The sequence below is a fragment of the Solanum verrucosum genome, unplaced genomic scaffold (assembly GCF_900185275.1).
Source record: "Solanum verrucosum unplaced genomic scaffold, falcon-dt-bn FXZP01000103.1, whole genome shotgun sequence".
In the NCBI taxonomy this organism is placed as follows: domain Eukaryota; kingdom Viridiplantae; phylum Streptophyta; class Magnoliopsida; order Solanales; family Solanaceae; genus Solanum; species Solanum verrucosum.
Window position 1 is genome coordinate 7,291,442 of NW_026020048.1, and position 117,040 is coordinate 7,408,481.

At 32.4% G+C, this 117,040-nt stretch overlaps 13 protein-coding genes, 1 long non-coding RNA gene and 1 other non-coding gene across 19 annotated transcripts; 10 read left to right on the forward strand and 5 right to left on the reverse strand.

The window, feature by feature from the left end:
• Positions 1 to 954: 954 nt before the first annotated feature.
• On the reverse strand, positions 955 to 2,562 carry LOC125822313 (anthocyanidin 3-O-glucosyltransferase 5-like). The gene has a single exon (XM_049501709.1). It carries the CDS (start codon positions 2,560 to 2,562, stop codon positions 1,102 to 1,104), a length of 1,461 nt encoding a protein of 486 aa, XP_049357666.1. The 3' UTR covers positions 955 to 1,101.
• Positions 2,563 to 15,829: 13,267 nt separating this feature from the next.
• On the forward strand, positions 15,830 to 19,540 carry LOC125822508 (uncharacterized). The gene is made up of 4 exons (XM_049501908.1): positions 15,830 to 16,204; positions 17,872 to 18,495; positions 18,595 to 18,776; positions 18,882 to 19,540. The coding sequence occupies exons 1-4, from the start codon at positions 16,119 to 16,121 to the stop codon at positions 19,478 to 19,480; spliced, it is 1,491 nt and encodes a 496-aa protein (XP_049357865.1). The 5' UTR covers positions 15,830 to 16,118; the 3' UTR covers positions 19,481 to 19,540.
• A 659-nt stretch (positions 19,541 to 20,199) lies between these two features.
• LOC125822516 (probable NEDD8-conjugating enzyme Ubc12-like) lies at positions 20,200 to 29,383 on the reverse strand. Of its 2 annotated transcripts, none has more exons than XM_049501918.1 (6): positions 29,319 to 29,383; positions 27,512 to 27,626; positions 25,702 to 25,810; positions 25,515 to 25,593; positions 25,306 to 25,422; positions 20,200 to 20,553 (listed from the first exon to the last, which is right to left on the reverse strand). In XM_049501918.1, the coding sequence occupies exons 2-6, from the start codon at positions 27,618 to 27,620 to the stop codon at positions 20,413 to 20,415; spliced, it is 555 nt and encodes a 184-aa protein (XP_049357875.1). In that variant the 5' UTR covers positions 27,621 to 27,626; positions 29,319 to 29,383; the 3' UTR covers positions 20,200 to 20,412. The 2 variants fall into 2 exon arrangements, with proteins under 2 accessions (XP_049357875.1, XP_049357876.1); XM_049501919.1 differs by lacking the exon at positions 20,200 to 20,553 and adding an exon at positions 24,772 to 25,212.
• Positions 20,852 to 22,283, reverse strand: LOC125822517 (uncharacterized). Of its 2 annotated transcripts, none has more exons than XR_007442653.1 (3): positions 22,148 to 22,283; positions 21,468 to 21,641; positions 20,852 to 20,905 (listed from the first exon to the last, which is right to left on the reverse strand). It is a non-coding gene; the product is annotated as an uncharacterized LOC125822517 (long non-coding RNA). The 2 variants fall into 2 exon arrangements; XR_007442654.1 differs by lacking the exon at positions 20,852 to 20,905 and adding an exon at positions 21,201 to 21,292.
• Positions 29,384 to 39,082: 9,699 nt separating the features above from the next.
• Positions 39,083 to 40,465, forward strand: LOC125822512 (geranylgeranyl pyrophosphate synthase, chloroplastic-like). The gene has a single exon (XM_049501914.1). It carries the CDS (start codon positions 39,194 to 39,196, stop codon positions 40,277 to 40,279), a length of 1,086 nt encoding a protein of 361 aa, XP_049357871.1. The 5' UTR covers positions 39,083 to 39,193; the 3' UTR covers positions 40,280 to 40,465.
• A 266-nt stretch (positions 40,466 to 40,731) lies between these two features.
• Positions 40,732 to 45,884, forward strand: LOC125822511 (geranylfarnesyl diphosphate synthase, chloroplastic-like). 2 transcript variants are annotated; one of them, XM_049501912.1, is made up of 2 exons: positions 40,732 to 40,962; positions 44,612 to 45,878. In XM_049501912.1, the coding sequence occupies exon 2, from the start codon at positions 44,748 to 44,750 to the stop codon at positions 45,864 to 45,866; it is 1,119 nt and encodes a 372-aa protein (XP_049357869.1). In that variant the 5' UTR covers positions 40,732 to 40,962; positions 44,612 to 44,747; the 3' UTR covers positions 45,867 to 45,878. The 2 variants fall into 2 exon arrangements, with proteins under 2 accessions (XP_049357869.1, XP_049357870.1); XM_049501913.1 differs by lacking the exon at positions 40,732 to 40,962 and adding an exon at positions 41,423 to 42,237 and having other exon boundaries at positions 45,780 to 45,884.
• TRNAD-GUC (transfer RNA aspartic acid (anticodon GUC)) lies at positions 42,561 to 42,632 on the reverse strand. The gene has a single exon. It is a non-coding gene; the product is annotated as a tRNA-Asp (tRNA).
• Positions 45,885 to 46,645: 761 nt separating the features above from the next.
• Positions 46,646 to 47,482, forward strand: LOC125822046 (dammarenediol 12-hydroxylase-like). The gene is made up of 2 exons (XM_049501422.1): positions 46,646 to 46,678; positions 46,793 to 47,482. The coding sequence occupies exons 1-2, from the start codon at positions 46,646 to 46,648 to the stop codon at positions 47,480 to 47,482; spliced, it is 723 nt and encodes a 240-aa protein (XP_049357379.1).
• Positions 47,483 to 52,247: 4,765 nt separating this feature from the next.
• LOC125822515 (allene oxide cyclase, chloroplastic-like) lies at positions 52,248 to 53,325 on the forward strand. Its single transcript, XM_049501917.1, has 3 exons — positions 52,248 to 52,558; positions 52,659 to 52,780; positions 52,872 to 53,325. The coding sequence occupies exons 1-3, from the start codon at positions 52,336 to 52,338 to the stop codon at positions 53,271 to 53,273; spliced, it is 747 nt and encodes a 248-aa protein (XP_049357874.1). The 5' UTR covers positions 52,248 to 52,335; the 3' UTR covers positions 53,274 to 53,325.
• Positions 53,326 to 61,337: 8,012 nt separating this feature from the next.
• LOC125822509 (uncharacterized) lies at positions 61,338 to 68,668 on the forward strand. Of its 2 annotated transcripts, XM_049501910.1 has the most exons (6): positions 61,338 to 62,249; positions 65,505 to 65,801; positions 65,969 to 66,094; positions 66,874 to 66,954; positions 67,313 to 67,363; positions 68,613 to 68,668. In XM_049501910.1, the coding sequence occupies exons 1-5, from the start codon at positions 61,373 to 61,375 to the stop codon at positions 67,339 to 67,341; spliced, it is 1,410 nt and encodes a 469-aa protein (XP_049357867.1). In that variant the 5' UTR covers positions 61,338 to 61,372; the 3' UTR covers positions 67,342 to 67,363; positions 68,613 to 68,668. The 2 variants fall into 2 exon arrangements, with proteins under 2 accessions (XP_049357867.1, XP_049357866.1); XM_049501909.1 differs by lacking the exon at positions 68,613 to 68,668 and having other exon boundaries at positions 67,313 to 67,584.
• Positions 68,669 to 71,978: 3,310 nt separating this feature from the next.
• Positions 71,979 to 74,626, forward strand: LOC125822514 (uncharacterized). Its single transcript, XM_049501916.1, has 5 exons — positions 71,979 to 72,235; positions 72,316 to 72,360; positions 72,490 to 72,783; positions 72,885 to 73,057; positions 74,181 to 74,626. Exons 1-5 carry the CDS (start codon positions 71,998 to 72,000, stop codon positions 74,436 to 74,438), a joined length of 1,008 nt encoding a protein of 335 aa, XP_049357873.1. The 5' UTR covers positions 71,979 to 71,997; the 3' UTR covers positions 74,439 to 74,626.
• A 4,588-nt stretch (positions 74,627 to 79,214) lies between these two features.
• LOC125822048 (RHOMBOID-like protein 9, chloroplastic) lies at positions 79,215 to 82,567 on the forward strand. The gene is made up of 8 exons (XM_049501423.1): positions 79,215 to 79,408; positions 79,500 to 79,665; positions 79,955 to 80,125; positions 80,218 to 80,372; positions 80,460 to 80,596; positions 81,888 to 82,065; positions 82,272 to 82,320; positions 82,427 to 82,567. The coding sequence occupies exons 1-8, from the start codon at positions 79,215 to 79,217 to the stop codon at positions 82,550 to 82,552; spliced, it is 1,176 nt and encodes a 391-aa protein (XP_049357380.1). The 3' UTR covers positions 82,553 to 82,567.
• Positions 82,568 to 82,908: 341 nt separating this feature from the next.
• On the reverse strand, positions 82,909 to 88,158 carry LOC125822510 (ultraviolet-B receptor UVR8-like). Its single transcript, XM_049501911.1, has 11 exons — positions 88,049 to 88,158; positions 87,814 to 87,958; positions 87,613 to 87,723; positions 87,469 to 87,529; positions 86,972 to 87,090; positions 86,630 to 86,715; positions 86,328 to 86,529; positions 85,931 to 85,984; positions 84,949 to 85,059; positions 83,859 to 83,915; positions 82,909 to 83,398 (listed from the first exon to the last, which is right to left on the reverse strand). Exons 1-11 carry the CDS (start codon positions 88,075 to 88,077, stop codon positions 83,201 to 83,203), a joined length of 1,173 nt encoding a protein of 390 aa, XP_049357868.1. The 5' UTR covers positions 88,078 to 88,158; the 3' UTR covers positions 82,909 to 83,200.
• A 4,796-nt stretch (positions 88,159 to 92,954) lies between these two features.
• Positions 92,955 to 101,323, forward strand: LOC125822507 (T-complex protein 1 subunit zeta 1-like). Its single transcript, XM_049501907.1, has 15 exons — positions 92,955 to 93,212; positions 93,301 to 93,364; positions 94,099 to 94,234; positions 95,159 to 95,310; positions 95,408 to 95,455; positions 95,858 to 95,950; positions 97,659 to 97,765; positions 97,851 to 97,965; positions 98,049 to 98,135; positions 99,274 to 99,478; positions 99,573 to 99,667; positions 100,154 to 100,222; positions 100,341 to 100,448; positions 100,533 to 100,651; positions 100,882 to 101,323. Exons 1-15 carry the CDS (start codon positions 93,079 to 93,081, stop codon positions 100,955 to 100,957), a joined length of 1,608 nt encoding a protein of 535 aa, XP_049357864.1. The 5' UTR covers positions 92,955 to 93,078; the 3' UTR covers positions 100,958 to 101,323.
• A 3,369-nt stretch (positions 101,324 to 104,692) lies between these two features.
• On the forward strand, positions 104,693 to 105,709 carry LOC125822513 (probable carboxylesterase 17). The gene has a single exon (XM_049501915.1). The coding sequence runs from the start codon at positions 104,693 to 104,695 to the stop codon at positions 105,707 to 105,709; it is 1,017 nt and encodes a 338-aa protein (XP_049357872.1).
• The last annotated feature ends 11,331 nt before the right edge of the window (positions 105,710 to 117,040 follow it).

Below are 117,040 nucleotides of genomic sequence, written 5' to 3' on the forward strand. Positions count from 1 at the left end.
CGGGAGTGGGTGGGTGGGGGGTCTGGGGCTGAAAAGAAGAGGAAAAAGGTGGGGCTGGGGCTGGGGCCGGGCTGAAGAAGAATAAGAAGAGAGAAGGGGTGGGGGTGGCGATGGGTTGGGTGGGCTGAAGGAGTTTTTGATTATTTTAAAAAAAAAGTTATTATTATTATTTTGTCTTATAATTTTGAGATTTTTAAGATAAAAAAATTGTATTCACTTGCTTCAAAACGTATGTGATAACGTCTTTGTCCAACTCAACCATTTTAAAATAAGCTTGGTCAATGGTCAGAGGGTTTAAAAAATAGAGTTTCATTATGTTTAAGAGTTCATTTGGCAAAGTAACGAGTATAAGGGTTCAACTGGCAAACATATACAAGTGCAAGAGCCTCTCAGGTCATTCCGCCTAAATATTACTAATTGATTTCCTAATGATCAATGTAAATCTTATCATTACCCTTTCTACTTTTATTCCAGTAGCATCGGACATCTGCTGTAACTCTTCATCATCATCATATATATATATATATATATATATATATTATTATATTATATGACAAACTTGGCCTTAAGAGATGGATTTTTTTAATGTACAAAAATCAGAAATGCAAACCAACCTATTGCAAAAAATATTGCAAGAACCGACCTTGGTTTTACCAACCTCGGCTATTCAGTTTTCACTGTTTCCTTAAGTAATGGTAACTCAAGGAAGTTTGGACAAAATGTCACCTTTTGTAACTTTTTTTTTGGGTTGATATCTGCAGGTTGGGGTCTATACCTAACCATCCAGCGGTAGGTGGGTTTATAAGGGGAAAAAACTTGTACTGACGTGGCTTAGCTTGTGCTAGTGAATATTCTTAATTCAGTAATTTCCTTCAACCACGCATCAACTTTATAACTGGTCTCAAGATTGCTTGCAAGCGATTAAAGGAGAATAAATTCACTGAATGATATTGCTTTATTATAGTGGTAAATTCTATTCGAAGCATGCATACTGTAAATTATAGTAGCACATAATAAACAACAAAACATAGACCATTTTAGGGTAATAAAAATATATATAGACCTAATCACTCATTATCTTACCCTTTTTAGATAGTTTACTCACACATTAATGTTCTTGTAACCATGGATTGATCTCTTCTCAATGTCTTTGAGGACTTGGCACATTGAATCATGAGAGGAGCCTCCTACACTTAGTGCTTTCTTTGCACTCATCTTCAGTTTCTTCACATTTTCCTTCAATTCCTTTCCTTCTTTATATTGCATTACCATTCTCACCAATTGCTCTATTTCTTCCCTTTCCGCCACTTTCTTTGTTGGCAATACCTTTGGCCTAACAGCCACTCTAAGTTCCTCCGTAAGCATAGTGGCATTTTGCCGCTGTTCAGCATATAACGGCCACGCAATCATTGGCAAACCATTTGTTATACTCTCAATGCTAGAATTCCATCCACAGTGGGTCAAAAATCCCCCAACTGATGGGTGGCTCAAGATTCTTGTTTGATCCGTCCACATCTGGATCACCAATCCAAAATCTTTTGTCCGTGTTAGAAAACCTTCTGGCAAGTACTCAGGAGTGTTGTCGCCCCGATTTCCAGTTGTGAAAAATGACTTGTCTGCACCGACCTCTGACGGTGGCCTCACCACCCAAATGAACTTCTGATGACTTAACTCTAACCCAAAAGCTAGCTCAGTTAACTGTTTTGACGAGAGGGTACCACCACTCCCGAAAGATATGTATAGCACTGAATTAGGAATTTGTTTGTCCAACCAATTTAGGACAGAATTGTTACCATCAATGATTTGTTGGTCGTGTCTAATCAACGGTCCAACCGGATAAACCGGTGACTTCACGATAGCTTTTAATATATCATTTTCTCTTAACGCTTTGAGTGAACCGGTCTCCGCGTCTTCCCAAGTGTTTATCAAGATCCCATCCGACAAACAGAACCCGGTCCCAAGTACTTTCAAGTACTCGCGATAATCCTGTTCGTTGCGGTCCAGCATTGGATCGTTGACGTCTTCCGGTCGAACAGGTTTGCAACCTGGGATTTTCAACGGCTCCTTCTGATCTACATATTGACCCTCAATTTCTTTGTCAAGGACCGGACAGTAGACAGTCATAGCAGTAAACCATGCATTCGTTGGAATATAAACATAATTAGGTAATCCAAGTTCTTTTGCAATTGACAAGGCTTCAGTAGTGAAAATATCAACAATGAGAGCGTCCAGAAGATGCTTCATTGCAAATATCGCGGACTTAACAACATGCAACGTTTCACGTACAAGTATGCAAAGTTGAGTGACTATTTTTGTGTTGGAATCAATAAGGTTGGATATATCTGCACCTGGTATTTCAACTACATCAATCATCTTCGATTTATTGGCGGATTTGAGAATCTCAGTTTCAGCCAGAGAGCTGCCGGAGGTGATAACAAAAACAGTGACAGAGACGTTATGGAAGGTGGCGAGGCGGTTGGCGAGGGTTACTACAGGGATGATGTGGCCTAAGCCTGGACTTGAGAGTATACCAATATGAAGTGGTTGTTTTGAGCTACCCATAGTGATCAAAAGAATTTGTGAATTTTGGTATAGTAGAGAATAAGATGAGATGAAGGTAATAAAAATGAAATTAGTAGATTGATATATTTATAGAGCATGCAAATGCAATGTTTGTTAATGACTTTTTCACGTATTTATTTGCGAAGGTTGCGAGTGAGGGGTGCTTACCATCCGAGCAACTCCCTCTCGTCATTTCACAGTTATTAACTTACTATATATAATTAAAAAATAACAACAATTCATTCTTTCCATAGATGAAACAAAAATGAACCCGTCTAGCCATAATATTTTCTTTCTAGGAAATTTAAATGTATTTCAAATTTGAAAAATAACAAATAACATGTTTTTTAATACACTTTTCATTTTGAAGATGTATTTCAAATTTGAAAAATAACAAATAACATGTTTTTTAATTCACTTTTCATTTTGAAGATGTATTTCAAATTTGAAAAATATTTATTGTGTATATATATATATATATATATATATATATATATATCAAATATTTTTTGCAAAAGTTATAACCATATGCAACTTCATAAATTTTGAAACATACTTGGAAATATATTAATTAAGCAAATGCCTTCCCTTTCCCCCATGGAAGCAAATTCCAACTAAACAACAATTTATATTAATTAAGACGGGGAGAGTTTTGACTCAACTAATTAATGACACCTTTTCTAAGTTGCAATCAAGCATCTGCAGTTGTAAAATGTCCAATAAAGAGTTGTTATTATCCTTCTTTTCTCCGTCTATTTGGATAGTGGATGGTAAGTAATTGAAAAGTCTTTTAAGTGTCGAAAAATAATTTTAAATATCTAAACTGATTTTATAATTGAATAAGCAATTATGTATTTAAATAAAGTATTAAAAATACTAATAAGAAGTTGATGTATTTGACAAAAAAATTGATAAGTTGTTCTTATCTTTTCTTTCATTCTTTTTTAAAAAATATCCTTGTAAAAAAAAAGAAGAGAGGAACAAGTTAAGGGATATAAAGTAAAAAAAAAATAGTTAAGAAATTTATTTTGAAAAAGATATTTTGAGCATCAGAAAAACAATGAAGGATAAAATAGTAAAATATTTAGTCAAAACCAAAAGCATTTTTATATATAAGCTGAAAAGTTATAAATTGAAGATGATTAACTTATGATTTTTTTTTTTGATTTTGGCTTATATTTTTTTTGGGTGTTTAGTTACCAAACGTATAAATACTTAAGCTAGTGCAAAGCTAAGAGGGAACTCTGGGGAAGAAGGGAGTTCATGGTCGAAAAAATTACACGACATACGTAACGATCCTAGTGAATCTTTCTGACGTAGCTTAAAAAGCTTAGCTTAGTGGCAAGTGGAGTTCAAATTTTTTAAGGTTGTTGATTTGATTCTCGCTATATTAATAATTCAATCTTTACTTATAATGAAAGGAAAAAAAATCATTAGAAAGTTTTTTAAAAACATAGATGCAAGACATAACAACGTGAGTTAAAATTTAATGGGTTTAGATTAATCTTACATTTGACATATTTCAAATAATGTAAATTACAGTCCCACTAGCTTTATTTCAAGCATGGCGATTTACTCTAGGTGGACCCCAGCACGTTAATAATTGGAGTGACACTTTTTCTTTTTTGTGAAAATTATTTAATTTTGACATGGCCGGCTAAAGGGTAAAGCAAGTAGAACGTGTGTTTTTAAATTTGTACTGAATATTTTAAGAAAAAAAATATTTCCGTACATTTTAATTTACTAGACAATTTTATTTTATTAGTTAATATTTTAAAAATAAATAAATTTAATATTTAAAAATAAATCATTTAAAACTTTCTAAAATTTATATTTCACACAAATGTTATATACCAACAGAAACTTTTATCCTCTAAACATTTAAGATTACAAGTTTTATAGATTTTTTTTTAAAAAAATAAAGTTTGTATCATGTCAAACTATCATATAAATAAATTAGAACGTACTAAATACACTTTCTACAAATGAAAAAAAGAAGAAGATAACATTTTAGATTTTTAGTAGATTTTAGTTCTCTCTCACTTTTTGAAAATCCACTAAATTTTCAAAGTGTTTTTCGCTTAGTAGTCAATGGAAGTTCAATTTTCCTTTAAGGTTGTTAGTTCGATTAAAGTAAGAAAAAAGACATAATAAAACGAGTTAAAATTTAACGTGTTAACATTAATCTTATCCTTCGCCGCATTGCTCCGATTTTCTTCACTTTTTATAAATCAATTTAACAAATTTATAGACTTAGTCAAACACAATATAATTTATACTCTTGATAATCAACGATCAGATCTTAGTGATCATACCAATATTTGCAAGAACACTTTAATTTGTTACGTATCATCTTCACACCCAAATATTTAAGATTATATATATTAATTGCGGTCCCACCAGCTTTAATAATCGATCTACTCAATTGGGTATCTTTAATGAAAAAACCGTTAAGAAAGTATTCATATGGTGGGTGATATGCATGCATGTTTACTAGTAAAATCTATATATGTTTATAAAGCTAAATAAAATCACGCTGATGTGACATGCTTCATTGATTAGTATTACTATTTCTTAAAATTTTGAATTTTTTTTCTCATTTTCTGTTCAATAACCTTTTAAAATAATTATTCACTTTCCTTATTATTAGCCTTTACTACATTTAACTGTTCCTTCCAAAAGGAAATATGTAACAGCTAAATACATAATGGAGTAATTAATGTGCATTATTACACATTTCTTCCTATTAAATCATTGCTTCAACCCACGTACTATCAGTTTTTTTTGTAATCCTTAATCATCTATAATTAATTAGACAATTCATTCCCCTATTTATTCATACCTTCTTAGACTTTTTCCTTTGGGGTTTCATGTATAAGTATTTTTTTCATATCTTCTTATACCTTTTTGGGGGGTTTCATGTGATTTTTTTATTCTTCTCTTTCATCTTCTTCCTTTTATTTTATCCATCCTTGATAGCATCATTTTAAACAGGATAATTACTATGAGGCTTTTTGATATGAAGAACAGAAGAGGAAAGCCAGGAGTTGATTGTATCCGTTCTTGATTTTATTTTTAACGTATGTATATATGTTACCATCCTTTGAAAAGGATATTACTATGAAGTTTTTGATATAAGCCAAGAGTTTTTTATTATTATTATTTTATCAATATCAATGTTATTTTATTTTTTAAAAGATTTTATTTTAGTTTTAGGAAGTTAAAGTTCTAATTCTATTCAATACGTCTCTCTCCCTAAATCTAAATTTGTATAGTATAATATTAAAGTTAAGTATACACAATGTAATATTAAAGTGATGTGACATCTCTCTATGTTTATCAAATTTAATTATGTTTTTTATTTGAATTTTTTAAATATTTACTATTGTAATAAATTATCAATGAAAAAGTGTAGAGAAAACTGAACATTTACATCAATATACATATACTCTGGTGATGTGGCGCTCTCTAAGGCCACGTTTACAATAGTAAATATTTTTAAAAATTCAAATAAAGATAACGTGATGTTTAAATTTGTAACTGATAATGTCTCAAAAACAAAAGATGGCTTGTGGTTGGTATGATTTTGATGTTAGATGAGGTTAAGGCTTAATTTGGACATGGTATGAAAATATGGATGATGATTTTATAGCTATGAAAGTAGTTGTGTCGTGTTTTTAAAAAAAAACTCAAACACATATATACACACATGTGTTTATTCTTTTATTTTATTTATTTGTGTTTTTCTCCTTTATTTGTTTTTAATGTTTCACCTTCATGACTCATAAGTCATACCTACTAAACTTCCACTTTCAATAATATAATTTATCATTTTGTCTTATATAAATTCACCATTTTTTGTTTCATAAGATATATTCCTACTCAAAGATATTACTTTTATTTTATTGTTCCTTATATTATTATTATTATTATTATTATTATTATTATATTATAGTATCAAAATTTTGTGCATTGAATTTTTATTTTTATGTTCATCTTTTTTTTATATGATTAAGATCCTTAGAAAGATATGTATTCTCTTCATGTAACTGTTTTAGTTTGGCTTCTTATGATTTTTTAATTATTGTAAGTCTGTATTTTTATTTAGATGCAATACAATAATATCGGAAATATATTAACTACTAATGAAGGCTCAAACAATACTATTAATGATTTACAAGAAATATGTATATTAAATATTGAAATACATTCTTTTAATTGTATAAAGAATTATTTATATTTTCTTTAAAGATTCCTCCATTTTATCTACATAAATTCATAATTTATTGTTTCATGAGACCCCTACTCAAGATTATCCTTTTTATTCATATTTGAAGTTATAATTTTCTTATATTACTATTATATATAAATAATTTTGGTTAATAAACACATTATTAAAGGAAAAATCTTCTAAAGAGCAAAGACTCGTAAATAATTCAAAATTGTAAAATTCATAATTTATTGTTTCATAAGACCCCTACTCAAGAATATACTTTTTATTTCACATTTGAAATTATATATTTCTTATATTAGTATTATATAAAAATAATTTTGGTTATTAAACACATTATTTAAGGAAAAGTCTTCCGAAGAACAAAGACCCATAAATAATTTAAAATTGTAAAAATCATAAAATTTGTGTAGGAATAATAAATTGAACTAAGACTCTTAGTATAATTTTTTAGCACTCAATATTTCAAAATATATATATTTTATATTAATGAGGTATTTCATAATCGCGCGAAGCGCGATTAAATTCACTAGTTTTTTTTATACAATTAAAATATTAATAATATTTTCAATGATTTTTTCGAACTTCAAAAATAAATTATATTAAAAAATTTAATACTTAGATTTGTAATTCTGACTTTGATTCATGGGATATTAGTTTTATCGACAAAAAATATATGGCAAAAGAATCAAAATTAGCACCATCTAATACTTTTTTTTTTATGTTAGAATTGTAATAATTGAAAATTTATGAATTTATTATCCATTTGAATGCATTTTTTTATAGAGTTATTATATGGTAATAATAATAAAAATAATAGATTTAACGGAACAAAAAAAGGAAGAAATATATACACTTTATAGTAGATAAATAAAACAAAGGTTTGCTTCCACTATAATTATGTTATTTTCTAATGTAAATGCATAAGATGAGATCTAACATGCAAATTAGCATAAAAATGGTAGATCTAATTGAGAGTTTGCTTTATCTGTTCATGAATATATCATACTCGATAGTTTGAGAAGTTAACATAATATGAGTCAAATTCCTACCTAAAAAGTGTTAGTACTTTTAAGTAGATTTTATTATCCGGCCCATCTCTCTTTGCCTAATCACAAATATCCGAGGCAATTCTCTAAATGGTCATCCAAGTTTAGGGAATTGCCTTGAAATATCATTTATATTTCATTTAGGACCAAAATATCACTCGACTATCACTATTTTCCTCCAAATATACTTGACACTCCAAAAGCTTCACTCTCTCCTGGTTGGCATGACATGTCAGTAAAGTCTTTTTTTTAATAATAGACTAATTTAATTCATTCAACCCATTTAACTAAAATAATGATCATATTATTTTTTTTAAAAGATATATTAGTTTATTAAGAATAAATTTTTATACTTAAGAATCTTTTATCATAATTAATTTTTTTATGCGATGAAGAATAGTTTTTTAAAACTTACCATAATGTCATCAATTTTGAATAATTATAAATACGTATATTCAAAAAAAAAAAATTGATATATAAATCACTGATGAATGTCAACTTACATCTATTAATCATATTTTATATAATGGATCAATAATATTAAAGGTCAATTAACTATTAAAAAATAATTAACCGGTGCTTTGAAATCCATATATACTTACAATATCTTTTTTTTTTTTAAAAGAAAACAGAAAGTGAATAATATTTATATTAGAAAATAAAATTTTGATCTTTATTTATCAATATATTAATCTCATATAATATGTATATTATTGAATTAAAATATGCAATTCAATTAATTATTACTTATATTTCATAAATTTGGGATGAGATAAGAATATATATTGGTGTTTAATTGTATGAAAAGTTAAAATATAATATAATATAATATAGAATAAAAGAATAAAAATATAAATTAAACTAAAAAAAAAGTTAAATAATGATTTTCTCTTTCATACCAACTTTTTTGTCAACCTTACAAATTTATTTGAAAACTTTTATTAAAAAAATTGCTTAATATTTCAAACAATTTACTTAGAAATTTTAAGAATTACCAGGTAATAATTGCACACAAAGGTTTTTTCATTGAATTTTTTTTGGTAAAAATATATAAAGGAATTAATTTTTTAATTTTTTTTTTTATAATCTTCATAAACTCTCATGTAATTTATATATTTGTTTTGTAGAGACATAAGTTTGATGAATTAAATAGGTCCATTATTTTTTAAAACGATGATTTAATGACATGGCGTATCAACTAGAATAGAAGGAGACTTTTGAGGTATTTAGTCTTGTTTTTTGGATAAAAAATATAATATTATTCACTTTCTATTTTTTCAAAAGAATATATATTGTAAGCATGAATTTCAAAATACATAATAATATTATTGTAATAGTTATTTGACCTTTAATATTATTGATTCATTATACAATTTATGATTAATTGATGTAAATTAGCATTCATGAGTGAGTTGTATATCAATATATTTTTGAATGTATGTGTTTATAAGTATTCAAAATTGATGATATTATACTAGGTTTTAAAAATCTATTCTTCATAAGATAAAACAATGAAAAGTTTAATTATGATAAAAGATTCTTAAGTATGAAAATTTAGGTCACGACCCGAGCCTACACCCTGGACGTGGGCGGCTCTCGAGAGCCATTTGTGGTCCCCAAGCGAACCCTCATCCTGGCTGACTACAAGCGGAAGACTAAGTCAAACATGCAAAGCTTAAAACAGAATGAAATTCATGAAACTCAATTACAAATCTTTAACTCAACTAAATAACTCTGAATAAAAATATAATATTCAACTAGCCAACAATAGGCAACTCAAGTCTTTAATACATTTAATAAGATAAATGAAATAGACTTTTCAAACTCTACCATCTATCTATGAAGCCTCTAACTGACAAAAATGGAAGTCGGGACAAGACCCACGACATCCTAACAATTGATATAACGGAAAAGTAAATGAAATCCTCCGGAAGCAAGGAGACTCACCATAGCTAACTCGAACTCCATATGGTATCAACGAATCTCCTGTTGATGATCCCAACTACCTGAATCTGCATCATGAAAGGATGCAGGCCAAATGGCTCAGTACATGAAATGTACGAGCATGTGAGGAAAATTCTAAAGCATAACACAAACTTGAAACTCAATAAAAAGGGAAACATACCTACCTCTTCTCAAACTTACCCAACTCAAGGAATACTCAAGGATACTCAAACTTACTCAACTCAGAAGTACTCAAGGATAGGATACTCAACTCAGTAATAAGGTTCTCAACTCAGTGAAACTCAACAATAAGGTACTCGACACGATAAAGCACAGATCAACTCAAGATACTCAACTCGAAAGTACTCAACTCAAGATATTCAACTCGAAAGACTCAACTCATGATACTCAAGGATAAAGCAATAATAAAAGATGGAATATATATAGAAAGTTGTAAATACTGTAGATAGCAACTCAATGTATTAAAGAAATACCATAACAACTCAATTTACATATAAAGTAATATAATACTGTGTGAGTTTCTCTAACCGACAACCATCACTATGAGCCTAAGTGATGATACAACATATTTCCCACTCTGCCAGAACTGTCCTATACTTTGTCATCATATAGACCTCATTAACTAAGTGGATCCACTAGTCTATGCTAAAAAACACTAAGGAATCATCTAGAAAGTATGATCTTATCTATCCATGATGACTGCATGGTTTATGGAGACTTGAGTTATTATGAACTCGCATCCCTATATCGGTGCTCAATACTACTCCCAAAAATATACTTAGCTCATATGTTTTTAAAACAAAAATTTTTCTTTGGTTTGAGATAATTACTCAAAACTTAGCTTGAAAACTCTCTTGAAAATCAGTGTTTCCTTTCTTGCTCAAATGTGAAAACATTTTTAATTCTTGGGAATACTTAGTTCCCGTATAATCTTTGAAGAAATGAACTTTACTCGTACTCTTTACTCAACTCAAAGCTTAAATCTTAAAACAAAGTTAAAACATTTGTAAAGAGCTTCTTAAAATATGGTTCATGTCGAATTATGGTCGTGAACGACTCAATGCAAGGTGTTCAAAAACCATAGATAAATCTCAAAAACTTTAATGATACTACTCATTTTAAGAATGTTCAACTCAGAGGGTTCGTGCGGGATTATGAGCATGAACTACTCAACTCAAGGACTCAAAGATACTTTACATCTCAAGACTATTCGACTTATTGGGTTCATGCGAAATTATGGGCATGAATAATTCAACTCAAGGACTTTATGGGTAACATGTAATAGTCCCATGATTAGAAATACAATCTCAAAGGGGATTAGGAACTCAATACTTAAGACTTAGAACTTGAAGATACTATTTCTCTCAATGATACTCAATTTATGGAGTCCATACGAAATTTATGGTCATGAACGACTCGACTCAAAAGTCTACATAACTACATGGAACTCATGTATACTACTCTTCTCATTCTCTTACTTACTTACTCAAAACTTAGTTCAAATTAATCATGGATCTCAAAGGATTCACAATTGAACTCAAAGGCTTTCTTGAACTCTACTCTTAACTCTCTCTTGAATGTGAATTATTAATTCAAGAGTTTTGGTTCATGATATAGAGGATTTCATGATGACAAGGTAGACTCATGAATACATTCTCTTCATCCTCATACTCACTTGCTCGAGTCTTGAAAGAAGTTACTAGAAGTTATAGAAGGCTCCTCAAATTGACTTTCTTAGAATGTTCGAAAGAATTCTCAAACTTAACTCTTAACTCTACCTTGAATTTGAATTATGAATTCAAGGTTATGATCATGTTATGAATGATTTCTAGGTGTTTAGAAGTAGCTTAGAGTAGTTAGAATCGAAAAGGAGTGAAGGTACCTTTCGAAATGACTCAAACGAAGCAACCGATTGTAAACTGGATGGGGCAGACGACCCTGGCACTCTGAGTGTCGCGGGGCGCCAGCACCTAAAATTCAGAACCTTATTTGGGGCGCACTGGCTGGCGTGACACGCCAAGCCCCAATCCAAAAAATTCGACGAATTTCTTTGCTCATTTTCTCACCCTATCTCGCCTAAAATCGAACGGTTTCTTCACAATCACTTGGATTCAATTACTTAACATAAGTACACTCTAATCTACTCAATACAGCCCTTAAAAAACTCACTTTAATCTCAAGAAATCATCAAAACCCCAACAAAACAAGATTTAAAATGAACTTCAAAAACACCTATCAAGAACTCTAATCTTTCAACTTTAAGAGTGAAATTACGCTGAAAATAACATGATTGGCATGTGGCTGAATAAACCCAACACTATGAAAGCTTACATACCTCTTAGGGATTAAACCCATGGCAAAAATCCGCAATAAAATGCAAGAATCTCGACGAACGCTTTGATCCTCTCCTCTTTTCTCTTCTTGAACTCTCAACTAAAACCCTAGGCCTATATTAGGATTATAAAACTGAACCTAATAGGATTAGACCCCTAAAACATTACTAAAAATGAATTAAATCTGATTGGGTAAGGAAAAGACCAAAATACCCCTTACTATTTTCGGGTAACTTTCCTTAACTGGACAACCTGACTTCAAAAGAGCATATCTCACTCATCCGAACTCGAAACTTAGCAAACCTGGTGGCATTAGAAAGATAATTCAAAGACCTTTCATTGGGTACCTTGTACCCCACCTAACTCATTTTGTACTTAATGTTATGGTCGTTTGAAGTTGACCCAAAACTTAAAGAAACTTAGGAATGAGTTCAATGAATTCTCTCTAGTTCTTCTTGGAACTCAAGGTGCTACATATAGTGATCTTAACACTTAAGAAATTTTAATCTCCTCGGTAAAATCCTACTCACAACGAAGGATGGTTCAAGTCTCAGTTCGAAAAAATTTCTGAGGTGTTACAATTTATTCTTAATAAACTAATATATCTTTAAAAAAATAATATGATCATTATTTTAGTTAAATGAGTTTAATGAATTAAATAGGTTTATTATTAAAAAAAGACTTTAATGACATGTCATGCCAACTAAGAGAGAGTGGGTTTTTTGGAGTGTCAAGTATATTTGGAGGAAAATAGTGATAGTTGAGTGATATTTTAGTCCTAAATGAAACATAAATGATATTTCAAGGCAATTCCCTAAACTTGGATGACTATTTAGGGAATTGACTTAGATATTTGTGATTAGGCAAAGAGGGATGGGCCGGATAATAAAATCTACTTAAAACATAATTGAGAGTTTGCTTTATCAATTCATGAATATACCACACTCAACAGTTTGAGAAGTTAGCCTTATACAATTCGAATTCCTACCTAGAAAATATTAGTACTTTTAAGTAGATTTCATTATTCGTCCCATCTCTCTTTGCCTAATTACAAATATCTCTATCATAATATATTAAATAATTTGTTTTAATGATATAAACTAATAAAAGTGAACAGAAAAATACTATTTGTATATGGTTATAATAACTAGTAACTTAATTGCTTGTTAGATTACAAATACAATACTTACCTTACTTAAATAGTAATACATCTAACTGCCTAAATACATTTTTATATGTTAATTAATTAAATAAACTTTAAAGTTCCATATTTAAGTTACTTTAAATAAAATTAAAAAGGTAAAACAAAAGTAACGTAACTTAATATTCTATATTTATTTTCTTTCCTTTTTATGTTTATTTTATTTACTTAAATTTTTAGATTTCTTTTTCTCTTACCTTTTTCTTTTTATTTTCTTCCACTTAATTCAATATCTTCTTTCTTTTATTTTGCAATTTGTCATATCTACCTCTTTATTTTTCCCCGATTACCACGCTAAATTTACTCTCTACTTTGAAAAATAATAATTATAAATTTGCATTTTTTTCAATAACTCTTTATATCATTTTAATATTCAATAGTCCTCATATTTTGTAAATCAAAAGAGCAAAAAGAAAGAACTCACACTTTGAAGTGACTGACATTCTCATGAATTTTCAGTATGTTGAGCTCCTTCAAGAAATAAGTTTTAATACATATTTTGTTAGATTTTGTAATAATTTCTATTGTATATATTCTAATTTCTAATAAATTCATTTATACAGACAAATTATATTTTTGATTTCTTAATTTATGTGAGGCGGTAAATTTCTGTTGCAATAATTTTTCAATTCTATATTGTTCTTCATATATGTGCTCTCCCCTCATGCCTAATTTTAATATTTGATTGCAATAAGTTCTTTACAACTATATATTATAATTTTTCATTTTCTATTACAACAATAAAAATATTTTTTGTTTAAACTTTTTATTGTCCTCTTTAATGGTGTGTTAATAGATGAAAAAGAGGAATTTAATATTTTATATGTGAAGAAATGAAGGGAAAATTCAAAAAATTAAGAAAAAACATTAAAAGCAGGAGTTATAATAATAGAAATGTATATCATAGAGAGGTGTCATGTCATCTTATCTGCGTTTAGCTTTATCAAATTTTATTAAATTAAGAAAATTTTAGAATTATTTATTGAAACAGATTTGTCTTTGTCACAATCTTAAGAATACTCTAGAAAAGTAATACTACTTAATTTTGAAAATATACATATGCAAAACACGAAAAATTATATAAATGCAGAAGGAATGTAAATTGAATCATAACCTCTAAAAAGTCCTACTCAATGCAGGTATTGTTGGAGCCTATGTAGAGCTTTGTTTGTGGCCTCTCATTTTTTTTAGAATTTAGAAATGCCACTTTTGCACTATTTGCGATGTAATATTGCTACCAAATTAAAATCAATTAGAGATAATATCCATTTTTCTCATTCAGAACTGGTCATCAATTATATTTTGATGGATTTATCGAACTTGTATCAGGTAGTTCAACTTTGAATAAACTATTCTTTATTACTGATTGATTTTATTATCAAAATTTCAATCCAAAAACTCTAACTAGGAATTGAAGGATATAAGATGAAACTTTCTAATTACGGTAATTCAAAAGATTAATTGGTATAGAAGAAGAACAATTATGTGTAGTACTCACTTGAATAAAAGAATGATCCATCAATTTCTTAACATCACATTATACATGCATACTTTCTTTATCTTCAAAATATAGAAAACAAAAAATCTCTACTTTGTAGATTTTATTTGTTATCCCCCTATGTATTATAATTTTACATATTCAAATATCAAATAGACTTTGATTAAGAAATTAGAAAGTGATCTGCACGATGCATCAAATATGAAGGACACATTATTTTGAAGGCTATGTTTGAAATCAATAGCAACTTCAGTAATATTTATAAGTAGATTTGTTTCTTTTGTTTTTAATGATGCAATTATGTTAACGTTACAATTATTGAATTAATAATATTAAAATGTGGAATTTAATATGAAAGATTTGTTCAATGATAATTGTGTATAGTTAAATTTTTATTCCAAACAAATATCAATTGTCTTAGTGGGCCGATTAAGACCAAAACAACAGTTACATGGCTTTATTGCAAATGCATTTGATTGTTGCTGTGGTGCTATATTTATGACGAGACTTTAAGTAATTAATAGGTTAATAACAGATATAAAAAATGTAATTAAAATTGAGAAAAAAGATAAATATTAAAGCTGACCAAATAGATGTGCCACATCATCTAGGCTACATTTATATATATATATACTAGAAAAACATGATCCGTGGCCCAATAAAATATTTATAAACGAAATATGGCCTAAAATATTCTTAAATTATTGAAATTGGTATAAAAATATCCTTCGTTAACCTATAGGCCATAAAATGCTCTTGGTGTTAACTTTTGTGGCCCTTTTATACTCTTTTTTGGCTTGTAACTCGACTAAATCCAAATAATTTTCAAATTTTATAATCTTTTAAGTAAAAATGTGTATAGTCTATTAAAATGTCGAAGTCCCCAAATGTCAAATAAGTAGTAGACGTCTATTACACGTCTGGCCTTGACTCCAATATTTTTGTCTTAATTTACTTGCATTATGTGTGGATCCGTTACCACGTCTAATCCATTATTACCAAACTCACCCACCAAAACATCCCTCCATCTTTCTTATTTTCCAGATTTTTACTCATAATAATAACAAAAATTGTACTGAATCTTACCACATATTCTTTACGTTTGATGAATGTACGTATATTTTGAGTATTGTATGGTAAGTAGATCTCAAATCTTCATCTGGGATTGTTTAAAACTGGAATCTTGCAGCAAATAAACAGAGCCACGTTGAATGGCGCGGGCTAGTGCCCCAGAAGGAGAAGGACCAGCAAAAGGTTGACCTTTTTTCCTTTGGGATTGATGGGGTTAAGCGCTAGAGCTTCCAGATTACCTTCTTCTGTTTTTCGACCTAAATCTCTGCTCCCCAGCCACCTTTCCACCATGAGGTCAGATTTCACTCTTATTGCAACTTCAATTATTACTACTATTTTCTTTATGGGTTTTAGGATTCATTGCTACTTCTTCTGTTTCAATTTATATACAGCTTTTGGTGTTGACTTTACAAGGCTATAGAAAGATATACCATCATTCTTTTTGGAATATATTGAAAGGGGAAGAGTGTTATATAAAATAGAATACATGGAGTATTTATTCCAATTAGTATTAGAGTAGTTGTTCCTTAAGGTTGTTGTTTCCTGTTAGGTGTTAAAGGGTAATCCTTGGATGTTATCCACGAGGTCTATCAAGAATTGGAAGTTTTAGATGAGAGGATTTGCCTCAGTTAGTGAGGCACTCTATTCCAGTTGATAGTTTTTGTAAGTAAGATGCCAATATTGATTCCTAGGTTATCGGGAGCGAATGAAGAATAGTTAGAAGTTTTAATTGATCATTTAAGTGTGGAGTTGATGAAGTTAGTTTCTATAAGTGGAAACATTTAACACATTAGTGTTTAACAACTGAGGCAGTATGTAAGTAGAGCAAGTGATATGGGGATTAGCAGACAAAGTGGCTTTGCAAGAGAGGAAGAAAATCTCTACTTCAGTTTACCTGCAAAAAGTAAAGTTTCAACTCTATTTGAGTTGAAGTTGATGCAAATGAATGACCTAAGTACAAAAAGGGATCTAATTTATGAAATTCTGACAAACTTGTAAAATTGTAAGACCTTCTGAGTTTTAAACTGAAGATAATTTACCTTGAGCGAGGAACCCATATTTCAGCGTTTAGTTAGTCACCGTGTATCTTTCCTGTTTCTTCAATGTTATAAGCTTTCACACCTCCAGGTAGAACATGTTGTACTGCACAGTAAGATTTGATGTTTTGTCAATTAGTAGTCAATGCAACTGCTCCTTTGATGGAATTTATGGGATTAATCGACATTCACTTTGAGTGCTGTTATAGAAAGCATCATTAGTCTCATTTTGAAGTAAGATCCTCTTGATACTAGCTGAAACTTTGAATTTGGACCTCTTATTAATCATTCATTTGTATTTCAGTTTGACACGCTACTTAGTTATCATACATTTTCCTGCTTGTTGCTTGGAAAAATGGTTTTAGCTTGAATGTTCTCTAACTTCGTGTCTAAGTTGTCGTACTTGTTTGAATGTCAGCACATGGTAAAGCAACACCCTTCCTGAAAACTCCAACTTTTCAGAGAACATGTTGATAGCCACCATATTTGATCAATTAGACAGTGTTGTCCTGTGTCATGTGATAGCAGCTTGCAACTCACAATTAGAAGGCTGCAGTTTCTACCGCATGCTTTATTTAACTTCAGATAGGGCTTGTACAATGTTACATCAATCAACTGCAAGAAGCACTTTGTTCAAGCCTTTTTTTCTGAGAAAATAATATTTTTTTGGTCACTATGTTCAAGTCTTATCCTTCTGCTGATCAAATTTTTGATCTTACAACAAGCTGATATTTCCTGCCACAGAAAATGCAATCCCCTTTGTTTCAGTTCCTAATATATGCTGATTACAATCAAACTTGAAAAACTGTTTAGCCCCAACAAAGTACAATTCCGTCTATTTCAATTCATTTGATTTTTGGGAGAAGATAGTACGTGTTAGTGTAGCATTTCTACTTTAGATTTTAATATATTGGCCCGATACAGAACAAGGACAATTTTTGGGATCTCTATTTCCCTAATCATCATCAACATGGCCGCTATAATGGAGCGCGCTGATGAGAATCTCCTTCCAGCTGTTTATAAAGAAGTCAGTGAAGCTTTTACAGCAGGACCATCCGATCTTGGGTTTCTCACATTCATAAGGAACTTTGTGCAGGGAATTGCTTCACCAGTGGCAGGTATTTTAGTTTTAAACTATGACCGTCCCACGGTTCTTGCAATTGGTATCCTCTTCTGGGCCCTATCAACCGGTGCAGTTGGTGCGAGCAAGTATTTTCTGCAGGTTGGCTTCTGGAGAGCTATAAATGGCTTCGGTCTGGCAATTGTGATACCTGCTTTGCAGTCCTTCATAGCTGATAGCTATAAGGATGAAGTCAGAGGGACGGGATTTGGGTTTCTTAATCTAATTGGTACTGTGGGTGGGATAGGAGGCGGAGCTATAGCTACAGTTATGGCTGGTCATGAATACTGGGGCATACCAGGATGGCGCTTTTCCTTCATCGTGATGGCAACTTTGAGTTGTTTCATAGGATTTCTCGTCTTCTCTTTTGTCGTTGACCCAAGGAAGCAAAGCAGTGGCCAGCGTGATATATCAGAACACTCTGACAGGTAGTTGCTTGTATATATGTTCATCAGTTGTTCCATTTCCTGTGCTGTTGAGAGTTTCCTACTGTTTGGTGTTATTATTTTAATCCTTTCTCATGCTAGGGATGAATTGATAGAGAAAGGACACTCAAATATCAATTCAATGTCAATTTGGATGGAGTCCTGGACAGCCATGAAAACTGTCATCAAACTCCAAACGTTTCAGTTCATTGTTTTGCAGGGTCTAGTTGGATCCCTACCTTGGACAGCCATTGTTTTCTTTACATTATGGTTTGAATTAATTGGTAAGTGGCCGGTTTTCAGGAATTAGCATGTCGGGTTTTCTTGTGCTGATATAAAAAAATTTTAGTGTTAACTGCATGAACGGTGATCATAAACTTCTGATGCAGGTTTTGATCATAATAGTGCAGCCACACTTGTCGGTCTATTTGCTGCTGGATGCGCATTAGGATCCTTTTTCGGTGGAGTAGTTGCAGACAAAATGTCTCAAATATACCCTCATTCAGGACGTGTCATGTGTGCTCAATTTAGTTCTTTTATGGGCATCCCATTCTCATGGTTCCTTCTTCGAATTATCCCCCCGTCTGTAAGCAGCTATTCCACATTTGCTGTGACTTTATTCATAATGGGCCTCACAATCAGCTGGTGTGCTACTGCTACAAATGGTCCCATGTTTGCAGAAGTGGTGCCTTCAAAGCACCGCACCATGATTTATGCTTTTGATCGTGCGTTTGAGGGTTCATTTTCTTCTTTTGCTGCTCCAATTGTAGGGATTCTGGCTGAGAAAATGTATGGCTATGATGCCAAATCTGTTGATCCGATATTAGGATCTGCAAGAGAGGCTTTAGCGCTGTCAAAAGGTCTCTTTTCAATGATGGCCGTGCCTTTTGGTTTATGTTGCTTGTTTTACACCCCTTTGTATTGGACATTCAAGCAGGACCGTGACAATGCAAGACTTGCTGCTGCAAAAGAAACAGAGATGATATGACAATTCCACGCTTTTCATTTCTTTGTTTATTCATTCTTCTTGGATCTTTGGGCTCATTTGGATGTGGAGTTTCTTCTGTGAACCACTTAGATGAAATGCTGCTGTAGCCTGTAGGCCAAAACAACAGTGTTCCCTTCTAATTTTGCAGATATTTCATTTGGTGGTTGCATTAGGACAGCAGATTAAGTCTCCATTACACTTACCTCATCTAACAGATCATACTCAAAATTCAAAGATGTAAACAAGCAGACGCTGTTGTCAGGCATCAGGCACTCCAACATTGCAGTAGTTGTGTCAGCATTGGCAAACTGGAATAGAGAGAGGACAGGGTTTGCCTGTTTGTCTATGACTTTACTTGTAAATCCTGCCATTTTTGAAGTAAGAAGAAAGCCACGGAACTTTAACATAGCATCCTCTTATGTTGGTACAATATCTGACATTGAAGTTGAGGATTATGATATAAACGAAAAGCTCAAACACGACATCTTGTCAATATCACTCTCTTAAACGGAATTTAGTTAGTTAAGTTTTCTTCTTAGGCAATGCATCTTTCATCTATATATAACCTTTACATTTGTGTTCAGCCAACATAACAGTTCATTTCTTTTTCTAGAAGGAGATGAGAAGTAGTTCCAAGTTCCAACTTGAATGTAAAGCAACCAACCTGCCCACTTAATTGGTATCTGCTTCGACCAAAATCTGTATAAAGGAAATCAATATTTTCCAAATACCTAAATAGTGATATTTATTTTTAAAATATCCATTAATGGATACACGTCAAAGAACTTAAAGCTAAAAAAATTTTACTCCATGAAAATCAGACACTCAGATAACATGGCACTGCAAGTTTGCGGACACCATATACAACCCAGCAAACCTCAAAATGATACAGCATCTGATCAGGAACGCTACTGCCAGCATCAGAGGACAGGCTACACGACGCATTGCGTGAAGCTTATATTGACAACAGTTACACCATGCATAGCCCTTTTCACATTTGATTTAAACAACTCAGGATTATCTCCCAACACAACAGCAGCCTCGAGAATAAGGGGATCCTCATGGTTTGGTTCCTGCACAGGTGTAAAACGGGATGAAGTGACTGTATATTTATTGTACATATGTATGTGGCAAACTAAGATGTTGCACAGAACCATAATGTACCGTGAAATGAAGATACAATCCATAGCTAATTGTGTTAATGTTGAGAACAGGTTTCAATCTTCTCTAAGTATATTGAGGCATACATTTTACCCTCCAAATCAATATTAGGATGATATATACCTGCATCTCACACAGAAAGCTAATGAGAGTTATTTTCTCTGGTTCATGTCAGAATATATACGAGTGGAAGAGAAGGAAAAACAGCTGTACCTTGGTCTTGCACTTGACTTTTGGTGGTTCACGTGGATAGGTTGATGGAACCTGGAAAGAGAACAGAAACTTTCATATAAAGCATATGCCCTCCGTCATCAGAAATAGCAAACAAAGGAACACAAGAATTCATTGAAAAATCTCACCAGTCAATGCCTTTTGTGCAAGCATGAAGCAACACACAAATTTGCAGGTGCATTAGTCTAAACGATTAAAACTGTATGAAAGCACGACTTGCCATCGTTAGTCACTTAACTATAATGTTCTCAGCTGCCCATCTTTACTGATCCTCGGAACATTAACAAAATCAGAATAGATGAACCATATAATTCCCCGTTCTCTTACATGGCACAATTTTCCATTTTTAAGAAACAACCAAAGTCAAAAAAGTCTAGCCCATGTCAAGGGAAAATGGCCAGTGAAAGCGTTCACGAAAATCTGTCCAATGAGTGTCTTCATTCAAAATACTACAAATCACAACTTCTTATAAGTAAACTACTTAATTTTTTTAGAGTTGTGCGAGTAAGGCCTTCAAGAACAACTCCACATCTTTCCATTCAATACCTAGTAAAATCATAAGGAATATTGAAACTTTGAAAGGGTAAATTAGTACCTTGGTGGCACCAGCATCGAGGCTGCTGAAAACCAACTCCTTAACAACCCTTGTGAAATAATACAAGATAACCCCTGTGACTGAATTGAGCTCCAAATAGCCTCAGGCATTCGCTTAATGCTCCCCATCTCACTCAGAAGGTAAAAACAAATTCTTAAACATCCTCAACACACGCTGCAAGAATAACAACGTAGTTTTTTAAAAAAGATTTCTTGAATGGCTGGGAAAGCATGCAAATCATCAAAATGGTTGTATTTTGATGTCGCTGGTGTAAAGCAAGCATACGAAACCATAGTTAAAATGGACAGACAAAAAGGAAGCATTTACTGTCTCCATAAGCTGGGCTAAAAGTACCTAAGCACCAATATGTATGTTCCAAACTCAACTTCAGCTAGAATAAATAATCAAAACAACTCTACATACAGTAGTCATCAACATACTAGTTTTTCCAATTACAAGTAAAACCACAAAAATAGTAAATATAAGAACATCTGTTAAAAGACACTAATGAACACTTACAGTCAAACAGCCAATCAGTTTTGTAATGCATGCAATCCTAGAGACTACAACAACCATTCCAAGTTATGAACATCATAGTTGTCAGGCAAAAGAACTTATGTACAGCAGCATGAATACAAGAGAAAAGATGATGTCAGTCCAACATTTTGCAAAAACATTACCATATCTTTCTCCCATCAACACCAGTCCATTTCGTGAGACACCAGATCCTTTAAAAGAAAGTACAGCCTCATATGATGAAGTAAAATAATAAATTGAGCAGAACTTTCTGCACATCAAAATGCATTAGATCAATGTCAAAGTGGTATCAGGAACCACCAATTAATCAAAGTGTGAGACGCCAGAAGTGACATCGAGTATAGTATCCTGATTCATAATGTTCTCGGTTGCAGCACCACTCTACATCTCATATTGGAAAAGGTAAAATTCCATCATCTTAACAAAATAGAGAAGTCGCGCTAAAACATCCGAGATATAGCTAAGGTACTCAACTGTAATCTCTGGAGGGAGGTCCCTCCATTTTGTCTCAGAATATAAGAAACTCTTGAGTTTTTGTTGGTGCAGATTCTGAAAATGTGAATAAAAAATGTCAAGCATGGAGTTCTATTACAAGATCAGAACAAAACCAAGATGGCATCTGAAAGAGACTCGCCTAGGAGACTTAGAAAGAGACATTGTAATCTCTAATACTATCATGATTAATACGAATGCAGTCTAAGATTATCTTGAAAAGTGGGTGAAAGAAATGAAAATAAATAATTGAAAAAATTCAGCTCTTATTCAGGTCAGGAACAGATTGCAGGAAGGGTTAACCTTCCTTTGACTCCCTATCGCGTGTACTTGTGCACTCCCCTTGACCTTGTAATTTGATATTTCAACTGTTAACAAGATTCATTTTCACACTTGGCCTGCCTGAAGATAGAAACATCAGGTAGTGGGAGTAACTAATATATTTGATTGAGATAATATCAGAAAGAGACCTAACCCACCCAAGAAATTTGATAACATTACTTTACATCAGAGAATACACCTTCACCACAACCTGGGGTGGAAGATTGATCGCATTGATGGGATGATTGACGTGTAAGCTCCGACCAGATAGCTTCTGCAAAATGATGCAGTCTCCTTAATGCTCCCCCACATCCCTAAAAAGCTGTAAAAACAATTCATTTTTCTATTCTTAAAAAAAAAAAAAAAAAAAAGGATTTCTTGAATTTTCTTGATATTTGCAATGCCAATATATTCTTGAAAACTTCAATTTCTTTGATTCCTTAAAATATGCATTTTAGAATACCAATGTAGTAACTTGAAAAAGACAACAAGTTCTTGGTTTTTTCTTAAATCAAGAATTCCAAGTTCTGGAATTTACCTTCGAAGAATAGCAAGATAAGAGTAGCGAATCTTGGCAGTAGCGTATGAAGCTCATAAGAGTTTTAATCGGACATCGTCGTCACTGGAGAGTTAAGCGCCGGTAGCGTATGAAGTTCATAATAGTTTTGATCGGACATCGTCACCGGAGAGTTAAGCGCCGGTAGCGTAGAACTTCAGCAGAGTAGCGTATGAAGTTCCGGTTTTCTGTAATTAGAAATAAGGAGGAGATAATACCTCTATTTATAGGGCATGTTTGGAAAAGCCTCTCTACACGGGGAAACGGAATAAAAGTAAAAACTAATATTGACTCAACTCTTTTTAAAATATAAATCAATTTTTTTAATAATATTATTTAAGAATATATGTTTATTAATTAATATATTTTATTTTTAAAAACAATATGTATCTTAAAATTTTAATTTGATATCATTTATAAAGGTCCTTATTTGTCTATTTCAAAATTTCAATTCTAGATAGTAAATTTTTATTTTTGAAATTTAATATACCCTTATAATTGCACTTGTGATTACATTGTGACAAATAAACATATCATCGTGATTACTATTAGATGGTTTTTCCAACAGATCCCTAATATTAGATGGTTTTTCAAACACCCCTAATATTAACGTAATATATTAAATTATACTATTGATAATGTGAAATTTATTATCACACTATAACTTAAATTATTTAACTTGTGCAATTTTATAGATCGATTTAGAATATAAAATTTATAATTCAAAATTTTAATCATAAGTTGTGACATTATAAATTAATATAAAAGATTTCTTAAAATAAAATATAGAATTTAGGTAACAGTAACTATATTTCGAATTCATAGCTGCCTTATGACTCCAATGACAAGTAAAACCACAAAGTACTAATAATTTCTTTATGGGTTTTAGGATTCATTGCTACTTTTTCTGTTTCAATTTATATAGGGGTCCTATGAACCTTAAAGTTAGTTGTATCATTACTAGGCTGCTAAAATGAGAATTTTAAAGTTATCGTACAGTTTTTTCTTTGTTGCTTGAAAATATGATTTTAACTTGAATGTTCTCTAACTTCGTGTCTAAGTTGCCATTCTTGTTTGAATGTCAGCACATGGTAAAGCAACACCCTCCTTAAAACTCCAACTTTTCAGAGTTCATGTTGATAGTCACCATATTTGATCAATTAGACAGTGTTTACCTGTGTCCTGGTTTAGATGGACTACAGCATCAAGCTATTTTTTTTTTTCTCGTTTGTTCTTTGGCCTTTTAATGTAGGTTTTTAAATGATTTTCTGTTTCAAATGTTGAATACTATAGTGCAAAGTAAACAGACCTAAGCGATGAGACACAAGATGGGTGCTGAAACAAGCAGACGCTTTTGCAAGGACTGCATCTGTTTCTGAATGACAGTAGTGTCCAAACCAACCTGCACACTTAATTGATATCTGTTTTGACCAAGATCTGTATAAAGGTTCTAATTTCTTTATCGTTCAACCAAAGAAGCAGAGCACAAGAAAGAAAAAATAAAGGAGATCAATATTTCCCAAATACCTAAATAATATTCGCACGTCAAAGAACGTGAAGCTAAAATTTATATACTCCATAAAAATGAGACACTCAGATAAGATGGCACTGCAAGTTTGCAGACACCATATACAATCCAGCAAGCCTCAAAATGATACAGCATCTGATCGGAAACACTTATTGCCAGCATCAGAGGACAGGCTACACGCAGCGCGTGAAGCTTACATTGGCCACAGTTCCACCAAGCATTGCCTTCTTCACATTTGATTTAAACAACTCGGGATTATCTCTCAACACAGCAGCAGCCTCGAGATTAAGAGGATCCTCATGGTTTGGTTCCTGCACAGGTGTAGAACAGGATAAAGTGACTGTATACTCGTTAAATATATATATGTGTGACAGATTAAGATGTTGCAGAGAACCATACTGTACCTCGAAAAGAAGATATAATCCATAGATAATTGTGTTAATGTTGAGAACAGGTTTCCAATCTTCTCTAAGTACGTTGAGGCATACATTACCCTCCAAATCGATATTAGGATGATATACCTGCATCTCACGCAGAAAGCTAATGAGAATCATTTTCTCTGGTGCATGTCAGAATATATATACGAGTGGAAGACAAGGAAAAAAAGCTCTACCTTGGTCTTGCACTTGACTTTTGGTGGTTCATGTGGATAGATTGATGGAACCTGGAAAGAGAACAAAAAATTTCCTCCACTGCAACAACAAAACCAGGTTTGTTTGGATGAGAATCGACACGATTGTGCAGTCATTACATTAACTGAAAACTATCAGCTGTGCAGTAGGAAACTAGGAATTACTTACGCATAGTATCCACCATCTGGCTGAATTTTAATCTCAAAGTTCATCAACTTATCCTTTCCATCTGGAAATGATATTGTACAAGAACGAGGCAGGTTCAGCTCAGTAATGTCTGCAAAAAGTGAGTTGAAGGGGGTAAGTCTCAGGTGAGAGTGTTTCACTATAACAAAGATTGAAAGGAAGTCTCATATGAAACAACCTCATGATAGACCACGAAAAGAATAATACAGTGAAATACTGCAATCACAGTCTAGCATTCTCAAACAAATTCAGACACCCCCAACAAAAAAATACAAAATGAGAAAAACAACATTCTTGATCAATCACGCATTGTATTCGTACTTGAAAGAGAACAGGACTTGTATATGTTGAGCATAGTTGTTCATGTAGTAATAAAAAATAACACTGCTCATAAATCTCAATAATATCCTTCTTGGAATGCATAAAGTAATGAGATCATCAGCATCTTCCTTCTCTTTTTTTAAGGCAAAATCTTCTACTCAGAAGTCGAGTAGTTATTAATGCTGGAAATCACGAACACTACATGTTCACAGACAGATAATTTCCATAATTGACATCAGTTTGCTGATGCAATTCACATCCAGCTGCACTCAGTCTACAATATATTTTCATCCTCCTGGGACTGGAGGCCTAGATTTGACATTATAGACAAAATTAAACTACATAAAAGTTGCCTGGATGATTTCAAGCACTATGTACCAGCTAATAGAGAATCTAGCAAATCTTCCAATAGGGTGTTTCTATTCTCTGCATTAGTATCTCTAGACTAGGTTTAGAGATTAAACTATCTATTGTCATGAGTTTTCCAATTAAGTGATCTATGGAGTTCCTTTCTCCAAATCAGTGGCGGATCCAGGATTTTAAGATCATGGGTGCTCACTTCTTAATATAAATGTATAATTATTTTAATTAAAGTGAAAATAAAAGTCTTATTATTAAAAATAAGACTTCTAGTCATAAGTTACCGAGTGAACTACAATTAATATTAATATATATATTTATTTATTTTATTTTATTTTTTAGAAAAAGAACCTTCTAGTAGTACGATTCTCGACGACCTTTCATATTTTGAAGATATTGAATAATTGTATCATATCGCAAATTAACAATTACAAATAGTTACGCTCTGAAGTTTTAAAAGCTTAAGTTTTTTTGTTGTAATAAATGAGATATAGGAAATTAAAAAAGTGAAAAAATAAACTAAACAAAAAATTTAAGATTGAAATGTTAAGCGGAAAAAAGGGCGAAGATTGAAAAAAGGAAAAAAGAAGAGAAAATGTCTAGTAATATATGAAAGACGTTAGTAACAAAACTGAAAAAAGTCAATGCTTCAACCGAGATTCGAACCCCCAAACTCCCGCGTGCTGAGCGCTGGATATTCAGCTTCCAAACCAAAGCAGCTAAGACACCTTATTATTCCTGGGTGCTCAACTATTTAATATACTAGTTTTAAAAAAAAAATTGTCTAACTTTACGCATTACGCGTTGAGATCAGTGGGTGCTCGAGCACCCGAAACCTACAACGTAGGTCCGCCCCTGTCTCCAATGAGAAAATTTCAAATTCATTTATATGTTGTTTCATCCTTACGTTCATGTTAATATCATCCATTTACTAGATATTTCCATGTTGATTACTGCATCAAAGGACATGTTGCTCTGATTGCTGATTTTAATTTTCAAACGAACAAATGCATGATGCTCAAATAAAATACCCCAAACAACATTGCAAAAGATATTGCACAAACAACATACATGAGTTAAAGACCAAGCAAAAAGATAATGTGATCAAAACCTTTGCGTAGACGCAGTTCCCCAGCAGTCTGCTTGTTACAAGGGCCCCTAGCATTGCCATTCTCAGTATCCTCTCTTTGCTTCTCTTTTACTTTGAACAACTTGATCATTTTTTCCTAAAACAAATTACAAATCAGTTCCATGAGCAATTTTGTCCAGAAATAACTTGAAAAGTAGAAACAGAGGTCACAAGATGCAGACAGTGTATTTCGACAAAGGATCATTAACCAACAACAATGATGAAAGTTAAAGATGGTTCAATTTTGTGTAGATCACCAGCTCCACTTGGGCAAAGTAGGGTATTTGTACTGGTCATGAAGATCAATGTAAATAACCTGCCGAAACCCTCTTCAAAAGAAAAAAGAATGGAAGGGACTCCTCACTCCTACATAAAGAGCAATGTATTTCTAAGCAAGTTCATGGTTCCGTATATGATTGGGAAGACTCCTACAACATATTTCAGTATGTACACCCTTATTATAGCAAAAAACTTTCTTTAGAAATCAACATCAATTTTTTCTCAAAATTTCAATAACTCACAGCGTAAAGATCAATGTAGGTATCATCAACAAAACCATTACCAGAGTCCTAAATTATGTGTAAAAGCCATTAAAAATAAACAGATAAATAAAAATCCAATCTAATGTCAACAAAGAACCAATATGGAAACCAAAACTTTTTCCTATAAACATCACCAATATTCAGTATCAATCAATTATCCAAGTAACCAGTTGTTGTAGTCAATTATCCAAGAAAGAAACTAACCCAAAACACCAAAAAAAGAAAAAAAAGGTATCTATAATGCAAAGGGTGGCGAAAAAAAAAGAATTCCAGAAACATAACTGAACTTCAGTCTTTTAGAACAAGAACATAAATTACAAAACGCAACAGCAAATCTCTTAACTTTCTTTAAAAATCAAGGTTAGACTTTTCTCAAAATTTCAACAACTCACAGCATAAAGATCAATGTAGGTATCAACAAAACCATTACTAGAATCCTAAATAATGTCTCTGTATACTCTAGGTATGTTGTAGTTGTTGTAGTCAACTAGCCAAGAAAGAAACTAACCGCAAGGGTGGCCCCAAAAAAAAAGAGAAAGAATTCAAGAAACCTACCTAAACTTCAATCTTTTAGAACAAGAACATAAGAAATAAAGAAAAATTCAATCCAATGTCAACAACATAAAACGAAGAACCAGTACAGAAACCCAATCTTTTTCCTATAAATATCCTCAATATTCAGTATCAATCCATTATCCAATAAACCAGTTGTTGTAGTCAATTATCCAAGAATGAAACTAACCCAAAACACCAAAGAAGGAAGAAAAAAAGGCATGTATAGGCCAAAAAAAAAGAATTCAAGAAACCTAACTGAACTTCAATCTTTTAGAACATGAACATAAATAACAAACGCAACAGCAAATCTCTTAACTTTGTTTAGAAATCAAGGTTAAATTATTCTCAAAATTTCAATAACTCACAGCGTAAAGATCAATGTAGGTATCAACAATATCATTACTAGAGTCCTAAATAATGTCTCCGCACACTCTGGGTATGTTGTAGTCAACTATCCAAGAAAGAAAACTTAACCCCAAAGGGTGGCGGAAAAAAAGAAGAAAGAATTCAAGAAACCTAACAAAAACTTGAATCTTTTAGACCAAGAAGATAAATAACAAAACCCAACAGCAAAATTAGTACATGCAAAGAAAATTCGAGTTGTTCAAGAAACGGCAATGGTGAAAACAAGAATACAGAAACCATAAACCCTTAAATCAAAGAAAGTAAATAGTGACAAATTCAAATGGTACCTTTTTGATTCTTGAAGAGAGAATTCAATGAAGAAGACCTTGAACGGAGACAAAGGCTGGAAAAGTTGTTGTTTTAGGGGAAGTAAAAATTGTCTATATATATATACACAGCGGTTTGCATACATACAATGAATGGGCTTTGTTTATAACGTGTTTTCACACCTGAAGGAAATTATATTTTGAGTTCTATTCTAATTACTATAAAATAATAATAATAACTAACTAAGTTATTAAGATTTTGAAAATAAATTAATAATATATATATATATTATTATTATTTTTATTTGACATTATTGAGAAACTTTAAAAGTTGAAAGATTATTACTATTTAAAAATTCTCTAAAATCTTGCATTTAAAATTTTAAATTGTGATTTCAACTCGTGAACTTGCAAGGCTCGTAGGATGGGAAAAGTCAATTGTGAAACTGAAACAACATTTCCTTCGACGTTATTACATCGGGTGTTATTCTAAGAAGGCGGAATGACCTGAGAGATCCATGTACTTGACTCCGTTTGTAAGTTGAACTCTTTTACTTATCAATTTGTCAACTGAATTCCTAAACTCATCAGAACGTAATATTTTAAACCTTTTTTTCATCTCACTAGTGTGTGAAGTACAATTGCTTACACATGGAATTTCATGTCATTTTTAATGACATGTAAGAAATTACATGTTAAAAATTTTAAAAATCAATTAAGTCACTTTTGTAATTTCTGAAAATTTTAGATAAGCATTTTTTTAAAAAAATAAAAAAATTCAAATAAGCATGTTCTTTATACTTATTTCAAATTGAACACTAAATTCATGTCAAATAGATGAGATTTTTCCTCATTTGACTTGAAAATTCAAATACAAGTTCACCACCACAACTCCAACTAATCCCAATCACAATTTTGAATCAATTTCACAAATTCACAAGACCCATTTTTTATTTTTCAATCTTTCTCTAACTTATCAATGGAGTTTTAATTTTTCAATATCCACCATTGTCCTTCGTGTTAATCCATACGTAGACCTCTTTCTTGAAGCCTAAAAAAACAAATACTAATAATTTCAATACTTTTAGACTAAAAAGCTAAAATTTAAAAGACTTTTAGACAAGTGGTTAGGGTGGGCGGCTGATTTATGTAGTGAAAAAGAAGTGTGGGTTGAGAAGAAAGGGGATGGAGGAGAGAATGAAGAGGAAGAGAGTGGATGTGGGGGATGAAATTCCAAGAAGAAGAAGAGAGAAGGGCGGCTGGGAACGGAGGAGATAGGGGTGGGGGTGGGGGTGGGAGAGGGATGGTTGAGGAAGATGGGTTTTTTCTTTTTAAAAATAAATTGATAATTATTATTATTATTTAAATATTTTTAATGTAAAATACCTTATTTACTCGTTGTTAAACGTGTATATTCACGTAAATTTCTAACTCAGCATTTCAATGCCACATAAGTTTGGACAATGGTCAAAGAGGTTTAAAATATTGTGTTCTGATGAGTTTAGGGGTTCAGTTGGCAAATTGATAAGTAAGAGGGTCCAACTTACAAACGGAGCCAAGTACAGAGATCTCCCAGGTCATTCCACCTTTTAAGAATGAACACTATATTTGTTACAATTTCATTGATTCAATGTGGAATTTTCAAAATTATCTCTATAGCATTACGAAAACATGTCAGGACAACATGGTGATCATAATGGTCAGGATCTTTTAAAAAAATATTCCCTCTGTTCCAATTTATGTGACACATTTCGCTTTTCGAGAGTCAAACAGTTTAAGTTTGACCGAAAATTTGCTCATGAAATTTTCAAATTTTTTAAAATGAAATTTATGTATTTGTAAACTACATAAAAAGTACTATAAGTCTCAATAATTGATAATTCAAAATATTTAAAAGATATAGGAAAAATTTACGGTCAAAGATACACTTGTTTGAATCTCGTAATTCGAAATGTGTCACATAAATTGGGACAAAGGGAATATAAAACTTTGTAAAAATTTACAAAAATCTATATATAATAATTCTACCATTCGAAAGCTATTAATAATGTATTTCTCAAATATATGATAATTTTGATCTCCTTGCAATGGCCTTGATCGCTGGGAAGTCGAGCGACAAGTTTAACAAAGGTAAAATTTGATGTCTTGATCTCTTTATGGATATTATTCAATTTTGAGATGACTCTTTATAAGGAATATATATGCCTTTTTACAGGTATACTAAAATTAAAGATAGAGTAGCCTCCAAAAATTCTAACAAATACTAAGTTCGTCAAAAAGTCCCATAAAATTTAATAATCCAAATGATAGTATATCTTTGTATATCAATTAGAAAAAATAAAGAGTAAATTTGTTCGACTGTTTCTATATATGAATTTCAAGTTTCTTTTTTTAACAAAAAGAGTAAGTGATGTTGAATTGTATTAACATGCTCACATCATATTTTAAGTTTTTCTATGATCGTAACTTTTTATTGAGCAAAAATTCACGGGACTAAGAAGCATATGATTAGATATAAATACATAAAATAATAGCATTCAAGTTTAGAGTTTTAAAATGTTAATAAAAAGGAGTTGTTCGAATAATAAACGTTCCTTATTTTTTAATTTTATGATTATAAGTTTGAGTTACTAACAAATCGATAAACTTCAAATAATATGAAATAGAATGTGTACTTTGTAAGACGACTTCTTCACTAAGGATGTGATCATTATTATTATAATAATACATAGATTTGATTCAACCAACACCACTATTATAATTCTATAGAAGTGGTGGTGCCCTTGGACGACCAAGGGTACTCCCGTAATTTTCCTTTAAATATTATGTGCTTGATATAGAAGTGGTGGTGCCCTTGGACGACCAAGGGTACTCCCGTAATTTTCCTTTAAATATTATGCTTGAAATATGTTGTACTTGCCTGTTTTATAATTGCACTTGCTTAATATAGGACATAAAAGTCCTATCATTTTTCTTTCTCAGCCGCAAAATTGGCCCAATTTTCCAAGCAGGTGGCCATTCTTTTCTGCCTTTTCCTTCTATGTGTTAATAGTTAATAATGTGGGTCCCATTTTACAATACCAATTATTTGTTACTACATTTTTCCTACATAATATATCAGAGACAAAAAAATATGCGTTTATAGGAAAAAATATGCGTTTATAGGAAAAAATATCGCATATTGAAAAATTATGTCTTTTTTAGAGAAAATTACATAAATAATGCTATAAATTATAATAATTAACAACTTAAATATCAAAAAGTTATATAACCGTTTTTTATTGACTCTCAAAATCTTATTGATACCACATAAAATGAGTTAGATGATAAATATATATATATATATATACTGTTTGAAAATGACGAAAAAAAGATTATAAATCACAATAGTTAACAATTGTAAAAAAATTAAAATAGATATAAAATAAAATCAACCAACTCTAAAAAAATCTATCAATGCCGCATAAATAAGAACATGAAAAGTAACAGATATATTATTTGAAAATTACATTAAAAAGGTACAATTATAATAATTTACAACTTAATAAATGTAAAAGACATATAGAAAAGTGATTAGTTTTAAAATTCTATATATGCCAATAAATTGGAACAACGAAAGTACAATATATTATTTTTAAAATTATGTAAAAAAGTACTACTAACTTGAAATATTTTTTAATTATACAAAAAATTGGATAACTTCTTCAGGTTCATAATATCACGTAAATTGAAACAAAAAATTAATATAACAACTTAAATATTTACAAGTTATATAAAAAAATTCAATAGACTCTCGAAATTTTATTCGTACTACATAAAATTGATTAGATGATAAAACATATATTGTATGAAAATGACGTAAAAAGTATTATAAATCACAATAGTTAACAATTTAAAAAAAAACACATATAGAAAAATAACTGACTGTTAAAAAAAACTATGAATGTCACATAAATTCGGACATGAAAAGTAACATATATATTATTTTAAAATTACGTTAAAAGTTACTATAAATTACAATAATATACAACTTAATATACGTAAAAGACATATAAAAAAGTGGTTAATTTTAAAATTCTATATATGCCATTTCTACCCAACTAAGCACGGTGAAAGCTAGGATATCATTCTTGTTTGCATTCTTTCAGTTGGAGCAATTCAGCACCAAGATTATACTTTGTAAGCTCTTTCTTTAGTTTCTGCACTGTACGCTTTGTATAATCCTCACCATTTGGTTCTCCCCTTAATATAGAAACTTCATCTTTTGGGAAAGTAAACTTTAAGGGACGAGTTGTACTCTTGGATCTCTTATTTCCTCTGGTTGGTCTATCATTTGTATCCATATGCCTGCTTCAAGAATATTTTGTATTTACATTCATGTAAGGGTACTTCTTATAATATAGTAAATCATTGTTAGAACACATGTAATGAATAATATACCTTACGCTGTTGGCTGAAGCATAACTTTTGTGGTTCAATTTATTCAGATATTTGTTTTCAACTCATTTGTGGATGTTTTCTGTATTTCATGTTATTTCAGCTTGGAGTTGATCGTATCTTTTCCTGTTATCAATTTATCGTAGACCTTTTCCTAACCAAACTCTACAACTACTGTCTAATTTTGCAGCCTGGTTGGGTGAATTGGATTTTCCTGAATTTAAATAGCCCCTCTCCAAAGTGGGCTGTTATTCTCTGCGCAATTTAAGGTTTTAGATGTATTCCCAGTTCTCTTTGCTATCTGCTGAATTGTATTAATTTACTCCTTTAGTTTCGTCTTAGATCATAAAAAAGTTTCAAGCTGGAAGAACTACTTATATTAACACTTGAGAGTTTGCAGAATTCAAAATTCAACTACCAGGCCAATGCAACAAATATTAAACTACATATAGTGTATGTATTTTGGCCTTCATAGAAAGTTCAATGTATAACATTCTACAAAATATATGTAACATACTATGAAATGTGTTAACAGTGAAATTTATTTTAATCATGTTACATATTTACACGTCTTTCTTTACAATTATTTTTATCCCCACAATATGCATGTGCCTTGCACGGGCACCCTTATCTAGTATAATTAGGTGAAACAGAAAAATCACGACGTGTAATTACTTACTTAGTTCCTTTTGTTTTTATCCAATATTTAATGTTATCTCTGCCATAACAATCTCTCCCAACTTCAGAAAGAAAATAGAAAGATACCATACTTCATTTGCATTTTTCTGGTAAGAAATTGAAAATGTCGTAATACCATTGGCTTAGAAAAAATATACACATCCATCATAATTATTTAAAAAACGAAATGTTTAAAAAGAAAAAGGAAAAGGGTATTATATTGGAAAGACGTACGAGTGGAGAACATGGAAGAAGCAATAAAGCTTAGTAGCCAATGGTAGGACCAGATAGAGCCATAAGTAGGGGTGGCCGGTGGGCATGGTATGATAATATCGAATTATCATTTTATATTGAATTTTTTAATATCGTGCTTTTGTTATTATAGTATTTGATATGATATAAGGTATACATTTTTTTTTTGTATTTAATACGGTATTTAGTATATAGAAATAAAATAACATACCGAAATATTGAATATCATATCAAAGTATATGGTACCTTACATAAGTAACGTACTAACATACTAGTATATATATATTATTAAAATACTAACAAATATGCAACATTGTATTGGTATAAACTACTAAAAGGAGTTGTTTGTACTTTATTTTGAATAATTATATTATATCAAAAATTTTAATATCGTGCTTTTCATATTATAGTATTTGATGTGGTATATGGTATACATTTTTTTGTATTTGATACGGTATTTAGTATATAGAAATAACATACCGAAATATCGAATATTTACAAAAGTATATAGTACGTTTATTAAAATACTAACAAATATGCAACCTAGTATTGGTATAAACTTATAAAAGGAGTTGAAATTTTGATTACTCTATTTTTATTGAAATGAATTTGAAATTTAATTGATTAATAAAAGGAGTTGTTTGTACTTTATTTTGAATATATATTTCTACATGTGTAATGTATTAGTATGATATAATTGAAACCTTTTTTTAATTGTCAGAGTCATACTACTCTATTATATGAGTATACATTAGTCGAAGTTGAACAAACTATGATTATCAATTTACCATAACGTAAATTTTCGAAACCAAACTTCAAAATATCTCACCATACCAAATTAAATTGGTATGATAATAATATACTGTTTTAAAAATCAAATATCAAAATTATAATATTCAAATACCATAATGTATCATACCATGCCCCACCCCAAGCCATAAGCCCATAACTAATGCTAGCTTCACCACTAATTCGCACGTTAAAACTAGCTCTAGAAAATTTTGTCACCTACAAACATTATCTTAATTATGAGTGTCTTTGATAATTGATTAGAATTGTATTACTCAAAAGTATTAATTTGGAAGACATTAGTTATTTTATTGTTTTATTCTGAATTAAATAATATACATAATTTTCTTACTCTCTGTCAAATAATAGTTATCCACTATTGACTTGACAATCCTTAAGAAATAATAAATAATAAGGGCATCTCCAATCCTAAACTCTACTTTATTCTCCAAATATAAAGTTCTCTATTTTTTGAGACAACCAACTCCAATCCAATTCTCTATTTTACTCTCTAAAAAAATATATTTTTCTCTCTCTTCAATATTATAATATTATTTCTATTTCATTCTTATTTTCTTATTTCATAATATAAGTCCTTTCTTTCTTTTTCCCAAATAATTACTTTATATAATTTTCATGTGATATTTTTTTTAAAAAATTATTTAATATAAAATTATATTTTATTTTAAATTTCTAAATAACATAAATTGCAAGAAAATATTATATAATATACAAATTAATGAACAAATTTAAATAAAAGTTAAATACAATTACATAAACACTCAACTTTCAAAATTATTACGTTGCTCCCATAAATATTCTATTAATGCATTACGGAGTTCAAAATGAGTATTTTTGTCCTTAATTTTTTTATGTCTAGCTAAAAATTGTTGAAACCGGAGATTTTCATCTACCATCATACCCTAAATTTTTTTCCGTATAGTGCTAAATTTGAAAACGACCTACCGGATTACTAAATTATTGTTGTGATAAATTTATTATTATGTTATGCATTGTATTGTGTTTTATCTTGTATTTAAACTATTATGTTATGTATTGTATTTTTAAATTAAATTTTTCATCTTATCATTTTAATTTTGTGCATTCTTTATAGTGAAAATTAATAATAGAATAAAATTATAGATGAAAATTAGAAAAAAAATTAAAATTATTTTAATTCGGGATGAAAGTAGTATATATTAAATAATATATTTTTAAAAATATTATATTACATTTAAAAAGAATTATGAATATTAGATATTTAATTAATGACATTATATGTAAAATAATATGTTAATTAGAAAATAATAGAAATAATAATCAAAAATTGAAAAAGTGAAATAGAGAGAGTGAATCGTAGTTGGAGAACTACTATTCAACTCTCTAAAAATGAAGAATATAGTCTAAAATACAGAGGGGTTGGAGTGCCCATTCTCTATTTTACTCTCCAAATATATAAAATGGAGAGTAAAATAGAGGTGGGTTGGAGATGGTCTAAGGGTTATATTATTACATTTATCCTTTGACTTTATTAAATTTAATGTTCTGAAAATTGTGTCAGATGATAAATAATACTCATTTAATAGCAAGGGTAAAATAGACACAAAAGATAAATTATCTCTCAATTTTTTAAATTGGATAATTATTTTTAAGGGCAGTGCTAAATGGCCAGAAAATTTAAAAAACTATAATATTTTTTAAATTTTAAAATAAACTGATCTTTTTTTCATTTTTTAGTTAAAAACTATTAAAGTTAAAAGGATAAAAATGTTTAAAAGAGTAAAATAACATAGATAAAATATCATTCTGGCCAAATTTTGGCTAAATTTTCTGGCCAAAAAGATTTTTGCTATTTTTAATATACAGGACAAATATTATTGGACAAAAGGAGTAGTACTCCCTCCGTCCCATTTATATGTCATCCTTTTACTTTGCACTTGCATTAAGAAATGATGTAATTTTACCCTTCTACCCTTAATTAATTTTTTTGGAACTCAAGTTTTCAATCAATGAATATGAATTCATTTAATTTGATTAATTAATTTAACCAATGAACATGAATCATTTACTTAACTTTTCTAAGTTGGTCAAATGTATGTTTTCAATGCTAATAACTTACAACGGTAAAAAGAGAATAATATGTCAATTTATGCATTGATTTTATGAAAGGACAAATATTATGAATCAACTATTTATAGAAATAAATGGCATATAAAGTGAGATGGAGGGAGTATCAAATAACCTTGAAAATTGATCTAAAATAAATGTTCCATAAAATTAGAAAGCTACTATAGTAATTCCTTTCCTCAAATTTACCCTCGACACATTCCTAATTTATTGTACAAATTTAATGACGTGCTATATTAACAACCTAAAAACAAAACAAAATCACAATTAACTGTATTTAGTCAAAATTCCATCGTCAACTTTTAAAAATAAGTTAATTTCTTAATTCATGCGACCAAGACTAAAATTTAATTATGTTGAATTAAGAGTATTTATTATGTCTATTATGTTTGCTATTTCTAAATTTTTCTCTATTTAAAAAGTATTTTATATATATAATTGAGACAGATTAAGGAAATATAAATGGAATGAGACGTGTAAGAGGATGAAGAGAAATAAAATACTATTTGTGAAACTTGTATCTCTATTTTAAAATATTTGTAACAGACTTGTTTTTCTTGAAAACATATTTTTAAAATTATACTACTACTAATATAGTTTTCTCAGTACCAAACATAGTATATTTTTTTTGTTAACAATAGGATTGAAGTGGAGGGACAAATATTTTTTCATTCTTAATTAGATGTTTCAATTGAAGTTCGAGTACGTAGTATCAAGTCCTTCTAGGTACAAAGTCATCTACGGTTTACCCTCAATGTGAAGTGTCCTATGTTAGACAACGATTTATCCTGCTTTCCAGTGTTAATCCAGATTTAATCTGACTAAAAAAAATTAGAAGTGTTTCTTTTCTTACTTCGTTAGAGGAGTATGAGATCACAAATTATTTAGGCACTCACCGGCAAACCTTGAAGAATATTTTTTTTTATATATGCAGTTGCGTCTCTTCACTATCTTGTAGTGGACCTAGGGCTGTTCAAAATCGAATCGAAATCGATAATTAGAATCAATTTTTTTTTATTGATTTATCAGTATTGGGTTATTGGTTTAGAAGTTTTGATAACAATTTTGATTTTTTTCTTATCGGCTTATCGGTTCTTAACGGTTTAAAGTTTTTTCTTAACGGGTTAACCGATAACCTGATAGTAAATTAAATAATTATATTTATACTATTTTGTATATAAAGTATTTGACTTAGAATTTGGTTTCCTACTTTTATTTATGGTTGTCTCAAACACTTGGTTATTCTATAATGTAAAAATGTTTGTTTTTGAGCAAGATGTAACTTGTGAACTCATGTGCATTGTTCATTTGGTTTTTCACCTTGTTTCTAAATGATTTTCAATTTTTTTTTTGTGTCAAATCTTAACGGTTAAATCGATAATCGAACCGATAAATCAATATCTTAATGGTTCAATAATGATTTAGCATTTCTACAAATTGATAATTAATAAGCCAAATTGATAAACTTTAAAATCGAATCGAACCGACCGATATGGAGCGGACCCTTGATGTTTGGAGACTTCTATACTGCTTTGGATATCCTAAACTTGTAGTATTGCAATCTCCTTTCTATCTTTGAGAAACCTAAATAATTGAGAAATTAGATCGAAAGAATGAGTTTTTCAACAACAATTACAACTTGGGGTTACACCCATTATCCCCTTTCTGACGTTGGAAATAGATCCAGATTTTGCTCTCCCGGATTCATGCCTCATCTGAAGATGAAATTCTCCACTAACCCTTCTTCTCTTTCTGTCTCAGCTGTTCTCACAAAGGAGCAGACAGATGCGGAGAGCAAGAGCAAGAAACAAGCAATGGAGTTTAAAGAATACGTTCTTGAAAAGGCTATTTCTGTCAACAAGGCTTTGGAATCTGCAGTCTCTATCAAGGAACCGGTCAAGATTCATGAGTCCATGAGGTACTCTCTTCTTGCTGGTGGGAAAAGAATCAGACCCATGTTGTGTATAGCTGCTTGTGAGCTTGTTGGTGGGGTTGAGTCCACAGCCATGCCAGCAGCTTGTGCCGTGGAGATGATTCATACCATGTCTTTGATTCATGATGACCTTCCTTGTATGGATAATGATGATCTTAGAAGAGGGAAACCAACAAATCACAAGATTTATGGTGAGGATGTGGCTGTTTTAGCAGGGGATGCACTTCTTGCATTAGCCTTTGAGCACATTGCTACTCAAACAAAAGGGGTTTCTTCTGATAGAATTGTGAGGGTGATTGGTGAGTTGGCTAAGTGTATTGGGTCAGAGGGACTTGTAGCTGGTCAGGTTGTAGATATAATTTCAGAAGGTATTTCTGATGTTGATTTGAAGCATTTAGAATTCATTCATCTGCACAAGACTGCAGCTTTGTTAGAAGGGTCAGTGGTGCTAGGGGCTATATTAGGAGGGGCACCAGATGAAGATGTGGAGAAGCTAAGGAAGTTTGCTAGATGTATTGGGTTGTTATTTCAAGTTGTGGATGATATTCTTGATGTCACAAAGTCTTCTCAGCAATTGGGGAAAACAGCTGGGAAGGACTTGGTTGCTGATAAGGTAACTTACCCCAAACTGATAGGTATTGAGAAGTCTAGGGAGTTTGCTGAGGAGTTAAACAAAGAAGCAAAAGCTCAGCTTGTTGGATTTGATCAAGAGAAAGCAGCTCCATTGTTTGCTCTTGCAAATTATATTGCTTACAGAGAGAATTAAATTGTAACAACAGGATTCTCAGTGATTCCTGATAGTATTAAACAATGAATATATGAATTTTTGGTCAACCAATTTGTATATTTAAAGTTTAAGAAGTTAGTACAAGGCAAGGACATGAATGTGTACATTTAAAGATTCAAACTTCTAACATCTTGAATGAAATAATGGCCAATACACATTTCTTTTCTTCTCCACCTTAAGACTGTCATGGTTTTTCAATTGATATCTGAGATATAAATCCTTATTCACATCATTCTGTGGATGTATTTGCCCATTTGTTGTTAAGTCTATTTCTTGCTTTGATATAAGGTCTTATATGCAGCTTATTCTACTGTCTTTCTTTTCTCTTCTTTGGCTGTTGCAGCACTTCTATGACCTGAGACATGCTCATTTTTTTTAGTCCAAACAGGAATCGTAATTGGTCCTCCCACTTCTCTTTTCTCTACTCTTCATTCAAACATTTCTGCATTTTTGTCATATATAATTAGTATAGTTTTCATTCAAACTTGGACTTCTATAAATTATTGGATGTCCCAAATAATTTTGAGTTACTTCCCAACTGGATCTGCCAGTTAAATGTTGATAATTTTCTTTAGTGGCTTACACTTTGGAAATCAATTTCTCTTAAAAGTCCTGCCAGTTGGACCATTATGTGGATTACATCTTCCACTCATCCTCTAAAGGTATGAAGAAAATACCAAGAGCCAATTCAGTTATAGCAAGTTGGCATATATTTTTGGGCTTGAGGGTCCCAGTCTGTATATTTGGAACTCATCCCAACCCTATTTTTAGTAATACAAAATGGAGTGAGTCCAGAGATGTTTGACTTTATTATGAGATAGCTTCTACCCTGCTGCTTTGGCTTGAAAGTCAGTAAGTTAAATAGTAAATCACCAAATTAGGGAGTAATCCACACTTTAAGAGTCATGTATATGGTAAAAAGAGTAATCTACAATCTTGCAAAATTGAGTACAAGAGGTACTCCAAATAGATCCAGATCTACAGGAACAAAGTTGCTTTTTTCATCAGAGGAAACAGCAGAGGTTATAATCCGGTCAAAAGAAAGAGCCTTTTGTAATAGCACAGATTTTTCCAAGAATGAAGCTGAAGTTATCAAACATGAAGACATATACAGAGAAGCTGGAAAAACAAGAAGTGTCTTTGATTTTAAAAGTTACATGCTTCAAAAGATCAAATCTGTCAATCAGGCCTTAGATGCTGCTGTTCCAATCAGAGAGCCTACCAAGTTCCATGAAGCAATGAGATACTCACTCCTTTCCGAAGGCAAGCGGGTTTGTCCTGTACTCTGTATAGCCGCCTGTGAGCTTGTTGGTGGCCAAGAATCAACAGCAATGCCTGCTGCTTGTGGAATGGAGATGATACATGCTATGTGTATGATGCACGACGACCTTCCCTGCATGGACAACGATGATCTCCGTCGAGGAAAGTTGTCACATCACAAGGTTTATGGCGAAAATGTCACTGTTTTAGCTGGTTATTCCCTTGTTGCCTTAGCATTTCAGCATATGACAACAGCCACTAAAGGAGTACACCCGAAAACAATGGTTCGTGCTGTTGGAGAACTAGCAAGATTGATAGGTCCAGAGGGGGCAGCGGCTGGCCAGGTGCTTGACTTGCTGTGTGGAGGTAACTCTGATACTGGATTAGAAGAGCTTGAGTATATTCATCGTCACAAGACTGCAGACTTTGCAGAGGCCGCGGCCATTGTAGGAGCAATGCTTGGTGGTGCATCAGAGGAGGAGATTAATAGACTTGGGAAATTCTCCAAGTGTCTTGGACTGCTGTTTCAGGTTGTGGATGACATCCTTGATGTGACTAAATCCTCTGAGCAATTAGGAAAGACAGCGGGAAAGGATTTGTTGGCTAACAAATTGACGTACCCAAAGATGATTGGCATTGACAAGTCCAAAGAATATGCTCAAAAACTTAACAAGGAGGTCAAGGAACAACTTGCTGGTTTTGATACAGAAAAGTCAGCTCCATTACTTGCTATGGCAGATTTCGTTCTTCATAGGCAAAAATGATCTTGTTAGGATAATTATGCCTGTATTATTTAACATTAATTGTGCACATTTTATTTTTCATGTAAGGACATAGTATGGAGTAGAGCTCTTTCAGTTCCTTGAGATTTATCTGGAAACATGAATGCTGCTTAATTTGTCCATCTGAAACTGACTTTTCTAATGTCCAAAAGGACAATGCACTCACTCATAAATTCATATGTTTAAAGCTTTTAAATTACAAAAAGAATGAATTAATACGCCGTTGCCGGGGATCGAACCCGGGTCACCCGCGTGACAGGCGGGAATACTTACCACTATACTACAACGACTGCTTGTCAGAGCTACAGCCTTTTTATATTTTAACAACCATTCAAGAAATACAGAGATGTTGTGCTCTTTGCGATTGTTGATTGATTCCTCCATTCAGGTTTGTCTATGCTTCGTTCCCGATGTTGTGCTTTTTGCGATGCTCGGTAAGTGAGCTTCTATCTTCTTTTTTGTTTTCCGGTCTGAAACTGTGTTAACCACATTGAGCCTTTTCTTTTAAATTTGCAGTGAAAAAGATTTGATCTTTGAACAATAGAATAATGGTGGAAAACCAACCCTAATAGTAAAATCGAGATTAGGTCTGTGATTTGTACTGCATGTTGCCTAGCCCATTTGGTTCTTGTAGATGCTTCATTCCTTTTCTCTTTGCTTGTTATTGTGTACTGTCTGTTGTATTGGTGTCTGCATTTTGGTTCTTGAGTTCCTATAGCTGAGCATGTTTCCTCTCTGCTGAGCCAGTCCAATTTAGAGGTTTGTTGTACTGAACCAATCCAGGAAACATTACACCAGTTTTGTTTCTGTACTGTTTTGTATGTGTCCATGTTTGTGCTGTTGTTCTTTGTCTTCCTTGAAGGTCTGCATGCAACCAAAGAAACCAGATTAGTTAAAAGTTTGTTTATCATGTTCTCCTCCCAATAAGGAATTTGTTCATGATAAACAGTGGCCTCCTTCCATCTTTGGTTCCAGCTTTTTATCTCTTGCATGATCTGATCCTCAAGTTAGGGAAAACAGCAAGTGTATAGGCATCTGTAGCACAAGTTTAATGAGCGTTACCCTCCCACCAATAGAAAGTAGCTTCCCTGTTCATTAGTTGAGTTTATTATAAACCTTGTCTGTGATCTCTTTATAGTATGCTATTAATATCTTCTGGTAATCTCAGACACTTTAGCTTCTATTTCGTGATTCGCATTGTGATGAAGAAAGATTGCAATCTTGCCTTTGTTCATTTTCTGAACACTTACTATTTCATATGTTGAGAGAGTATTCATGATCAATATTAGTGATTCTTCATTAGCAGAGGCAAATACAATAGTGTCATCAGCATAAGTCAGATGGTTTATGTCTGGACTCCATTTTGGCATGCCAAATCCAGCAAATCCGTGATCTGAGTGTGATGCACTTAATGCCCTAGACATGCATTTTGAGGCCAAAATGAATAGAGTTGGTGATAGAGAAAAGGATCACCTTGTTTTACTCCTCTGGTTTATTTGAAAGAAACCACATGGTTGCCCATTGATCAAAATGGAATACCAATTATTAGAGATAATTCTATACACCATGTAAATGAGTCTCTTCCCAAATACCTCTTTCTTCGGAACTTTGGTTCGAAATAACCACGAAAATATGTCTTTGCCATGTCCAATTTTATTACAACATTGCTTGGTCTACTCCTCAATTTCATATCATGGACAATCTCCTATACAAGTAATATATTTTCTACAATACTTCTTCCTTTAAGAAAACCAGCTTGTTGAGGAGAAATTAGATCAGGTAGCAAATGAACTAGCCTTTTAGCTGTAAAATTGTCAAGACTGATAGGCCTCAAATCTGAAAAAGTACTAATCCCTTTCTTATTAATTAGAATCAAGTTAGTGCAAGTGATATATCTGGATGGTTCATGGCCACAAAAGAAAGATCTTACCATTTTCATCATATCTTTGGCAATGAAGAATCTTTACTGACGAGAAGAGAAAGGGGAAATGCCTTCAGTTTCATAAAATATTTCTGCATTTTTGTCATATATAATTAATGAGTATAGCTTTGGTTGGTGCTTTGTCAACTTCCCCTACTTCATTCAAACTTAAAGCTTTTATAAATTATGAATGTGCCAAAAAATTTGGCTTACTTTCCAACTGGATCTGCCTTTTAAATGTAGGAGTTATAACTTTCTTCGTGGCATTCACTTTGGAAATCAATTTTTTCTTAAAGTCATGTGAGTGAGACCATTATGTGGATAAAATCTTCCACTCATCCTCTATAGGTATGAGCAAAATACCAAAGAGCCAACTCATGAGTTATAGCAAGGTCCCATAAAAATTTTGGCTTGAGGATTCCAGTCTGGATAGTAATTCACCAGATCAGAGAAAAAGATTGGCAGACTTCTCAAGTTAAGAGCCATGTCTATGCGAAAAGGAGTAATCCACAATCTTGCAAAACTTAGTACAAGAGGTACTCCAAAAAGATCCAGATCTGCAGGAACAAAGTTGCTTCTTTCTTCAGAGGAAACAACAGAAGTTATATTCCTCCCAAAAGCAAGATCCTTTTGTAATAGCACAGATCTTTCCAAGAATGAATCTGAAGTTATCAAACATGAAAACATATGTAGAGAATCTGGAAAGACAATAAGTGTCTTTGATTTCAAAAGTTACATGCTTCAAAAGATCAAATCTGTCAATCAAGCCTTAGATGCTGCTGTTCCAATCAGAGAGCCTATCAAGTTCCATGAAGCAATGAGATACTCACTCCTTTCTGAAGGCAAGCGGGTTTGCCCTGTACTCTGCATAGCCGCCTGTGAGCTTGTTGGTGGCCAAGAATCAACGGTGATGCCTGCTGCTTGCGGAATGGAGATGATAATCTCTATGTGTCTGATGCACGACGACCTTCCCTGCATGGACAATGGTGATCTCCGTCGAGGAAAGCTGTCAAATCACAAGGTTTTTGGTGAAAATGTCACTGTTCTAGCTGGTTATTCACTTGTTGCCTTAGCATTTGAGCATATGGCAACAACCACTAAAGGGGTGCACCCAAAAACAATGGTTCGTGCTGTTGGAGAACTAGCAAGATTGATAGGACCCGAGGGGGCAGTGGCTGGCCAGGTGCTTGACTTGCTGTGTGGAGATAAATCTGATACTGGATTAGAAGAGCTCAAGTATATTCATAGTCACAAGACAGCGGATTTTACAGAGGCCGCGGTCATTGTAGGAGCATTGGTTGGTGGTGCATCTGAGGAGGAGATTAATAGACTTAGGAAATTCTCGCAGTGTTTTGGACTGATGTATCAGGTTGTGGATGATATTCTTGATGTTACTAAATCCTCTGAGCAATTAGGAAAGACAGGGGGGAAGGATTTGTTGGCTAACAAATTGACGTACCCAAAGATGATTGGCATTGACAAGTCCAAAGAATATGCTCAAAATGTTAGCAAGGAGGCCAAGGAGCAGCTTGTTGGTTTTGATCCAGAGAAGGCAGCTCCACTACTTGCTATGACAGATTTCGTTCTTCATCGGCAAAAATGATCTTGTTAAGATGATTATTTATCTTTAATTGTACACATTTTATTTTTCATGCAAGGACATGGTAGGGATTAGAGCTCTTTCAATTCTTTGAGCTTTATCTCTAAATATGAATGTTGCTTAATTGTTCATGTGAATATTTTTGTCCAAAAGGACAAATGTACGCCGTTGCCGGGGATCGAACCCGGGTGACAGGCGGGAATACTTACCACTATACTACAACGACTGCTTGTTGATTCACTAGGGAATGGAAGCTTCAAGGAGATTCAACAGATGAAATTTGTGATTCTGAATCAAAGATAAAAGATGTTTATTTTGTCATTTCCTTGGTCAAATTTCACATTTCTCCCAACATCTTATTCTCTGTTTATATAAATCTTTTGAAGTTGCTAGAAATAGTTCAAGTTTTTCTCTTTTTGTTGTTTATTGGCTTGTTTTAGTTTAGCATGTTTTTTCTACATACAAATCAAAGTAATGAATATTGTGCGTTTGCAGTGGTTTTGTGATTTGTCATATATGATAAGCTTGGTGTTCTTATGCTTATATTGCTTGGTAATTTGCACGATTTCTTTAGTACAAAGAGAGGCTGAATTATATAGGTACAAGCAAGGTTTTCTTAATGTTTGGATCAATAAAGAATTCAGAACGCACACATTCTTATGTAGTAACATGGCCTAATTATCAGGGATCATAAAGAGTCTCCTTTCATGTTTCACATTCTAAACTGATTGATTAATACAAACTAATCAAGATATATTGAGAATAATCTAAAAGTTTTAACAATGCTTTACTCCAGCGTGGAATCTGGTTGTCATGTTACAATGTGTCTCTCTTTTGACATTTTAAAATTATGCTTTTGCAAAACTCTTGCTACCTCCATTGTGTTCTTCAATGGAATTCCTCTTTATAGTTTTCCTTCTTGGTAACAGTCTCCTCTTTTCTTTTCTTTTATACTATATTTCAAGAACAATGGTATCATCCCCTCTCAGATCAGAATCTTTCCTAAGACTCATCAGAAAGCTAATCATGAAGACTTTGCAAGCACGCGCAAATTGCTATCAGCCCCTCTCAGATCAGTGTCTCTTCAAAGATTTGCAAGTGTAGCAGATGCAATTTTGAGGTGCCATCTTCAGACTGACTGGAACTGTCCACAAATTAAGGTTTTACCTGCTGTTAGGAAGTACATATTCTCATTGGCCTGCAAATTATTCGATGGCACAAAGAAAGTTGAAAGATTGTCCAAGTATATTGAAGACATTTCCACTGGTCTGCTCTCTATGCCTATACATCTACCAGGAACAACTTTCAACCGAGCATCCCAAAAGATGCGCAAAGAGGTTCAAGATGTTATCAATCAAAGGAAAAGTGATCTATCAGAGAATAAAATTGCTGCACCAGAAGACATTTTGTCTCAGATACTCCAGGCGACAAATGAGCAAGAACAATTTTTGAACGAGTCCGATATTGCTAGCTACATTGTAGGCTTACTACAAGGCGGCTATAGCACGGTTAACGCTGCAATAACCATTATTATGAAATATATGGCTGAGTATCCCAATGTGTACTCTGAGGTCCTTGAAGGTATGAACTTCACTAATTCAAGAAACTCTCTTGCTTAGTTTTATAAGGCCTTAATTTGGCCTGTTTAGACTCGATTGTAATGAAAAGAAAGTGATCAGTATAATTTAGACACAAACACATATTGCTAACTGATTTCACTCATTTGTCTTCCATTTGGGCATATATCTTGGAGCAGAGCAAATGGAGATTGGACAGTAATTAATTGTTTTTGCCTTTCTTGTGTTCTTGTTGCTTAATGCATTTCAAGAACCAAAATAACATACAACAAAAAAAATATCTTTCTTATTGTAGACCCTATATACCTTTGAGAGGTTCTAAGGTTATCTTACTTCTGCTTGTAGACTCCACTACATCATGTTTTAGTGGTAATTTACTTCTTGCTTATCTTAATTATTTAGGCTGTTCATTGGATTCTTGAGAACAATTTGGGATTTAACTCAAATTTGTGGTTAGATCTAATTTAGCTTTAATTGTGTATCTTTACATATTTTTTACCTTTGAAGTTTGAATCTATATAAGCATATCTAATATGTATTCTATTCAAATGAGCATTTGCTCCATTTCCTGACAAATTTAAAGATTAACCTCCTTGTCTTTGTGGCAAACTTAGCATATACCAAAATGGACAAATTATTTAACTACACTCCTTTACTTATCTTAATATCCACTTATCCCTACTTATTTTTAAAATCCCTTATTTACCTATGTATCCCGCATGTATCCCGTGCACAACGCTATGTATCCCGCTATATGAAATGTATCAAACGTTATATATCTCGTGCACAACGTTATGTATCCCGCAATGTGGAATGTATCAAACGTTATGTATCCCGTGCACAACGCTATGTATCCTGCTATGTATCCCGCATGTATTCTGTGCACAACGCTATGTATCCTGCTATGTGGAATGTATCAAACCTAATGTATCCCGTGCACAACGCTATGTATCCCGCTATGTGGAATGTATCAAACCTAATGTATCCCGTGTACAACGCTATGTATCCCGCTATGTGAAATGTATCAAACCTAATGTATCCCGTGCATAACGCTATGTATCCCGCAAACATCATTTTTAAGGGATTTTTGGTAAATAGAAAACTAGAAGGGATAGGATGTTATTTAGTACTTATAATATGTGGTTCCTATAATTTATTCTATAAAAATATGATCCGTCAAACAAAAGTTTAGGGCCCGTTTGGCCATAGATTTCCCAAGTAAAACTTGGGAAAATTTTTGGCAAATATTGTTTGTCCATACACTTTCTCATTATTTAGCAAATTTTTTTGGCAAATAATTCAAATTTCCAAATACTAGTTTTTTCTAGTATTTGGGCCAAATCTCATTATTTGGAAAGTTTTAAAAATTTAAATTTAACACCAAACTTTTATCTTTTACAAAAACACTCTATTTATTAACATCAACCAACTCAATTAACTCTCCATCTGCCAACTAACTCAATTAATAAACTTTTCTATTATAAAGAGCATATATGTATGAATTTTCTTTAGATTGATCTTGCTTGAATTGATTTGTATGAATTTGTTCCCTTGTCTAGGTTTTAAGAGTTATGAATGATAAGAATCTTTTCTCCTTGTGTTTATTTTATCATTCGACTGGTGCAACGTACGTCTTTCATTTTTAGTTAAAGACTAGAAAAAACTAAGTTATGCATATGATGTGTTGTCATGTTGATGTTGTATTGCAGAAACACAAAAAAAATAAAAAAAATCACGTGGTTCAGCTACTAATAAATGGACCGATGAAGAAACATCAATCCTTATAAGTGTCCTACATGATGATGCGAGGAAGTCTGGATTTAAAGGTTATGCCATCATTGGTCCACGATTGATAGAAGTTAGGAATGAGTTTTTTGAGAAAATTGAAAATCGAGATAAGTTTGATGATGAAAGTTTGAACTCAATGAGTTTTTACGTGAACACCAAAACAGTGATGGAATATTCAGTGAATATGAAAGTGATGATATGATTGTTGATGAAAATGACGAATAAGGGTAACATCGCTTCATCTTCTCGATCATCTTATTTGCAAATGCAAGCTCATCGAGAAGAGATTGTTCATAGAATGTGAGAAGATTATATTAAAGAATAGTTTGAACTCTTCTGGAAGAGAAGGCAGGGAGAGGTGCTTCAGTGATTACGATATTTATTTCCTTCTTTTTCAAATTCATATTAGTTGTATTTTCGTTATCATGATTTGTACTAGGCTCTTATAACAATGCGAATATTTACTGTAATGATGCTTGTTGATTTGTTGCGGAAGTCATGAATCTTGCTACGTGACATTTCTATTTTGCTATGTAATACAAATTTATGGTTAGTTTTGATAGTTTTAAAAACTTATGGGTATAAATCATATTTCTTAAAAAATGAAATATGTTTCCCAAATACTATGACTAAACACATGGTGAAATTTCACCCAAATCTTCACTCAAATAATATTTGCCAAAAATATTTGAAAATTTATGGTCAAATGCTAGCTTAGTTAGCAACTAAACAAATTACTCCAATTAAAAAAACAAATCAACTAAAACTTGGTTAGAATTGGACAAATTCAGTTATTATTATTGGGAAAAAGGTCAAATATATCCGAACTTTAAAAAATGGTATGTATATATCCTCTATTATATTTTAAGATCGTATGTATACCTACCGTCGTATTTTTGGACCATATATACCCTTTAATCAAACGGACAAACACGTGGCACCATCTCAATAAGTTACCCGATTTTTAAATTTTTTTCTTAAATCCAAATTTCGAAACCCAAAACAATTTTATCCTAACCCACTTTAAGACCCAAATTAAGGAAACCCTAACCAAAGTGCGAGTAACAAAAGCTTCCAGAAATCTCCGATTTCCGATTCAAGTTTCTCAGCGTGCGTCTCTACCGCTTTCATACTCCATTCAAAAACTCTGGATTCCTCACCTTCACTGCACCCACCAGCTTTTTGTCATTCCAAAATTGTGGGTTTCAAAAAAATTAATGCTTCATCAAATTACAAAATTGAAATTGAATTACCTATGTAAGAGTTGGATTTGGAGGTAAAGCTAGTGAAACCAGATGGAACAAAGTTTGAAGATGATAAAAGTAATCTTTTATTGGAAGATTACAATTCTAGATGAACTCTGAACTAATTTTATAATAATTAATTCCCAACCAAACGACCCCTAAAGGTAAAATATAACAAACCTATTGAAAGTGATGAAACATGCAGCTGAACAGAACTCGGAGAGAGAAGAAGAACCCGGACGGAAGAGAGAAGTTTTTAAAAAAAATTCAAGAACATAGAAGTGCATAGGAAATAACAATTGCTTGGAAACTAAAGATAAAAAAATTTTTACTTTTCACATCGATTGAATCAAAAAGGCAGAAAAAGTAAAAAATTATGTGCAAAGCACAATAAAAACTGTAATTGGTGAGATAATATAAGAAAAATTAATACATGATTATCATTCCCCAAAAATACAAAATTCCAAAAAAAAGAGATACTAAAATCGAAAATAAATAATTAAAATAAAAAATTATTTTATCCGTTATGTTTGTATATTGTTAATTAAAGTACGTAGATACTTTTGTAATTTTTACTAAAAAGAATTGGACGGAGAGGTGTGAATTATTAGAAGGCAAGAAGTCACAACATATAAGGTAGGCAGAGCCGCAGAGACCACCAATGAATAGTTGCGTTGGCCACTTCAAAAAACAGCACAGACAGGAGAAACACGTGTAGCCACTTTTTCTCACATTGGCCATAACATTCTTGTATATTCTTTGACTATTCCCTAATACATTTTTCCTTAATTATTTATCCATTTTCAAATTAACACACCTAATAAGAAAATAATAATTAGCATAATAAATTTATTATTTTACTCATATTAATTACAAAGTAGATGAATTGAATTTTTCAAGAATATATACATTTTTCAAAATAATTAATTAAGAATATAATAAGTAAAAAAATATTATTTCTTAATTTATCAAAATTGACAAATAATTAAATACAACTAAAAAGGAATAAATGAACACATAATTAGGGACTGGGGAGTGTTCAACTTGTGAAAACACACAAACTCCCATCATCACATCTAACACCGTCCATCAATATAATCAATCACACATCTTATAATTAGTATTAATGCGGAATAGTGGATGAGGTTGCTCTTGTCTTAATTAGAGATTTCATATTTGAGTTTTGAATGTGAAATTTTTTTTGGTAGATAGTGTTTTCCTCCCAAATGGGACCCTATGCGATCAGAGGCATTTTCAGGATTTTAAGATGATGGGTGCACTGTTATAAAAAGGTTGATCTATGATATAAATTTGATCTTGACATTTAGGTTTTTACTACTGAAAATCGTTAAAATTTTAAAATTATAGCTCTAATATATATATATGTATTACCAACTACCACTTAGAGAAGTGTTATCTAATTTTAGAAAGAAAAATAAAACAAGATAAATATAAAATTTAAATTTCTAACCTCGCGGAGAGAGGTACACCCGATCATAATCGTATTATGTGATACTTTAAGTGTGAGCTCACACATCTATATTTCAATATTTTTTTAAAAATATAACACTACTATATATGATCTCGGAAGGGGACCATAGATTCACGTGAACTTGATGACCCCCTTAAATACGCCTCTGTATGCGATGTGAATTCAAAAATAGTTAAATTCTAATGCGGATAACGAACACGGAATCAATTCCCATTTTCCACACATGGAAATTGGACCCCCTCACCACTCTATATAATAGATCACCCCACCGACGATCATTTCATCAGTCTCAACAACAACCTTATTCAACTTTCTTGTAAGTCTTTTGTTTTACCACTAGAACCAACAAATAGTTCATTTCTTCTTCCGCAATGGCCACTGTTTCCTCAGCCTCTGCTGCTCTTAGAGCCATTTCTTCTTCCTCATACAAGCTACCCTCTGCCTTCCAAACTACTTCTCTTTCTCAAAAGGTCCAATCTTTTAAACTCCCTAACCCTCTCATTTCTCAAACTCATAAACTTACTACCACCTCCACTACTGCTTCCAGATCATTTTCCTGCAAGAGCCAGAACAGCTCAACAGATTCAACTAACAGTAAGAATATTTAACTTCTTTATCACATTTTATCAAAAACCTTATGTTCAATCTGTGATACTTATTTTTTTCTTTTTTGGGGGTATTTTCTTGATTTCAGCTGAAGTTCAAGAACTTAGTGTCTATGAGCTCAATGAACGTGACCGTGGAAGCCCTGCTTATCTTCGATTGAGCCAAAAGAATGTCAATTCACTCGGAGATCTTGTCCCCTTTAGCAACAAGGTACGTTTCTTTTTGCAATCAAAATACCAGAACCTAGAACGAATCTTTTTTTCACTTTTTTATTCTTATGCTGATTATTGGTGTGTTGCAGCTATATACTGCAGACCTAAAGAAGAGAATTGGAATAACAGCAGGACTCTGCATTCTGATCAAGCACGAAGAAGAGAAGAAAGGAGATCGCTATGAAGCTGTTTACAGCTTCTACTTCGGCGATTACGGTCAAATCGCCGTTCAGGGATCGTACTTAACCTATGAAGACAGTTACCTCGCCGTCACCGGCGGATCCGGCATATTTGCTGGGGTTTCCGGTCAAGTAAAATTGCAGCAACTCATCTTCCCTTTCAAGCTATTCTACACTTTTTACTTGAAGGGGATCCCCGATCTGCCATCTGAGTTGTTGTGTACGGCGGTTCCTCCGTCGCCGACGGTGGAGCCAACACCTGAAGCTAAAGCTTGTGAGGAAGGGGCCGCACTGAAAAATTACACTAATTAAGTGGGGGTGTTGATGTGCAAATCACAACTTTTGTTGGGGTCGTTCTGAATAATCAATAATTATGAGCTGTAGAATTAACAAAAAAGTAATATCATTGTCCTTTTATTTTGCAATTTTTGGTATGTTATTTGTTGTTTGTTGGTTAAACTATTTTGTAGTACTTTGTATGTATGCCTATTTTCTGAATTGCATCCCTATGTGATAAGTTCCATCTTCTTTATTATAAAGTCCAGAAAAAGATAAAATTAAAAAATATAATTGATAATGTTAGGACGTATTTGTTCAATGACTCCCCCTTTTTTTTTTTTTCGTTCGGCGTCAAGTATCCACATCGAACTAAATCTAGATTCGCACCAAAAAATCCTACATTGATGCTTGGGACTCAAATTCGAGACCTCTTGATTAATGATGAAAGAGTACTTACCATTTTACCAAGTGTTCAGTGACTCTAGTAAACTTGAAAATGACACTTTTTTATATGTTGGTAGTGCTCATTAGTTCAAGTTGTTTTCAGTTTAAAGTGGTTTATGTTGTGTGATAGATAGTAGGTGTATTCAATTGTTCCTTTCATCATTATGGCCATTGGACCAATATATATTTATTAGAGTTGATAGTTAATTCTCCATGTGTGTTTTAATTCTTTAGTTTTTTTTTATTTGAACTATTATCGTTTATTCAATGAGGTTTATTTTAAATAGACAGATGATGATACATAGTTCATATAGAAAAATGAATGAAATGGTGATAGTTCAAACAAAAAGAGTATAGTGTGAAACTTTTTTTTATAAGAATCATTCAAAAGTGTATTTGATTATTATCTCTCTTTATTATAAACTCCTACTTCCAAATTTTCAATCTATCATGCCATAAGTCGAGTGCAAATTCTAATTAAATCTCGAATATTCTTACAACAATTATTAACATTAGTAAAAAAACAATTATTTTATAATTTTATCTATCTATATCTATATACATCCGCGTCAAGCGTGATATGTTTCCCTTATTATATTTTACATATTAATAATGTTTCATTTATCACACAAAGTTTTATATACTAATTAATATGTCGTGATATATTTTCTCTATTTTATTTAACATGATAATATTTTACAGATCACACAAAGTTTAAATGTACTTATAAAAAAGAATAAAGTCCACGAATAAAAATTCTTTGAACTTTCTCTAGCATAAATGTGTTTCCTCCCACTTTCCTTCCCAAACAAAATGTGTTGAATATTAGCAACTAACGTTTTTTTAATTAATTAGAACACACAAAAACAGCCATGTACAGAACACCTAACACGATCCTAAAGTCCATAGCATGTGATTTACTGATGATTTGTTTTCTTTTAAAATTGATAATAATATAAAATTATAAGGTGGAGTATTTTATAATCTGTGTTCATTAACACGTGCTTTAGAATATAATATTAGTTGGATTTTGGGATATTGGATGCCCCTAACTAAGTTATATTAATTTTATTTATGGAGCTCATGCACTTGATGGGCTTATTTACTAGTAATTCAAGATTTCAAGGTCTTATTTTTTGAGAAGAAATCCAACCAGTACGTAGATTTACAATAACATAAGGGGAATTTTGCAAATAACAATTATAATAAATGTATTTATGTTCCATAGCTATAGTTTGTATATTTATGAGTTATAGCTATAGTTTAGCTGTCTCGTTAAGTATCCAAAATACAATAAATCACGATTAAGTATATTTGAATTAATCTACATAATCTTTTAACAAATGAACATCATTAATATATAGCAGATTTGTAATACGAAAAATGATTTAAAATTTGAAATTTCTTCTGTAAGCAAAATATTTATTTCAAAAGATTTATTTTGGTGTGTATTTGAGAAGCCAATTAATAGTGAGTTTAAGAAGTTCCATTTCTTGGAGAAATGGCAACTTCAACCACTTGGCCGTGTATGCCATTCTTTTTCACCCATCTTGACACTTGTCTTTTAATGATTTTTTGCATGAAAACTAATGGACAAGTGTGATTAGGTTTCTTATTGGCCTATAAATAGGCATGAATTCTTTGAGCAAAGTAGAGAAGACATGCTTGCTAATATGCTTTATTGTTTCTCTAGGCCTCTGTCTCTTATAATCTTCTAATTTTAAGTTAATTAATTCTTTCGCTTTGTTATTTTATATCCCCTAATAACTTACTGATGTTAATTAATTTATTGATTCATGTATCCTCTATTTAAGATATAGAAAATGCTTGTTTAATTCTAGGAAAACATTTCGCACCGTTAAAATAGTTTTTTAAGATAGTGTCCAGCATGATTCAAATATTAATTTTATGCACTATTATTTATATATCATAGTAGTAATATTTATCTAATTTTCAGAATTACTATTTTACTAAATAATAAATTATATTATTTTTGTGAAATTTTCAATTATTTCCCCAACATCTTCTACAATAGATTTAAGTACCCATTTGAATAAGCTTATAAAATGAGAGCAACTGCCTAGCCCCTTTGGATTGTTTTAAAAAAAAAAGGAGTAACATCTGTGTTATTTAATTTATTTTAAAAAAAATATACACTATGTTAGTACTATTGTCTATTGCTTTAGAAGTAATTAAAACAAGTCTGAAGCTAGCGTTTGATCATAGATTTCCAAATATTTTTTGGATGAAAATTTGGGTAAAATTTCACCATGTATTTGGCCATAGTATTTGGAAAATATATTTCACTTTTTTAGAAAATATGTTTTATATCCATAAGTTTTAAAAACTATCAAAACAAACCATTAATTTTAAAATTACATATATAATGTCGGGTTGGTTTGGTCTCGGGTTGATTTTTTTTAGTTAAAACCAAATCAACTCAAATATAGTCGGGTTTTTTTTCCAATGCCAAACCAAGTCAAACCAAACCACTAGTCGGATTTTTTTTTAGTTTGACTCGATTTGTGGTTTGGTTCGATTTTGTACACCCCTAATTCCATACATCGTGAAGTTAGACAAAACACATGACTTTGTTACCCTAAGCCGATTATTCATCATTTTCATCAAGTACCATATCATCACTTTCATATCCACGAAAAATTTCATCACTATTTTGGTGTTCACATAAAAAAATTATGTAAACAACGCAAACAACTACTATAGAGGGTGTTTTTGTAAAGGATAAAAGTTTGGTGTAAAATTTTAATTTTCAAAAGATCCCAAATAATGAGATTTGGCCCAAATACTAGAAAAAACTAGTATTTGGGAATTTGGGATATTTGCCAAAAATATTTGTCAAATAATGACAAATTGTATAGACAAACACTATTTGCCAAATTTTTCCCCAAATATTATTTGGGAAATCTATTGCCAAATGGGTCCGAAAATTGTTGTTTGCTGTTTTCCTCTTAGATATACTTCCTTCCTTCCATTTTTATTTTTGGAAAAGTCTTTTTGACAAGAAAATTTTGGCCATAATTTGGCCAGAAGGGTAAAAAGATCTATTCACACTATAAACTAATTTCTTTTTAAACATTTTTACCTCTTTAACTTAAAAATTGAATATATTCTTGGGAACTCTTTCTTCCATCATGTTTCCAATATATTGAAAATAAGTAATGACATTAATTATTGATAATTTCATAGTCAATTATGTAAAAAGACTACAAATTCGACCAAAGAGAATATTAAGTGAAAAGAATTGTTTTCAAATTATGTTTTACAAAAAAATAATTGTGACATTAGTAGTAACAAAATATTTTTAAACTTTAATTATATACATCTTGGTGTTGTTTAGCCATGCATATTCCCAAATATATTTGGCAAAAAAATAGAAAATAGTGTTTGACCGGGTCTAATATGTTTTGAGTTATTATTTTTTAAATGTTTTACAAATTATGTTTGAAAATTATATATAGTTTAATTTTATTCAAAAATAATGATAAAAAAAATACTTAGAATTTGGATGTCATTTTAGTAACAAATATAAGTAAATTCTTAATTCATCAAATCAACGTAATATAGAGGATAAAACTTGTACGATTAATACTGTTAATGTTTGACTCTCTTTGGTTTGACATAGCAGGTCTAATGTTTTTTGAGTTGTCGTTATCCAATATTTTATAAATTAAATTTAAAAAATATTTAATTATATACTTTAATTTTATTTAAATAATAATTTAAAAAAATACTTATGTCATTTTAGTACAAATATAATTAATGATTCACAACTTATCAAATCGACGTAATATAGAGAAAAGACTTGTATAACTAATACTATTAATGTTTGACTCATTGGTTCGACATATATGGACTTTATGCATGGTTTCTATAATTATCGAGATTTACCAGGTCTAATATATTTTGAGTTGTTGTTATCTCAATATTTTACAAATTACATTTAAAAATTATTTAAATATATAGTTTAATTTTATTTAAACATAATGCTTAAGAAAATTACTTAATTGCAGGACATTTTAGTAACTAGTATAAGTCATGATTCACAATTTATCAAATCGACGTAATATAGGGAGAATACTTGTACAATCAATACTATTTATGTCTGATTCTCTTTGATTCGACATGTATGAGCTATAAGCATGATTTCTATAACTATCGGTATTACCAGGTCTAATATATTTTTAAGTTGTCGTTATCCCAATATTTTACAAATTATATTTAAAATTATTTGTTTATATAGCTTAATTTTATTAGAACATAATAATTAAAAAATACATAGTTGGAGGTCATTTTAGTAACAAGCATAAGTAATGATTCACAATTTATCAAATCGACGTAATATAGGATATACGACTCATTACTTATATTTTTTTTTATTAATATGACCTCTAATAAGTATTTAAATTATTATGTCTAAATAAATCAAAATTATGTATCTATATAATTTTATTATTATAAAAGATAATTTCCTATATTGTACTCCCCGAGTTTCGAACTTATCGTCACATTTCGCCTATTGAGAGTTAAAATTTGTGAATTTTGACTAATAATTTAGATATTTATTTTCATCAAATTAGTATGAGAAAGGTTGTAACTTGTAGTACTTTTACTATGTAAACTTTTTTATTTTTCTATCACATAAAAATTATTACACAAAAAAAATAATCAAAAAGTATTTGCGAAATTTATTATACAATGTATATTAGTAAGGAAAATTTTCAAATTATATATATATTAATATTGATAATAGAGTGTTTAAATTATTATAAAGAATCAAACTAATGAAAGCAAATGCAATATTGTATACTTATGAAGCAAATAATTAAGGGAAGTTTCTATAATTATCTTGAATGTAATTAACATATTTTAGAGCATTATGTCATATTTTTTAATATAAAAAATAATTATAACACGAAAAATTACTTTCTTGTTTTTTTTATTACATAATAGTAATTTAACTTTAAAAATTATTGCACGAAATTTATCTTTCTATATTTATCACATAAAATCATAAATTTTATTAAAAAAGATTTGTTATTGTCTGAAAAGAATAATCTTCAAAGTATATCATACAAAAATTATTTTATTTCTTTTAAAAAATATGATTATGAAATATAATATTCAAATGAGTATATTAGTGAAGAAAAAAAATAATCAAATTAATATTGATAATAGTGTATTAAATATACTATCAAGAAATTAAAATAAAGAAAACTAATGTAATATTGTATATTTCCAACAACTTTTGTGTTGCGAAGTTAGATATTAACAAATATTTTTTTATGTTTTTAATTTTAGAATTAGATGATTTATATATAATAGAAATAAATAAATGTTATTTTACAAGTTCAAAATTAGAAAATCATTGATAAAGTGTATTGAAAAATATCTTATGAAATTAGAATTTGTATAATAGAATTAGTTTTACACGTAATGGAAAAGAAAAGAGAAAAGATGAAGAAGAGGAATAAAAAAAGAGTGAAGTAGGAAGGATTAAAAAAGAACGAAGTTAGATTGTAATGGGTCCCACATTATAAAGTCCATTAAATAATTTCCTTCACACAATTAATCCATTAAACATAATAATGAATGTTCACACGTATGCTTAGAAGTTTAGGAAATTGTAGTAATAAATATTTGATTGCATTTTGAAAGGAAAAAAGGTTAAATTAGTCTTTTTACAATTCTAGCCAAATCATGACCACATAATTCTGGTTATTTAGCACTTCCCTTTATTTTTTTACCATGCTAAAAATAGTTGTTTTATAAAATATCCAGTTTGCAAAATCAAAAGATAATTAACATTTCTATGTTAATTTTACCCTTGTTATTAATAAACAGGGAAAATTATGCATTATAGCAAACTATTAATTCAAAATAAATGTTATATCTCTGGTTTCATTTAATTACAATTCGCAGCAAACACATTGTCATTCGCCCCTCCCCGAAATCTTGCTCGCCACTTTCAATTCTTTCCCTCGCCTCTCTCACTTTTATATAAACACAAATGTGTAAATTGTGTTTGTATAAAGCGAGAGAGACTATATATACAAACACAAATACATCTCTCAGTCCTATACACTTATTATTATACAAATACAATTCTTCTTTTGCCCAGTTCTATTTTGCCTTTCTCTCTCTCGCTTTATACAAATACAATGTATAATTTGTGTTTGTATAAAGCGAGAGAGATTTGATATACATATACAAATGTTTTAACTCAATTCAATTGTATACAAATTCAAATTTTACGCAGATATACAAAGGAAAAATTACTTGGATGAGTGCCTTTTAATAAATAATTACTAATTTTAGCGATACTTTTTATTTATTACCATTTATAGCAATACATATCAATACTATGTTAAATCTACAATATGTATTAAAAGTGAATTAAGTATGTAATTTATATGTATTATAACTGTTTTAAAAAATATATTATGCTTGTTTGGTAAGAAGTTGACACACCGTATTATAAGTGTATTAAAATGTGTGATAAATGTATTATCCATCAATAAAACTTGTATTATATGTGAATAATAAATTGTTCTTTGTAATATGTATTAAAACTGTATTATAAATGTATTAAAAGGGATCGAGTGACAAAAAAATGTTATTGCTATAAATGGTAAATATTTTTTATTTATAGCATATTTATGTAAGTTTCACTTATACAAACACGATCATTAATACACATCGTAGTTATATATATACAATTATCTAACCGATATACATATACAATTCACCTCTCTCGCTCGCCTCTCTCTCCTAATCTCGCTCACCACTCTAGCCTAACACAAAGAACATATACATATACAAACACAATTTTCATAAACACAAACTCCCGATTTAGACAAATCGTTGCGATTTATACAAATTAGATGCTCCATAGCAAACATAATTTGCTATGGAGCGCAAATAGCAAAACTATTGTTATAACACGTTTATATGATTTTTATGTTTACTATTCTTAAAATTTACTTTAAATAAATACTCCGTTCGTCCAACAAATAGTTGTACACTAGATTATTTTGGGATGTCCAACAATACTTGTCTACTTTATGAAATCAATAGATTATTTGCATTTAGTTTCTAATTTACCCTTATCATTAATTATAATTATTTTTCGATTATATTTTTAAGACATTGTATTATTTTATTCAAATGGTGATATAATAAAATGAGAAGTGTTAAATGACCAAAAAATTTGGTCAGAAAATTAAAAAAATTATAATATTTTTTTATTTTAAAACAAACTAATCATTTTTTTATTTTTTAGTTAAAAGGTATTAAACAAACTATAATATTACCCTTCTATTTATAATTTCTCAAAAACAGTATAAAGTTAATAATGAACAAATATTATTGGACACAAAAAGTAATAGTTAATATCTATCCATATTAATGAAACATTTGACCGAGAAAGATCATTACTCATCTCATTATGATAATATCTGGTTTTAACCTTTCATGTGCGTTACGACATTATTGATTATTCACCCCCAAACCAAAACAAATTCATTAATTCTTACTCTATTTACTACAAATAAAAAATTATTAGTTCGTCTCCTTCTTCTCCAAACATCAACGTTGCCACAAAAGCCTGTGTGAATCCAATTTGTCTGAAACCGAAATCCATTCTTCTTCATCACAGTTTCACATTAACAATGGTAGTCGAAGCTCATCAGCTTTTTCTTCCAAAACCCCCTTTCTCTTCTCCTTCTTTCCCTTCTCCACCACCCCATTTTTCTTCTTTCCTTTTTCACCCTTCTTCTCTCTCTTTAGCTCTCTTCCATTCCGATTCTTCTATCTCCCTCTACTCTTCTTTCTCTCCTTTCTCTATCTCTTCCTTTCCTCCTCCGCAAACCACCCTCCCTCCGCCCATATCCGCTGCCGCTTTCCTCCTCCTACGGAACCCTAATCCGATCACCCTCTTTCTCATCTCATCTCCTATTTCAGGAGGCTCCGCAGTTCTGCTCCGTTTCTATATCCTTAATTCTGCGAGGAAGTCTTTTACTCCGGCGAAAGTTGTATGCAATCACAGTGATTTCAAGTTTGATGAGAGTAAATTCGGGGTGGTTTTTGGGGTTTCTCATGGGGTCTCGGTGAAATTGGTTGCGGATGTTAATGTATTTGCGTTGTACTCTATTTCGAATGGTAAAGTTTGGGTTTTTGCTGTGAAACACCTGGGGGGTGAGGAGCTGAAATTAATGAAGTATGCGGTGATTGATTGTTCTCTGCCGGTGTTTTCCATTAGTGTATCTTTTGGGGTCCTGATTTTGGGGGAAGATAATGGGGTCAGGGTTTTCCCCCTGCGGCCATTGGTCAAAGGAAGAGTTAAGAAAGAGAGGGGTGCGAATAAGAAAAGTTTGAATGGTGGGTTAGAAAAAGATAAGATGGAGATTAAAAAGCTACCTTTACGAAATGGGATGATTCATGGTATTAATGCTGAGATTAGTGCTGCTGATGGTAGCAAATTGATGGAACTGAAGTTTCCTTCCAATGGTGTATTGGATGAAAGGGTCGAGAACCGCACTGAATCAGGTGCTGGAATACTTTCTGACTTTTCTGTCCATCCATAGCTTATTTAGAAGCTTGGCATTGAGACTCCCATGTTTTTTTTAAAAAAACTGTTCCATTGCTTTTATATTGCAATTATGTTTCTGGTGGTAAATGTAGTACTGTTAATTGCAAAATGACATGGATCACTCTATCCTGAATATGGGATCTGTACATGTATCTATTATATTACTCACATTTATACTGTGTTTGCTCCAGGATGTCTGTGTATGCTGTGTAATAACAAGACTTTGGTTGGTTTTTCGTGTACACATTGCTTGGATTAGTTTCTAAGTAGAAATAACTGCTTAGAAAGATCAAATAAAATGGATAGGCACTTATTATTCCCTTCCCTCCCTGTTGGAAAGACACATAACTCCACAAGTCGTGGGGTTTGAGATGCTAGATTGTCTTCAAAATAGTATGTTCTAGTATGTTAATTAAATGACACCCTATTAGAAAAGTCTGATACCAACAATGTCATGAGTGATCATCTTTAAGATTTAAGATTCTTGTCCTAGTCTTGTAGAAATTTGGATGTTAAGATGGCTGTGCAGATATACAAAATTTGTCAAAATTAGAGATTACCACATCTGTTAGAGAGAAATAATATCAACCGTACATGATAAAATAAGAGGTTATCTAAAATAGTTTAGTTATGTAGTACGAGATCTCTATATGCACTGATTCATAGTTGCAACAATATTGTGATTAGAAATGATAAAAGAGGACAAAGTAGATCTAAGAGCAAATGGAGAAAGGTTGGCTTGATATCCAATGGATCGGATTGAAGCAGATTTAGCTAAATATATATCTTTATGAAAGTATACCAACTAATTTTCATTTAGTTGTTGTACTTACATCATGCCAGGTGTTTGTGAAAGAGTCACCTTAATCTGGTTAGGTACTTGTTTATCCTTTTAGATAAGAGTTAGGTTGACACAGTGTCTAGTTTTAGAAAACTCATAATTTATATTAAAATGAAATGAACCTGAACAGAGAAGAATGGATTAAGTGGATTCTTATCGCTAAATGTCTTCTCAATCTATTTTTCAGGAGTAACTTCTCTTCTGCAAATAACAAGTATTGATCATTTTTCTGGTTTTCTTAGATTCCTGATTTATGTTAGAAATCAATAATGTATGGAGCTAATGTTCTCTTTTGTATCTACCACGTCTTCTTGATGCCATCAACTACTTACTTTATAGGTAAAAGAAAAAAAATTCTTATAGCAGACCCCAAATATTTTGGGATTGAGATGCAATTGATTGGCAGTCGTAAATGTGGCAGTATTTTGTTTGGCTTATCAAAAATGTGGCTTTAATGTATGTCGTGATTTTTCTAATACATGATATACTTCCTCCCTCCTCTTCCATTGTGGATATCTCTATTTTTTCCACTCTCCAAGATATACGGTTATTGTCTTGAACACTAAGTTCATCCTTGGTCAGAATTAAGAAAGGTATCATCGAAAGTGAAGATTCTAAATGAAGTAGAGCTTTCGTGGAAACAATTTGGTTTGGTTACAGTCTTGGGTTAGCATATTTATGTTGGGAATGATGGTGATGGTTTAATCTGATTTTACTGTTTACCTGCAGGCTGCATGGGCACTAAGTTGCATAGACGTTTAAAGTTATATATTTTTGAAAGTGATGAAAGGTTGAAGTAGTTATTTTGAAAGATGTTAAATCGACCTTGAGATAATGTGAAGTAGTGTTGGTTATATCTGCTTCAATTGTAGGAATTACTATGCAGAAAACTTCCATTGAATAATATTACTCATATTTTCTTAGAAGGATGAAAAAAGAAGGTAGGTCAAGCATTTTGGGTGGTGGGAGTTGATATGTTTAAAAAATCAACCAACAAGCCTAGCCAGTTTTCAATATTTGCTCTTATCCCCCATCTTATGTCAGACCCTGCTCAAAGAAAAATACTACAACACAAATATGACACCCGTGTTTAAAGACGTAGAATGCGGTGTGAACTCGTTAAGCTAATGACTGAATTGCAAACTTAGCACTAATTCCGTTCTTTGAATTTTGGTGCAGAACACTTGGCACTCCAATTCTTGTCCTTTGTTCCTCCTACTCTGTTTCTTTTGCCTTCTCAAAGATATGAATGCACGACAAGGCTCCTAGGAGATTGCCATATTTATTTCCAGTAAAACCTTTGTCCCTTAGTTGCTACTCGTTTCCCTGTCTGGCTCCATTAACATTTATTTGGGGTGGTTTTTGTCTTTAATCTTAGGAATAAGGCACAAGTACCACTCCGAACTATACCCGAAATCCCATGACACTCCTTAACTTTACGATGGTCCTAGTACCCCCCTAAACTCATTTTTAATGTATTTTTGTGTTCATTTTGTTCTGATGTATCACCGTTGTCCAGGTAAATGACGTGAGGTGTATACACATGCCTTTATTACACAAAAAGGGCCCCACTCCATTAACTTTACCAAAAATCTTTTAATTTTCCAAAAAAATAAATTCAAACCTCTCACCTTCTTGAGCCTCGACCTAAATCATAATTTTCGTTCTGGTACTTAATATGTAGGCTCCATTTTGGTACTTAGTGTAGTGTTCGATTTCAGGAGGAGAAAAAATGAGGTATTGATTTCATCAGGAGGAGAAAAAATGAAATTTCTAAAATCAGGACTAATAATTCGACATGGAAGGGGGTAAAGAAAAGGAATTTACACAAAATAAGCTTACCTTTTTGAATCAAGGAGAAATTTCAAGAAGTGTATTGATTTGGAGCCACCATTACTGGAGAATGAAGAAAGGGAAAATTGAAGATGAAAAGAATCAGCTTTTGAAGACAGGGTTTTCTTTTTCAACTTTCTCAATGATACTTGGCCAATTCTTATTGATTAGAGCTATCATACTAATGTTCCCATGCGCCTCAGATTAGTGTATTCACGCATGGTGCCACGTCAGCACAAAAATACCTAAAAAAATGATTTTTTTATTTTGAGGTGGGGGGGGGGGGGTGGGGGGAATAGGATCCTTGTAAGGTTTAGGTGTATCACTGGAATTTACGGTATAGTTTGGGGTGGTACTTGTGCCTTATTCCTTAATCTTATTACAATGATACCTTGGTTGTGTTTGCTATTGTAAAAATGTAATTTGACATCATTTAGGACTTCCTTTAAGTTTTCTGTGATTTCTTCGTCATGGTAAGATCTAGAAGCTCCAATTCTGTTGTTTCCTACAGCTGCTGATTGTGCATTCTAACTTGCAGCAAAGTTAAGGTCTGTGAGACTCAGACAAGATTCCAGAGAGGGTATTGCAAACTTTGTGGCATTCAAGAACAAGGATGATAATTTTGAATCGATCAAGATACCGGTTAAGTCAGCAAAATCTATTTGCATTCAGGCCTTATCTTCAACCAGGTTTCTGATCTTGGACTCTGAAGGAAATCTTCACCTCTTGTTCCTTGCAACTTCTGTTCATGGATCGGAGACTCCTTATAGCATGAAACAGTTGACTCACAACATGAAAGTTCGAAAGCTCACTGTTCTTCCGGATTCTTCTACAAGTATATTTCCATCCTTTTAAATTTAATAATATTGTGTTCATTTACTTTTTAAGGACATAATGCCGTGTTAATTTACTGATATCTTGCTTCAGAAATGTGTATAAAAAGTTGATGTCATAGAATATCAGCTTTCTCTGTTTTGTAATGCCATTGGCTGTCCTTTTCAGGAGCACAAACTGTTTGGATATCAGATGCACTTCATACTGTACACATGATTGCGGTGACTGACATGGATGCATCTGTTAATCAAACTGACTGCAAAGACGCTGCAGAGAAGCTTGTACAGACTTCAGGTACTGTTTTCCATGTATTAATTAGTATGTTCCTAATTTAGGAGAAACATTTAATATCATGAATAATGCATTTAATATTTCTGATTCAGTCACCCCTTAAAGTGACGACATGTAAATCCAAATATGCACTCAGTTCAAACTTCAGACGAGTTTTTTGCTTGTATGATAATACGTATCAGTGAAGAACATTCATTTATTTATTTTACGATTGTCATCCTTGTATTATCAGCTCCTTTGTTTTCCCATTGATAACTTGTACAATCCAAGTGGCATTTGGGAGGGTACATGGGTTAATTCCATTAGCCTCCCAAGGTGCTCATGACTATTGCCATATCAAAAGTGCCTTCAGAGTTCATTAATACTGTATTTGTCTTCCATCAGGTGATTGATAGTTTGGTTTCAGTGTGATGGTTTGGTTTTAATCTCCAATGGATCATATGGCCAGATAAATCCTGGTCTTCATTTTCTCCCCGAGTTTTTTGGATCCTATTTCAGCCTTTCAATTATTCCCTATGCTTATTCAAAATTGCAAATGTTCTTTTCGTTGAGGTTATTGCAAGTGAGATGATTAATTTCATTAAACATGATTGGCCTTCTATGATCACTGTTGATTTAACCCTTTATTATATGATTATATCACTTCTGATCTTCATCTGTAACATTAGAGTTATTAGGAACCCATTATTATATGATTATATTACTTCTGATCTTCATCTGTAACATTGGAGTTATTAGGCAATTTAAGTAAATTTTTTTTTTCTTCTTTTACATTTATGTAGTTGTGCAAGCAATATTTTCCAGTGAAAAGGTCCAAGAAATTGCAGCTTTGTCTGCGAATACAATATTGCTTCTTGGACAAGGTATGCACAACTAAAATTCTATATGGATCATGCATCCCTATGTCTTATCCTGCTAAACGGAAAGAGTCAAAGTTTAATCAACTTAGTTAGTGTGCTTATAAAAGGAGTATAGTGTCAATTTCGAAGTTAAAGTAACATGTTTGAGATCATCCAAGACAAGGTAATTCTTTCATGTATGCAAACTGCTTGCATTTATTTTGACCTTTTCAAATATTAGTTAATGACAACCCACTGTCTAAATTGTCGAGTCACAAAGCTGGAATGAAGCATTGGCCCCAGACATTGCAGTCATTGTTGGGAAAGAACTCTTTTTTTTAATAAAGAAGCCTCTTTTGATCGCACCCTCTGTTATTTGCAGGAAGCATGTTTGCATATGCAATTTCCTAGAGATGCTGAGTGGTTTTTTGTGGTTAGTGTGTCCTCCCCTTCATCAACATTTTTGTTCTACATACATTGGATTCTCTGACAAGTAAATTTCTTATGGGTGTCAGCCAGAAATTTTCTATAATGATTCTTTCCGCAAGATATTTTAGATGAGCATCTTTTCACATCAATATCAAATTATTTTGTTTCCTCGTGGGAAGAAATATTTCATGCTTTTTTCTTCATCTGAAAACACTTAAGAGTATATTATTGAAAGAACTTCCAGCACAAAGGCTGTGTTGGGGCCATATTTACAGATCAATAGTAAAACAAAAGAAATCCTTGATTTTCTTACAAGGATTCAATGATCAGATTTACTTTCTGTGTAAGGCTGTGTTTTCCGTCAAAACACAATGCTGGGATTGAACTCCAATGTCTCTTCTGCTTCGCTGTTCCTCCTATGTTGTTCTAGCACTCTAGGAGATCTATCCAGTGTACTTTGGCGTAGCTCATTTAATTCCTTTCGTACTGAAACAATTGCCACACCAGTGACTTCACAGTAAATGAAGACTTCATAGTGAATGAAAAGATGATTGATGGCCTCAGATTCCTTCCCACATAAAAAAACATCTAGAGCATTACTATTAACCCCTCCTTTTCAAATTTCCCTGTGTCAGGCATGCCTCTCTAACAACCAAACATACAAACAGGTTACCTTATATGATCTTTTAAGCTTTAACCCTCCAGATATGTTTTCAGGACCATATGCACTTTTCATTTGCTGTCGTACCCTGAAACTGCTCCCATACCTTAAAAATCTCAGCAACCCCATTCATTTTCTAGTCATGGAGTAGTCTTCTGAAGTTTAAGTTCCATCCCTGCTGTCCCAGACCTCATGGATTGTTGCATCAGGCGTCAGGACTAAGCTAAATAGGTCAGGATGTTGCTTCTTAATGTTTGTCTACCAACCCATTTGTCACTCCAGAAAGACATTTTCCTTCCACTCCCAAACTTGTAGTTTTCAGTAGCAGCAAAACTTGGTCAGTGTCGTCCTGATTATTTTCCAAACATAGCACCACAAGCTGTTGTGACTCTTTCTGATGCACCAATGACCCTCCTGTCCATACTTGACACTGATGACCCTTCTTCACAAGGCTTGATCTTCATGATTTTCAGTGGTTTATTGTGCTTTAAACATTAAATTTATGCACCCTTTATCTTTCGAAGATCTGGAAAGTAAACCTTTTCTCTTCCCCCCGCCCACCCTCCCCTCTTTTTTCTTTGCTGCATTGCAGGTCATTCATGTTTCACATTTGGATAGACAAGTAATGCCAATTGGGTGGTTTTGATGTTCTCCTGTGGGAGGAGTAAGTATATAAGCGATTTGTATATTTTAAACGTTCCTTCTTCAATTTTTAGAGCCTGGTCATGTTCATGTGTCTCACCTGGTTATTGTACTTCTTTTGTGGGTATTGAACAGTCTTTGTGCTGCAGTTGTCAATATCTATCAAGTGGTTCATAACAAGTGAAGGAGGCTGAGCTCTTGGAGTAAGGATCTTGATCTTTTTCTCATTATTTCTACTAGACGATAAACTTATTAGTATCAGAGAGAGATATAGTAAAAAGTTTGCTTAAGTTTTTAGCGTTCAGAAGTATTTTGTGAAAGACCAATTGAGAAATTGGATCTTTCAGAGGGTGCACTGTGTAACATACTCTATGTTCCCCTCGAATTGTTAACTATAACTATATAATGCTTCTACAAAATATTGATTGCATTGGAATGTTATAGTGCGATTATGCACTTTGAAATTGATAAATGCATTGTTTGTGAAGTATGTGTGTGTGGTGGTACGAGTGATGGATTGAACAGTTTTAAAGAATTACTAATTTTTTATAGTGGATCTAATCTGGTTTAGATTTCATTATTTCTTGGATAACTTGTGAAAAGGGTGAATAAATTGTGACATTTCAATAAGATCTTCAATTGTTGCGGTTGGACTAGAATTTGAGTCATTTGGTTTCTTATTTTAATTTCTTGAATATTATTTGACACACCAAATAATTAATGCAACAGTAGTAGGTTGTGTAAGAAACATAATGTCTCATATCGTGTTTTTATTGGCAGTGAAGCTATTTGGAGGATCTGACTAGTGGTTGTTGGGCGAGGTCAACTCTTTCAGCAATTGATGCCCGCTCTGCTGCATGGCTTCCATTACTGCAGAGATCTAAGTGCACTGTAATCATTGATGCCGCATATTCGATGATACAATTGTTGCATGTGTTCTTGGTCGTTGCTGCTGGAATTCTCAACATTGATGAGGGGGTACGAGACCAAGCATCCATGTTAAGATGTGTGGTAAGAGGGCTTCTGCCATTATATTGGTCTAATATTGGCTTGTTTTTGGGAATTTAGCTTCTGTCTGTAATAAGCTTGGTAGAATTATGCTTATGTTGGAGATGAGGTTATGGTTTTCTGATACCTAGACCTGCGAACTTAAGCTGTTATACTCGGTTATTAACCCCTCGTTACCAGACCATATTAGCCTTTTCACTATTGATTGTAATCGACAATCATCTCAAGGATGTCAAGTCAGTGCAGAACTATTTACTGCTATTATCTGGCTCTCTAGAGTGCTATAGATGCTGTTGAATATTAGATTTTTATTTTCACCATCTTCACTGCTGTCCTAAGTTCTGTACTCGTTTGCAGCTTAATTCAGATTTTACTTTTTTTCTGGCTGTCGATCATTGTTGACCAGACATTTACTGGTGTCGTATAGTATTTCAATACAAACTTTTTAAACTTGATTGGTCGTCTTTCAAACAGTTTTTGAAAGTTGAAGTTTGCCTTTTGGGGTTGGAGGCATTGGTTGAAACATGTTATGTATGTGAATAACCAAAACTAACTTTGTAGATTTCACTGCTGGGAAAATGAAGCTTAAACTGTAACTATCCATCATGTGGGGTTTACCCCCTTACAATGAAGAAAAAGTAATTTGAGGCTTTTGTTCTTTTTTTATCGGTTTGCAACTGTTTGAATTGTGGTCCGGGTGAAGATTCTTTAAACATCAATTCCTTGTCTGTCTTTTGGCCATAAACAACTGAACAAGTTTGGGTAAAATTAGGGACAGAAAATATAAAAGTTGGATCCCATTTCCACTCAAGATTTTGGAGCGTTAAATAAATGATTTCCTCTGGCTGGCACTAATAATTTTATATTATTTATCTATACATTAGAATCCATTGATTAAACATATTTGTTAAGGATGAAAGAAAACTGAATTTCTATCTTAAACTGCGAATGAAACCTACGTTGCATATATAGTTGAGACAAAAACTGACAGTGACTATGTATGTGCCCACGAGATGATGGACCTACATACTACTAGCCAGCCCCCATCATTATTACGAGGATGATCTTGACATCTTTTCACACCAAACTATTTCAATTTTAACTATTTCGACTCCAAAGAAATGATTTCTTATTACCACTTGCGTAAAAAAACAAAAATAAAAAATAATCAAATTTCATCCTATAATGAAATTATTCGCCTCTCTTTCCAACCCACATTGAAAATAACCCAACAGTGAGGAACAAATTTTTTATCCCCTCTCAAAAATCAGTAAGGACATGGTCACATGTCCTTATTTGAATGCAAATTTCATTGTAGTAAAAATATATGATTTTTTTTTTTGCATAATAAAGATCAAATTCTCTCTTTTTTGAACTTTTGAATGTAGCAAGGCGGGTATCTCCGTCTGTCTCTTTCAATGTTGGCTGCTTCTATTAACAAAGCTTAGCCAAGTTATTATTACCATGGATTTAAAATTAATTTTTTTTTGAATCGGGTGGCTGATAACATACCCAGTGTAATATCACAAGTGGGATCTGGAAAAGATAGTGCCCGTCCAGCCTTAACCCATCTTGTGAAGGTAGAGAGGTAGTTTATGATGGACTAACGGTGTGAGTTACATTTGATAACATTAGTTGAAATATCACATTCTTAAGATTTATTTCTCGATAAAATTTTCAACACCTTGGACGCTGAAAAAACTTGGTTGTAATACTTGAATGAGTATAATTGTTATTATGTCAGATACATTTGATAGCATTATTATGAAACAAGATTTCCAAATTGAATAGATGACATAGCTTTTTCAACTAGAATTGAACAAGAAGGTTAATAAAACCAATGTGCATGTCTTCATAGTTCAATTTCACAACCCCTTAATTGGAAATTGAACAATTGATCACTATATATATACTTAATATACCAAAATTTACCTACTCTGCTGCACTTAGTCACCAAACATCTCCTCCATTTTTTTGATGTAAAAATTAGACATTTCACTTGACTTCTGTTTGCAAATAAAACCCAAAAATATTTATCTGGCCCACTTTTTAGCTCATAATTTTTTCTTGTTTTTATTTATCAAAAATTTGTTTTCAAAAGAAGGGGTGTGGGTTGCTGTCAAATACAGGAAATTTAAATTTGAAATCTCTGAGGTTTAGTTTTTTGGAAGTTACTTGTTGAGCAGCTGTTCTTTTTAGCATCTTTTTTTTTTTTCCCTGATTCTGCAGGCAAAAGGCTTTTTGAAATTTATATATCTATCTTTATTACTTCCTTCTATTTAAAAAGTGAACAACTTTTTTTAGTCCAGACCAAAACTTCTTCAATCATGAAATTAGAAACTAGTATGACACAATCACCTATTGGAAATTCAAGAAGGCGCGGCGACGATGGAGATTTTAACCTTAGAGAATGGACTCTTAAGGCCAAAATTAGAAGAGAAAATACAAATTCAAGAAGATTTTCAGCTTCTTATATTAGAAGTTTTAGAGAAGATGCAAAATCTTTTAGATCAAATATTTCCATTTCTAGTACTGCTTCTTCCCCTGGCCACATCACCTTAAGAGGTAATAAAACTACTTCTCCCATTTTTCCTTCTCATGATTTGTTTTATTACTATTTTAATTTCTCATAATCTTTTTTACAGATGAAATTGACCCATCAACTTATTCTTTTACCACTGCCCTTAAAGGTAAGGCCTTTTATAATATCAAACGAATTCAGAATCTAGAGTCAGTAGGTTCGAATAAATTCATTTCTAACATTGTTCCATTTTTCAATATGACTGATTTTTGTTCTGTTTTTTTTTTTTTGAGTGTAGCATTGCAGGCAAAAACAACATATAGTTGGGAATACATGTCACCAGATGGATTGGCTTTAAACTCGAAGTGGAATGAAGCTGAGAAATATATATGCAATCCTTTATCAGGGGAAGTTCCATTAGAATGTTTATCTGCAAAAACACTAAGTGGGAGATCGTTTCGACAATTAACCATGTCTGCACCTTTGATTTATCCTTCACAATATCAGACTAAACAATTCCGTCCAAAACCTCCTACAAAAGTAGTACCTCATTTGCCTCCACATGAACTACAAATCCAAATTCCAACCAAAGGTATACTGATAGCGTAAATCTCTTTTTATTAATACTGACAACATATATAACTATTATTTTCATCTCATATTGTCATGACTTGTACATTTTTATCAATTTAGAGAAGGTTAGCATTACAAGAGATGTGGGAACACAGAGTAGTACTCCAGGCAATTACTTAAGTTCAAAGAGTCCAAGTCCTGCTCGTACTCCATCCATTGAGGAAAGATCAACAAAACGTTGTGTAGCTGATGATTCACCTATGACTACTCCTGAAATCAAATCTCAGGAAAAGGTAAAACATGAATGCTAAATCCTGTTCCCACTAGTTATTATTATGATGTTAAAATTACGAGTGCACTGATGAGTGGCAGAGTCAGAATTTTCATTAAAAACGCGCTCAAAGTGTAAATTGGAATTGAGGCAAGCGTATTAATTACTTATAAACTGCTACAAATTAAAATAGACTGATATTAGAAAAAAAGTTTTACATTAGCTTATTGTGGCGTGGAGACTAGATTGTCACTAGGTCGCATGAAGTGCTATACTTGAAGTACTAATTCTACTAGGTAGGTGAAATGGCTTTAAATACTAATTTATTTTTTTTAGTCCGTCTCAAAAAAAAAATATTTTTTATTATGGTAAAAAATTAATTTTAAAATATTTATTTTAATTTATAGCCGCATAAACACTATGACTCATTTTAAATCACAAATTTCAAAAATATTCCTTTCTTAAATTTCATGTCAAATCAAACTACGAAATACGAAATGCAGTACTAATACAATTGGTCCCAAAAGCATATCGTTCAGCATTAAGTACCCCATGCACATGCAGAAATCATATCACTTGCATATATTTTGTGGTCACTTCTTGCAACGACTGACACGTCCTACCTTTCACTATCCACCCCTCCTCCCCCCCCTCCCTTTTTTTTTTTTGTAGTTCCATTGTTACTAGAAATGGTTATACAAATTGTGGTAGTAGGGAAAGAAAGTCACTTTAGGAAGCCAAAAATGCTATATATGCTCTTTCCACATAAAAGATTCTTTAGGAATTGTCATCTTCTCAACTGCTACTTCTCAATAATTCATGCAACAAAAGTTCCTTTCGACTTCCATATCAACACCTCCCCTTCAAATTGGATTTTACTATATATGTATTCTATTTTCAAGTACCTTGTGAGTTCTAGCCAAGGACAAATTTAATGGATAAAATATAGTCACGTGAATTCGTGGTTTTTCTATAAAACTAGCTAGATATTTTATGTATACAATTTTTAAGATTGATATAATATTATCTGATGACACTCATACTACAAGATTAGCAAATGGTGCACTATATAAGTGACCGGTGCACTAATATTCTAGAAATTCTAGATTCGTCTGACATTTGAATATTGTGTATATATTTAATAGGTGGAAGTGAAAGAAACAAGAGGGAAAGAAGACGCAAAAAGAAATGAGGAACAGCTGGAGCTGGAAGGTGAGAGAAATAATAATAATAATAATAATAATAAGCAGGAGCAGAAGAGTACTAAATGCAGCAGGCAAGGATGCTTGTCATGGAGGCCAAGATTGTGCATGAGACAAAAGCAGAAAGAGAAAAAACATAGTAAATCAATAAAGAAGAAGAAGAAGAACATCTTTCTTTGCCATGATATAAATGGATGCTAAATCAATATTACTTGTCTCTTCTCTATATATTTCTCTCTTCTTTCTTAGAAGATAGTACAACAAAATCTAGCTATGAGAGAAATTAAAGTGCAATCATGAAGAATGCCATCAGAACTGAATATATATACTCCATATGTTCTCTAAAGATTCTTTTGCCTTCTAGTTATAGCTATATATGTACTTTTCCTTGTAACACTTTACATTCATCCGTTTGAATCTGTTTATCCTAAAAAAAAATTAGTTCGTTTAAAAAAAATGTCTCTTTTCTTATTCTATTTTTTAAGAGCAACTATTTATAATCAATTTAAGCCAAGAAGATCCAGTGTGTTGTAAACTAGAAAATAAATATGAACAGAAGTACGCTTATATGTAACCCAAAATATTTTGAGCTGATGAACAGTAACACTTGAGTATCACGTGGTTCCGTTTGAAACAAAAAAATCTATGTGCTATATGGCGGATTCAGGATTTTCATTAGGGGGTTGGAAAAAAAAATAGTGCTTAAGATTTGAATTTGGAACCTCAAGGTGAGTTTTGAACCTCTCAACCATAGCTCTAATCTTATATTTAAGAGGTTCAAAATCAATATAGACATAAAAAAAAATTAAAATATTTTATACATACAATATAATTTTTTGCCAGGAGGTTCGTCTAACCCTCAACTACCTCTAGGTCCACCCCTGACTATATGGCAGGGAGTGCCTACGGATCGAAGAATCTATTCAAACATATATACTGTTGAAAACTTTACCATGCATGTCCAAAATTGTAAGCTTCCTCAGTAATATTGTGAAACTTGATAAGTATTATTGCTTGCAACCGTCCTATATTTTGAAAGAGAAAAAAGGCCTTGATTTTAGAATGTTTATGTTGACAAGGCTTTTTGTTTTCGCCGAGAGTCTATAGCAAATATGATTTTATATCCCATAAAGATAAAGATATTAACATCAACATAACTAAATGAGCAACTTACAAAAATAACTATATTTATAGGGTTAATAAATACCAATAGCTATAAGTATGTTATTTACAATAAATGACTACAATTTATATCACTTTTTTGCTATATTTTTGTATCGTTTTTTATTTTTTTTATTTATACATTAATACATTTTTAAGTACAACAAACTAAATAAGGAATTGACTCTAAATATAACTCATTATCCTTACATTACGTCCATACAATGAGCAACTTCCCATAATTAACTTTATAACTAAAAATTACTTATTTAAATACATATCAGGTCATATTCTTTATCAGTTTAACAAAAATTGTGATACGTCATACTCAATTTTCTTGTTGTCTCCATATTTCTTATTCTGGCATTGTAAAGGTATTAATAATTTTTTTTTGTTAATTCAAGTTATTGTATGTAAGCAAATTGTTGAATTTGTGAATGAAGGTTAAGTATTTCGATTTTGAATAGGTGAACTACATAACAATAGATACACCAGTTGTTAAACAAAAAATGAATACACCAATATGGAATACAATGAATACATTGTTGTTAAACGCAAAAATGAATACGTTGGATACAACTATACTTGTATTCCCTAATCAATTTTTTATCTTGGATATAGTACTTATCTATCTAGATATAACTGTATTCACAAATCAACATTTCAACTTGTGCTTATATAACAATACAAGTATCTATGTATATAAATATGGATACATTTCAACACTATTGTTAAGCAAAAATATGGATACATTAGACAAACGAGCAAAAAAGATACAATTTGTGGATATCAAACTATATAAGTATGGATACATTAGACAAACGAGCAAAAAAGATACAATTTGTGGGTATCAAACTATATAAGTATTCTTGTAAATAAAATTTTGAAAAGGCCAACAATATAGTATTGATGTATCCAACTATACTTGAATTCCTTAATCAACTTTTTAAATTTGACAGAGTACTTATGTATTCAAATATAATTGTATTCACAGATCAACAGTTCAACAGTTCAACTTGTGGTTATATAATAATACAAATGTCTATGTATACAAGTATTCTACTATATACAAAATTGACAATCAAAGAACCCTCAATCTCATTTTTGTTCATGTTCTTCTTGTACTCATTTTTTAACAACTATATACATACGAAATCAAATTTTCTGACAATTTCAATAGAAGCGGACAATGGCACACAATACATGTGTTGAGATAGATAAGTAAATGGCATTAAACTAAAAAAAATAAAGCATACAAATCTCAATTTCATTTTCCTCTTGTTCCTGCTCGACTGCTCTTTTTCAACACCCACTTGAATCAATATTGTTGACTTTTCTCCTTTTTTCAAGATTAGTTTTCACTTTTGAACCTTTTTTCCTCTTTACTAATTTTGCATGCTCGATTTCTTCAAGCAGATTTAAGGGTATATGGTCATTAACCTTTTTTGTTCTTCTTCCGTTCTCCATTGCAACAATAGAGCCTGGATTTTTGGCTTATTGTTGAGTAATACACAAATCAAAAGAAGGTAGTTCATCCAACAATTTGTCAAATAAATGTATACCTCTAGTAATCCTCCTCGGAGTATCAATTTCAGCCATTGAAATTGATAAACAAATTCTTGAATCAAAACCCTATGAAAATAGTAGAAAGTGTAGATGTGTAGATATATAATGCTCATAAAAACGAGATAAATATGCAATTAGAAGATACTTGATGGATACAAAATCACAAAAATCGCTCCTGCAGTGATGTAAAGGATCTTGAATTTGAATGAATTTGGAGGAAAAAATCAGAAAATATGTGATGTATGAATATTGATGAAAGAAAAATTTGATGATGGTAAACATGTGAAAAGATCATAAATGTGTCTGCCATAATTAATTAGGCAATTAATAATTACTTTCCTATTTAATATTTATTTATTATATTAAAATTATAAATTTTATTTATTTATTTGTATATAATTCACTTTGCTATTTATAGTCTAATTATATCCATATAACATGAAAAAAAAATAAAGCATAGCTATTTTTCTTGAATATATATGGATATTTGTCATATTTTGAAGTTTTTCCTAATTAAAGAGCCACCCCTCTTATATAATGCAAATTGATGGAAACATATATTCAGGTCTATGTGATATTTGTTGGATTTCGAAAGTCCAAGAAAAAAAAAAATTAATTTGTTTTTAAAAAAATTAACTTTTAACCTAATTTACAAATCTATAAATTTTATTCAAAAACAATTTAAAATTTTCATATCCGAAATTCAGAACCACCAAAAGAAAAGGAAGAAAATGTTTTTTTTTTTTTTTGCTGAACAAGAAAATGTTATATATGCACCTAAGAAACTTTTTTTTTCAAGATATTTGATTTTGTGGCCCTTTATAAATTTCTTTACTAGATTTAGTGGGACCCACCCAAGATCCAATTAGTGGATATGGGAGTTTTTAACTACACTTGGCAAAGTTTTAGTGGGACAATTGAGATAAGGTACAATTTCATTTGGATCTTTCTAAGTCTTTAATTTGTAAGTACATCTTATCTTTAATTTAGAGCCAATTTTATCTTCTAAATAATCCCAGCATTAAATGGAACTGAGACCGCTGGTACGTATTTAGCTCTTCCAGTTCTTCTATTAAGGTCATATACGTTATATAACTGTCTTGTATTATTAATTATATACACCCCAACAAAAACATTCATGATCCTTTTTTTTTTTTTTTATCGTAAACTAAAGTCTCTACAGAAAACAGTCTTTTTAACTTACAAAGGTACGGCTAAGGACAGACCACGTATGGGACTATATTGTATATGTTGTTGTATGAGGTGTGGCTTTGTTGGGTTTAATGATCTATTTTTGTTGTTCTATATTATCCATGTTTCGTTGCAATATATAGTTATGTAAGTTGTATCAACAGGTCAAAATAAGGTGCTTACCCTGCTCTAATACGCTGATAGTGTAAAAATTATTTAAATTGTCAGTATATAATTGGAGAATATGTATGCAATAAACTCAGTTACATTAATATATAGTAACTTGCATGCCAATGATTATAGAATGTTTCCACTAGCTTTTTCAAGTGCTTCAAATTAAACGGCTGGTGAATTCCCAAATGTTGTCTGTGTTTCCAAAGTCCAAACAACATAAATTGATATTTTCATAAGCTAAATATATAGCCTCTGAAAGGATAAATTACTATGTCAGAACAAACCATATATATATAAAACAAAAGTGCATTTGATCCTGACAGAACTCTTATTCTTTTTGCAGAAGTATATCAGCTTGTCTAAAATGTGTTAAGAGTTGTACAATGCAAGAGAGGTGACGTTTCCTCAATTAACAAAGCCAAGTTCACTAGCATGAAGTATGTAAAGGAGTCAGTATAGTGCTTTATAAAGCATAATGGTCTGTACTACAGTATCATTAGGAAAAGTTCATAGCATGGGATGCATTCCACAAAAGGTTGTGCCTAAATTAAGCCATGTATATAAGGAGGAAGATAACAGAATGTTTCCTCGTGTATCCCAGCTTTCGCGTAGTTCTCAGAGAAGAATGTTTTGGACAGTGAAATCTTCATTGAGTAATAAGGAGAAGCAACTGAGAGCCTTAGATTCCTACTTCCAAAAGCTTCATGATAGCACGGGAGCTTCATCTTCGATTGAGATAGAAAAACTAACAGGCAAAAATTATCGACCTAAAGCAGAGAAGGCACTGCGATCTTTGGATTACTTTCGTGGTAAGAACTGCTAGTTGATGGACTAACTTTATATCAGTTTATTTGTTGTGACCTTCAAGGTGATATATAGTTTTTTATGCTTAATTCTGGTGCAGAGCCAAAATTCCATACATTTTCAGCTTCTGACGAGAATACAATTGAAGAAGCATCATATTTTTCCATGAAAATGATCAACAGAGGTGGCAGGGCTAAGAAACTAGAACAGTACATGAAGTTAAAAGCTAAAGATATTGAGAGTTCGAACGAAGAATCATCTAGTTTTTACATGATGTAAGACATTAAAATTTTGCAACTGCTTCTTCAGTAATGCACATTTCTAACCTTGTACCATTTCTTATGTCTTTTGCCTATGTTGATGCAGAGGAATACTGGCTTCTATTAACATTGCAGTATTCCTGTTCGAGACAGCTAGTCCAGTCAGGAACTCGGAAGTAGGGATGTTGTCACTACCAATGGTATATGGCGCGAAGATAAATCATTTGATCCTACTTGGTGAATGGTGGAGGCTTCTAACACCGATGTTTCTGGTACAAGATTGAAAATTGGTTCGTCCTTACATGATTAATTGTATGGAAATACAATAAGTTTATTGTAGCATTGTATATATGGTTATTGTTGAGAACAGAACAGATAGATTAGTTAGTAAGAGTTTTAAGTTTATATACTGACAATATAAATGTTTTTTATAATATCAGGTCATTTAAAAGATAATTACAGATAACTACAAGTAATACTCGATAGCTTGTTAAATTAATGTAAATGTAAGCGGATATAAGCAAATCCAATTAATTTGATTGTTGATCTGCTATGTTGCAGCACTCAGGAGTCCTTCACATAGCCCTTGGTTGTTGGATGCTTCTAAGTTTTGGGCCTCAAGTATGTAAAGCATATGGTTCATTTCCATTTTTCCTGATATATGTTCTTGGCGGAATTTCTGGTAACCTCATCAGTTTTCTTCACACCGCGGAGCCAACTGTTGGAGGAACTGTAAGTTGTCTTGTCATGTTCAGAAACTTGGAGTTGAAGCATGTAGATATATATCATAGAGTGTTATTTGATCAACTCTGTCACATTCTTAGGGACCTGCTTTTGCTCTAATAGGAGCTTGGTTCATTTATCAAGTCCAGAACAAAGATATGCCAGGAAAAGAAGCTTCTAAAAGCATGATTGAAAAGGCGATAATAGCAACTGCTATCAGCTTTGTTCTAAGCAACTTTGGGCCTATAGATGACTGGTTAGTACTTATTATAATTAAAGGGAGAAGAAAAAGTTTTCCACAATAACTTAACCAAGAAATTGACAATGTTTGTGATGTATGCAGGGCACATTTTGGAGCAACATTGATGGGAATAGCATATGGTTATCTTATATGTCCATGTCCTCAAGTGGAAAATATTGCATCTTCAGAAAGTGGTCAAAAAGAAGGAATCACACTTGTTAAACAATATTCAGATCCTTGTAAATCCCTTATTTACTTCTCAGTCTTTATTCTGCTGTTTGCTTCTTTGCTTATGGTAATAGAACCTCCTCTCAACACAATAGCTGGAGCTGGAGACAAGTCCTATATAGGCTGAAACAGGGTGCTTAAAACCCTATACCTTTATACATATATAGGTGTGTTATATACAGATTTTGAATAAATAAGCTTTACAACAACAAAAAAAGAAACTACTGTTGATCTCTGCAAATTTCTATATATTTGCCCGACTAATTTGGATTCACAGCAAAACCCTTTCTATCAAGAAGGTTCGAATCCGAGCCCCTATGTTAAGAGTGAGCGATCAAACACATATTATGTTTTACGCCTTTTATAAAAGTTAATTAGTCTGAGAGGAAGAAAAGGGTCATTTGCAGTTTTTCACCTATTTTGTGTGTTTCTTTAATTTATTTCCGTGGAAACAAATAATTTTTTTGGGGACATAAGTATAGTTAACATAGCTTAATACTCCCCGTCTGTCCCTAATTACTTGTTAAGTCTTTCTTTTTTGTCCCTAATTACTTGTTCATTTTGACAAATCAAGAAAGGATAATTTTTTTTACTTATTATATTCTCAATTAATTACTTTGAAAAAGGTAAAACTTCTTTAAAATCTGAAGTTTTAATTCATCCACTTCATAATTAATAGGGATAAAATAAAAAACTTGCTTTGTTAATCATTATTTTTTTAATAGATGTGTCAATTCAGTTATGTTTAAATATAATTTCAGTTTCTAGAGGACTACTCCACTAAACATAAATCGTTTATTTTTAAAATACAAAAATTAAAGTCGAGGAAAAAAAAAAAAATCATAAATAGCAAAAAGATTAAAATTAATAAGTACAATTTACCTAAAATGCAAGCCCACCAGCGTTATTGTTATCAAATTTTTGTGACACCTGTAAAGGGTGACAATGGAGTCCTCGTGAAGCAACCACGTATCCAACAATACTCAACGGAAAAGGACATCTAATACTGCAAATAAAATTGGTGGAACTTTGATTCTGAGCAGCAGAAGTTAAGTTAAATCAATTAATGGCGGTGGGAAGAGGTGGCAGAACCTTTATGGGACCATTGTTGGTCATAAACTTAGTAGTTTATTTAATAGTACTAGGACTTGCTGGCTGGTCACTTGACAAATACATTGATGGCGAACAGAATCATCCTCGTATGTCACCTCATCTCTTTAAATTTATTTCTTCATAAAATAAGAATGTGTTTTGAGTTTTGTTTAATTGTATTGCTGGTGTTTGTGAAATGTGTTAAAACAGATTTAGGTGGGAATCCATCAACAAGTTTTATGTTGATTTTTGCATTGATTGGGGGAGTAATGGGTGCTTCCTCTATGCTAGCTGGGTTTTTTCATCTCCGAAAATGGACTAGTCACAGTTTGGCTAGTGCTGCTTCTTCAGCTATAATCTCTTGGGCCATTACTGCTCTTGCTTTTGGGTACTCCTCTTACTACTTCCAATCCGTATTTAAGTTAAAACCAAACAAACAAATTAAAACGGAGAGTTTATTTAGATAAATAATCTTCCTAATAAATGTTTTTGTTGAGGATTGGGAGATTTTTTTGCAAACAGATTATATGACCATAATTAATTAGAGGACTCCGTCCGTCGCTGATTAATGTGTTTGATCAACTGATGATGCAGTCTTGTTTGCAAGCAGATAATAATGGGAGGTCACCGAGGAAAACGCCTGGTAATCGTCTCTGTCAACCTTCATTGATTTCTACTTCAACCATTTCATATTTAGCTACAAAAATTATATTCGACTTCATTTCCTACTACTTTTGTAAAATGGACAGCAAACTTTGGAAGCGTTGATCACCATAGCTATGGTGAGTCAATTACTCTATATACTACTGTTGCACGCTGGGATTTTTCGCAGCAGGTATGGCCCTGTTTATGGTTCCTATGGACCTCAGCACTAGCTCGCTCAACTCAAGTCTCCCTTGGTCCAGCTCTGAAATTGCTCCTCCATGATTAAAATGCCAAAATTGTTTACACCAGTTAAATACATCCAGCACCGTTGTGGATTGCTTAGAATGTTACTATTATGCAGATTAAACTCAATCTTGTACAGTAAAGATACTTTAGCATCTCAAGTGTTTTTGCTTCAATGTAGTGGTTTAAAAGACCTACATCTCACTCTAATTTTCATCGACTGTCACAGTAAGAAATAGCTGTACATGAAATCTGGGTTCATGGGGAATTCGGAACATTTGGTGAAAGGGTTATAATTATTGTATTGAAATGTTAGGTTTACTAGAGTTCATAAACCAGTGTGTTGTGTGCGGGAGAAGGGTGCTACTGGCACTGGAATTCCAATATAAGCAACAATGAAGAAGGCAGAATTAGGCTATTCACAATATGGTACCAGTAGATAGATAAACAGAAGCAGATAGTACTAACTAAGTTCCCAGAAGGGTACCCGTAATCGCCAACCCAACCAGAAAAAGAAAATTCAGGATTTTCCACCTCAATAATAATACAAAAGTACAACCACCTCATACAACAGTGACGACGCTGAATCAGATACCTACCTGAATTCAGACTTAAAAATGACACTTTTAAAGTGACTACTCAGACTCAAATGTCTGCCACTCTACAGTCGCCAAAGTATGGCGGCCACCACAAGCGACAAGTTTAGCGCACCAACGCTCTCCTTCTGTGCTGCTGACATCACTTGGAGGCGGAATATTTATTGGAACTTCCGATGGATGACCAGTTGTCGACTTTCTACCATATCCTAGTCGTCCATGGTCTCCCCGCCCAAACTGCCACATTACAAATAGCCAATCAGCTGTTATTTTTATCTCCAAGTACAGTAATACAGAATAATTATCGATGATCGTAGTTAGTCTACCATTACACCAAACGCCTGTATATCCAATCAGTTTATCTAACTTTTAAAATGTCACTGTAATAATTTTCCAATATACTTCTCCCTTGGAGATGGATCATGGATGTTACAAAATTGAAATATGAGGTGTTGTCTACAAATGTTTAACCGTGGTTCAACACACTCACATTTCAATTTTATCCAAAAGCTTAAAAAGGGATCGCGGATTGCCCACAAGAATATTATTCTTGCTATAACAAATAGGCTTAGAGAGTTTCGGACAAGACAATTACATGTTTTCGTTGAAGATTATAAACAAGTAAAAATGGGCTTTAACATGAGGCTAACTTATGCAAACTTGAAGGATTAGAAGGAAAACAGTGTCTGGTACTCACAGAAAACATTCGACCATCATGCGTTAATGCAACAGAGTGTGTTCCCCCACATGAAACCTGCATCATTAGAAAGAGAACTCACCTCCAGAAACTATAGAGAGAAGGGTGGATAAGATCATATATATTAAAACAAAATTCTTATCACAAGCATGAGCATTCACAATCAGATTACTCTAGTTCCACTCTCTATTATGAACCAACAAGCACAGATAAATGTTGCATCTCGGAATCAGACACCAATTGGTCCCACAAGCAACCAACTTTTAGAACATTCCATTTTGGTTTCCTGCAGTCTTTTATTTTTAAGGCACGCATTTCTTTGGTCAGTTGGCCGTGCCCATCGGTTTGGTCACAAGTGTCCTATTAAATGGATACTAAGTATGCCCAAAAATTGACGAGACAGTTAGCTAAAAAAGTCTTTCCTTTATTTCATCCTTTAAAGTTTGGCCGTGTTTCTCATTTGCATTTCTTCGACAGTTATTAATATTTTTTTTGATAACCGAGAAATCCGTCTGTGACCCGCCCTTTGGACCAATCACAGCCTTCTAAACTCGGTGGATAATGGGCCCGCCCCTCTACCCTTCTCCACTTAAATACCGGGCTTCGCTTTGCATGATGTGGGGCTTGAACCTGCGACCTAAGCCACAAATCCTCCACCTTTTGCCACTTGAGCTAGGCCTTGGGGGCACGACAGTTATTAATATTCCTTGCAATAATTTCAAAGCAGTTTAAACTACACGTAATTCTGTATAAACTAGCTTCGTTTTAATTCAGAAACTTCTGAGACTTCCTGCCATATTTGTGCCAATTAGATGATGAGTAATATTTCAGTCTCAAATAAGATTCTGGCAAAGGCAGCCCTCTTATTCAGTCTAAAATAAAGTTAATATGAAAAGAAAGAAAAAACAAATCAGTCCAAAAATAATGGACACATGTGTAGTTCTCATTTTTCCTGGACATACAAGTTATATTCCATGGCTTTGCACTTCCATCAGCTATACAAAGAGTGTGGACGAAGCACAGGACCGTGACTTCCATAGTGATGAGGAGAAAACAGACCCACTGATAATGAAGGATACAAACAACTCACCTGAACAATGTTCTCCCCAGCTAAAAGTTGAACCTTTTGCGGCACCATTTTACTACTCTTGTCATCCCCAAATCCAAGTCTACCATGTTCCCCTCTTCCCCAGCCATAAACCTGCAGTAAGCAGAGTTAACACACAGTTGACAGAGGTTGTTGACTATAGAGGATCATGAGAATATGATTTTGTATTGAGGTTCTTCCAAGGCACAAGATAGCAAACTGGGAGAATGTGTAGCCAGGTCTGCACAGTGATCTAGGTGAACTCCTCCCATAAGCAATCTTTCCGACATGATGGCCATGAGAAAGTACAAAGCAAAAGTACAGAACTAAAGTTTGACAACTTATCTGCCAAATAGACCTCATATTGGACCTTCTTGCTAACCAAGTACTATTATTATATATTCCATCATTTGGCAGATAATAAATAACAAAACAGAACAATTTTAAAGAAAGCAGGCTTTAATATTTCACATCTCAAGAGCTTTGGAGTGAAGCCAGCCTTTCACATCGGAACCCGCCATACAACCCAATGCTCAATATCAAATTTTCAAGTGCAAAAAGAGTGTCATGTATTGTGGAGGAGATTGTTATTTGTTAGAATACTGACAACCTCCTTTGCAATCCAAGAAAGTATCACTTGTGAGCATGAGAGAAAAAGCTGATGTATTCTACTCAACAAAGCATATTGCCTACTATATGCAACTTCACAGAACTATATTATTAGTATGTAAAAAGATTTATAAAGGGGGGAGAAAAGCACCATCATCAAAGTATTTTCACTTTGGATTGACGCAAACCAGAAAAAAAGGGATCAGGAGATCTTTTGATCAGATACCATAACAATGAGTCAGATGCAAAACGTTCAGAGGAGGTGTATTTTATCTTGAAGGAACATATATACTGATTGCTGTTAAAAAAGTACATGAGACACAAAGCAAAAAATATTATGCAGAACTAACATAAAACATTAAAACACAAGATATACCTCTCCCTCATTTGTCAAAGCTGCAGAATGCCATCCTCCAGCAGCGATATCAACCTGGACATGAAAATAGAAATATCTAACATACTTCTTTTATTAATACATCTTATATACTCATTATAACTCTTTGGCCCATTTCTGTTCTAAAATCAATAGAATTGGTAGGGGCTTGTATTTTTCAGGCAGTAAGTTTGTTGGTAAGGTAATATATCCAAAGAAACTGGACTGAACAACTGGTCCCTTAACATGATGAACAATTTAATGTTCAACACACATAAATATTTCTTGAGAAAATGAAGAGAAATATAAGGAGAAGAAGAAGTTGGACCAAAATGATCAAGAACAAATCATCTTACAAACAAAATCATAATCAAAATGACAAGAACAGATTGATACAAACCAAAGTGAGATCAGATAGCCCTTGAATGGCAATGGGTTGTGATCTTGGCTGGGTATCCCCAGTTCCAAGTTGCCCATACTCATTATTACCCCATGCCATTAGAACTCCATCATCAAGAAGAGCCAAGTTATGAAAGGCCCCTACTGCAATCAACCTCACACTTGCAAGACCTTGTACACGGACAGGAGTAGAAATTTGCTTTCTGCAAGGTTTAGTGCAGCACTGATGAAATTCTTAAACAAGAATATAACTTATTATACATATCATGGTTACTAGAGACCAATGGTTAGAATAGAGCATACATGTCACCAGGAGGCCATGGTTGACCCCATGTCCATACTTGTCCTTCCCTTGTAAGAACAACAGAGTGTGTACCACCAGCAGCTACCTGTTATGTAAAGAAATTAGGAGTTAATTGGCAAAGAAGGCAACACATTGAACATTGCTGCATATAATATAAATATCAGGAGGGAAAAAGCAGTTAATAGGCCTGTATCTCCATTATTCAGTGAGCATTTATCAGGATACAGAACCAAAAGCAACAAGGAAAAGTCTTTGCAGAATCATCAACCAACAAAACAAAGAAAGGAACTCCACGCGTCCAGCTCCTCAAATGAAATACATCAACAGTACGAGAATGTCACCTGACGAACAGAAAGCTTAGAGGCACAACGCTTAGGGATCACAATATCTCTCTTTACGGGCCTTCCAGTGTCATCTTTCCTTTCTGGTTCTTCCCCACATTGTCCGTACTCATTACCACCTGCAAGGATCATGAACTTGAAAAAATAAATAACTGCTCCAAACCACCAGAATCCAGTATTTTGAACACTAAACTATTAAAGCAGACTGCTAAACTAGAGGCAAAATGTGTATGGAGGATAGCTTGATGGCGAGCCCTTGTTGTCTTAACCTACTAAAGCAGATTACCACAAAGTTCAAAGATGTTAACTTAGTGAATATAATCTACCAAAGCTTAAAAAAAATGAAACTTATCCTTTCTTTTTTGTATTCTTTGTTGTAAAAAAAAAAAGTCATGCAAACTGATAAATTTGGAATACAATAATACTTTTGTAACCCTCTTGTTCTAGAGATAAAATGGTACTGATAAGGATAAAGATGAAATAAAGCAAAGGCATACCCCAAGCATAAGCCTTGCCTTGATCATCTACAGCCAAACAATGCCAGCCACCAATTGCCGCCTGCAATCAGAGAAATCCAATAAAACCTACACCAATAAACTCCAGCAATTCTTTTGCACAAATAAAACTTAAAGCTGCCATACCTGAACAATTTTCACATTGGCAAGAGCTTTAACCTGACTAGGAATGTTCTCTGTTTTTGTCTCAGGTGGGTGTCCCAAGGTTCCTCTTTGATTCCAACCCCACGTAAATAACTGCTTATTCAACACACCCAGAAACCAAAATCACACATTAAAAAAAAAACAATTTAATCCGTAAAGAGAAAAAATTGAAAGAAAGCTTACTTTGCCATCTTCACAAATGGCAAGAGAGTTTCTACTTCCGGCAACAACAGAAGAAACTTTTTCAGATTTTAGAGCTTTAATTGAACAAGCCCACTCTTTCTCTTCATTGTTTCCAATACCCAATTGACCATCTTCTCCAGAGCCCCTGAAGATTAAATACATATATACAATAAATTAAACAGAGTGATTACTTTTATGAATTGTAATGGAATGAGAAAAGTTTCAGCTGTTGTACCAAGCGATGACGGCGTTTCTGGAAGTCATATATACTTGTGGCTGGCTGCTTTCAGTTTTCTGTTTCTTGCAGAGCTAAGTCTGAATACTTTAGAGCTTTCAGTCTGATTTTCAAGAATCGGTAAAAATGGTGGCTTCTTCTGTAATCTGTATTGTGGACTGGTTGAGTGGAGTGGACAGTGGAGGCGCCCCTAATATATATATTATGATGCATTCTCTAATTATTGCTGCTTGGGGGAATGGACTTTATATTTTATTTTATTTTATTTTTATATTTTTATTTATTCTAGTAGATATTGTATTTATTACTATAGTTTAATTTAAAGAACATTTTATTTTAATTATATACTAATTGAGTGACCTATATACATTGCTCCTCTATCCTTCTCATTTTCTTTAATCAAAAAGCACTAGTGAATATTTTTTAAGAAATATTGTAGTGAAACAAATTGCATCGAAGAGGTTTTGCAAAGATGAAAACCAAATAGGGACTTGAATTTTAAATATATATTTGGTCATAGAATTTATTTATATTTTGAGAGATTCTATTCTATATACAATTGATTTTACTTATATCTGGTAACACAAATTAGGCCTCCTACAAAGCATGAAACTAATTACAAAGTAAATGCTGAATAAAATTCCTACAATTCTATGTTTTCTTTGAACTACTAAGTAATTGTAATCTCTCTATGATCTCCTTTCTAATCTGTGTTACTGTCTCCTTTGCATGTACAGTATTGTCTTTGAACGTTTTCCGATCCCTGATTCGCGGTATGTGGTATAAGATTGCTCCACATATAATTGTTAACCTATTTTAAGTATCTTTTTTTATATATAGACGGATCTTTATAACTAATGGTAATTTGACTAATTGTAGTATCTAATAATTGAATTATTAGATATATGTTATAACTTTAGGATAATGTATTATCTAGTTCATTAAAAATGATAATTTTATGTCTAACTTATATGTATATAATAATAAAGGTCATCAATAAAGATTCTACATATCATCTCCAACCCACCTCTATTTTACTCTCCATTCTCTATATTTGGAGAGTAAAATAGAGAATGGGCACTCCAACCCCTCTTTATTTTAGACTCTATTCTTCATTTTTAGATAGTTGAATCGTAGTTCTCCAAATTTGGAGAACTACTATTCACACTCTCTATTTCACTTTTTCAATATTTTATTATTATTTCCATTACTTTCTAATTAACATATTATTTTACATATAGTTTCATTAATTAAATATCTAATATTCATAATTCTTTTTATATGTAATATAATATTTTTAAAAAATATATTATTTAATACATACTACTCTAACTTCAAATTAATAGTATTTTTAAATTTTTCATAATTTTCATCAATAATAAAATTTTATTTTATTGTTAATTTTCATTATAAAGAATACACAAAATTAAAATGGTAACATGAAATTTTTAATTTAAATACAAGATAACAATACAATACATAACATAATAATTTAAATACAAGATAAAATATAATACATAACATAATAATTAATTCGCGATGAAACAAGAATCATGTCGAAAAGATGTCGAACGTGCATTCAGAGTTTTGCAATTATTGGAGGACCGGCACGTTTTTGGAGAAAGGAAGTGCTACATGATATAATGACTACATGTAATATACTGCACAACGTGATAATTGAGGATGAACGTGATCTTTATGCACCAATTCAAGATGTCGTAGAGGTTCCAACTCCAACGACAGAAATGGTGGTAGATGAAAATCTTCGATTTGAACAATTTTTAGCTAGACATAAAAAAATTAAGGACAAAAATGCTCATTTTGAACTCCGTAATTCATTAATAGAGCATTTATGGAAGTAATGTAATAATTTCGAAAATTGAGTGTTTATGTAATTGTATTTCACTTTTATTTGAATTTGTCCATTAATTTATATATTATATAATATTTTCTTGCAATTTATGGTATTTAAAAATTTAGAATAATTTTTTTTATATTAAATAAAAAAATTGAAAAAAATATAATTCTGTATCACATGAGAATTATATAAACTAATTATTGGAAAATAAATAATTATTTGTATTATGAAATAAGAAAATAAGAATGAAATAGAAATAATAATATAATATTGAGGGGAGAAAAAAATTTTCTTTTTTAGAGAGTAAAATAGAGAATTGGGTTGGAGTTGGTTGTCTGAAAAAATAAAGAATTTTATATTTGAAGAGTAAAATAGAGTGTAGGGTTGGAGGGATGTTTATTTGGTACGGATAGATATCCTCAATTAATTTTTTAATTTTTTTGAATTAAATCGTTTCCCTTTTTCTAAAAAAAAAAGAAGGAAAAAAAATATAGAATATATCAAAATAATTAAATAATTAACAATCCTATAGACTGTCTTGGCATCTTCAAATCAAAAAACAAAATGCTTCATCACCAGTTATTCAACATCATCAAAAAGATAACATCAACTCCTCTATAGGTGAGTTGGATTATGATTTATTATTTCATCCATTTTGATTTGATATATTCCAACCCAAATAAATTTTAAATAAAATTGACTCATTTTATTTATTCAGTCATTTTGATCTTATCCATTTAAATCGTAGCATTCATTGTTTCATTCTTATATTTAATATATAGATTTGTGTTCAAATAAGTGAAATATGAAGATAATGTAAATACATAAATATATTAATTAAATATCACTTAATATATTTATTGTCGAATACTGCACATGATTTTAATTGCTTTAATAAAATGAATACAATAATAATATACTTAGTATAATTATATAAATGAAGGTGTAGAAAAAATTATATGCATCAATTGAGGCGATAATTATAGAGAGAAAAAAAATTGAACTTAGAAGTCCATCTTTTGAATGTCCATATTATTGAACATGGAATTAAAATAAAAAAGTGAGATAAGACTAGTTTTATTATAAGTCAATAGAATGTTCAATATCTAAAAGAAGGACAAATAGATAACTGGAAATTAAAGACGTTAAGTAAGATCCAATTCTATATAATAAAAAAAAGGAACAAAAGTACACTATCTAGTACTATAGTTATACAACAGGTTTAGGGTTGAGTTTTGAGGTCTGAGATTACGAGTTAAGAATTAGGGTTTAAATTAGTTCAAAATTTAAAATTCAGAATTATAAACTTGAGTATGTGGTTAAAGGATAGGATTGTGGAATAGAATTTAGGGTGGAGTTTTGAAGTTTGGGATTTAGGGTTAACTGTTAGAATTCATGGAATAATGTTAAGAGTTTAGGGTTCGAAATTTAGGAGTTAATTAGTTTGAGGTTTGAGTTTAGGGTTTGTAGAATAGGAGTTGGAGTTGAGTTTTAAGGTTTGGAATTTAAAAAGGGTTAGGTTGTGGAATGGGGTTTAGAGTTGAGTTTTGAGATTTCGAATTAAGGGTTAGAGTTTATGAAATAAGGTTAAGGATTGATAAGAGTTCGAAGTTTAGGGTTTGAAATTTGGGGTGAAGTTTGAGTTTAGGGTTAGGGTTATGTAATAGATTTAGAATTGAGTTTTGAAGTTTAAGATTTAGGGTTAAAGTTTAATGGTTAAGAATTTGGGTTTTAGTGTTTGAGGTTAGAGTTTAGGATTAAAGATTAGGGTTGTAGAATAAGGTTTAAGGTTGAGTTTTGAGGTTTTGAATTTAGAGTTAATGGTTAGGAATTTGTGGAATGGGATCAAGGGTTAAGATTTTAGGGTTTGAAGTTTAGTGTTTGGTGTTTGAGGTTTGAGTTTAGGGATAAGTTTTTAAAAAAAATTTTAACGATCATTGAGGGGGTTAGGGGCTGAGCAACACTCTCGTGTCATATTATAAATAAAATAAGCAAAATACAAGGAGGGGAGATAAACCTTACCTTCGATCCCATGGTGGTTCATAAATTGGCTATCCTACCAGGAACGACCAACTCATCTCCAATGTTGAAACGAGAAACCTAAATATACTATATATCTGGGAAGAGATGATTCATCTCGTTTACAAGATATATAGAAAAAATGTAAATAAGGGAGACTCTTGTGAAATAAAGTTTACGGTTAAGTTTTGAGGTCAGGAGTTAGGGTTTGTAGAACAGAGTCAAGGGTAGGGATGACAATGGGGCGATGCAGGACAGGTTGAGCTTAACCCACAAAATTCTTAATCCGTCTCGTCATGCATAACATTTTTTTTTCATTTTCAACCCGCCCCGCATAATTTTTTTAATATTTTATTTTTCTAGTTAAGTTTGATATTACTAAAAATAAAATTTATAAAAATAAATTCACTTTTTCATTAAGTTGTATCAATTTAATAGGATAGTGACTTCAAAATTTATTTTTTAGAGGTCAATTGGGAAACATGTAAGAAATTGAATTATTTTTTATTGAACCATTTTCATTTACTATCTAGAATATTTTAGTAGCTTTAAAGAAATTATCTTAATGAATAATGTTCTATCACTCTTATAACAGGTAAAAAATTAAAATTAACTTTAAACCCACATATACCCGCAACCCGCCCCACATTAGTTTTAAAAAAACCACTTCAACCCGCCCTGCATTCCACCCCTCCGCACAACATTAAACCCGCCCGTCCCGCATAGCCTTAAACCCACCCCACCTCTCACCCGCCCCGCTCCATTGCCATTCCTAGTTAAGGGTTAAGAGTTTAGGATTTAATGTTTGAGGTTTGAGTTTAGGGTTAAGGGTTAGGATCGTGGAATAAGGTTAAATAAAGATTTGTTTCTTTTTATTTAAAAATATATTTTCATAAAAACTTTTGTATTTTAAAAAAAGTATACTTGAAATTCAAAGTATTTAAAAGAATTATTGTTAACAAAAAAAAAAAGACTTCAACGTGGATTTTGTATGTGTAAACCGGATTGGGGCGGTTTAAACCGGACCGGTTCAGTTTGAAAGAACAAAACAAAACCCTTCCAGAAAGGCCTCAAAACCCAGCCCTCAGTACTCTTCTCTCCCATTCTTACTACGATCTGCTTAGCCTCCGAAACTCCATTGCAGTAAGTGAAGATGTCTGTTAAGATTTTGAATCCAAATGCCGAGGTACTCAACAAATCGGCGGCGCTTCACATGAACATTAATGCCGCCAAGGGTTTGCAGGATGTTCTCAAGACCAATCTCGGTCCTAAGGGCACCATTAAAATGTGAGTTGCACCTTTTTTTTTTCTTGCGGTTTTGCATCTATGTTTTTCTAGGTCATTTTATGGAGATTTGTATACTTGTAATTGCTAGGCTTGTTGGTGGTGCCGGTGACATTAAACTTACTAAGGATGGAAATACATTGCTGAAAGAGATGGTGAGTTCTCCTTGTTATACTCTCATCTTTTTTCGGCTATATTGGTGGAGTATTTGTTTTTAGATATTTTGCTGTATGATTTACACATTTGCAGTCAATGTTGTATACAACTATAAAGATTGTGATTGATAGTTCTTTGTGAAGTACTCTATATATATGTTAAATTAATCTAGAAAAAATTAAGAAATTGATGTGTGAATTTGTGCTACATATATAAGTCCACAAGAGCTAACATTACCTGTTACAAAAAAAAGTCCAAAAGAGCTACGACGACTCTCGAAATGGGATTGGAAGAGCAAGGTGGGTTAGGACTGGCACATTAGTAAGATATTCAGTTTGTGGTAACGATGGAGGATAAACCAGATAATAATCTTACTTGTCCACAATGCAAAAGTACTGGGCATTTTCGGGGACTAGCTGTTCACACTGAAGATCAGAAATGCTAATGCATATCATCTTTTCATTTGATGGTAGCACATTTTTACGATTGTCCCGTTTGCATAGTACATCTTTCTTTGTGGTTCATCTGTTAAAGCTCTAATGGAAGTTGAAACTGGGCCATGTATTACGTTACAGCTTTTTAGTATGGAAGCTGGTCTTGATTATGTGGAAAATTTTCCTTTGCTGTTCATTTTATGTAGCTCAATGAAGAATATTAATTTGATGATGTTAATTGTAAACTACTAAAACGATTAGCACTATGTATTGGTAATGTTCTGCGTAAAAAATTGCAGCAAATACAAAACCCAACTGCAGTAATGATTGCTAGGACTGCTGTTGCTCAAGATGATACAAGTGGTGATGGAACAACATCTACAGTGCTTTTCATTGGGGAGCTCATGAAACAATCTGAGCGTTGCATCGATGAAGGTTTGCCATATATTTTCTTTCCCAGTAACTTGTTGCATTTTCTTTTGGCATTGGTGATATAAAAGAGATATTATTACGAAAAGCTGAGCATTCATCCGATTATAAAATGTCAGTTGAACTACCTGGTGTAATATGAAATCCTATCCTAAATGGAAAATCCAGAAAGATTCAGAAAATTAATTGTTTAGATGTGTAGTGAAAAGTTCGTGTTGCAGCTAACTGTTTCATGATTACATTTTGCTCGTTCATACTCATGTTCTGGGAAATGTTGATATTTGGTTGATCTATAAAGTTATCATATTGAGTTCATTTATTGGTTGCGCCTAGATGTGAAAAAATTAGCCCATGAAATCATAATCCTCCCACCCCCCAAGTTTGGTCAGACCTGCCCATTTATTAGCTCGGACTATTTGGGTTTATATCTAGTCCAAATTGATCTATGAGAAATCATGTCAAATATTTTCTTAAAGACATTTTTTTTCTTTGATATGTTATATATAACCATAATAAAGAAAAATAATAACTTTATTAGGTGCTAAAAAATTATTAAAGAAACACGAAGTTATTAGAACTTAATAAAAATTGGTCGAGTTGGGTTTTGACCCTTTTTTAGCCCATTTCATTTAAGCCCAAGTAGCTTTTGGACAGGTCAATAAATGTCCATTTTTTTAACATAGTTCATTTTGACCTGCCCAAATTTGGTCGAGTTGGGTGCTGACCTGTTTTTAGCCCATTTCAGCCCAAGTATCTTTTGGACAGGTCAATAAACCGTCCATTTATTAACTCAGGTCATTTTGACCTGCCGGAATCTAGCCCAACCCACCCATTTGACACCTGCCCCTACCAAAGATGACTGTTGCAGCCTCCTCCTCAAATATATCCTTTAGTTAATTTATGTTGTGAGTGCTTGGAATTTTTTTGCAGGGATGCATCCTCGTGTGTTAGTTGATGGTTTTGAAATTGCAAAAAGAGCAACACTACAATTTCTTGAAAAATTTAAGACTCCTGTAGTGATGGGTGATGAGCCAGATAAAGAGATATTGAAGATGGTAGCAAGAACAACATTGAGAACAAAGGTTTCTTCTGCACTTTGAATGTGATGCATATTATAATCCTTCTGCTTAAATGGCCTTTCTGTATTGTTAGAGCTTACCAATTTATTGTCTCGCGCAGTTGTATGAATCGCTGGCTGATCAACTGACAGACATTGTTGCGAATGCTGTGAGTGCTACTCCTTGCTTCTAAGCATTTAAAGATTTATATTTTAGACTATTTGGTCCTTATTTATCCTGGTTTGTTCCATTTGGACATGTTCTTGAAGGGAAGTATCAAGTGATACTGATAATATCATTTTAGAAAGTGAATTTTTGTTCTGACAGAGGGAGTTTACTCTTATTACTCTATCTAGACCAGTTTGTTGTAAAAAAGAAAAGAACAGAACAACGGGAATAGACAGCATGTTTGTGAATTTGCTTTTGTTTACTGATTTGTGGTACACTGGCATTACTTGTTATCTGTCTCTCCATCTTTATGAAGTTAGTGTTCTTTTGTTGTTATATTCTTCCGGGGGGTTTTCTCCCGTCTCCTGATGATTTATTAGAATTCCTACAACTTATGTGACAGGTGCTCTGCATCCGCAAGCCCGAAGAAGCTATTGATCTTTTCATGGTTGAAATAATGCACATGCGCCATAAGTTTGATGTTGACACTCGTTTGGTATGTAAAATGCTACTTATAACTTCTGAATGTTTGTTGCCATTTCCACAGAGTGATTCATGTGTTACATTGTTTGACATTAGATTAAAGAGTATGATACTGATAAAATGATAATAAATGAATTTAAATCGTATGATTTTCTTGAGTAGGCATGTAACTTCAAGAAATGCCTACGCTGTAAATTTTCTTTCTCCCTGTGTAATTGAACATTGATACGTCATCCAGTAGCTGCTTTGATCCTTTCCTCTCATTTTCTCAGAATTTTTGCCTGTCAACCAGGAATATCATTTGACACTTTGACCCATAATCTGAACACATGTTTAATTGTCATCGTTATACCTATAATGATAAATTCCAACTGAAATGCCAACTCTACGTGCAACACGTTTCATAGTTCTTGTCTACTGTTTGTTAAACTTCTTCTCTGTTTATTGCTCTTGTTATGAGCAGAATGCACCATATGATAATATGAATTCCTATAATTGACAACATTGTCAAGTATTGATAACATAACTAAGTATTATAGCAGATATCAGATTTTGATTCGTCTTCAACTCCTAGGATTGAGCAAGTTATACATTTCAAGTTAGATTGTAAAAGAGCAAAGATGAACTGCTCACAATTTCTCATAAACTAACTAAAAATTTTATGATGAAAGTGGGCAGAATTTTATCTTTCAAACTTCTAAATAATTACATGTACTGCTTACAGGAAACTTTTGAATTAAATATTGATTCCTTTAGATTTAATATGCTTAGGACATTATGATTATTCACAGGATATACTAAAAGTAAAAGGTAAGGGTGCTAAATAAATTCTCCCTTCATTTTTGAGGATCGTCTGGAAAGTGAAAGATGCCTTGCTAAAAGTCTAACAGTGAATATTATAACAATATTCGGTGATTGTGGGTCATGAAAACTCTTTAGCATATGGGTAAACATTGGTGGAAGAACTGCTATATGCATGTGTATGGCACATATATAAGGCATTCATCCCCCGAATTGTCTCTATGTAGATGTACTTGTCCTCGTTGGTTGTTGCTGCATGATATGTCTCTTAGTTTATCTATGTAGGATGCAGTTGCAGGAAATAAAATAAAGGTTGTAATTGGTTCATGAATATTTTTTCATTATTCTCTTGCAATATATTCTATATTGTTTCCTTCACCTTCCTCCATTTCTCTAACTTCAAGAAAACTTGTCTAGATGACCATGGATATTTCTTTCCTTTCTCAAAACAAATCCTACCTGTTTGGTGGAGCTACTACAGCTCTATCATGCCCATAACTGCACACATCATTCATGTTCAAATTTCAAAAGACAAAAATGTTGGGGATTTTGATGATTCATGAAAAGCCAAAAGATACAAAGTTCAATTCGTTCTTTGCTTACTAACCTTTTGTTTAAATTAATTTTGAATGCTTGAAACAATTATCTTTAATTCTAGAATATCTGCAACACAAAAATAAAAGGGAAATGGAAGGAAAATAACAGAGAAACAATCAAGCTATGAGGGAAGTTGGAAAAAAATGAAATTGGTGTTGTTCCAATTGGTCAGCCTATTAAAGCCCAACCTAGGACACGCTCTTTTAGAGATGCGTCAACCACGGAACCATCCGTTCTGGATGATGAAAACTGAAAATTGAACTTGCGAGGACAGAATACAGATTCAACATGTTGCAGTACTCATGTTTTCTTGTTGCTCTCAGGTTGAGGGTCTTGTGCTCGACCATGGTTCAAGACATCCAGACATGAAAAGACGAGCTGAGAATTGTTACATTATGACTTGTAATGTATCATTGGAATATGAGAAGAGGTGATTGTTGTTCATCACAGCTTCATTTTACATGTATTACTTGGACTTATTGAGTTCACACAGTTGACGCACTTCTCTTTCTCAGTGAAGTAAATGCAGGGTTTTTCTACTCGAATGCGGATCAGAGGGAGGCAATGGTTGCTGCCGAAAGGCGCTCAGTTGATGAGAGAGTGCAAAAGATCATTGATCTTAAAAACAAGGTCTGCACTTTAGTTAGGAGTATTTGCCATGTGTGTGTTAATGTAATGACATATTTATTTCAGCCTTTATTGGTTGCATGCAGGTTTGTTCAGGGAATGAAAATAACTTTGTTGTTATCAATCAGAAAGGGATTGATCCAACATCCCTTGACCTTCTCGCTCGGGAAGGAGTAAGTTGTCTTCACTCTTGTTTATTCAGTTTTTAATAAATTATCAAGCGGAGTCATTTAGTTGTCGAAGGCATGTGGCTTCTTCAACTTGGTTTTGCATGTTTTCTCTACCTAGAAACATACTGGTTCCTTCTGTTGCCATGTTGGAACTTCTGGGTAATTGTTCTTGGTCATTAAAAATATTCATTGAAGATATTACTGAAGGTTCCAGGTGAACATATGTGTGGATGCCGTTGCCATCCCACTTATATGCAAGGATTGGTGTCGATAGAAATATTAGGGTATTGCATTCTCATACTTGACAGTTTATCTGAAGTTTATTTGTCCTAAGTAGACCAATGTCGGCTTCTGTATGCCTGAATACAATTAGGGGTGTCAATGGCATGTCTCGGTTGGGTATTTTTAAATAATTATACATTTATCAATTTTTTGGTTATTCTAGTGCGCATAATCAAATTTAAACTTTTCAAAACTGTCCCAATCATCTCGGTTTTTCTTCGATATCAGAATGGAATACTGAACAGCTTAGTAACTTTTATTGAGCTTCGTCTTAAAGTTACAGTATTATTTGAATGTTTGATTTGTTATATAAAACAATAACAAACCTTAATAAAATGCAAAAAAGTATATAATTTTATGATCTTGTGAGACTGATATGGTTCTAAACTACCCGTAACGATGAGAAACTGACCATACTCCTATATTTGACTTACAATGTCAACGACTAGAGAATGATCATGAAAATTTCTCAGTAGAAAATGCAAACACCATTTAAAATATTTACAAAAGATGGTGCTCTATGAAATATAGCGAATTTCATAGAAAACAGTCCATTAAATTCGAAGTAAAGCTTATAAACTTTGAACATCCCTTTATAAGTTCATTAGTTTCTTTGTCCCAAGTTTACAGCCCTAAATATAATTGCATCCCTTTTAGCATTTTTTCCCTATTTTCTTTTAATGCAATTCTCCTTTTATTATCTTTAATAAACGTTAATGCATTGTCATTCATATTAGTATTTGAGAAGCTAAAGTTTAGATTTTGTGACATAAATGTTTCATTTGAATAATCAGTGACCTTGAAGAATCTTATTTTCACCTTCCAATGTATGGTGTATCATTCCCATTTTATGTTCTAGATAATTGCTCTTCGAAGAGCAAAAAGAAGAAATATGGAACGCTTGGTTTTGGCATGTGGCGGTGACGCAGTTAACTCTGTTGATGACCTTACTCCTGAGTGCCTTGGCTGGGCCGGTCTGGTGTATGAGCATGTTCTTGGCGAAGAGAAGTACACATTTGTAGAAAATGTCAAAAATCCTCATTCCTGCACTATTCTTATAAAAGGTATTTTGACTTATTTTGGTATTGTTTTGCTGTGGTGATGAAATTTCACTTTATGAGGAATTGGTCTTGTTAAACACTGTTGTTTTCTATCCAGGGCCAAATGACCATACAATAGCACAAATTAAAGATGCTGTTCGTGATGGACTGAGAGCAGTCAAAAATACGATTGAAGATGAAGCAGTTATACTGGTATGTTAGTCCATTGATACAGGAACTCTAGAAAATGAATTTTGTGCGATTTCCAGGTAGAAGTGCTCTCACTTGATGACTTTTTCTTTGTTTGTGTATTTGACTGTCTATCTATCTTTGGACCAAAATTTATGTGCATGGAATTATGATGCTTTGCATACATTTATAAACATGCTGGCTCTCTAGGTATTGATGTTGATTTCATCTTGGCTAAGGCTTTACTTGAAAAAATGGAACTGTCATCTGTTGTGCTGGGTTTTTATTTTTTACAACAGTATGAAAAGGAAGGCATTATCAGACTTAATATCAGAGCTCTATCTCTGATTAGTAGATGTTACTTTGTGTATGAATTCTCATCCATGTGCCTGTATTTGGTTATGAAGTTTGAGCATTCACTTGCTCCAAGTAGTGAATTCTCTTCATATCATGAGAATGGAGTGATGCATGTCCTGTTACTGAGGTATATTCTTGTGTGATCACTTTAAGGGTGCTGGGGCCTTTGAAGTTGCAGCTCGACAATACCTGATCAACGAAGTGAAGAAAACTGTTAAAGGGGTACGTGCTCAGTGTATTGCTGTCTAAATACCTCTGCAAGATATATTCAGGTGCTGTATATTTCTAATTTGTGTATATCTTCTGACTTACTTTGGCCTATGGCAAATTATCTGTTAAGCGTGCCCAACTTGGTGTGGAAGCTTTTGCTAATGCCCTCCTTGTGATACCAAAAACACTTGCTGAGAACTCTGGCCTTGATACTCAAGATGTGATTATAGCGCTGACGGTATTTGAATTAGTCTCTTGCTCTATGTTCATGAATGCAACAATAATTAATTCAATTATCATCTTGACATCTCATCTTTTGCAGGGAGAGCATGACAAGGGAAACATTGTTGGACTAAATCAGCACACTGGTGAACCTATAGATCCCCAAATGGAGGGGATATTTGACAATTATGCTGTTAAGCGTCAGATTGTGAATTCTGGGTATGTGATTACTTATTACTTGTAATGTTCTGCTGTATGAGCATGTGATGATTCATGTTTCAATGTCTATACTCTTTGTGAAATCTTCTTTCTGTGAGCATGAGAGTTTGATATTTGTTGTTATTTGCTTTTGGTTTTCTTTTTCCTTTTCCCATTTAAATTTGCCAACCCTACAAAAGGTGAGTTTCTGTTGTATTGCACCTGATCAATAATCTATTTTTCCTTTGCAGCCCTGTCATAGCATCTCAGCTGCTACTTGTTGACGAAGTAATTCGTGCAGGACGTAATATGCGGAAACCAACTTAGCTTTCCTTTCATGCACATCTAATATCCGTAGGACAGTGATTTCCCATTTCCTTTTTTCATGGTGTTCATTTGGTGTTTCTTGGTGAAAGAATGAAATTAGAAAGAAGATGGGGAGGCCGAATGGATGGTTGTCTGATAAGTGAGCGTTATTTTTTGCTTGGGTTTGCATATAGGACTATATCTCCACTGACTGGCCAAACGAATGAAAGATTGTGAATTTCATTTTCATGGTGGTGGAGGGTTTTGTTCATCAGTTGCCTATTTTAGCATGTTTTCTATTCCACAATTAGAACCATTATTATACTTGTATTTCTCCTCTAAATCATATCTAAAATATGTTTCAATCAATCAACTCTTTTTCAAATCCAAATTAGTGATTGTATGAGTCCTCTGTATTTGTTGTGTTCTTTTGAGGTTCATTCCTTCCATGTTAAAGGTCAGGAGTTTGGAAGTTGCAATTCAGGCCATCAATTAGACCAAATTAAGTTAGTTACGATGATTAGGTTATAATATCAGGTAAGAATGTAGGCTAATTTTCCAAGGCGAATAAGTCACAAATGTTAGTGCGTGACCATAAATTCATGGAATAGACATTCTCAGTGGGATTGAATTTTACTTTTGATCCTTTTGTCGTCTTCTAGTGACATTGACATTTTGTTTGGTGTTGATGCACACTTCATGGATAGCAATATAGAAGTTTGTTCACTATTATGTAGGTTTGGTTTGTCATTTTAATGTTTAATCCATGTGTGATTTAATTGCAAGTCGGCAACAAAAGAAAATAATTCTGGAGTTAATACAGGTCTCCAAACAGGCCCTACTTAGACTCTTAAAACTAGGAGTAACTTTGGCATTTGTTCCCCTACCCCTCCCACAACAAGAAAGGGATGGGAAAGGTCAACTCTTTTGTCTTCAGCAAAAATATAATCTTATCGAAAGGTATAGGAGATTTGAAAACGGATGGTCAACGTTGACATTGTAGGATTGTTAGCCCACTCAATACACATGCATCTCTATTTGAATGGGATAAGTTCCACTATATTATTATGTATGTATATTCGCACATGGCAGAATAATTTTGTGAACCACCCAATTCACATTTGACAAAGCTGACCCCTTATCTACAGTAACATAGATAGATAAATGAGAAGAGATCAAGTTCATTTTTTTTGGTGCATATGTTGGAGACTAGTTAGTAGACTCTACTTTTCCTAGCGTGTTACTGAATTGGCACTCACTAAATATGAAGATTGGCTTAAGCCAATAACCTTTAAAAAAATTGAGTAGGTCCCAAGCAGAAGATTTTATTCTAATAAACATGTAATGTGTGCTGGCTGCTGCTGGAATCACAAAGAGACTTAAAGGATGTGCCGTGTGCGGTTATGCCATGCATCAAAAAAGTACAATCCAACTATCAAATGTGATCTTTTCACTTCTTATTCTATCTTTTTAAATATGATAGAAATTTTCAAATAATTCTTGGTAAGGAGTGATTTTCCTATAAATGGATCTTATGAGCCACGAATCTGAATTAGTTGGTTTAGTGAAATTCAGATACCAGATAGTTGTAAAAACTTTTCCAGTAAGGAACTCTTAGCAAGTATAAAGGTCACAAAACTTTAAGATTCTACATATTAGTTTACAATCGACCCTCAAGTACGTACCTATCGTTATGATATATATATCTTAAAATATTTGCAACTTATTCCTTTTTGACTAACTCATCACTTGTCCCTATTGCATAGTTGCATGCTTGTATCTCTAAGGATAAATAAGGTTTTTTTTTTGTCATCCTTAGCTTTTCATCTTTTAGTCATCTTTGCAGTTGTCACGCTTTTTATATGCGCTCTCAGTTTATACTCTCAGTGCAATTTAATTAGTTGGATATATCATATTAGAATCTTGTTACTATCTTATCAAATTTGTTATGAAAAGTTATTTGTTATCGTAAATCAAATCAAGCTAGTCGTGAATTATGCATCATATGTGCATAAAACTTAATTGTTCTTTTTCCCATTCCTTTTAACTTGTCAGGTTTACTATTTTGTATTTTATGTTTAACGGTACAAATTAAAAATGATGGATGATCTTCTGGCTTATGCAATCCTTTCATGATGAACTAGTTTTGAATTGAGTTAGACCAAAGATTCATTTCTTTACGGATTAACGTTACCTTATGGTTGAGATCAAGTCCAAATGCAAGTGGGGAATTTTGAAAAAATACACTCCATGAAATAGATAGGCTTTTGTTTTCGTTTTCTTTCCTTTTTCTCTTTGGGTGGCCTGGGGGTGTTTAATCGAAGGTTCTTGACCTCTTAGCTTTTTCCAAAGTTTTTTAAAAAAAATCTATTTATCTTTTCTTTAATTTAACTTCAATTTGGATTAGAAAACATTTTTGTTCTCATCAGTTATTTTTGTTTTATGGAATAGACATAAGAATCAAATATTATAAACGATATATAATATTCATAATAATAATAATAATAATAAAATTAAGTGAAGAAAAACTAGTTCCAAATCTATAAAATAAAAAAAAACAGAACAATGAAATACTATAAACGCTTAATCATATAATATTTCTAGCTAGAAAGGTATAAGTCAAAATGCTCTTTTGAAAAGATCCAGTTTTACCTATTTGCGTGACATGCTTGACTGCTTGTATGATTTTTTAAAAGATTATCGGGTCGGAGCTAAATATGTAATTTTCAAATTATATATTTAGGATGTTTGCATTGAAATCTACTTAAAGAACTAAGCACGTGATCTTTTTAATAAATACTATATATATTTATTTCGTCTAAAAAATTAAGTTATGATCATAACAAAATGTGTGATTATTTCATTTTTTTTTTTTTTATCTGTTAAATAGAAATTAGTCCAAGTTCTAGGAATAACTTTAATTAAGCCTTTAGAATTTAGATACGTGTACCTCTTTTACAAAACCGAAGAATATATTACGACTACATGCCGACATACTTTAGGCGCACGGTAATTCATCCATAGTATTTATTCCATATCTCTGACCAAAGAAAATATTATGATAATATATATACATTTATGCAATTTAATTTGTCATAGCAACTACTCGTGTTTACTTATTTTTGTGTTTATCAAATATGTTTGTTCTAAATAGTTATTACTCCCTCCGTACCATATTAGATGCACGTCATATTTTAAAAAAAGAATTGCTTATATTACTTGGTCATTTACTAAATTAGGATAGAATTAATTAAATTTTTGCCCTATAATTAATATGATCTTCGGAAGTTTAAACAAGTTTTGAAGATCTAAGAATTTTTTTTCAAGAAACTAATTAATATGAACTAAGGGCAAAATAGTAAAATTGATCAATCTACTAATAATTTTTTAATCACCGTGCGAAATAGAAAGTGTCCATCAAATATGAGATGGATGTTGTACATGTTATTGTACTTTAATGGTGTTCAATAAGATAGTGTTTTTTTTCTCTTCGGTATTCAATATTCATTTTAGGAATTGATTAATCTGAATTTGCATTGAGAAATCCTACTGGAAGGTAGAACACTCTAATTGACCAAAAAAAATTCTATATTGTGCCAAAGGATCTATCACTTTTCTTATTCACTTTTTACGTAGTTGTGCCTTTGGGGGTATCAAACCTCTCTATAAAAGGACACCAAAATCTCAACAAAGAGAACCAAATTACTCACTACAAAAATATACCATCATCCTCTCAAAAACCAAAAAAAAATAAAAATGGTTACTGCAATTTCATACGATCCTAGACAAAATCTTAACCTAAGAAAAGACCATGGAATTGTTGTAGTAGAAGAAATTGAAGGTCTTATAAAAGTTTACAACAATGGCCACATTGAAAGACCACCTATTGTCCCAAATGTCCCACCTAATTCCCTCTCTCATGTTACATCCAAAGATGTCATTTTTCACAATCCTACTAATTTATGGTCACGAATTTACCTCCCTACCAATAATAATCCTTCAAAGAAACTCCCTTTACTCATTTATTTTCATGGGGGCGGTTTTTCAGTAGGCTCCGCTGCATGGAAATGTTACCATGATTTTTTATCAACTCTTGCTTCGAAAATTGGAGTTGTAATTATGTCCGTTAACTATCGATTAGCACCCGAAAATCGTCTTCCTGCTGCTTACGACGATGGATTCCACGCTATAACATGGCTAAAAAATCAAGCTATGGTAAATTCCAAGGAACAAAATTGGTGGTCTAGTAAATGCAATTTTTCAAATATGTTCATTAGTGGTGACAGTGCTGGTGCTAATATTGCTTATCACGTAGCCATTAGGCTCAATTCGTATAATAATAATAATAATAATATCAAGCCTTTATGTCTCAAAGGGGTTATTTTAATCCAACCATTTTTCGGAGGTGAATCGCGAACTCAATCAGAGAAATATTCAGTTCAACCTCCATACTCTGCTTTGAATTTATCTGCTTCGGATACTTATTGGCGAATCGCGTTGCCAGTGGGCTCGAATCGTGATCATCCGTGGTGTAAGCCGAGATTGAGTAGTATGAAACTTCCATCTGTGTTGATGTGTATATCGGAGATGGACATACTCAAAGATAGAAATTTGGAAATGTGTGGTGTACTGGGAGATGCTGGAATTAAAGTGGAAAAACATGTTTATAAAGGTGTAGGACATGCATTTCATATTCTACATAATTCACCACTCTCTCAACCAAGAACTCAAGATATGATGTCTCATCTCAAGGCTTTTATCTATAATCAATAAGTTAAGTAGTAGTAAGTATTGATTGGATATGTAGAATCATCTGATTATTTAGTGTGCAAATTAATGTTGTGGATGCTACCGTGGCTTGGAATAATATGTATACTAGAGTGACATATCTATTTTTTTTTATCTAGGCTTCAGCGTAACTTTTTTTTGGTGTTTGATGTTTGTTCAAGTTTCTATAACTTGATTAACTCATTGTAATATTAAAATAGGATACCTTTTAGTAGGAAATTAGATCATTATGAATAATATATCAATCTCTCTGGTTTTTTTTTTGAAGTTTCTAAGTAGTATTTTTTATTAAAGGGTGCTGTTTATTTAGTGACATTTGACAGTTGAATGATGATTTATAGATAATATATTGTAAAGGTAATTATAGGCAATATAATGTAAAGGGGCGAATGAAGTTGCAATTGAGAAATTAAAAAAGAAAAGAGAAGAAGAACGAAGAGGGAAAGAATGGGGGATATATATTTGGTTCTTAAAATTTTGATTAAAATTGAAATTTCATGTTAACAAATTTTAATGAAAAAAACAATTAAATATTTTGAGTGATTTTCTGTGCAAAGAAGTCATAGTTGAGTGACTTTTGAGTTGAAAATAAAAGTTGAGTGACTTTCTGTGAAAAAATTGATAGTTGGGTAACCATCAAAGTTATTAACTCTTTTATATTACAGAAAATGGCCAAAAGCCCCCTAATCTATAGCCGGATTTCCAACTACACACTCATACTTTACGGGGTCCTACTATCCCCCTGAATTTTATAAAACTAAAATTATTACCTCCCTAAATGCTTACCTGGCAAAGTGAGTGTATTTCACTCTCTTTGAGAGAGTGAGCAGCAAAAACAATATTAAAATTTTGTTTTAAATATCTCTTTTCAATAAATATATTTATTTTAAATTATTTTTTGTTCTTATTTGTTTTTTTTCTTCTCCATAGCAATATAAATCAAATCTCTTCATCTTTCACCATCTCTAAGCCATTGTTGTCACCACCATCTCCACCGAGTTTATCATTATTGATTTCAAACAAACTTTCAAACTCATGTAAAACTCTTGCTAAACCATTCAACCTAAATCAATTGTAGATAAATTTACATATTCATATCACCCCAAAATACTTTAGATCTGATTTGAGAAAAATCAACTTGAATTTATAAATGGATAAGTAATTAGAGATAAAGGGATTAATTACAATATTTATTCAAAATTCAATTTTGTTATCTGACTTAAATTATGATTGAGAAAAAGTTATATTATCAAGACACATAATTACGTTGTACCTTTTTTAGTTGATCTGAAAAAGCTAAAACTATGAATTCTTTTATGACAACAAGGATAAGCGAAACACATTAACCATCTAAATTTGAGAGAGCATAAAAAAAAGAGCTATGTGTTGTAAAATGGGTGTCGATGGGGCATCCTCAATGTCCAAAGAAATGAACAACTTCAAGAATATGGTCCTAGTCACATTGCTTTCATCTCAAGAGAAATTCTAAATTCTCTCAAAAATTATGATTTGAAAATTTTATAGAGCAATTTTCACATATATCAAACATAAAAATCATATTTGTATGTTATAACTATAGTTTACATAATTGCGCTCCATAACAAATTTTATGTTTGTTATGAAGCTTTTGATTTGTATAATTCGCTAAATACATCCAGTTTTATACAAATTGTTCAGTTTTGTATAAATTCATTTATACATTGTAATTTGTATAATAAGATCTGTATTTATATAATTATAAGTGTATAGGACGAAAATATATATATTTATATTTGTATATACACTTTTCTCTCGCTTTATACAAACACAAATACATTTATACATTTTATACATTTGTATACCGAAAATGGATAATTGTTACATTATGACTTGTAATGCATCATTGGAATATGAGATGAGGTGATTATTGTTCATCACAGCTTCATATTACATGTATTTACTTGGACTTATTGAGTTCACATAGTTAACGCACTTGTCTTTCTCAGTGAAGTAAATGCAGGGTTTTTCTAGTCGAATGCGGAGCAGAGTGAGGCAATGGCTGCTGCCGAAAGGCGCTCAGTTGATGAGAGAGTGCAAAAGATCATTGATCTTAAAAATAAGGTCTGCACTTTAGTTAGGAGTATTTGTCGTGTGTGTGTTAATGCAATGAAATACTTATTATGAGCAAAAGGGGTGGGAGCTCCTAGGGAGGGTACGTAAAAAAAAAAAAAGATATGTTATGTTGGAATTAGTTACGATGAAATAAGTTATGTTGGAATTAGTTATGATAAGTTATGTTATGATGAGATTATTTTTTATTGAGTGTTTGATTTGTTGTATTTAGAACAATATATCTTGCATAAATTTAAGAACAAATTATTTGCTTACAAAAACAACCTTCATGAATGTGAAAAGTGATGTATAAAAATAATAAATTATTCCAGCCATGGTGGTATGGGCGGCCGGTGGTTAGGCAAGACCCCTACCTGTATATTAGCAACCAAAAGTCTATACAAAATTACAGGTTATATCCCAAATCCTAGTGGAGCATTTATCCGCAGTTCAATACACAAAAACTAATAAATTATATATTAAAACAATTCTTGCTAGTTCTAACTTTGAAGTTGGTCGTTCTGTCCTTATCAATCTTCAAATTCAAAAGTGCTCTCATCTTGATGAGAAGGTCGACAATATTGGTGAAGAAGCTTGTATCCTGGCCAAGTGTTGGATTTAGCAAGGTGGGAATGAAAAATAAAAAAAAGAAAATGGAAAGTGGAAGAACCAATGAAAGTGGGGGAACCAATTTTGGAGGGAAAATGAAAAGTCATCATTGTAAAAGTGCAAATGAAAGGTCAGTTTTACCATATTGGTAGAAGAAAGGAAATTGTTGTCCTTATATTAGGAAACACTTCCTTTAGTTCTTAAAGGGTTAAGAAGAAGGTGCCCCTCGCGCTGTCGTCGTCGCTCGGCCTCGGCTTCGGCTTCGGATTTGGCAAATGATTTGATTGATAATATTTTTGGACAAAATTTATTTAATCAATCTTGTTAAATCATTTTCTTTCTCTTATAAATTAATTCAGAATGTTAATTAAATAACAGAATTAATTTGGCGCAACTGAATTTATTTGAAATTCACGTGTAACAGTTACTTTTCCCAAATGGTAATCCTTCCGAAAAGTCGTTACTTTTCTCAAAGGACACAATGTTCTGGAAAAAACGGGTCTGAACAGATTTTTCTTAACAGACGCGTTCCTTGCTGCAAATGGGTATAAATAAGAGGTCTTTTTCATTTTTTCAAACACTGAAAATTTTCCTCTCTGCATACATTTTCTTACATAAATAAAATTGTCGATCGACTGAGTCTGTGTGTGCTCTTGTTGCTATTCTTGCGTTCGCTGAAGTTATTGAAGTTTGAGGTACCGCTACTTCTTTAACAGGTTAATCCGTTTTATCTTGGAAGGAATTAATCTGCAACCTCGGGTACAGTGAGGGGATTAAATTTCTTAAGGAAACACAGTGGTTTCTGTGGACTCAGATTAAAAATCATTCTGTCAATTTCATCTTTTTTCTGTTTCTGTATTTTTGACTAACCTGAATACAGGAGATAACAATCTTAAGAAATTTATTAGTTTCTGTATTTGAGGTTTTTGGAGATTAAAACCTTTATGGTTTTCTACTATGTTTGAATTTTTAAAATTCATTCGGTTAACGATTAAAAGAACATAAAAACTTTATCGTTAAATCAGAAACAGTCTGTGTAAGGATTTAGTCTTTATTGGTAATATTTCACATACTAAATTTTCTGTCATTTGTGACAGAAAAATGACTAATTCAAGTCAAGTAAATGCTGGAACAGTAAGTGCTGCAACAACATCAATTGCACACAATCGTTCAAATGTTGCCCTAGCACCGGCTGAGAAACCTGCAAAGTTTTCTGGAGTCGACTTCAAGAGATGACAACAAAAGATGTTCTTCTATCTGACTACGTTGAGTCTGCAGAGGTTCATTAATGAGAACGTTCCTGTTATGTCGGATGAAACTCCGCCTGAAGAACGATTCTTGGTAACATAAGCATGGACACATTCTGATTTTTTGTGTAAAAATTATATTCTAAGTGGCCTACAGGATGATCTGTACAATGTGTACAGTAATATGAAAACCTCAAAAGAACTCTGGGATGCTTTAGAAAAGAAGTACAAAACAGAGGATGCCGAAATGAAGAAGTTTATTGTGGCAAAGTTTCTGGACTATAAGATGATAGACAGTAAGACCGTCGTCACCCAAGTTCAAGAATTGCAAGTTATAATCCATAATCTCCTTGCTGAATGTATAAATTTATTTAATACCTATGTTGGAAATATTAAGTTTATTCTTAATACTCACATAATTTTTAATGTAAGATTGGTTGTGAATGATGTTTTTCAAGTGGTTGCAATTATTGAGAAGTTACCTCCATTGTGGAAGGACTTAAAAAACTACTAGAAACATAAACGCAAGGAGATGACTGTTGAAGATCTCATGGTAAGGCTGAGAATCGAAGAGGACAACAAGGCCGCAGAAAAGAGGTCGCGTAGTAATTCAACAATATCTGGAGTAAATATTGTTGAAGAAGATCCCACTAAATCAAAGAAAAGAAAGAAAACATCTGGTCCAAAGAGCAATCCTCCTAAGAAGAAATTCAATGGAAGTTGCTTCAACTGTGGCAAACGTGGTCATAAGGCTACTGAATGTAGGGGTCCCAAGAAGGATAAGAAGAAGGATCAAGCAAATTTGGCTGAATTCAAAGGAGAGATGGACGATCTTTGTGCAATGCTTTCAGAACGCAACTTGGTTGGAAATCCAAGAGAATGGTGGATAGATTCTGGTGCCTCATGCCATATTTGTGCCAACAAAGAATTATTTTCATCATATAGCACCTATAGACGAGAAGTTGTTTATGGCAAATTCCGTTGTTGCAAAGGTGGAAGGAACTGGCAAGATCCTCCTAAAGATGACATCAGGCAAGGTGGTGACTTTGAACAGGGTCTCGTATGTTCCGAAATTGCGAAAGAACCTAATTTCTATACCAGTTCTGACTAAGAATGGATTCAAATGTGTATTTGTTTCTGATAAAGTTGTAGTAAGTAAGAATGAGATGTATGTAGGAAAAGATTACCTCACTGAGGGCCTTTTTAAACTCAATGTAATTACAATTGATATGAATAAAGATTCTGCTTCTTCTTACTTGATTGAGTCTAAATGTTTATGGCATGAACGTTTGGGACACGTTAATAACAAAACCTTGTGAAAACTGATTAACTTAAATGTTTTACCTAAATTTGAGTGCAATAAATCAAAATGTCAAGTTTGCGTTGAATCTAAGTATGTTAAGCATCCTTATAAATCTGTTGCAAGGAATTCATATCCTTTAGAACTAATTCACACTGACATGAAGTCAACACCAACACGTGGTGGGAAAAAATATTTGATAACTTTTATTGACGATTGCACTAGATATTGTTATGTTTATTTGCTAAAAGGTAAGGGTGAAACAATAGATGCATTTAGGCAATATAAAACAGAAGTTGAAAATCAGTTGGATAGAAAGATCAAAATGATCAGAAGTGATAGAGGTGGAGAATATGAATCTCCATTTGCAGAAATATGTTTGGAAAATGGAATAATCCATCAAACTACTGCTCCTTACTCTCCACAATCTAATGGAATTGCAGAAATAAAAAACTGAACTTTAAAGGAAATGATGAATGTTTTACTTATTAGTTCAGGTTTACCACAAAACTTGTGGGGGGAGGCTATCCTTACAGCAAATCGAATACTCAATAGAGTGTCTCATACGAAGACACATGTTATTTTATATGAGAAATGGAGAGGTAGAAAACCCAACTTGAAATATTTCAAAGTATGGAGGTGTCTAGCCAAGGTCCAGGTTCCTATACCTAAGATGGTGAAAATAGGGCCTAAGACTGTGGATTGTGTATTCATTGGATATGCCACAAATAGTAAAGCATGTCGATTTTTGGTTCATAAGTCTAAACATCCGGATATTCATGATAATACGGTAATGGAATCAGACAATGCTGAATTTTTTGAACATATCTATCTGTATAAAACTAGACTCGAGTCATCTAGTGGGGGGGTCTAAACAATCTCGAGAAGAACCAAAAGAGAATGAAACCAATGAAGAGAGTCCAAGACGCAGTAAACATCAAAGGACATCTACTTCATTTGGATCTGATTTTGTAACATTCCTTCTTGAAAGTGGGCCTCAAACATTCAAGGAAGCGATGTTGTCTAGCGACTCAACCTCTTGGAAGGGAAATTTCAATAGTGAGATTGAATCAATCTTAAGCAATCATACCTGGGAGTTGGTTGATCTTCCTCCAGGGAACAAACCTTTGGGTTCTAAATGGATCTTCAAAAAGAAGATGAAAGATGATGGAACTGTTGACAAATATAAAACAAGACTTGTTGTCAAAGGCTTTAGACAGAAAGAAGGTCTTGATTATTTTGACACATACTCGCCAGTGACTAGGATTACATCAATTCGGATGTTAATTGCCCTAGCTGCAGTATACGGTCTTGAAATCCATCAAATGGATGTGAAAACCGCATTCTTAAATGGAGAGTTGGAGGAAGAAATCTACATGGAACAACTTGAGGGCTTCGTAGTTCCCGTCAAAGAAAAGAAAGTATGCAAACTTATCAAGTCATTTTATGGACTAAAACAAGCACCGAAACAATGGCATGCAAAGTTTGATCAAACCATGTTGTCAAATGGATTTAAGATCAATGAGTGTGATAAATGTGTTTACATTAAAGACAAACATGAAGTCATTGTATGCCTATATGTGGATGACATGCTGATAATGAGCAAGGACATTGCCGATATAAAAGCTACTAAGCGTATGCTTGCTAGTAAGTTTGATATGAAAGATCTAGGAGTAGCCGATTTGATATTGAGAATAAAGATTCACAAAACTCCTAACGGTCTAACATTGTCTCAATCTCATTATATTCAAAAGGTACTTGAAAAGTTCAAGTATTTGAATTTCAAAAAGGCAAAGACCCCAATTGATGTGAACCTTAATCTTGCTAAGAATAAAGGTGAAAGTCAGTCTCAATTAGATTACGCCAGAGTATTAGGAAGTTTGATGTATGTCATGAATTGTACACGACCAGACATAGCCTGTGCTATAAGTAAACTGAGTCGATACACAAGTAATCCCAATCAAAATCATTGGTTGGCAATGAAGAGAGTTTTGGGGTACTTAGAAGATACTCAAAACTATGTTTTGCATTACAACAAATATCCAGCAGTTCTTGAAGGATATAGTGATGCAAATTGGATTACTGGATCAACTGAAACGAAATCCACGAGTGGATATGTTTTCACTATTGGTGGAGGAGCAATATCTTGGAAATCATCCAAACAAACATATATAGCTCGCTCTACAATGGAGTCAGAATTCATCGCCTTAGACAAGGCAGGTGAAGAAGTTGAATAGCTCCGAAATTTCTTAGAAGATATTCCGTTTTAATCCAAACCAATGTCCCCTATATGCATACACTGCGATAGTCAAGCTGCAATAGGAAGGGCTGGAAGTGTTATGTATAACGGAAAGTCTCGTCACATAAGACGAAGACATAACTCTGTTAAACAACTACTCTCTAAGTGGAATTATCACAATTGACTATGTAAAGTCAAAGGATAATGTGTCGGATCCACTTACAAAAGGCCTAACTAGAGAGGGAGTTGAGAGATTATCGACGAAAATGGGACTATGGCCGAGAACAAGTCATCGTGGTGGTAACTCTACCTAGAGACTGGAGATCCCAAGATCTAGGTTCAAGGAGATCAAACAAAGTCATAGATGACGGTTCAACATTGTCAAAACATATTTAATGGTCCATTCTTATGATGAGACAATGTTCAGTAACCAGGATAAAGGCATAAGGACTTTTTAATAGTTTCTAAGTTTGATACAGGGTATATCAAATAACGTATCTACGAGATAACACAGTTAGAAACCACCTATGTAAGTGTGAAGTGTAAGCCATTTCAAGGAGAATCCGGTAAGGCCAGTTCTCTAAGCACTTATTAACCGAGATGTGTTCATGGTTGAAATGAACAAAACAATGAGAATAAAAAACAGTTCAAGTGTTGATTGTGTGACTTATGTTGTCTAGGTATACACTAAAGCTCGACGGTTCAAAGATATCAAATCTACCGATTGACCGAGTATATCCGATATATGTTCCCTACGGAAAGTTTAAAGGGAAACCTACTTATCCAGATGCGATTAACCCTTACTTACGAGACACACAAGTTTTTCATGCATATGTTTTAACAATAGTCATTCCCCATTCATGTGGGGGATTGTTGGGTTTAACAAGGTGTGAATGGGAAATAAAAAGAGAAAATGGAAAGTAGAAGAACCAATGAAAGTGGGGGAACCAATTTTGGAGGGAAAATGAAAAGTCATCATTGCAAAAGTGCAAATGAAAGGTCATTTTTACCATATTGGTAGAAGAAAGGAAATTGTTGTTCTTATATTAGGAAACACTTCCTTTAGCTCTTAAAGGGTTAAGAAGAAGGTGCCCCTCGCGTCGTCGTCATCGCTCGCTCGGCCTCGGCCTCGACTTCGGCTTCGGCTTCGGCTTCGGATTTGGATTTGGATTTGGCAAATGATGTGATTGATTGATAATATTTTTGGACAAGATTTATTTAATCAATCTTGTTAAATCATTTCCTTTTTCTTATAAATTAATTCAGAATGTTAATTAAATAACAGAATTAATTTGGCGCAACTGAATTTATTTGAAATTCACGTGTAACGGTAATCCTTCCAAAAATTCATTACTTTTCCCAAACGGTAATCCTTCCGAAAAGTCGTTACTTTTCCCAAAGGACACAATGTTTTGGAAAAAAACGGGTCTGAACAGATTTTTCTGAACAGACGCGTTCCTTGCTGCAAATGGGTATAAATAAGAGGTCTTTTTCATTTTTTCAAACACTGAAAATTTTCTTCTCTGCATACATTTTCTTACATAAATAAAATTGTCGATCGACTGAGTCTGTGTGTGCTCTTGTTGCTGTTCTTGAGTTCGCTGAAGTTATTGAAGTTTGAGGTACCGCTACTTCTTTAACATGTTAATCCGTTTTATCTTGGAAGGAATTAATATGCAACCTCGGGTACAGTGAGGGGATTAAATTTCTTAAGGAAACACAGTGATTTCTGTGGACTCGGATTAAAAATCATTCTATCAATTTCATCTTTTTTCTGTTTTTGTATTTTTGACTAACCTGAATACATGAGATAACAATTAGTCATCAGTGCGTTAGTTTCTTTATAGAAATAAGCAAAATAGAATTGTCCCTTCTCTTTTAAATCTTCAATCCTTTCTATCTTGCTCCTAATTTTGCAGTGAGAAGTCATTTTCTTGTTGATCACATTCAGGACTCCATTGTTGATGCACCAGTTTATACCAATTAGTATAGCTGAGGCTTCTACTAAAATTGTTGGTACAGTTTCCCAAAAATAATCTAAAAGCCATGACCAAATTCCCATTATGATCTCTTAGACATCCTCCTCCTCCACTCGCTCCAGGATTAAGCATCCTAAAAAGAAAATATGTTCAATGGATTTAGGCTTTTAGATGCTTTGCAACACTGGCAATTTAAAGGCTTGTGAATCCGAACTTCTTAATTGCATCATCGATCAGTAGGAAGTCTTCTGTTATATGGAGCTACATCATGAAGAATGAGACTTTAATGAAATGTTTTGTTCCAAATTCTCGAGGCAGTGAATGTCGAGCTTCAGACATGCTTGAGATTTTCCCATGCAGACCTGCAAGAAAGTTTACCGGCATTAGTTATTGGATCTCATACATGTTTAGTTGGGAGTTGGGACAGTGATGTTGGTGATTCTCTTAACCCGTTCAAGGGGAAGGAATAGGGATAACTTATTATTCCTTAACCCAATTCAAGGAGAAGGATAACTTATTCCGGTATTAATTATTAATCTTGAGATAAGTTATTTCAGGTTTGGCAACCAAACAACAAATTAAGTGGCACAATTTAATTTCAAGACTATTTGGTGTTATCCTCTAAAGGTCTTGAAAATACTATTAAACAAGGAAATAAAATATTAAATTAATATAAAATAAAGACAACGATTTTCCTTCGTCATCATCCCAAGACTAAAAAGTAATGTGAAAGATCCGCTTGAACTACGGATTAATTTAAAGGATCGATATATATGCCTACCTAAATTTTATGGAATTATCGAAAGCTCGATATAAGTGGATACATCTTGTTTTAAGATTTTAAAACTATACCTCAGCATAATTTTGTTATTCACAATGTAAGTTCCATATTAAAATTTGAATAGATTTACATCTATTTAAGAAAATAACTAACCAAATAAAATTAGAAAAAAGCTAAAAAAAACATAAAAGAAATTGAATATAATTAGCAAACAATAACAAAAATAGATAACCAAAAAATAAAAAATAGAAAAAAGCAAAGCAAAAATAAAAAATAGAAAAAAAAACAAAGAAAAAATAAAAAAAAACTGAATCGACTTTTACTCCCTCCATTTCATAATAACTGAATTGTTGAGCCTTTTTTCATAGTTCAAATTTTAAAATGAGTAAATTATTCAAAGTTCAAGAAAGTTGTTAGAATTTTTTCTCCTTTTTTGCCCCTCATTTATAAATTCCAGGTGACAACTTTAAGATAATTAATTGTTAATATTTATAATTTTACTTTGAATTATTTATATTTTCAAGAGTAATCATATATATATATATATATATATATACTAGATACAATGGAGCTCATGCAAGCACGTGCCCAATAATTGTTATTTTATTTGTCTATTTATATGTGTGATTCATAATATTCTTAACGTAATTTTTAAAATAATATATGTTACTTTTTAACCCAATTTATGTAGTACATGTGAAATTTCGAAAGTTAATCATATTTTTCTAAATTATCAGTGTTAATTTAAATTTGAGATTGTTTGAGTTTTAAATTAAATTTTTTTTTTTTTAGGGAAAGTGAAGCGAAAGACATACAGAGAAGTAATTTTAGATACTTGCAAAGAGATGTGAAGAGTTTGTTAGGGAAAAGGCACTACACACACTTCAAATTAGATAAAGTAGTATATGAAGGTTAAATTTCAGATTAGTTTCCGTCTTTCTAAATTTCTAAACTTGACACTAAGCCTAAAGCAAGTTCCTCTCATTGTAAATTTTGAAATTTGATCCCCAGCTGCTCTAATTCATATGTTTTTAAATACTTTAAGTTGCAATTAATAGTATTCCTAGAGG

What these genes read in the sequence shown, in the direction of transcription:
- LOC125822313 (XM_049501709.1), bottom strand. Translation starts at nt 2,562, where the DNA reads ATGGGTAGCTCAAAACAACCACTTCATATTGGTATACTCTCAAGTCCA.
- LOC125822508 (XM_049501908.1), top strand. Translation starts at nt 16,119, where the DNA reads ATGGGGTTAAGCGCTAGAGCTTCCAGATTACCTTCTTCTGTTTTTCGA. An exon ending in AGCCACCTTTCCACCATGAG is followed by an intron (nt 16,205 to 17,871) that starts GTCAGATTTCAC and finishes GGCCCGATACAG; the next exon opens with AACAAGGACAATTTTTGGGA. An exon ending in ATTATGGTTTGAATTAATTG is followed by an intron (nt 18,777 to 18,881) that starts GTAAGTGGCCGG and finishes CTTCTGATGCAG; the next exon opens with GTTTTGATCATAATAGTGCA.
- LOC125822516 (XM_049501918.1), bottom strand. Translation starts at nt 27,620, where the DNA reads ATGATCAAGTTGTTCAAAGTAAAAGAGAAGCAAAGAGAGGATACTGAG. An exon ending in CCAGATGGTGGATACTATGC is followed by an intron (nt 25,594 to 25,701) that starts GTAAGTAATTCC and finishes TTGTTGTTGCAG; the next exon opens with TGGAGGAAATTTTTTGTTCT. An exon ending in AAGTCAAGTGCAAGACCAAG is followed by an intron (nt 25,423 to 25,514) that starts GTAGAGCTTTTT and finishes CGTGAGATGCAG; the next exon opens with GTATATCATCCTAATATCGA.
- LOC125822512 (XM_049501914.1), top strand. Translation starts at nt 39,194, where the DNA reads ATGAGTTTTTCAACAACAATTACAACTTGGGGTTACACCCATTATCCC.
- LOC125822511 (XM_049501912.1), top strand. Translation starts at nt 44,748, where the DNA reads ATGTCTATGCGAAAAGGAGTAATCCACAATCTTGCAAAACTTAGTACA.
- LOC125822046 (XM_049501422.1), top strand. Translation starts at nt 46,646, where the DNA reads ATGCTTTACTCCAGCGTGGAATCTGGTTGTCAT. An exon ending in GCGTGGAATCTGGTTGTCAT is followed by an intron (nt 46,679 to 46,792) that starts GTTACAATGTGT and finishes TCTTGGTAACAG; the next exon opens with TCTCCTCTTTTCTTTTCTTT.
- LOC125822515 (XM_049501917.1), top strand. Translation starts at nt 52,336, where the DNA reads ATGGCCACTGTTTCCTCAGCCTCTGCTGCTCTTAGAGCCATTTCTTCT. An exon ending in CTCAACAGATTCAACTAACA is followed by an intron (nt 52,559 to 52,658) that starts GTAAGAATATTT and finishes TCTTGATTTCAG; the next exon opens with CTGAAGTTCAAGAACTTAGT. An exon ending in TTGTCCCCTTTAGCAACAAG is followed by an intron (nt 52,781 to 52,871) that starts GTACGTTTCTTT and finishes GGTGTGTTGCAG; the next exon opens with CTATATACTGCAGACCTAAA.
- LOC125822509 (XM_049501910.1), top strand. Translation starts at nt 61,373, where the DNA reads ATGGTAGTCGAAGCTCATCAGCTTTTTCTTCCAAAACCCCCTTTCTCT. An exon ending in GAAGCTTGTACAGACTTCAG is followed by an intron (nt 66,095 to 66,873) that starts GTACTGTTTTCC and finishes ACATTTATGTAG; the next exon opens with TTGTGCAAGCAATATTTTCC. An exon ending in AATATTGCTTCTTGGACAAG is followed by an intron (nt 66,955 to 67,312) that starts GTATGCACAACT and finishes TGTTATTTGCAG; the next exon opens with GAAGCATGTTTGCATATGCA.
- LOC125822514 (XM_049501916.1), top strand. Translation starts at nt 71,998, where the DNA reads ATGAAATTAGAAACTAGTATGACACAATCACCTATTGGAAATTCAAGA. An exon ending in TTTTACCACTGCCCTTAAAG is followed by an intron (nt 72,361 to 72,489) that starts GTAAGGCCTTTT and finishes TTTTGAGTGTAG; the next exon opens with CATTGCAGGCAAAAACAACA. An exon ending in AAATCAAATCTCAGGAAAAG is followed by an intron (nt 73,058 to 74,180) that starts GTAAAACATGAA and finishes TATATTTAATAG; the next exon opens with GTGGAAGTGAAAGAAACAAG.
- LOC125822048 (XM_049501423.1), top strand. Translation starts at nt 79,215, where the DNA reads ATGCTTAATTCTGGTGCAGAGCCAAAATTCCATACATTTTCAGCTTCT. An exon ending in AGCCAACTGTTGGAGGAACT is followed by an intron (nt 80,126 to 80,217) that starts GTAAGTTGTCTT and finishes TCACATTCTTAG; the next exon opens with GGACCTGCTTTTGCTCTAAT. An exon ending in TAAACAATATTCAGATCCTT is followed by an intron (nt 80,597 to 81,887) that starts GTAAATCCCTTA and finishes GTGTTAAAACAG; the next exon opens with ATTTAGGTGGGAATCCATCA.
- LOC125822510 (XM_049501911.1), bottom strand. Translation starts at nt 88,077, where the DNA reads ATGACTTCCAGAAACGCCGTCATCGCTTG. An exon ending in CCAATGTGAAAATTGTTCAG is followed by an intron (nt 87,530 to 87,612) that starts GTATGGCAGCTT and finishes CTCTGATTGCAG; the next exon opens with GCGGCAATTGGTGGCTGGCA. An exon ending in ATGATGGTCGAATGTTTTCT is followed by an intron (nt 83,399 to 83,858) that starts GTGAGTACCAGA and finishes GTAATGTGGCAG; the next exon opens with TTTGGGCGGGGAGACCATGG.
- LOC125822507 (XM_049501907.1), top strand. Translation starts at nt 93,079, where the DNA reads ATGTCTGTTAAGATTTTGAATCCAAATGCCGAGGTACTCAACAAATCG. An exon ending in GAACAACATTGAGAACAAAG is followed by an intron (nt 95,311 to 95,407) that starts GTTTCTTCTGCA and finishes TGTCTCGCGCAG; the next exon opens with TTGTATGAATCGCTGGCTGA. An exon ending in CGTCAGATTGTGAATTCTGG is followed by an intron (nt 100,652 to 100,881) that starts GTATGTGATTAC and finishes TTTCCTTTGCAG; the next exon opens with CCCTGTCATAGCATCTCAGC.
- LOC125822513 (XM_049501915.1), top strand. Translation starts at nt 104,693, where the DNA reads ATGGTTACTGCAATTTCATACGATCCTAGACAAAATCTTAACCTAAGA.